Source organism: Hemitrygon akajei, chromosome 17, assembly GCF_048418815.1.
Source record: "Hemitrygon akajei chromosome 17, sHemAka1.3, whole genome shotgun sequence".
NCBI lineage: Eukaryota > Metazoa > Chordata > Chondrichthyes > Myliobatiformes > Dasyatidae > Hemitrygon > Hemitrygon akajei.
In genome coordinates this window covers 60,051,019-60,165,070 of record NC_133140.1, presented here as the reverse complement: position 1 = coordinate 60,165,070, position 114,052 = coordinate 60,051,019, and the positions used below count along the sequence as shown (strand labels likewise).

Here is a 114,052-nt window from a genome sequence, read left to right as displayed (position 1 = left end):
CTGTGCTTGTCCTCTGTCAGGATACCCTGCTCCTCAACAGCATCCAAAATGAGTTAGCGATTACTGAGGGGAGTGGGCACAGGGGTGCTCTCTACTATCTGAGCTCTTCCCTTTCCTGACAGCCACTCGCTTGTCTAACTCCTGCAGCCTTGGGTGACTCCTATCTATTTCCTGCTCACTTTCCCTGTGGTCATCGAGCCACAGCTCCAGATCCCTGACACGGTCTCTCAGGAGCTGCATCTCGGTGCACCTGCCGCAGATGTGGTCATCTGGGAGACTGGAAGATTCCCAGGATTCCCACAGAGCAAAATACTAACCCTACTGACATGCTCTTTATTCCTCCAAAAATGCAAGAAAAAAACGAAATCCACTTACCCACTTACCTCGCCGAAGCCCGAATGAGCCAAAGCCCTACCACTCTGACTCAGACTACTCCTTTGATGCCCGCTCCACTAGGCGGTGTCTTATTTTAAGCCTGAACCTTCCCTACACCTCCTGTGCTCCTTGATGCAGGTTTCTGCTGTGCACCCCGTCTGGCCAATATGCTATACCAATTGCTTTTGGGACTGCCTGGTGAAGGAAGCCACTGAAATAAAACTAGAGAAAAAGAATTTTAACAAAGACGAAGGTCTCGCTCTAAGTAAAAACTGAAGTTCAATTGTAAACAAGGTGGGACAGCAGAAACCTGTACGGATGAGGACTAACCAATCAGGAGGGACGGATGACTGGGGTACACATATAGCACCAGACTAGGCAGGCCTAGGAATCAGCCAAGATGGCATACTTTGTCATCATAACGTCGGTTAAAATAGATACCTGCACCCAACTGGAAGCCGGAGATGAGTTTATTGTCACGTACGCCTGGAAAGCACTTGATCCTTTTTTGATACACTTGCAATTAAAGGAGTGCAACTAAACTTCCTCCAGGTTGATTCTTGTGACGAAGTTTGTCCAGCGAGGAAAGATTAAGCAGACTGGGCCTACATAATTTTGACTTCAGAAGAATGAGAGGTGAAACCAAATATCTGCAGGGCCTCTCAGGGTAGGTGCATGTAGAAGTGTCCCTTGGGTCTTTAGAACAAGGAGTAATATTTCATCGTAAGTGGTTAGCCATTTAGGATGGATATGGAGAAGTTTCTTCACCCAGAGGATAGTAAATATTTGGCATTCTGTACTGAAGTGGATTGTAAAGCCACAGTACCACAGTATGCTCAGAGCTAGTTCTTATAGTTTTGTTTAGATAATAAGGGTCGGGGATATCAAGATAGTGCTCTAAAGCATTGCTGAGTTAAAGGATCAGCTATGATCTTATTAAATGGCAAAGCATACATGAGGGGACAAATGGCCTATCCCTGCTTTCTCTTGTGTTCTAAAGAATCCATAAAAACTCTGCACCGAGAGCAGAAGAGAGTTGGTTCACTGAAGATTCAACATTGTTGCCCTGTTATGACAAAATCTATTGATTAGTGAAGTTGCAGGATGCTGCAATGAAGTTGTGTCTGGCACAAATTCTTTTGCCATGGAAGTTGAGATGGCACAAATTTTGGGGAAGACTTCAGTGTCTACAGGCTTTTGTTGCTGAATAACCCGAGTCAAGGCAGATTCACTTGGATGTTTGAGGATTGCTGAGTGACTTTGTAGTAGTTCTAAGCTTCTTTAAATCCTGTGAATGATGGAGTGATGTTATAGCAGCCATGACACACCTGGTGTCAGCCTGTACATCCCCTGCAGGGAATGAGAACCTGGAAACAGTTATTGCAGAATTGCAAACATTAGGTAGTTCCCTAACCACAGTGGGGGAGGGGGGCTGGGAATTGGGGTGAGGATCTAACAATGACTTCATGAGTCAGAAAGAAAGAAAGGATGCAAGGCAATGAAAGCAGAGGCACAAAGAGTCTTAAAAAATAAGCAAAGTTATTCCCGGTATTTAAGAATGTATCAAATGCAAGAGATAATTGCAGCCTCCGGGAGCAGATGGTAAGTATTATTAACTAATGTTAAATTCAATGTTAATAGTTGATGTTTGGAAGCTGTGCAACCATTTATCGTCATGAAGATTTTTATATTGAAGTAACAATTGTAGTACAGGATATGCAGTCTGGAGAATTGAGCTAGCGGAATTACAAGTGCCAAGAACAGATACTTCAGAGATGTTAAGTATGTGTCGTTTCATACCCTTTAATAGTTAACCAAAGGGACAATTTAATTTTATTGGAAGTGATAAAGTCTATTGAGGATAGTGCACCTTACAGAACTGACTGTACCACGTGGCCCGGCGTTTGAAACTATTAGTTGGAAGTTGTCTGGTTTCAGTCAAAATTTTATCGAAGCTCCAATTCTATTATTTGCCTTAGAAGGAAGTAGCTCTAAAGAGACAGACTGTAGGAGCTGCATTGATTAAAACTGCCCTAGGTTATCATTCCTGAATATATCAAGGAATTGATTTTAGTGGAAAGACAAGAACTGCGAAAGTATTTTGCTGGAAGTCAGGTGGTTGTATATCTCCAGACAATACTTAAATTTTTGTGTTTTTTAAAAAAAGCTGCCCTATTTCCAATGCTGCATCAGTAATTCACTGGATGTAAGGCATCCACATAAATAGATATTCTGTTGCATCAGCATCGATTGAGATCATGGCTTTTCAAAAGGAAGTAATTGAATTTTATATAATTTGAAGATATTCCAGCAAAGTTCAAAATTTGTAATAATAAAATAAATCTGTTACCTTAAATTTTGTTTTTAGATGTCAAATGTATCTGAGACCCTCCTCAGATCGATGGATAAAATGCAATCTTCTCTTGAGAGACTAATAAACGATGAGGATCCTATACTGCTTTTCCACTCTAATTCCTTCAGCATGATTTTGAACACGTAAGGCCAATTAAGAGAAAACAATTTTATACTGTATGCCTGAAGAAGATATTTTGTGAGCATGTGTCAGTGATTACCAGAATTAAAGAGAATTGAAAAAGTTTGAATTTGAGTTGTAAAAAAATGTTATAAATGGAATGGGTTTCTTAATATTTTTCTGAATGTGTAATTCAACTAGTGAATGTATGAACACATTCATCATGAATGATATCTTACTAAAGAGTACAGCCACAAAACAGATAACAGCCTTCCTTGCAGATTGACCATCCTTTAATCAGAACACATGTAGCAATACCGAACGAGCAATGTAACTCTCTTCTTTATTACATCAGGTACAATTCAAGTGAGTTGAAAACGAGCAATGTTAATACATCAGAAGAAAATCCATTCAGTTGCACTTTTCCAGATTCTGCAAAATTCCAGGAAGTTTCAGATAAATATGTTAAAATTAGGGTAAGTATCATGTTATAGCTTATGGTGAATCAAGTGTCCCACTGGGAATTTTCTAATTTAGAATTCCCTCAGAGTAATTGTATTAACATGCCATCTTGTTAGATTGATTAGTGAATTAGTCCCAAAATTACATTAGTGGTGATAGACAATAAGAATATAAGTTTTCCTAATTTTCTCTCTGGATGTTCTCTTCTTAATGAACCGCGGTTGACAGTTATATAAACAGTAGGGATCTTATAATTGAAGTCAAATGCAATCAGAACGTGTGGTAATGTGGGAAACTGGACAGAACCCAAGGAACCCTTTATCTGAAAATAAATTGTGCATACTTTTAAGGAGGCACTTAGAGAGTGATCAGGGCTACCAGAGCTCGGAGCAGAAACCAAAAAAGCAAACTTTGGGGTGGTCAGAGATATTCTTGGTTCCTCTTTCCCTTTTCAGGTACAAATCTGGGATACCTTCACTAATATGCTGCAAATGTGGCTCAAGACCTGACCTTCCCATCCATGAGCTAGCATTCAGACTGTGTTTGTTTGTTCCATATGTGTTAACCAATGCCGTGCACACAGAGTTAGTAATGGCTGCACATTTCTTTCCCTGGATTCCAACCACTTTTATATATTCCAAGCAACAATGATCACAGGGTCTCCTCTCCCATGGATGGAACATTCACAGTAGACCCAGAGAGTCTGTTAATCACCCTGTGAATCCTTACACAAGGGAAGAGCAGAAACAATGAAAGAGCTAGTTCCTCCTGTCTGTGGTTGGAGAGGGGCCCAGTTAGTGTGCATTCAGCAAGAAATCCACTCGTGCAGGGCAATATTTCCTTTAAGGTGCGCACATGCTACTAGTGCACAAAGGAATTTAAACTGCGCACAAAAGGTTGTCACCTTCTACCTCGTTGGTGATTGTGAATTTCACAATTGTACACAATCACATTTCCTTCTCCGGTTTCTGATGCAGACGATGTTGACAACGTGGAGTTTATAATGATTTCTCTGTAGCTTTTAGAACTTGCTTATTTATAATGTTTTTATTAAGGAAATTTTTGATTTGCTATGTCGAAATCCAAAGAAGCAAAGGGAGTGAAGCACAATACAACTGCTAGTTCATTTAAAGTGGAACGGCTTAATGAAACATTAGAAACAGCTGTCGTATAGTTTATGAGAAATAAGACTCATTGATGTGTATTATTTTCTTTCTTTTAAACAATGAACAACAAACTGGATTTGGTAGTTTATTATCCTTAAAATAACTTCAGATTTAATTCCACTATTTAGTGCGCACATGCTGTTGTCACTGGGCAAAAAAGTGCACAACACAAGATTTTTGTGCACACTGGTCATTACAAATTAGAGGGAACATTGATGGAGGGAGTGAGGGAGATTCCACTTGTTTGTGTAAAAACACATAAGCAATCAGTAAGGGGCAGTCCTGAGATCATTATGTTGCGGTCTTTCCTTTCATTGTGAATCTAAATCCTCAACACTCTCTCCATTGGTCTGGTGTAAGGCAATTAATGATTGAGAGAATCATAGCAGTAGTGTGGTAACTGAGAATTCAGTCTACTCCATCCTTTTCATCTGTTCCAATGGGAAAATGTACTTCCTCTTTAGAAGTTTAGCGCCCAATCTGTAAAGACCCGTATCTTGGGACTTAATCTGGATAAGTGTGAGGTGAAATGTTGCATGAGGTCAAATGCAAGTAGAATGTATATAGAAAATGGCAGGACCCTTTAGAGAGGGACTTCTGTATATCAGAACATTGATCTTAAATGCATTGGTCCTTGAAAGTGGCAACGCGTGTGTATTAGGGTGATAAAGAAAGCATTTGACACACTTCATTGGTCAGGAATTGAGCCTAAAAATTTGGAAGTCATGTTCTTGGGTTGTTTTTCTTGGAGGGTCAGAGGCTGAGTGGTGACCTGCTGGAAGTGCATGAGAATAATGGGCATAGAGGTAGGATAGATAGACAGAGTCTTTTTCCTGGAGTGATATTTCCAAATAGTGGAAGCCATGGTTTAAGGTGAGAGATGTCTGAGGTGGTGGAAGAAGCAGATGCAAAAGCAATCTTTCAGAAGCATCTGGACAGGCAGGGAAGGGAGGGATGAGGACTACCTGCAGGAGAATTGGATTGGCATCATGGACAGTGTAGACTTGGTGAACCAAAAGGCTGTGCTGTACTCTTCTATGTTATATTGAAAACAACAGGCCATTCAGAATTCCCTGGTTACACCATAAAATGTTTATCCTCCTAATTATAGAACCCCTGATTATCATTTTCTACAATGTCATGTGATCTTCTTAGCCGGCATCTGTCTACGTCCAATGTATTCATCTGTCTAGACCTACAAGGTACTTTCAGTACTGCTTCCCTCTGCTTGTGTTGGTTTTCACATATTTCTCTTTTACTGCTTCTACTTACGTGATGATCGGTCTCTGAGGCATGTCCTTTCCTCCCTGTTTATACTGCGGAGTATAGCCAAGCTCCTCTTTCCTTCGTTCATGCAATGTTTTTTACACTTCAAACACATGGCATGGCTTGAAATTGAGCTGCTTGTCATTAGCTTGTTTTCTCCTGGTTCTTCCCTGCTATTATAAAATGAAATAAACAGAATCAAATCTGACTGGTTTATTGTTCTAGGTTCAAACTTGCTCTGTTTCTGTTCAGGCAAAACCCCTTACCTTGTACTAACTCTTCAAATGATCTTTGTCAATGCCTCTTTCAGATGGATTAGAACTGGGGGATACAGCCTCAAGATTCAGGGGAGTAGATTTAGGATGGAGATGAGGAGGAACTGCTTTTCCCAGAGAGTGGTGAATCTGTGGAATTCTCTGCCCAATGAAGCAGTGGAGGTTAGCTCAGTAAATATATTTAAGAAAAAGTTGGATAGATTTTTGCATAGTAGGGAAATTAAGGGTTATGGAGAAAAGGGAGGCAGGTGGAGATGAGTCCATGGCCAGATCAGCCATGATCTTATTGAATGGTGGGGCAGACTCGACAGGCAGCTGGCCTACTCCTGCTCCTATTTCTTACGTTCTTACAGATTGCCACAGCCTGATAAGTTCGTGACAGATTTCCCTATAATTTTCAGAGATCTTTATTAGAATTGTTGTCTGCTCAATTTAATAACAGGAGGCATAAAGGTTTGCAGTTTTGGAAAAACTTTAAGGAAATATTAGCAGGAATATCATAAATAATGTAGATATAAAGTTGCAGGACAGTAAAATAAGACATGCTGTGACTTAGAAACCAGAAATTAGTGGAAATTCTCAGGAGGCCAGGTTATTGCAGGAGGCATAAAACCAGTACCTCAGGTTTTTGGCCTGTCACTGGAATTGATATTTTAAGGATGCAGGGTTTTGTAAAGCTCCAAGACAGAGAATGATGGAAAGAGGTACAAACGTACAAAAAGCAGGGTATGAGAAGGAGAAAGGCAAGAGGAATAAGAGATAAGAACACAGATGGTGAGGGCGAGGCAGTGGTATTTTGTGATAATGGGGCAGAATCATAGGAGATGCAACCGATAGCCGTCTGATCATTGCCCGCAGTGTGTCTGACAAAATGAGAGTGGTGATTAGCATTTGAAGTTTCTGAATGCAGCATTGATCTCAAAGTGGTATAAAGTAAATTTATGCTTGAAATACGTATATGTCGTCATATAAACACTGCGTCAGAATCAGAATCAGGTTTACTATCACCGGCATATGACATGAAATCTGTTAACTTAGCAGCAGCAGTTCATTGCAATACATAATCTAGCAGAGAAAGAAAAATAATAAATAAAATTTTTAAAAATAGCAATAAATAAACAAGTAAATCAATTACATATATTGAATAGTTTTTTTAAAATGTACAAAACCAGAAATATTGTATATTTTTAAAAAAAAAGTAAGGTAGTGTCCAAAGATTCAATGTCCATTTAGGAATCGGATGGCAGAGGGGAAGAAGCTGTTCCTGAATCGCTGAGTGTGTGCCTTCAGGCTTCTGTACCTCCTACTTGATGGTAACAGTGAGAAAAGGGCATGCCCTGGGTGCTGGAGGTCTTCAATAATGGACGCTACCTTCCTGAGACACCACTCCCTAAAGATGTCCTGGGTACATTGTAGGCTAGTGCCCAAGATGGAGCTGATTAGATTTACAACCTTCTGCAGCTTCTTTTGGTCCTGTGTCCCTCCATACCAAGCAGTGATGCAGCCTGTCAGAATGCTCTCCACGGTACAACTATAGAAGTTTTTGAGTGTATTTGTTGACATGCCAAATCTCTTCAAACTCCTAATAAAGTATAGCTGCTGTCTTGCCTTCTTTATAATTACATTGATATGCTGGGACCAGGTTAGATCCTCAGAGATCTTGACACCCAGGAACTTGAAGCTGCTCACTCTCTCTACTTCTGATCCCTCTATGAGGATTGGTATGTGTTCCTTCATCTTAGCCTTTCTGAAGTCCACAATCAGCTCTTTCATCTTACTGACGTTGATCGCCAGGTTGTTGCTGTAGCACCACTCCACTAGTTGGCATATCTGACTCCTGTACGCCCTTTCGTCACCACCTGAGATTCTATCAACAATGGTTGCATTGTCAGCAAATTTATAGATGGTGTTTGAGCTATGCCTAGCCACACAGTCATGTGTATATTGAGAGTGGAGCAGTGGGCTAAGCACACACCCCGAGGTGCACCAGTGTTGATCATCAATGAGGAGGATACGTTATCACCAATCCGCACAGATTGTGGTCTTCTGGTTAGGAAGTCGAGGATCCAATCACAGAGGGAGGTACAGAGGCCCAGGTTCTGCAACTTCTCAATCAGGATTGTGGGAATGATGGTATTAAACGCTGAGCTACAGTCAATGAACAGCATCCTGATGTAGGTGTTTGTGTTGTCAGGTTCATTTTCTTGCGGGCAATCACAGTAAATACAAGAAACACAATAGAATCAATGAAAGGTCGCACCCAACAGGGCAGACAACAGACAATGTACAAAAAAAATCATCGAACTGTGCAACTACAAAAAGAAAGAGAAAAACAAAAAGAGGAAATAATAAATAAATAGATAGATAAGCAACAAATAGAGAGAACATGAGATGAAGAGTCTTTGAGAGTGAGTCCGTAGGTTGTGGGATCAGTTCTGTGCTGGGGCGAGTGAGGTTGAGTGAAGTTATCCCCATTGGTCCAAGAGCCTGATGGTTGAGGGTTAAGCGTCAAGTCAACAGAAAAGCTGTTGTCCCTTTTCACCATCTTGAGCTTCCATGGAATAGTAGAGGTAGTCAAGTTCAGAAAGGAAATCAGATGGAGAATCACAATAACAAGCAGATAGAAGTATATATATTAGTGATTGGGGAATCTGAATGGCAATGTTTAGGATTGGTCTCTGCGGTGTAAACAAAATCATATTTTGAATGGCGAATACAACAAAGTGCAAGCAATCTGTACAAAATGCTGGAGGAACTCAGCAGGCCAGGCAGCATCTGTGGAAACAAGTACAGTCGACGTTTTGGGCGGAATCATGGACCGTACTTGTTTCCATAGATGCTGCCTGGCCTGCTGAGTTCCTCCAGCATTTTGTGTGTGTTGCTTGGATTTCCAGCATCTGCAGATTTTCTCTTGTTTGCAAACATTTCATATAGGTTTGCTCACCATTAACCCTTTCACAACCTGTTTTCTTTCATATGGAATTTCATAAACATGTTTTCTGAAGCTGCAAGTGTTTTTCATGTTATTTGTAAGATATAAGATCCAAGATATAGGATCCATTGAACATTTCAGAATTGGAATGACTGACAAAGATGTTATCTTGTATGCAAAATGGAATTTCATGACATATCCTGTGACATTAAACCTGATTCTGATTCTAATATGTGCTAGACCTATTAAGTAATTTACAAGCAATAGTTAGGCTGAACTAAGTGTGGAAACACTTACAATATTGCACTGTTTGACAAAACTTATTTAGTTTATAATATACATGGGCATATAAAGGTAAATAAGCAGGTGAAATCATTTCCACATGAATTACTTGTAAGGAATTTCTTCCTCTGATTTTATTATGTTTTCTGCTGTGTATTTTAGATGGTTAATTACAGGGAAAATCCTTTGATTTGGCTCGAGCAAAGTAATGTTACTGGACCCATGACCAACATATCTTTATCTTCAAATGACAGTGAAGTAAAAATTGAGAATTTTTCAGAAACCTTTGAGGTAAATAGAATTAATAAAATATGGATGTGCACATTGTAATCTGCCTTTTGTTTACATTTGGCAATATTCACTATTTTGAACTTAATTCAAACAATGCCATTTTTCCTTTTCTCTTCAGATAATGCTTCCCAGGTCCAATGCAACGCAGTCTTCCTCAGCCACATCTATCTCATTTACAGACCCAGTCTTTCACACGTTCCAAGTACCAGATACTGAATCAGTTTTAGTAATCTCTATATCAGCCGAACCAGTTACTTCAATGCAACTATACCTCAGCCATGGGCACAAACCCAATGAGACCCTATATGACTTTGAAACAATCTTCTTTCCAGATAACAGTAGTGAAGGTAAAATAATGCTATTTTATTTTGTTACTCTGAAAATTGTGAATTTAAACATAGGCTAGAAACTAGGATTTGTTTAGGACATGGGACTAAGTATAAGAAGATGGGTAGGGGCAGGAGGGGAACAAGGAAAATAAGAGATGGAAATTTGAAGCATCTTGTGTTAGAAATCAGAAACAGGATGGATGGGAAGTGGGAAATTTTAGAGCCTTACAACATGGTAGCAGGCCATTTAACACAGCTGGTTCATCCCGACCAAAATTACCATCTAATCTAATCCCAGATGCTCTATATTTCTCTAAACCTTTTCTATCCATGCACCTGTCCAAGTACATTTTAAATGTTGTTGCTATTAATTTATAACTCCATGGGAAATTATACTCCAGTATAAAGGAAGAACATGTTTGTACTTGTGGGAGGATTGATAATCAAGTAGATGCATTTAAGATTGTTGGGAAAGTAAACAATGAGAAACGTGGTCACAGTGAGAAATGGTAGCCTTGAGTAAATTGCCTCGAAGTGTTGTGGAAACAGGTTACAAGACGACTGTGATAAATACAGTACTACAGAGAAAGGGGACTGGGATTAATTAGAAAACTATGTGGAAGTATTAGCACAGGCACAGTGACTGTTACCAGCAGGTTCTGTAGTGCTCAGTTCCCTCCTTTCAGCACTAAATATTATCGATGTAGATGTAAAAGTAGGAGACATGTTAAAGAAGTTTGCAGAGAATCAAAAAATGGGCTGAGTGGTTTTCAGTGAAGACCTCTTTCTATGCTATAAGATTCTATAATACTTCCTTAAGCTTCATTTAAATTATATTTAACATTTTATGTGAGCCATCTTTTCTCAAGTTACTTCTTATATTGGAACTTTACCAGTTAACAAGAAGTTGTCATTTTTTAAAAATTTCTTCCAGCCAAATTTTACAGTTGGCTTATTGATCCTGAGATGTTAAGGGGCAGGAATGGAACCTATTACCTGGCAGCCAAACCACTCCTGAAGGCAAATGTTTCGGAAGTCAATGCGACAACTTTTACTATAGTCACTTTCAATACTAAGTGCTTGTATTGGGATGAAGTACAGCACTTATGGTCAACGCAGGGGTGTCAGGTGAGATTAATGGAGAACTGTTGATGTTGTACCATTGTTTAAAAGGAGGAATGGTTAAACCAAATAATTGGGGGTCAGGTAGTTAAACTTTGGTGATAGACAAAATATTGGAATTCATTCTGAGGGACAATATAAACCTTCATTATAAAGGTGTGGAATAATCAAGGACAGGTGGGTTAATTTGTGGAGTCATAGAGTTATGCAGCACAAAGACCGGCCCTTCTCTCCAACTGGTCCATACCCACCACGGAGTCCCATTCAAGCTAGTCCCATTTGGGACTAAACACCTTCAATCAATGTACATACTTGTCCAACTGTCTTTAAAAAGTTGTTATACCTGCTTCAACTTCTTCTACTGAAAGATGATTCCACATAGATACACCCTTTTCTGTAAAAAAAAGCTGCCCTTCAGGTTCCTCTTAAGTACTTATCCTCTCACCTTAAATATACGCTCTCTAGTTCTAGATTCCCCAACTGTGGAAAAAGACTGAGTGCATTTCCCTATGCCTGTTCCCCATGATCTCATACACCTCTGTAAGATCACCTCTCAGTCTCCTGCGCTCTAAGTGATAAAGTCCAAGACTGTCCAATCTCTTCCTATTACTCAGTCCTTCGAGTCCTAGCAACATCCTTGAAAATCTTCTTTGCACTCTTTCCAATTTAATAACATCTTTCCTATAGCAGGGCAACCAAAACTGGAAATAATTTTCCAAATGCAACCTCGTGACCTCCCAGATTTTATACTCAGTGCCCTGACTTATGAAAGCCAGCATGCAAAAGGCCTTCTTCACCATCCTGTTTCCCAATGACTCCACTCCATAGACTTGTACTCCATTTTTGACAGCATACTTTAGGCCCTAAATGTTACTATGAAAATCCGACCTGGATTTTACTTTCCAAAAGACAACACCTCACACTTGTCCATATTAAACTCTGTTTGCCATTCCTTTGTCCACTTAGCTGATTAAGATCTACCCTGTAGCTTTTGATAAATCTTCTTCATTGTCCACTGTACCACCCATTTTTCTGACATCTTCAAATTTACTAACCATATAATCTTAACCAAATTGTTAATATAGCTGATGAACAGCCGTGGGCCCAGCACCAACCCCTGAGGCATATCACTAGTCACAGGCCTCCAGTATGGGACACATCCTTCAATGATCACTATCTGCTTCCTAACATCAGCCAACTGTGTATCCAGTTAGCCAGCCCACCCTGGACTCCATGTGATCCAACCTTCCAGAGCAGCCTACCACATGGAACCTCAGCAATGGCCACACTGAAGTCCATATGAATCACATTTATCACCCTTCCCCTCATCAACTTCCTTGGTCAGCTCATCGAAAAAAAATTGATCAGGTCCATAAGACATTATCTCCCATACACAAAGCCATGCTGACTCCCCCTAATTAACCCTTGTCTTTGCACATGTACCTTAATCCTCAGAATTCTTTCCAGTAACCTATTTACCACAGATGTTAGACCTACCACCCTATAATTCCCAGGATTTTCCTTCTACCCTTTTTAAACATTTGCTACTCTCTGATCTACTGGCATCTCACCTGTGGCTGATGATTATGCAAATATCTCAGCCAGGGTTCTTGCAATTTCTTTCCGCTATCCCACTGTGCTCTTGGATATTCTTGGTTGAGCTCTGGAGATTTACAATATCTTCCTTCGTACCTTGTAATACATACAACGGATGCCCAATATCTCCAAGATGTCCCCATTTACTTTTCCCGGCTCTGGAGTGGTGAATGATTTGTTTAGTCAATGTCTTATCTGATTGAATTTCTTGAGGCAGTAACAAGAAGGCTGAATAATGTTTGAACTATGTTTGATGTAGTAAAAGTTTTGATACGATTGCTCCTAATCAAGAAAAATTATAGGCCATAGAATTTAAGGAAAATAGTAAGAAAATCTAAAATTTGTACAGTGGCAGGAGCAAAGGTTTGAACCTATCAAATAGAAGCAAGAGAAAGTAATTCGATATGCTGAACCTGCTTTGTAATTCAGTATGATTATGGATAGCCATCCAAATTCATTTCCCTGTTCCAGCTTCTTTCTCCATACCACTTGATGACTTTAGGCTTTAGAACGATACCTAACTCCTCTTCAAATATGTTAAATGATTTGGTCTCAACTGATTTAAGAAGTTTTTTGTAGAGAAGAAACTTCTCCTCATCTAAGTCCTAAATGATTCTCCCCAAATCCTCAGGTTGTGACCCCTGTTTCTGGACTTTTTCACCATCAGGTACAACTTCCCTGAATCTAGTCTGTCCAGTTCCATCAGATTTAAAGGCTTCATTCAGGTTCCCTTTTACTCTTCAACTTTGCCACCTCTGGAATCTATCTGGTCAACTTTTGCTGCAGTCCCTTCATAATCAGAGCAGGTTGTCCCTATCGTAGAGAACAAAAAATGGAAGGTTTGGTGGGGAAACACTTTGGGAGCAGTAACCATTATTATGTAAGCTTCAGAGTAGTTATAGAAAGCAATAGGGTTGAACTGAATTAAAAGTCTTAAGTTGGAGATTAGCTGATTTCAGTTAGTTCAAGAAATGACCTGGTGACAGTTGATTGGAAGTAGATCCTTTGGGTAAAGTAATGACTCACAAGAGGACATCTTTTAAAAGAGAGTTAGTAAACATTCGGTATGTTCTGGTGAGAGTAAAAGGGAGAGGTTTGTGAACAATCTGAAAAAAATCAGTATTTAGGAGGATGTGTTAGATGTTAGAGGACATACAAATGTTGATGAATCCAAAGATCTGGTGGAAATCTATCCCAGGCTGCTATGGGAAACAAGCAATAGAGATAGCTGAGGCCCTGAAGGAGAATTTCACATCTTTGGTACCAGAACAATGGAGGATAGTTAATGCTGTTCCTTAATTTAAGGAGGACAGCAGTGATAGGCCAGGTAGCTATAGACCAGTGTGTCTTTGTCTATGGTAAAGAAATTACTGGAGAAAGTCCTAAGGGACAGGATATATGTACTTTGGGAAAGGTAGGACCTGATCATGGATAATCTGTATGGCTTTGTAAGGGGAAATCCTGCCTGATTGAGTTTTATTAGCAGGTAACTAAAATGATAGAAGGCAGAATCCCTCGATGTTGTCTATAAGCAGCAAAAAAAAAAACCCAAACCATTATTATTTGCTTGAATTTTCAGCATCTGCCATCTCTTGTATCTCCGTTGTCTATGTGGGCCTTAGCGACGGACTTGACAAGGTCCTGCATGGTAGGTTGGTTCAGTAGGTTATGGCACATGGGATCCAAGGTGATCAGACCAATTGGGTCCAAGATTAGCTTGACGATAGGAGACAGAGTGTAATGTTGGAAGGAAAATTCCCCGATTAGGAATTTGTGAGCAATATTGTACGCTTGTGGATTTTCATCACATACGGAACTAAAAATGTGTCAGACTTCTGTACCAGCAGCCAGTTGTGACAAGTTTTTAAAAAAAAGAAATAGGTCTTAAAATAAACAAATCATCCCATCTCACTGATAACACTTGGGGGAAAAAAGCATGATATTGAGAATATGGCTAACTCACAGCTTTGTTACTACAGCGTGTGATTCCTTGTGCTCCTTTTCCATTATCGCTCACCCGCTCACTCAGTATGCTGCAATGTGGATCTTCACCCACAAAAGTAGCACTTTACTTTTGACTTCAGTAACTTCCCACCTCAAGAGAACTGGAATTGACTTCAAGGTGGCCAATATTGCTTTTGAAATCGGTCAATATCTGACTTGTTTAGAACTCAGCCACCTCCTGCCGTGATATATTTTAAAGGTACCTTGACATTGTTTGCGGCTTCCTTCCCCATCACCTCTTTTGGCTTGTCTTCCAAAATTTCACCAGTTTCCCAAGTCTATCCACCAACCTGCTTTATACAATCACAGAATCATGAAAGTGTATGGTATGGAAGGAAGCCATGAAGTTAAAAATGATCTATAGATTAATCCTTCTTCCCTGCTTCTGTTCTGCAGCCTTACAGATTAATGCTCTTTTACAATATTACTGCTTCTTTTAAATGCGGTGAGAATCTCTGCCTCCATTATCCTCTCAGAAACTGATACCAACCATTTGTTGAGTAAAAGAATCTTTTCTTTCAGTGCCCCTCTAATTCTACCAATTAACAGTAAACCTGCGGTTTATGGTTCCTGACCACTCTGATGAGGGAAAGAGAATTTTACTGTTTATTATGTCCAGGCCTCTTATACTTCCAAACTCCTCAAGCAAACCTGTCCTCAGCTTCCCAAGTTCTAAAGAAGACAACCCAGACCATGTCATTATAATTCTTAACCCTTGCAACTTGCTCAAAAATCTGCACCGTCTGGTATCCTGCCTGTAAGTTTGATGACTAGAACTGTAAATATGGTCTAACTAAATTTTATACAGTTGCTCCAAATCCTCCCTTGTATTCTTAATATCCCATGCCTACTTAACCCCCTTATCTACCCTCGGGGAGTTTTGAGGAGATGCATTCCTAATAATTTGTTCAATACAACTTCTCACGTCTTCAGGTATTCCTTTATTTTATTGTTTCCTTTACTGCTTCACTAGCTTGAATCTCTTTTACAGCTACCCTCCCTAATTCACACATTTACCAGTGTTCTCCCACAATTCCATCACTTAACGAGGCACTATTCTAACTAACCACTTTTGGTCGATCACTTTCACAAGCCCACTTAAAGCAGCTGTCTCCTTTTCCTTGAGTTTAGGATCCCCTGTTTCTTTGTCACACTTGTACCGTGCTTTGATGGGCACCTGTCTATGACATGGGCCTCAGGAATGGAATTTGTAGTAGGCGGACCAGGACCAGGGCTGAGTGTTACATGATTTACCATGGGACCAATGGCAAAAAGAGAACTCAGAGTGATGTATTTCAGCTGGTTGTTCAACCTGACACTTTGGTATTGTTTATAAAGTTTCTACTATCCTTTTTCTTGAATACGGAATGATATATATTCACTTTGTTTTTGTCACTGTAGGTGGGGCCAAAAACAAACCCTGAAAGGGTCCAGTGCCTTTGCAATCACTTCAGTTTATTTGCTACCTCTTTCATTGTTTTGCCCAACACTGTTGATATCACAGAAACAGTAGAATTATTTTCTCAAATCAAAGACAACTCTGTGGTTGTCTCATTGTTGGCCGCTGTAGTTGGAGTGTACATCATATTGGTCATGTGGGCTCGGACAAAGGATAGACAGGACTTAGCAAAGGTAAGAGAATTGTTTGTAAGGTTCTGCAACTTTTGAAGTTCCGTTGATCAATTACTGCTCAAATGAAGCAAAAATACCTCTGATCAGGTATATTCTCCAGCACAAGAGCTAGAGAAGTCTTGCAACCACCCTGCAGACTGCATATGACATCCTGTAGTAGAAGAAACCAGGCTTTTGTCAACAGGACTCACCACTAAGCTCAGGTCTTCCGCAGTTGAGTAGTAGATGAGAAACTTGCAGTGCACATAGTTAGGTGAACATAAGCAGTTTTGTGCTAATCGACTGTGAAAACATGGGAAAATTTAGATGTCTATTATGCTGACCTCTTGAATTCTGAACTAATTTTTCAGCATGATATGTTTTTTTAATATACTTAGTTTAAACTAAATTACTATTGAAAAATTACTGAATTCTTTTTGAGCCCTGGTTCATTTCCATGCTATACATCACAAGTGAACTGAGTTTTCTCCAGCTACCGGGCTTATAAAGGTTTTCCTGAATTGCTCTTTCATGGTGTTTTTCCCACACCCATTTTCTTAGAGAACCAACCATGGTAAAGTTACTGCTTTTTTAATGAACTTGGGTCATTGATAAACTGGCGTCCCATTTTTAATAAGAGCTGATCTTGAACAATAATCAGGTCATTTGTTGCTGCTGAGTCTTAAAATGAACTGCTGCCTAGAAATATTATGTTTTATGTGTGTGTATCTACACCTCAGCATTGATGGTTAGAAACATTCTTTTCCTTTACTATTTTTCTTACATCTAGGCGAAAAGAACTGTTCTTGCAGATAATGATCCATTTGCCAAATACTTTTACTTGGTGAAGGTCTTCACTGGGCATCGACGAGGAGCAGGGACCACATCTAAGGTCAGGAAGCAAGACTTCAGAGGGTGTGAAGATAGAACTTAGTCGAAATGTTAAAAATAATGGAGAGTGGTGGTTGATTCAAAATGAACTATAAATATAGAAAGGATAAAGTCATTGAGAAGGGCAGAAGAATGTATTTTTTATAAATTGCAATTATTAACATGGCCAGTTTTTTGCTTTTTAAAAATTCTTTGCGTGTGGTTATGAGAGGCAAGGTTATCATTACCCAACACAATGCAATTGTGGCCACTGCTGTATTTGGTGAATTCACCAATCCTGACCCGGTGATAATGTTTCTTTATCAGCCATATGTTCTTGTACCATGATAAAGGCTCTTATTCTTCAGGCTTGGCCATATTATTGGGAAGCTTGATGAGTCACCCCAGCACATTCTGTACCAATTGAGTTGTGGAGGATCTATTGAGTTAATAACAGAAACAAAACTAAATGGACCTTTTGCCTTGGTTTGGGTTTAGTTTTACAAGTGTTTTCCTTTATGTGTATTGAATCCACCCATCAATGGCACAGTCTGAGCAGTCTGAGCAGTCTTTCTCACACTTTTCCACTCTACGTCCCCTGTCTTCACACTTGATGCTGAAAGTAATAAAAAGATGCCAATACAAATGTTAAAATGTATTAAGTTATTTTCTGAGTTGGAAAAATAGGAAGTGGATTTTCAAAGCGGAGGTTGCTAACAGTCTTGACAGCTCACAGACATTGGTCCGGGAGGGGGGAAAAGATATGGGATTCAAAGTTGCTGACTTGGACTTTGACAACATTGAGAAAGACTGATTTACTAACTTCCATGACTGAACGTTGCATAAACAAATTCCTTCTCAGGTGATGGAGAGGTATATTGTTCCTGCTTAAGTTGACTCCATGTCCTTAGTAAATGTTGTTAGGGGAACCATTTGGTTCTGAGAAAGGAAAGAGCCTCATGGCTATTGCCAGGCTAATGGCACTGGATGGAAAGAGAAACTGTTGCCGCATGTTCTCTGATTGGTTTGGTAAGAGTGGAGCTAAATGAAGATGATCCCACTTAGCCAAACAACTTTTCTGCCATTTTGGCAGAATCACCATATAGCCAGTTCATCATTTTAGTGGGCCAAGTCTAGGACAACCCCTTCATATTTTAGTGTAGAATGTGTAAAGTTTAAGTTGGTATAAGTGTGGATTTAGACAACATGGTTGTTGTAGAATGATGCAGTTGAGACAGGGACATGAAAATGACTTGAAAAGGACAAGAGGATTCGCTGTGCACATTAGATTGATTTAGAAATAACGTGGCAGAGCCAAAGAAGTTGGTTCTTGCCTGAATTTAGTGGAAAACATGAAAATTAGCTACTTAAATAAAGTCCCAGAATGGATATATGCATTGACACTCAGTCATGTTGATGAAAACCCAAGATTAAACAAAATAATGCTTACACTTTTAGTGGCCTTAATAGTCCAAGTTGTCAAATTGGTCTCCTGGAAGCTTTGCTACATTATTTGTTTGCCTGACCTTGTCACCAAATCCAAGAAATTATTATTTTTCAAATGCTATTAATTTTGTTTTGTTTAGCGATGCAGCATGGAATAGCCCATTCCAGTGCTTTCAGCCATGTCACCCAGCAACCCCTGATTTAACCCTAACCTTATCACAGGATAGCTTACAAAGACCAGTAAACCTACTAACCTAACCTACATTTCAGTGGAACTTTCAGATACACAACCATGTGTAGAATTCAGTCTTCTTGTCATTCTTAAGCCAACAGTTGGGAAATTAGTAGCAATCAACGTCTTTGTCCTTTCACAGGTAGTAATAACAATCTACGGCTCAGCAGGCTGCAGTGACTCCCATCATCTGACTGACCCAAAGAAGCCAGTATTTCAGCAAAGCTCAGAAGATGAATTTCTTCTTGCTACTCCCTTTCCGCTGGGTGATCTCACCAGCATCAGACTGTGGCATAACAATTCAGGACCCAGTCCATCATGGTAAACGTTGTATATTGATTCTTTCACTGTCCTGAATGGAACTCCATTGTGAGGCACATAATCAATGTTTACTGACAACATTAAATCCAATTAAGTTTTACTTGCAAATTCCAGGGTAACTTCAGAATAGATTTACATGCTGGTTTTAACATCTCTTTAATTACAGGTACATTAATCACGTGATTATACAGGACCCGGAAACAGAAGAACAATGGTTCTTCTTCTGCAATTGCTGGTTGTCACTTGACATTGGAGAGCTTGTCCTTGACAAAGTATTCCCTCTTGCTTCTGAGGCAGAAATGAAAGGCTTCCGGTAAACTTATTTATCAATAACTGGACTCATTTTTACCCTGATAGTGGTCAATGGATGTAGTCTGAGACAGTCCCTCACCAATGCATGTCAGTGTGAAATTCCCCGCAAACTTCTGAACTGATCACGTTTGATTTTAACTGGAGGAGCTTTTGACTCTTTTTCATTAATGATGTGTATGACACCTGAGCATGACATTTTAAATGTTTAATACTGAATTGTTAAATTTAAATCAACTAAAATTCTGATGCCTTTTATCTGTCCTGGACTAATTCCCACTTGCCCATCACCTTCCAATTTTAAAGCTTCACCCTTGCTTTTAAATTCTTACAAAACTCATCCCCTTGTCTTCAGAAATTCCTCCCGCCCAACAAATTCCTGAAGTTCAGCAGGCCAGGCAGCATCTATGGAAAAGAGTACAATCAACATTTTGGGCCGAGGACCCTTCATCAGGACTGGGGAAAGAAGATGAGGAGTCGCCTTTTATTTTGACTGCTCATCTTTTCTCCCAAGTCCTGATGAAGGGCCTCGGCCTAAAATATTGACTATACTCAGGCTGCCTGGCCTGTTGAGTTCCTCCAGCATTCTGTGTGCGTTGTCTGGATTTCCAGCATCTGCAGATTTTCTTTTGTTTGAAATTCCCTTGCTGAAATTTTGAGGAGGAATTTGATGTTCAGTGGTATACAAGACAAATGATTTAGTTTTCCACAAGTTCAGAAATTCGACTAGAAGCTAATTGTGACTTCCCATTTCCAATCACTGACAAACTGTTGGATACAGTTACAACAATGCCATTTCTGCGAGAAGATTTATTGTATGTCTATTGTCTCTGCTGGTTATTCACAAGATAACCAGGCTTCCTTAGTATCATCTGTTCAGCACTGCAAATTTAAATGATCTTGTTGTTCAAATTTTAACTTGGTCTTGGAAACCTACTCAGATGGGTTCAATTTGTTAAGTACTTACTGCCTTTATTACCAATACCAACATCTCTTCCCCTGCCTCCAACTATGATAGCAATTCTACCTGCCCTCAATCTCATGACCCTTACCAGGGTGTATCCACTTATAACTTAAGGGACCTACTCACTGATCACGTGGCAACCCTCCTGCATCCCCATAATGCAAGACTAATCTCCTTACCTGCCCCTCCCACCAAACAATTAATCTACAGGTGCTCCAACATTCGGCAATCCCCCAACTCCAAACGCCAATCACAATGTCTCACCTGCTAACAATCACAGTTCCTGAATTCATTTAAAGCCTCCCTCTTCCCCCTGCCACGTACAATCAGCATCTCAAGGCCCATCACCATCGATAACTGGCAGCAGACTCCTATGATACATAATATTCTCTATCCACCCCCCCCCCCCCCCGCCGCCCCGACCATCAAACTCGATGCAGTCCCCAACCTACTTGAAAGAACCTTTCCTGGTATCAGAGAGATTCTGTACTGCTCACAGGTTCTAAATTTCCTCGCAAGAGGCCCAGGGCCAACATGGTTGTTCCCACAATGCATAGCAACCAGTTGATGGCCCCTGCTGGCACTGAGGAACCCATTTCGATCATTCTAGACGGTGCCGAATTTCCATTTCCCTTTGTCCTAATAGGCCACCTTTGACTGCCTGAACTCCAATTTCCATCTTAGCCTTATAAATATCTCAGTTTTTACATCTCCCTTTCAGATCCTTTTTAAAGCTCTTCTTTGACCAAACTTTTAGTCATCTCCCTTAAAATCTTCTCTTTGGCTGTTCATTGATATCTTTTTCTCAGTATACCACTGTGATATGCCCTGGGCAATTTTCTGCATTATCAGGGTTATATAAATCAAGATTACCTTGTCCAGCCTCTTAACTCAACAGATGCATGTGTGTTATCACTGGGCCAATGCTGTTTTAAGTTTAATGGGTCTGGCTATGCCTAAATTTCATCAAAATTCACTTGATGTACAGATTGTTTCATTTACTACATTATCTTCAGGACAATGTGAAAGAGTGTGCAAATTTCAGCTCCAAGTTCCATGTGGTTATAACAAATATATTTGCTATTTCTCAAATGCTGTCAGTGAAGTCTTAAAAGGGCACTTCCGTTCAGAAGCACTGACAAAATCATTTTAATTTACAACAACATGCAATCTCAGACAGAAGAGAAATTCCCCTTAATGTAATGAAACTGATAAAGAAGAGCGTACCGAAATAACTGAATGCTAGTGTTTCAAAAAATTAACTAGCTGGAAGCACGGGAAGGCTTTCAAACTATTTCAAGAGAAAAAATATGGCTATTGCCTTGAATGGCAAAAATTGTGCAGTGGAAACTATAAAGCATAAGGGAGGAAAAACTCTCGTAATCTCTGGATGACTAAAAGTGCTGTATATTTCATTCACCTTTGTTCTACTGTGAGACCATTTAGAATGGTAAATTATCTCTTGATATGCCTGTAAAAATTACCAACATTTCATAATATTATTGCAACGTGTTCTATTTATATAGGGTAGGCTACTCCATCCATGTTAATAATGATAATAGGAATTTAATAAAGGGGGATCTGAAGTGAATTTCATTTGAGATTTAATTATTCAATTCATGGTGTTTCCACTTCTGCATCCACAAGGGAATGTTATTAATGGCTCATAAATCTCTTGCTAAAACTTTAATACGATTCAGATGCCTTCCGCTACATATTAACATGAATAGATTGCTTTTTACATGTGTATTCAGGGCGGAATGCTTTCAAAGAATTGATTAATCACGTTGATTCAATTGGATGTACTACAGGAACTTGTTCTTTATGAAGACGGCTGAAAGTCTCACAGATCAACATATCTGGTTTTCCGTGATCGCTCGTCCCCCAAGGAGTTTCTTCACCAGAGTCCAGCGGCTTTCCTGTTGCCTGTCTCTCCTGCTCTGTACAATGCTGACCAACATCATGTTCTGGAACAGAGCTGCTAATGAAAACGAACAGGAAGGGGAACTCGGTACGTGTTAATGGTGAAAATGAGAGTAAAGCAGCAGAAAATGTTGGAAATGCACAATAGATCTGACCAGAAATGTTAACCTATCCTTGTCTACTCTAATGTTTATTATTACAAATTGACAAAGAGTCCTGTTTAGTTTTAATTTGCTTTCTTCCGGAGGTGATTCATCTTGGTGATGTAGAAGTTCATCTTCCAATGTCTACTAATCATATGCAGGCTGTGGACAGCATCAAATTGAATTGGTCATCTTTATTCCTACTGTCCTCATCAATGTATGGAGCAGGATTCACTTGTGTTCAAATTAGCTGTTTCAACTACTTAATAATCAAGAGGATACTTATTTAAAAGTTAAATCTTAACCCGTACACTGTTGAAATTAGTGTCTAATCCCTGACCAAGAATCAAATCTGGGTGTTTGGCCCTGATGCTGCTAATGAGAAGCAATGGTATTTAAATAACATTTTAGAACTTGGCTGTTGGATTCATTGAGTTTGACGAATATCAGATAGCTCCATACTTACACATTACAGATTTATCATGAACACAAAATCTGTCCTCCCCAGTAACGAGTGGGTTTTGTACAGGTGCTCCGCTTTTCTCCTTTAGTCCATGGACATACCAGTTAGTAGGTTAATTGGTCATTGTAAATTGTCCCATGTGTTAAATCAGTGGGCTACTGGCTCAAAGGGCTGGAAGGGCCCGCTCTAATCAATCAACCAATTAATTAATTATGGGAGTCATTCTATAATTCGATTATATGTCAGTTCTGCCATTCTGGACTAAAGAGGGAAAAAGCCTATCAGTGAGATTTTATTTATCAGGTTGAATCTTTTATTTATTGCAGATGCCAGTACTATCACCTGGCGGGAGTTTATTATTGGGATTGAAAGTGCCTTGATTATTTTTCCTGTGAATCTCGCAATTGTACAAATTTTTCGCAATGTTCGTCCCAAGCCAACTAAGAAGAAGAAAATGTCAAAAAAGTCAGTTGGTGCCAAAAGCACATCAGGGTCTCAACGGATGCCTGAGGATTTAATGATGGTGAGGTCTCCTTTTCATGTTTGTCTAGCATGATGTCTTAGATCGGTGTTAGCAATGTTTTATAACACCCTGCGTGCCTAGAAATAGTATTTAGTTTCTAAGTTGCAGCAAGAAGATATTTTCCTTCATTACAATTTTTAAAATAATAAACTTGAATCTACTTTCCAGAAACTGTACAGAAGCTCTCTACTTTAGCTCTTTTCTGTACCTGAAGCGATGTGCAAACATTTTCTCCTGGGAAATTCTGTGCAATGATTGGAAATATGATTCTTTTTATGAAAGACCATGATAAGTATCCTAGAGAAAATGGTATCGTGGTTGCAACACCAGCAATCAATAGTACAGAAAATTTTCAAAATGTACCTATTTAAATGGTTTGGCACAGACTAGGTGGGCCAAATGGCCTGTTTCTGGGCTGCAGTTTTCTATGACTATTTATTTCTTGAAATACAGTGGCTTTTGAGCCATGCCGCTCACCCGGATTTAACCCTAGTCTAATCAGGGGCAATGTACATTGACCAATTAACTTAGTAACCAGTACAGCTTTGGACTGTGGGAGGAAACCGGAGCTCCACACGGAGGATGTACAGACTCCTTACAGATGATGTCGGAATTGAACACCTAGCTCCGCTGCCCCAAACTGTAATAGTGCCATGCTAACTGCTACACCACTGTGGTACCTCTGATGAAGTTATAAATCCTCGTGACTTTATAGGTTGCCTGGGGGTCAAAAATTGACATTATTAAATAAATTATTGACAGTACGTAAATGTATACTAAACACAAAAGAGAATTTAGCAGCTAGTGGGAGCTCTTCATGAGATTATATTGTAGCTCTGGCATTATACAATCTGCATGAAATGAGTCTGTTGGATCTTGACTCTTGCAGTGCCGGTCTTGCCAGGGACCATGGAAGTAGAAGACATGGCATATAGAGGCAAAAATTGAGAGGATGAAGAAGATGGTGAAAAGAGGAAGATTTAAGGATGAAGAGACCTTGAAATTTGGAAATGGGGTACCTCGAAAGTGTAGCAGTTAGCATAACGCTCTTTCAATGCCATCGACCTGAGTTCGATTCCCACAGCTGCCGATAAGGAGTTTGTATGGTCTCCCTGCGACTGTGTGGGCTTCCCGTGACCATGTGGGCTTCCTCCAGATGCTCTGGTTTCCTCCCTCATTCCACAGACCTTTGGGTTAGTAGGTTAATTGCTCAGAATTGAGTGTAATTGGGTGGTGCAGGCTCATTGGGCTGGAAGGGCCTGTTACCATGCTGTAGCTCAGGGAAAACAAACAAACAAATAAATAATAAATAAGATAAAGGGGACTGGAAGAGTTCTGACTTGCATGGGACAGGTTGAGTGGGTTAAAGAAGGAGGAAGATTGATGTTTTTCATTAATATCTATTTTACCTTTCAAGGAATGAGAAGACCCCATGTTTCTTGTGGCTCATTAGTCCTGTCTCTCAGCACCTTCCTACCACCATTTGCCAGATTGTATTAATCTTATATAATTATTTGTTGTTGATTCAACTCTTATACTCTTCCTCTACACTTTACTAGCAAGAGCCATTCACAGTCCATAAGACATAGGAGCAGAATTAGACTATTCAGCCCATTGAGTTTGCTCCACCATTGGATCATGGCTGATTCATTATCCCTCCCAACCCCATTCTTCAGTCTTCTGCCCATAACCTTTCAATGTCTTGACCAATCATGAACCTATAAACCTCCGCTTTAAGTATGCCGTACATAATGACTTGGCCTCCATAGCCATCTATGACAATGAGTCCTTCAGATTCACCACCCTCTGGCTAACGAAATTCCTCCTCATCTCTGTTCTAAAGGGATGGCCTTTTGTTCTGAGGCTGTGTCCTGTGGTCCTTCATTCTCCCACTATTGGAAACATTCTCTCCATGTCCGCTCCATCTATGCCTTTCATTATTCAGTAGATTACAATGAACTCCAACCCCCCCCCCCCCCACCCCCACCACCATTCTTCTAAACTCCAGTGGGTGCAGGCCCAGAGCCATCAGATGCTTCTGATAACTCTTTCATTCCCAGGATCAATCTCATAAACGTCCCAGGGAACCTCTCTAAAACCAGCACATCCTTTCTTAGATAAGGGGCCTGAAACTGCTGACAATACTCCAAATGTAGTTTGAGCAATGCCTTATAAAGCCTGAGCATTACATCTTGCTTTTATATTCTAGTCCGCTTGAAATTAATGCTAACATTGCATTTGCCCCTTTGATACAGATATGTGCTCTAATTGTCAAGGTCAAAGCCAATTCTCAGACTGCAGTGTTTATAACTGATGCATAATATCGAAAACAGACAGTGCTGATTGAAGGAAAGCCCTTCTAAGATTGAGACTGGGTTAATACTGCATCTAATTTGTGGTGTTCAATAATGGCACAAGATTCTACATGTGAAATATTGTTCCCTTCCAAACAATGGTATTCCCCACAATGAAAAAAACACTCATACTTTGGTATGAGTACATGTGTAAATGTTTTTTTTAAAGCTATAAAATTATTCTGAGAGCTGCATCCCCATGGGTTTTTTATCTTCAGGACATCAAAAGGATTGCCTCCTGCTTGCCAAAAAGATTGAAAGATGCCATGCCATCTCTGGAAGAAGATATTAGGAATACAGATGATATGAATAAATTGTTGGCGTTAGTAGCAGACATTATTCAGCACTATAATGAGATTGAGCATTCCGATTCTCAGGAGACTACAGTTCCAAATGCAGGTCGGTATATGTGTTTTGCAGTCAGAGTCAGGCCATTTAAAACAGCAATAATAAAGCACCTTTTCACACATTAAGGCCATGGCCAAAACATTTAAGGCAAAGTCAACTGAAACTTCAAAACTGTTGCTTATAAAGTGCAAATATTAAAGATGCAGACTCAAGGCAGGTTGTGGAGACAAAATCCAATTAACCGTGATTTAATTGACCATGACAGTCAGTCTGGAGGGACTTAAAAGCTTCTCTTGTTTTGATACTCCAGGTGAAGTTCTGTTTCCCTTTGTGAAGTTGGTAGAAAACAAGGAATTCTTCTTGAGTGTCCCATGAAAATTCTAGCTCTCATGGTCTGCAAGACAGTGCAGCAGTTAGTGCTGCTACCCGTCAGCTCTGGAAACCCAGGTTTGACTCTCACCACCAGTGCTGTCTATGTGGAGCCTACATGTTCTTCCCATGATTGTTTAATTGGCCACTGTAGTTAAGTGACAAAAGAAGCCAGTAAGAGTAAATAGCTTGCAGGGCTGAAAGGGAAATAAAGAGAAGAGGGATGGGACCAATGGGAAAGTTCTCTTGAAATCTGGCATGTATCAGATGGCCCGAATAGCCACCTTGTGCGTCTGACTAAGTAATCTAAGTGCACACGTGCCAGGGGGAAACTCAGCATCTCCCTCCAACTTTGAGGGCCAGCATCTGTTTAAATGCACACCATCTGTTTCAGGCAGGAAGATCATTGCTCGGATGTTAATGAGATTTGGGAGTCAGCCATTGATCCTACTGTTGTAAACTAACCAAAAGCAGGATGTGGAACCCCAGTTAAATGCATACTCCCGATCTTTACATCATTATCTTAACTCCTGGAAACACTGAGCAGATCAGCTTACAACTGTGCTGGGCAATGTAGGGTTAATATATCATGTTCATGACGCCCTATCAGTACTGGCATGATTTGTGAAAATATGATGCTTCTCAATTGGAGCTGATATTTTTATTTTTGGCATGCATCAGACATTTGGCATCGAGTGATATCACCTGTGGCACACTGTTACTTGTGGAAAATTTTCAACTGAGACTGGGTTGGTTCCTTAAGGTTATCATATTTGGGGGTGAGGGGTTAGTGGGGATAAGCTCCCACTACCTATTAACTGTTCCCAAAGGCACGCACCTCAAATAGCCTCTGACAACCACGTTCAGCTCCTTGCCTTCACGCGTGGCTTAGCTACGAAGTCTGAAGAAACCATTTCTACCGACATAAGAAGGGACAAAGGCGGGTCCACTGGCACTTTAAAATCAGTCACTTCAGGCCGATGTGGCTCATCAGCCGTGCTTGCTGCTCATCTAGGAACAGGAAAACCACCAGCTCAAACCTCTGCTGCCTTGCATCTATACCCACTCATGGGAATAAATCCCAAGGCAGAATCCAGAGCTGAAGTTTGGAGTACTGTGTCCAGTTCTGGCCACCTCACTATAGGAAGGATGTGGAAGCATTGGAAAGGGTACAGAGGAGATTTACCAGGATGCTGCCTGGTTTAGAGAGTATGGATTATGATCATAGATTAAGGGACCTAGGGCTTTACTCTTTGGAGAGAAGGAGGATGAGAGGAGACATGATAGAGGTGTACAAGATATTAAGAGGAATAGATAGAGTGGACAGCCAGTGCCTCTTCCCCAGGGCACCACTGCTCAGTACAAGAGGACATGGCTTTAAGGTAAGGGGAGGGAAGTTCAAGGGGGATATTAGAGGAAGGTTTTTCACTCAGAGAGTGGTTGTTGCGTGGAATGCACTGCCTGAGTCAGTGGTGGAGGCAGATACACTAGTGAATTTTAAGAGACTACTAGACAGGTATATGGAGGAATTTAAGGTGGGGGGTTATATGGGAGGCAGGGTTTGAGGGTCAGCACAACATTGTGGGCTGAAGGGCCTGTACTGTGCTGTATGTTCTATGTTCTAAGTCTCTAAGGCAGTCCTATGTTGAATTCAACACTGACTTGTGCGACGCTGCTGCTGCCAAACTGTATTGTTCTCTGCTGGTCCTTTGCATTCATCAGCTGTGTGGAGAGGGGGAAGCTGCTCCATGGGCAATTGCAGGCTCTCCACACCATTCTGCTCTGGCTCCTGTCCGGCAGTTAGGGCACAAAGTCCGTGGTCAGCCCCGACCAGTGGAGGGCCTCAGCTAAAAATGGGTCCCGACCTCTGCTTCTGTGATCTGGTTGTCTTCTCGCAGGCAGCCACGTCTCACTGTTCTCCTCTCACTTCACTGCAACTGTGCTATTTAGACGCAGGTTTAGCCATTTGGACTTACATAATGGCAGCACTGCATTCGGAGCCTCTCATTGGACTGGGAGACTGCTACAAGTTGTCAATTCCTTTTGAATGAAATTCCCTGCTATTTGCCCATTAGTTAACACTTTAACATGGGGGCTGCAGTAGTGGCTCTACAGGCCGAGCTGAAGGCTGTGGAGCTTGCAGTATAGGAATTGGAGGCAGAGTCGATATGCCAGGTCTTTGCAGAGGAGAAGGACAAAGAAGGGCTCATGTCTATCAACTCTATTTCCCAAGAGCATTCAAAACATGATCCTATCTGTAGCTGACCACCTTCTATGTTGAGTCCAGCCCGACCTGGAGGATCAGGAAAAGTTGTGATGATCCTAATGGAAGATGACAAGCAGCTGGACTGAGGAACTACAGCCTGGGGTCAATGGACGTGGGCAGATGTGAGGCTACAGCCAGAAACTAGTGCTGGCCACCCAAGAAAACTTAACGTTTTCTAACTCCACCATGCCATTGTTGACCCTCAGACAGGGCATATAACAGATGTAATTGTGTATTAGCTATAGAGCTGGCATCATATCCTCCTGAGCTGGATTAAATATAAATGGTCAGCTCCCTCACGATAGGTAGGTTAGCTGGCAAGTTCCCAGCTACATTAACAACATTTAAAAGACACTTGGATGGGCGGAAGGAAAAGTTGAGAGAGAGGTGGGCCACACTTGGGCAGGTGGAATTAGCTTAGTATTTTGGTCTGTGTGGAGAGTTTAGGCTGATGGACCCATTTCTGTGCTCTGTGACTGACGGTAGGTGGCATCTCTCTGCACTCAGAAAGCAACAGTTTACTCCTGGGAAATGCAGGCAGAGTTTTGAGACCACACTGAGGCCTAAAGACTTCGGATGTCTCCCACATATGTCACAATGAAAGCAGCAAACTTCTCCATCTTTGAGAAGGGCTCAGAGAGTGAGCAAAGAAAACCCCTGCCAAGAGGATGGGAGAAGCAATATTTTAAAGGCAGAAGTGAATTGATTCTTGATAAGCAAGGGGGTGAAAAATTACCAGGGTAGAAGGAAATATGGATTTAGGATTATAATCTGGGTTCTTATTTAATGACGGTTGGATTTGAGGGGTGAATAGCTTGCTCTTTCTGTTAATTTGAATGCTTTTATACAAGTTTGCTGCTGTAGAGTTAAATAGCGTAGTCAGGCAAACTGAAAGCTGTCGTGCCATCACTGGAAGAAGATATGAGAAATGCAAATGACATGAATAATTTAGTGGTATTAGTAGTAGATATTATTCAGCACCAAAGTGAAACTGAGCATCATGAAACTCAAGGGACTGCTAGGTACTGTACCATAGCAGAATTGGTGTGGGGTGTGTCCATCTTGTTCAACGTGCCGGAGTGTGAGTGCTGTAGCTGGGTCAATTTCAAGACCATATTTATGCGCTATATACCGACAACAGAGGTAAGAATTCCCTTGTTGTTAATATGGTTGTGATGAGCGTCCGTGATGAGAGTGACTTGGATCCAAATGCTGGAGTATCCGAGGCTAGGATCAAGATAGGATCAAACTGGATTGAGAATTTGTGCACAAAACAAATACTAGACAATATCTCTAGTTAGGCTTATGATTGAGCATCGAACCTCAGTTCAAGCACTCCTTAAATGCTCAATCCTTGGTGCCCAAAACATGTTTGCCAATTAGCGGGACTGTCCAGAATCTTTAAAGGAGTCACACCAGTTATCCATACTCAGAGGGGTTAGAGCGTCTGAGCCTCGGAAGCTGGCGAGTTGTAACAGGACCCCCCTCCCATATGACCAAATCCCCCTGTCCTGGCTGCTTGGAGAGACGATGACTGTAGTCGTGGATGAGAGCCGGATCCAAGGTGTCTGTTTCAGGCACCCAGCACCACTCCTCCGATGTGAGTCCTTCCCAGTCCACGAGGTATTGCTGAACACCTCGAATGGTAGGCAAGTCCAAAATTCTTCTCATGGTGGAAACCTGTTCCCTATAAACAAGCCTGGGTGGCAGCAGGGCTGATGGTGTTGGGGCTAACGGGCTGGTGTTTGCAGGCTTTAACTGAAATGCGGGAAGTAGGATTGATCTCGAGGGTCTTGGGGAACTGCGAGGTATATGCCACTGGGTTTACTTTCCTGAGAATTCTGAAGGGTCCAATGAACTTGGGTGCCAATTTCCTGGACTCCACTCAAAGAGACAAATCCTGAGACAACAGTTAGACCTGTTGCCCAGGCTGCAAAACTGGTCCCTGTCTTCTCTTGTGGGTGGCCTTTATTTCAGCCTTCTGGGTAGAAGCTAACAAAATATCTCTTGTTCTAGTCCATCTCTCCTTGCAGATCTCCAGCACCAAGATCCCCAACCTCTGTCTTCTGCTCAGGGAAGAGTGGCAGAGAATACCCAGATTGGCATTCGGAAGGAGACATCCCATGTGCTGAATGCTGTGAAGTGTTGTGGGCGACCTTTGTCCATGCCAAATAGTTCCTCCCCTTGTCCGGTCTTTCAGAGGCCAAGCATCTTAGACTACGTTCCACATCTTGGTTCACTTGCTCCATCTGGCCATTGGACTGTGAGTGAAGCAGAGAGGAAAGACTCGGATTTACCGGCTTGGGTGCTGCAGTTATTCCTGAACCTTCCTCTGAGGATGACTTCTGAGACTCTGTCACTAGCGGGGGAGCTTTGGCAGACCCCAGAGTCTCCCCCATAGGTCTACTTGAACCTTTAGTGAAAACTGAAGCCAAATCACCATCCAAATTTTCATCCGTCCCCTCAGACATTGGCAGTGAGGTGCAACAAATGGTCCTTGTACTCCTGGGACTAGGTTCCAAGGATCTCGGTCCTGGAGCTTTCCCCTTAGACGGGACCTAACAATGGAGCCCTTTTGGCTTAGCTGCCTCGGTATCTCCTTGGTTCCCTTCTGGTCTAGAGATCTCATTCCAGCGCACCCCTGACTGGACTGGGTCGGGACTCGCATGGGCCTATCAGCAGGAGCTGACTTGTCTTCCTTGAAGGAAGGACTGGGTTTCCTGAAGGCTCCAGGATACCTTGAGCAGAAGTCTGTCCCCTCGTTGGCTGTTGGTCTCGGGAGAGTCTGGGGGTCGGAACACCAAGCTGAAAACATACTGTCTTACAATGGCTGGACCAAGCAGTGATTCTCCCCTCCCTCCAGTCTTCGGATGGGTTAAACTGAGACAGCCGAGGATCAGGGGTATGAGTGGAGAGTCAGTAATGTAGAAACAAATGTCCTCCACATGATCTCCACTCTTCATCTACAACACCACAGTCTGTTGCTGGATCTGCCTAGCGGGCGGTTGTCCAAGATAGTTGCGGGCATGGGCTGGCTCAATTCTCATAGCGGTATGCCGAACTGACGGTTGGTTCCTCTATCCAGAAAATTACCTGCTGTCCCAGAGTCCACAAAGCCTTCGCCTGCCTCAGGTTCTAACCCCAGTTAAACTCCGCCTTCAGCACAAAACCAGAGTCCATTGGTTTGGGCGTAGTGGCCGCTACCGACGTTGGACAATCTTAGCAGTTCCTCAGGTGGCTGCAGCTTCAGACATTCGGCCCACAGGTGACCTGCTTCCCCACAGTAAAAGCAGCAGCCTTGACTCTGCCACCAGGACCTCTCATTGGCGGAGAGACTAGTGCAACTGATCAGCATGGGTTGTGTGGTAAACCATGTATACCTGTCTGGACACGCCCCTCTGCTGACTGCTCCTGTGGCTCCTCCCACAGACCCCTGTATAAAGACGATTGGGGCACTGCTCCTCCCTCAGTCTTTGACATGTCGTGCTCCCTTTTCGCTGTTAATAAAAGCCTATCGTTCACTTCCAGTCTCCTAGAGTTATTGATGGTGCATCAGTTTGACTGGATCTTGAACAGGCAATGGGCTAGTTGTGGTCCAAGGTTGGGCAGTGGAGCAACGACGGGTAGAGTCCGGGCTCATGCCAGCCCTTTCAACCTCAGGATGTAGTCCCACTGTCACTCTGCCAGGCAATTATTGAGACGGAGGTGCTGGTTGACGAGAACTTCTAAGTTCTCTGCTGGCTCTGCCAAGGCACAGGCATACCTCAGTTCGTCTTGGAGTCCGTGGCAGTGTAGCATGGCCGAGGCCTCCCTATACCAACCATTCTCCTGAGCCAAGGCCCGAAATTCGATTGTGTGGTCAGCAGCTGATCGTTCGTTGTAGAACCTTCATCAGGTGGTCCGAGGCTCAGGTGATGAAAGACCTTCCTCATGGTGGCCATGAATTGCTCTGAGTTGGAGCAAATCTCTAACCTGTGTTCCCAATGCACGGTGGCCCAGGAGTCCTTGACAAGGATGACTTGGACCCAACTGCTGGTGTATCCAGGGCAAGGATCGAGACACGGTTTCAAACGGGATTGAGAATCTGGGCATAAAACAAACACTAGATGAAATCACAGAGTAGGCTTATGATTGAGCACCGAGCCTTAGTTCAGGCACTCCTTAAAAACTCAATCCTTGGTGCCTTAAACATGGTTGCCAATTAGCAGGACTGTCCTGAATTTTTTAGGGGGTGCACCAGCATCTAACTCTGGGGAGTTAGAGCACCTAAACCTCAGAAGCTGGTGAGGATGGGTGCGTGTTGTAGCAATGGTGAACATGTCCCTTTCCCAGCATAGCTCTCTCGCATCCCTTTTATCAGAGAACAATAATGAATGCATTTCAAGCAGTGATGTGCCTTAATGGAGAGATTCTCTGTATGTTACTTGATGCATCATTAGGTGTGTAGTATTGAGCTATGGAGCAATATCAACCATGCACCACCAGTGGAAAGCAAGTTCTGTGAATGACCATTTTAAAAATAATTTCAATGAAATACTCGTCCAACTCGCACCAGAATGATAGCAAGAGTTAACTTGCGTACCTCAAGTATAGATTTTTATTTAGAGTAATCTAAATTCTATCATTTTTCTCCTGAGGTAATAACTAATCAGCCGTAATACATTCATAACAATCAGTATTTTTGAAAACATGTAAAGTATTTTCATTTTTAGTCAAAGCAAGAGACATTGCAGAGTATGTAAGATGTATATCCCCTAAATAATGGAAACGGTTGTGATTTCAGAAAATGATTCTTCTGCCGACTCTAGTCCTGATCACCAAAATGAAGATAATGATTCAATAGCCAGCAGACCTGAAGAAAGCGAAGACAATTCTGCCAAACAGAACAACCAAATCATGCAACACTTCTTTCACTATGTGAAGCTTTTGCTTCAGTTTGTGGAAACTGAGCTGCAAGAGATGGATATGGAAAAATTTCAGAACCCTTACACTCAGATTCATGCCACAGACCAAGTGCGGAAGATAATACAATTTATTAAAGCTGCTGTTAAGGCCAGTGAAGATGACGATGATGATAAGGCCATTGATGACGACACTAGTACCAAAGGGTAGAGTTACCTTTTCAAGTACTTAAGGCTTAGCACTCCTAGTTCAAATTATTTTCAAAAAGTAACAATGGATGTTCAGTAATTTTGAATAATGTTTAATGAGTAATGGAAATGGTAGGACTCCTGTGTCCATTTTCAGGTAAATATGATGTCCATGACCCTTGAGTCAAAAGTCTACCTTTGTAAACTATAACTGCAGTTTGTACTCATTCTCTTGTTTGTTAATTCCATTTACAATGAGTTTTCTAACTGTTCAACAGGGAATCTCTGCCTGGAAGTGAGAAGAAAAGTTTCAGTTTGGAGAGACTCCCATGGTGGTTCGTGTACATCGGTTGGTTCCTGGTGTTTGTCACAAGTGGTATCTCAGCATTCTTTACTATGCTCTATAGTTTTGACTATGGCAAAGAACAGTCCACTCAGTGGCTTGTGTCCATGATCGTCAGCTTCCTTGAAAGTATCTTCATCATACAGCCTCTAAAGGTAGTGGCAGGAGTGACAAATGAAGAAAATTAACCTGTCAATCTATCGAATGCTGAAATTAACCAGGATCACAGTGCTTTTGGAGCTGATTAAACAGCTAACTATATCACCCAATTCAGTGAGGTTCACTGGTGAATAGAATTAAAATAAGTTCCCTTTGTATATTTTTGCCCTGTACATGATTGGAGACAGCCTTTCTATGAGCTGCCTGTTTCCAATCACCGTTGCTGCCATTAAAGTTGATCAGAACTTTTGGTTGCCAAACTTCTGAATAGCTGTGGGATGATAAGCAGAGTTGTAGTTAGTGATGGTGAAAGCTAAAAGATAATTAACCACCACCCAACAGAAATGTTCCCTCCCCTGCAACCTATTACACTAGAAATGTATAGAGATTTGGAAGCAGTATAGTGCAGTATAATTGCCAGAAAGCACAGTTAGAATTGAACCATAACGGATCGTTTTGTCTGGTCAATCATTTGGCTTTATTCTTTGCATTGAGAATGTGTGGGCCTTTTTGGCACAGCACTAACACCCGCAGTGTGCAAGCATATTTGTGGGATGCTTCAGGCAACAAACAAGTATCTATATTAAGAAAAGAAGTGGGCCATTCAGCCCCTGGAGTCACCTCTGCCTTTTATAAGATCAGTTCTTCTGGCTAATGCTCTGATTCTGTAATTGATTATGCTGTTGTGCTAGGACAGCACGGTAGCATAGTGGCTAATACAATGCTTTACAGCTGTGGCTGTAAGATTGGGGAGCCAATAGGCTGGTCCTGGACTTATTCCCACTTGGCATGATGAACTAATTATTATTTAATTATTTATGGTTTTATATTGCTATATTTCTTCACTATTCTTGGTTGGTGCAGCTGTAACGAAGCCCAATTTCCCTCAGGATCAATAAAGTATGTCTGTCTGTCGATTCCCACCGCAGTCTGTAAGGAGCTGGTATATTCTCCCCATGAGCGTGTAGATTTCCTCTGGGTGTTCTGGTTTCCTCCCACATCCCAAAGAATTGTTAATGAGTTGTGGGCATGCTGATGCTGTATTGGCACCAGAAGCATGGCCACACCTGCGAGCTGCCTGGCACAATCCTCACTGTTTTTTGATTTGATGCAAAACTTGGCATTTCACTGTTAGTTTGATGTACCTGTGACAAATAAAACTAATCTTGTTGAAAGGGTCTACAGTGACTGGTATGGATTGTCATTTTAGGCACAAGTACTGATTAGAGATGGTTTGCCCAGTCAACTTCACTGCAGAAGACCTCTCTGTACTTATTCCACCTATAAGCAGTGCAGACCAACCCCAGGTGACATGGAAAATCAGCAATGCCATTAGCACTGGCTGTATCCTTTGATAATCCTAACAGGCAGACAGTATACAGTCAGAATGCAGGCCGTGTTTCAGTAAACGAGTACAGATTAACTGTGCTTCATAATCTGTGCCAACTTTCAGGGGTGAAGCAAGTTGAGCCCTGGTGTAACTCATCAATTTTACTTGTCTCTTCTTTAAGGTTTTACTTGTTGCTGCATTTGTTGCTCTTATTGTCAAAAAAATTGAAAGAAATGACACCCAGGAAAATTTCAATGAGGATTTTCTTACCTCAGAATGTAAGTATGGTTCTGGTATTTATTTCTATTGAATTATAATCTGATTAATACAGTAAAACTGCAATATTTAGCATATGTAATCAACTTGGCTGCTCATATACACTATAGCCAGTCAAGGAGCTGAAGATTCCACTTTTGTAATGTGCCTTGGACAACTGGGTCATCGGCATGCCTTCATTCTCCTACCCTTAGCTGGATATTTCTTTTCTCTTACCTTGTGGCACAGAATTCTGCTAATTTTTTGCATTTTACTGCTGGAAACACCAAGGGCAGGAAATAGATGCTACTACATGGGATAATGGTGGAACCCTGATCATGCCTTCTATACAACTATTGAATGACTTTGTACCAGTGAAGCCATTCAGTTGAATGTGTCTTTGTTGACTCTTTGAAAGAGCATCCAATCATTCCCATTTCTTTGGTCCTGCATCTGAAAGGTTTGAAGGTTCATTTTATTGTATAAGAATGCATGTACAATACAACACTGATATTTCCCTTCTCCAGGTAGCCATGAAATACACGTGAAAAAGAAAAGGAAACAAAACACGCAGACCCCAGAATCTCCACCCCTTCTCCGCAGAAAGAAACAGCGACGATAACAATCCCCAACCCCCCTCACCTACAGAAAAAACAGCAACAGTAGCAATAAATCTTCACCCCTCCGCACAGAAAAAAACAGCGACAATGATAATCCCCAACCCCTTCACCTGCAGAAGAAAACAGTGACAATACAATCCCCGACCCCCTTATGGTATTTCTGCTAACAACATAGAATTTGTGGTCTTCCTGTGGATCCTTCACCCAGTGGAAATGGTTTCTTCTTATTTCTTCATTATTTTGAACACCTCCATACTCCAGCCTCACTGGCATCTCCATGTAACAAAGGTGTGCAATCTCTGGGACTATTCCAATGTACCCAGCATTAGTCAGCATAATCCAATGGATCCTAGCCAGCTGGGGCAATTTTCTTGTACTCCATGCCCCTACTTATGAAAGAAAGGACTCTATATGACTTTTCAACAACACATCAGTTTGTTACTATGCCCTCCTTAATATTGTACCACAGAGTTGTAGAATATTTCCACTTCTTCACTTACTTAACCACTTCTTTTCAACTTGTGAAGCTGTTGCTCAGATTTGATAACTATAGAGGCATAAAATTTAAAGGAAGCCTGGTAAAAGGCCAACTCATTCATGCTGACAAGCTGCCTTCCTGAGCTGGGTCCATTTGCTTGCATTTAACCCATATCACCTTTCCTTTCCATGTACTTATGCAAATATCTTTTAAATATTGTAATTGTACTTATAAATATTGTAACTCTACTGCTTCGTCTGGTAGTTCGTTTCACCCACCCAGTGCCCTATGTGTGAAAGTGATATGCCCTGTATTTTTAGACTCACCTACTCGGGGGGAAATACAGTGACTACCTACCCTTCAGGATTTTATCTCTTGGCTTCCTTTGTACTTGGAAAACAATACCAGCCTATCCAGTCCTTCCTTATAAGTCAAGCCTTCCAATGCTGACAATATCCTTGTGAATCCTTCCTACCTTAATTACATCCTTCCAATGAGAATGGCAACCAGAACTGCAACATTACTCCATGATGGTCTAACTAACACTTTGCACAACAGTAACATGCCCATGTATCTTGTGTTAATTTGTTTTATGTTGCCTTCCCTCATTCCTATAGCAAAATGTATCTGTTCAAAAGTGCATGCTTCGTCTTGCAAGTGAAACCTTCCTCTTTCTGTACCCTGGACATCCAATTATGTCGTCTCGACTGTTTACATTGCTAAGTGTTTCCTGCATCAGTATTCACAAATAGCAAACCTTGGAGATGAAGAAAACACATTGGGAAAGCTGAGAAATGCTTGCTTCATTGGCAAGTTTTGTATTAAATAGCAACTGAAAATTATGCCCTATGTGCCCAAGTTTAATAATACAGTGGATTCCAGTTATTTGGGCCATCAATTAATCGGGGCAGACTCTTATTTGGGACAACTCTTCAAGAACAAAAACTAATCTAGAAAATAGCCAGGATTCACTTCATTTACTTGGGGCAGGAAAATGCTGTTGAACAGTTTTTAACTAGCATAAGTGATATGTATTTGCATGGACATTAGACACTGCACCATGTTTTGAGTGAACAGTTTTTAAGTAGTGTCGGTTGTGTGTGTTTCTGTTCAAAAGGCAGTGATTTTTGTCACTAATAGCTGGCGAGAACTGTTTGCTCACTGTGGTTTCAAGCACTCAGGCTTGGAGATGCCACAAATGGCCAGGAGTGAAAATGATTTCACTAGTTAGGAGCAATGAAGGATTTGAAGGTATTGATAATCATCTTGAATGGTACAATTAAAATGAAGATCTGGAGGATACAATCACCGGCAGCACTGTATGAAGGCGGTCCATTATCTGCACTAGGTGTCTGCACTCGTTTATTCATTTGCAATCAAAAGAATGCAATGTGGGTGAATTCTTCCATTATTAAGAACTAATACAGTTTTATAGTATTGTAGTATCATTGGTAGTGTTGTAATTTGTGCTGTATCTCATTTAGATACATATTTTGTTACTCAGTTTGTCTTTTTTATACTTTTTTAAACTATTTCCATGAAACTTCAGCTAATTGGACCAAAATGTACTGGTCCTGATATGTCCCAATAAATTGGGATCCACTGGATATTGGAAAAAGTTGCTGTCCCAGAATGGACCCTGGGAGAGAGAACACCAAAGTGTGCTTCCTTTCTGTGCAAAAGATTCGCAACTGATCTCTGTATTCTAGCACATCAGTTAATCAGATATCAACGGTACGCACACAGCCCCTTCCTTTTAATCCTTTCAGCTTCAATTTTTTCCACCAGCTATTTTGTGGAACATAATTGAGGTCCTAAATAGTCATATGCTCATGTGAACTCTAATATCCCTTCAACAAAATTTCAATAGTCAAATGCATTTATCTTTAAAAAAAATTTTTAAATGTCTTTAAAATATAAAGTTATCTTCAAAAATTAGAAGCAGATTCTTATTTTTTACCCCATCCTTTGCCAGGTAATTTTGTTCGGTTTGAATGCCACGACCCTCATTAACATTACATTCACTGGCTAATGATCTGTAGAGCTTTTTGTTCAGCCATTGAATGGACCCCTCCGTTGCGTAGGTGTGGTGAACTACGTATACCTGTCTGGACACACCCCCTGCTGACTGCTCCTGTGGCTCCTCACACAGACCCCGGTATAAAGGCGATTGGAGCCACAGACCCTTCCTCAGTTTCCAGGATGTTGTGTGGTGGTCACTTGCTGCTTGTGCTTTCTCCCAGCCAATAAAAGCCTACCTTAACCCACGTCTCAGAGTTATTGATGGTGCATCAGTAGGTGGAGGTTGTGCCCCACAGCAGCAGCAGCTGAAAGTTTCCCTTTAGTGGGCTGCTTCCACTGTAAGCATCTCCACTGGAGAACTCTGTGAAGAGCAAGAACCCAAGTCCAAGAACTGAATCACAAAGGGTGGAGGCTGAATCCAGCTGACCTTTGTTTGGAGGGAGATCAGTGATTACTGTTGTGCATATTACCATCGAGCAATCAGTCCCTGGGCTGAGGACAACAATGTAAACAAGTGCAATGGGGGAGAAGGAAGCTTTCAACACATCCTAAAGGAGATGGTTTGAGTTAACACACAAAATTCAAATTTAGTTATATATACGTCAAACATATCATGAAACGCATCATTTGCATTAACAGCCAATAGTGAATAGCAGAACACAAAAAGCAATGAAATTACATCAGCAAATCAAGCCCCATTCCTCCCTCCCACCTACACACACAGTCCTCTAATCCCAAGATAGGCCATTTTCTTTGGCCTCCAGCCTCCTTGGGTTTTGACTAGGACAAGCAGACGTTCAGCCTTTGACTATCCCAGTGGACTTCCTGGGACTCACAGACTCATCTCTGGTCAACAGGCCACAAATTTGGACTTCTGATTTGACCCTTGGGCTTTGACCCTTGGCATTGAAAACCCAGGATCCGCCAATCCCGAACACTAGGCCTAGACCTCCAGACTTGCTGGTGATGGAACACATAACACAGCAGACAAGGTTATCCAGCCTTATTTCTCCTGCTCGCATGGAACTCCAACTTCAGAACCCACCGACCGCATGCTGAGCCGTGGATGGGATGGAGGCACCAGCTATCGTCCACACTGATCTGCCAGTCTGACGTTCAGCTGGACATCCCAACCTGAACCGTGGATATCCCACCTCCATACTGCTGGCCTTCAAACGTGGACTAGAACCTATCCTCTAATTCTCCCACATCCCCACTGCTAAGCTCTGACCTGGCCCCTAACTCCCTCTCCCATCCCCACGAACACAAAATAAACCACTAAAAAAAAACAATAACTGAGCTACAACTCAACAGAGCAAGTGCTACCGGACCCAGCAATGACTCACACTCACTACACTGCTGGGTTGTAGACTGAGCCCCACATTCAGAGGCTGAATGACCACACCTCTCACCCCAGCCAACTCAACGCCAGCCGCCACATACCGAGCTGTTGAGTAATTCAGTGCTGGGGAACACTAGTGAAGGCCAAGGCTTTATGTCAGATTCCGGGTACAGCCTGACTGGATATCTTTCATAAAGTACCGAAAGTACTGATGGCACCTGTGACCATCTGGACTGGACGATCAAGAGCCCTGTAACAAGGAGTTAAAGAGGGAGCAGTAACTGGTGCATTACTCAGTCACATGGTATTGCAGAGTTCTTTGCCAAGTGTTTCATGCATCAATATCAAAGCATGCATGTGAAGAAAATACATTGGTAATGACCGAGAACTGAAAGCTATTGTGCATTTCCAGCACACTATCCTAAATGTTGATAAAATTGAACCCTTTGATGCCTTGAGTTCTTTCAAAAGCTAACAAACAGAAAGATTCTTTTGCCTAGATCATTATAATTTAATAATTTTTAAGCTGCTCTACTGAATTGCTCCGCATATTTTCTTGTATCATTTTCATAGTTGCAATCATTGAAATGATTTTATTCTGTTTAAAATTGAACATGAATATAAATAATACAATTTATTGTCTGTATTGAGCAATATACATGCAGGTGTAAGAGCAGAAATCAGTGCCATAGAGCTGACTTACATCAGGAAGCTGAATGGTTTTTCATTTTCCACACCGATTGCACTGGCATCTTTTATTTATGTATAGATTTACTAATTGTAATCTGTTCATGCCACTTCCTGCTAACAATGAATGAGGCATTTATGGTATTGGTGATCAGTATGCAGAGGCTGCCTAACAGTAGTTATGAAGCAGGGGCGAAGAAGTTGGATCATTTCTCGAAAGACAAGACCGGCCCAGTGAAGCTTCAGGAATCTAATTCTGTATGATGCAGCTTTGCCTCAGTGAGGAGGATCTGATCACAATCATGAATTACTTTGGCAGCTTGATTTTAATGCTACAAAGGAAGGCAGTTTATGTTTTTACACACAAAATGGAAAATATGGTTCTAACATACCTTTCAAGTTGGAAAATTTTGGTTTCATTTATGATCTCCTTTTGGAAATCATTTTAAAATACCAATTCACAAAAACTACAACATTATAGACATTAAAGTATGAGTTGGAAACTATATATAGGAGGTACACATTCCAAACACACTAAAGATGTGAAAATACACTGATATGAATATCATATTTATGTCATATTTTGAATTGTGTCATTAACTTTTAAGCCTACTTACAAATGAAATGTTTCTCTAGGTGATGCACGTGATGTGTTGACTTCCAATGGTACCAATCGAACTGATCGTACTATTTACCAGCCACCGTCTCTGAAAAATGTGGAGCAACTGAAAGCACTTCGAATCAAAGAAAAGAAAATGTATGCCTTAATCAAAGATATAATTGGTATGTAAATTTATTTTTATACATGGCTGTATATAACCAAGCATAGAAACATAGAAACCTACAGCACAATACAGGCCCTTCAGCCCACAAAGCTGTGCCGAAAGTGTCCTTACCTTAGAACTACCTAGACTTACCCAAAGCCCTCTATTTTCTCAGCTCAAAGTATCCATCCAGGAGACTCTTAAAAGACCCTGTCGTTTCCGCTTCCACCACTGCCTCCAGCAGCCCATTCCAAGCACTCACCACTGTCTGTGTGTAAAAAAAAAACTTACCCCTGACATCTCCTCCATACCTACTTCCCAGCACCTTAAAACTATGCCCTCTCATGCTTGCCATTTCAGCCCTGGGAAAAAGCCCCTGACTATCCACACAGTCAATGCCTCTTACTATCTTTTACACCTCTTTCAGGTCACCTCTCATCCTCTGTCACTCCAAGGAGAAAAGACAGAGTTCACTCAATCTATTCTCATAAGGCATGCTCCCCAATCCAGGCAACATCCTTGTAAATCTCCTCTGCACCCTTTCTATAGTTCCCACATCTTTCCTGTAGTGAGGTGACCAGAACTGAGCACAGTACTCCAAGTGGGGTCTGACCAGGGTCCTATATCGCTGCAACATTACCTCTCGGCTCCTAAACTCAATCCCACAATAGCTGAAGGACAATGTGCCGTATGCCTTCTTAACCACAGAGTCAACCTACGTAGCAGCTTTGAGTGTCCTATGGACTCAGACCCCAAGATTCCTCTGAGCCTCCACACTGCCAAGAGTCTTACCAATAATACTATATTTTACCAACATATTTGACCTACCAAAATGAACCACCTCACACTTATCTGGGTTGAAGTCCATCTGCCACTTCTCAGCCTAGTTTTACATCCTATCAATGTCCAGCTGCAACCTCTGACAGCCCTCCACACTATCCAAAACACCCCCAATCTTTGTGTCATCAGCAAATTTACTAACCCATCCCTCCACTACCTCATCCAGGTCATTTATAAAAATCACAAAGAGAAGGGGTCCTAGAACAGATCCCTGAGGCACACCACTGGTCACCGGCCTCCATGCAGAATACGACCCGTCCACAACCACTCTCTGCCTTCTGTGGGCGAGCCAGTTCTGGATCCACAAAGCAAGGTCCCCTTAGATCCCATGCCTCCTTACTTTCTCAATAAGCCTTGCACGGGGTACCTTATCAAATGCCTTGCTAAAATCATACACTACATCTACGGCTCTACCTTCATCAATGTGCTTAGTCACATCCTCAAAAAATTCAATCAGGCTTGAACGACACGACCTGCCTTTGACAAAGCCATGCTGACTATTCCTAATCATATTATGCCTCTCTAAATGTTCATAAATCCTGCCTCTCAGGATCTTCTCCATCAACTTACCAACCACTGAAGTAAGACTCCCTGGTCTATAATTTCCTGGGCTATCCTTACTCCCTTTCTTGAATAAGGGAACAACATCCGCAACCCTCCAATCCTCTGGAACCTCTCCCGTCCCCATTGATGATGCAAAGATCATTGCCAGAGGCTCAGCAATCTCCTCCCTCACTTCCTACAGTAGCCTAGCTGACTTATCCAACTTGATGCTTTCCAAAATCTCCAGCACATCCTCTTTCTTAATATCTACATATTCAAGCTTTTCAGTCCACTGTAAGTCATCCCTACAATCACTAAGATCCTTTTCCACAGTGAATACTGAAGCAAAGTATTCATTAAGTACCTCTGCCATCTCCTCCGGTTCCATACGCACTTTTCCACTGTCACACTTGATTGGTCCTATTCTCTTACGTCTTATCCTCTTGCTCTTCACATTCTTACAGAATGCCTTGGGGTTTTCCTTAATCCTGTCCGCCAAGGCCTTCTCATGGCCCCTTCTGGCTCTCCTAATTTCATACTTAAGGTCCTTCCTGCTAGCCTTATAATCTTCTAGAGCTCTATCAATACCTAGTTTTTTGAACTTTTCGTAAGCTCTTCTTCTTGATTAGATTTACAACAGCCTTTGTACACCACTGTTCCTGTATCCTACCATCCTTTCCCTGTCTTATTGGAATGTATCTATACAGAATGCCATGCAAATATCCCTTGAACATTTGTCACAGTTCTTCTGCACATTTCCTTGAGAACATCTGTTTGTAATTTATCCTTCCAAGTTCCTGACTGATAGCCTCATATTTCCTCCTACTCCAATTAAACGCTTCCATAACTTGTCTGTTCCTATCCCTCTCCAATGCTATGGTAAAGGAGATAGAATTGTAATCATTATCTCCAAAATGCTCTCCCACTGAGAGACCTGACACCTGACCAGGTTCATTTCCCAACACCAGATCAAGTACAACCTCTCCACTTGTAGGCTTATCTACATATTGTGTCAAGAAACCTTCCTGAACACACCTAACAAACTCCACCCCATTTAAACCCCTCACTCTAGGGAGATGCCAATCAATATTTGGGAAATTAGAATCTCCCACCACAACAACCCTATTATTTCTTTCCAGAATCTGTCTCCCTATCTGGTCCTCAATGTCTATAAAAAACACCCAGTAGAGTTATTGACCCATTCCTATTCCTAACTTCCACCCACAGAGACTCTGTAGACAACCCGTCCACGACTTCCTCCTTTTCTGCAGACTGGTATTATGTGTACATACTGCTCTAGTCTTTGACAGGGATGAAAGTAGTACAGGCTAGTACTGGTAAGGAAGTTAAATTAGTTTTACACCTGACCATTGGCCTATTTAAAACTGTCCTACACTGCAACGTATGTTATTGTCAACATGCCTATATTTCAGAAGGCAGCAAGGTAGTTAACAAAGCATGGAGAAATGTTCTGTTTTTACTGTCCTAGACATGGAATGTAAAAGTACAGTGCTTATTTTAAGACAGAAGTTAGACCACAGTTCACATGGAGTGTATACTTCAGGGCAGCACATTACTGAAAGGATGTGATTACACAATAAAGTGCAGAAGGTACTTACAAGAATGTTGCTTGGATTGGAGAATTTTTGTTTTTAGGAGAGATTGGCTCGGCTGGTACTGTTTTCTCTGCAAGAAGGGAGACAGAATGCAGACTTAATTGAAGTGTATAAAACTATGAGAAGCTTAGACTGTTTTTCCTTACCAGCGAGGATTATTACCAGGGGGCATAAATTAGATAATTGGTAGAAACATCAAAGGGGAGTTCTTTGGAAAGTTACATTATATCAAGATATTTAAAGCAGAAACATAAGCTGGACTTATTTACAAGTGGTGTCTTGTTAATGTTAATGAGCGACACCTCATTTCACAGAATGTGCAATATGAAAATGTAGAAGATTTCATAATGTAATAAGATTTCATTTCATGTTGCACATTCAGTGACACGGTGTTGAGAAACGTTATGTATAACTATCCCTTACTGGTGCTGTCTCCTGATCAAGCTAAAGAGTATGGGAGAAGTAAGGAATTATGTGTGAGTGGATGAATATTGGAAGCTAGGTAATGTAGATTCAGAGGGACACGGTAGAAGACAGAAAGGACTAGAATATAGGAATAAGGCATCTACAACAAGGTGAAAAACAGCTCAAGAGGGAAAAGAATACAGGCGAATGAGAGAGAGAGGGAGAGGGAGATTCAGTCTTGCCACCATGGTCATAGGAGCTTTCAATACACTCCTTCTGCAACTCAGCAGCTGCTGGATTACAAATTGTGTAAAAACTAATTTTTCCCACTGCAACCAATTAGAGAAAAAGAAACAAGAAGTGAGTAAAATTATTATGTATTTTTTCTTTCTTTAAAATTTTACAGAGGATCATTCTTATGAATTGGAGCTGTATACATCCTGTTAATACAATTCCTATTCTTAAAGCACCTGAACAGTCAATTACGAATAATCGGTACAGAAATGCTTTGCACATCTCTTCTCAAACGTGGCATTGGGTGGTTGAATGTTGAACTTGGTTATGTTGCCGCCAAATTTTTACTAGTTCCATCACCTTTGTGCAATTGTTTCACTTTTTGCTCTGAAGATCTGACGGATCAAACGTTTTTTGTAAGTTAATGTACTGAATGTGGCTGATAACTGAATAAAGCGATAGAGGAGATAAGCCCCTGTGTCGTACGGTTGGAAATGTTTCCTGGAAAGTGGGTGGTATTGCAATCCTATATATCTCAGACCCTGTCATCTGCACATGCATTAAGAAGTGTGTTTTGAAAAATATTAACTTTGTGTTAATTTATATACTATTTTTTCACAAGTTCAGTCACAGTATATTTTATCCTGCATCTCAGATTTTTGGATGATGTTTTATGAATTCTACAAGGGTGATTTTCTGTAATCAAGCCGAATGTAATGGCGGGGTCAATTATACTTTGGTAAGCCAGCCGCCGCTGATACAGAAGAGACGACCTGACTTTTATATATTTGTGGTTAACATGACAAATAAAGGAACAAAAGTAAAACTACATTTCTTCCTTATTTTAGCGCATGTGCTGTTTCTGGTGTCTTTGTCGATTATTGCCTATGGAGAACGAAGTCCTCATTCCTTTTATTTAAACAAAGCCATCAACGATAGTTTTACCAGAAAGTTCAATGGCTCTGTAACTGTCGATGACTTTTACAATTGGTCTGAGGAAATCTTATTACCCAACCTCTATGGAACTTATGAAGGTAATGACAAAACTATTGAAACAATATTAAATAAGTGATTTAAAAAAAAAGAATATTTTGTCTTGATCAATTGATTCTGGAGGTTTGGAGGATAGCTAATGTTGTTCTAATGTTTAAGAAGGGCTCTAGGAATAAGCCAGAAAAGTACAGGCTGGTGAGTCTGACATCACAAGTGGGAAAGTTGTTGGAAGGTACTATAAGGGACTGGATAAATGGGTATTTGGATAGACATGGACTGATTAGAGATAGTCAGCATGGCCTTGTACATGGTAAGTCATGTCTAACCAATCTAACAGAGTTTTTTAAGAACTCAAGTTCTCAAAAGTGGATGAAGGCAAGGCAGTGGATGTTGTTTACATGGACTTTAGCAGGGTCCCACATGGGCGGCTGGTCAAGAAGGTTCAATCTTGGCTTTCAAGATAAGGTAGTGTGGTAAACTATGTATACCTGTCTGGACATGCCCCTCTGCTGACTGCTCCTGTGGCTCCTCCCACAGACCCCTGTATAAAGGCGATTGGGGCACTGCTCCTCCCTCAGTCTCCGAGATGTCGTGCTCCCTTTTTGCTATTAATAAAAGCCTATCATTCACTTCCTGTCTCTGAGAGTTATTGATGGTGCACCAGGTAGTAAATTGGATTAGACATTGGCATCATGGAAGAAGCCAGAGAATGGTGATAGATGGTTGCCTCTCTGACTGGAGGCCGATGACTCGTGGTGTACCGCAGGGATCAGTGCTGGGTCTGTTGTTGTTTGGCATCTATATCAACGATCTGGATGATAATGTGGTGGTAAACTGGATCAGCAAATTAGTGGATGACACCAAGACTGGGGGTGTAGTGGACAGCGTGGACGACTATCAGAGCTTGCAGCAGGATCTGGGCCAGCTGGAAAATGGGCTTAACAATGGCAGATGGAATTTAATGCAGACACGTGTGAGGTGTTACACCTTTGGAGGACCAAGCAGAGTGGGTCTTACACAGTGAATGGTAGGGCACCGAGGAGTGCTGTAGAACAGAGGGATCTGGGAATACAGATCCATAATTCCTTCAAAGTGGTTTCACAGACAGATAGTCTCATTAAAAAAAGCTTTTGGCACATTAGCCTTCATAAATCAATGTATTGAGTACAGGAGTTGGGATGCTATTTTGAAATTGTATTAGAGGACAGTGAGGCCTAATTTGGATTATTTTGTCCAGTTTCGCTCACTTACCTACAGGAATGATGTAAATAAGATTGAAAGAGTGTAGAGAAAATTCATAAGGATATTGCCAGGTCTGGAGGACCTGAGTTATAAAGAAAAATTGAATAGATTAGGACTTTATTCCCTGGAATGTAGAAGATTGAGGGGAAATTTGATGGAGGTGTACAAAATTCTGAGGGGTACAGATAGCATAAATGCAAGCAGGCTTTTTCCACTGAGTTTGGGTGAGATTAAAACTAGAGGCCAGGGGTTAAGGGTGAAAGGTGAAATATTTAAAGGGAACATGAGGGGGAACTTCTTCACTCAGAGGGTGGTGAGAGTGTGGAATGAGCTGTTAGCATAAGTGGTGGATATGGGGTCGATTTCAACATTTAACAGAAATTTGGAAAGGTGTGTAGACAGGAGGGTTATGGAGGGCTATGGTGTGGGTACACATTGGTGGGACTAGGCAGATTAATGGTTTGACACAGACTAAATGGGCCAAAGGGCCTCTTTCTGTTCTGTAGTGGTCTTTGACTCTGTGTGTACTGTTTCTGGAACCTTACAATAAGCCCTCTGGTATTACTAGATTATAGTCTACCTGTTACCTTATGTACCATGCATATCCCAAATTGACAGCTTAAACATCTGAAAAATGTAATGGTTTGTGCCATGAAACATTTTTAAAAGATTAGCTGTATTTATCACAGAGAGGTTTCAATAGGTACATTTAATGTCAGAGAAACGTAGGCAATATACATCCTGAAATTCTTTTTCTTCACAACCATCCACAAAAACAGAGGAGAACCCCAAAGCTCTCCCACACACAAGCAGCAGCAAAGCAATGACCCCCCCAATGATTTAATATTTCAATATACAGGTTTCCAAGCTATCCGAAGGTAGATCGTTCCTATGAAACCGTTTGTAAACCAAAATGTCGTAAAGCAAAGAAACAATTACCATTAATTTATATGGGAAAAATTTTTGAGCGTTCCCAGACTCAAAAGATAATCTATCAAATCATACCAAATAACATATAAAACCTAAAATAACATGAACATATAGTAAAAGTAAGAATGATATTATAAATATATAGCCTATATAAAATAGTGATATTGTATGTACAGTGTAGTTTCACTTATCAAAATTGGGAAGACAGCGAGTCAAAATCGATGTGGAGAAAAAAATCCACACGTACACGCAAGCGCACGTACACGCCTACACACGTACACACTAATGTACATACACGGTCATGGTAGTCTTTCTCAGGGTAAACACACGTATAAAGCAGGCATCTTTTTTTCATAAAAGTGAAAATCCTCTTTGGTTAGCGAAAACAAGTACTAATGTAGGTCTTTTGTAACAGCATGCTGTCGTAAAGCGAGCGTTTGAAAAATGGGGGCCACCTGTACATCGAAACATGCCATGAAATGCATTGTTTTGCATCAAAGCAAATTGGTCAGGGTTGTGCTGGGGTAGCCCACAACAGTTACCACACTGCCAGTGCCAAAATAGTACGCCACAGCTCACTAACGGTAACTGTATGTCTTTGGAATATGGGGGGAAACCAGAGAGCCAAAAGGAAACACACACGGTCACAGGGAGATCATAGTCCTTACAGAGAGCAGTGGAAATTGAACTGCAATCTTATAGCTGGCATAGTGCTAACCATTACCCTACCACACTGCCCTAATTTTATATTTTATACTCACTTGTGCAGTCACTGAACACCAAGTGACGAGTGGAAATAAATGTAATGACTAATCGGATAATCATTGCACACTTCTTGTCCAGGATTTATAACAGACGGGAATTCAAAGCTGATTGGCAGCCCCCGTGTTCGACAGGTGCGAGTGAAGCCAGCTCCTTGCCCTGTGCCAACTAGGTTGCTGGATAGTATTAAGGAATGCCGTGCTCCCTACTCCTACAGCGATGAATATATGTTGGACTTTGGAAACAGCAGTACTCATACTGACTCTTCGAGCATTGCTTCCTCTTGGAAATATCAGAGTGAGTCACAGCTGAACGGATATCCCATTTGGGGAAAGCTTGCAGCTTATCGAGGAGGTGGTTTTGTGGCTGAATTGGGCACAGAGTTCAAAACTGCATCCAGGTAACCAAAATTTGCAAAGATAATCAATTATTTTCCTACAGGAACTTAATGTCATCAGAGATTGTTGTGCTTGTTTCAAGTAGTCCGAAATTATTTCATGTTGACCAATGCGGAGTATGATCATGCAATATGAAACTACATTTATTATAAGAAAACAAAAAAAATTGCAGATGCTGCATATCTGAAATAAATCTGAATTTGGGGAAGGCCCAGTAACATAACGTTTCTGTAGAGTGTTACAGCAGCAACAACCCGGGTTCAGTTCCACAGCTGTCCGTCAGAAGCTTGTACATTCTCCCAGTTACTGCATGGGTTTCCTCTGAGTTTCCTCACACAGTCCAAAGACATAATTGTTTAATTGGTCACACAGGTGTAATTGGGCTGGAAGGGCCTGTTACTGTGCTATATTTCTGAATAAGAAGATGAAAATTCTGGGAACAATTTAGCAGCTAGGCAGCATCTGCAAAAAGACAAACTGAACCACTGTCTTGAGTCAAAGACTATTTGTCGAAATATCACTGGTTTTCAACCGACGATGTTCACTCTCTTTCTCCTTCAGATTGCTATCTGGCCAACTACATTTATCATATATTTTCCTTACACATTTTAACATCAGTCTGAATAAAACTAAATAAAACTGTCTCTCTTTATTCACAATATAATCCTTTAATTCTTTGATTATTATTTATCTCTGTTATCGAGGGTTACACTTAATAGGTCAATTTTTAACCAGCTGGGAAATAGCATTGCTTCCTCTGCATGGTATGGATAAGATAATTGCAACCAGATATTACAATATAACTATGCTATAATTAGATGCATATACCACTAACACTTTGGCTATGTTAACAAATCACAAAAGTTTTTTTTTTAAAGTTACAGCTTCCTAACAGAGAAACTAACTGAATTTTGCAGCTTTTCTGAAGTGTGATTACAAATTGACAAATTCAGTTTCATGCTGGATTTATGCACTGGGGAGATAGAGTGTGAGATTCGTGATGAAATAATTTGTGGAAAAAGAATCATTTGAGGTAATTTAGACAAGTAGGACATCTACTCAGTGGGCAATTTATTAGGTAGCTCCTATACCTAAATAAAGTGGCCATTGAGTATATGTTCATGGTCTTCTGTTGCTGGAGCCCATCCACTTCAAGGTTCAATGTGTTGTGCATTCACAGAATCTTTTCTGTGCACTGTTAGTGTGACACATGGTTACTGTCACCTTCCTGTCAGCTTGAACCAGTCTGGCCATTCTCCTTTGGTCTCTCTGATGAATACAGTATTTTCCACAGAGCTTCCGCTCACTGGCTGTATTCTGTTTTTTGCACCTTTCTCCATAAACTTTAGAAAATGTTGTGCATGAAAATCCCAGGAGATCAGTTTCTGAGATACTCAAATCACCCCATCTGGCACCAACAAACATTCCATGGTCAAAGTCACGGATCATATTTCTTCCCCATTCTGATGCCTTTATGCATTGAGTTGTTGCCACATTATTGGTTGATTAGATATTTCCATTATCGAGCAGATGTACATATCTGATGTACATGTACATCAGATGTACAATAAAGTGGCCACTGGAAGTGGACTGTCTTTGAAACAGTCTGACAAACCTCATATCATGAGTTAAATCTCTCTGAAGTCTGTTGGGAGTTACAATCCATTCTCCTAAAGGGTAAACTGTTAGTTCACATTTATTGTGAAATGCATTATATACATATCATCTTTCTTTCTTCAATTTTAGAAAACACATTTCCTGAAAAATCACTAACACCTTTTCAGAGATGTTCCCTGCTCACCTTGCAAACAGTTCATAGTAGGGGCAATACTGCCCCGATTACTATGTTTCAAAAGCTTTTAAAGGAATGTCGAAACCTGCAGGAATGTGATGGCAGGAGGTTCGATCATTAGCAAGAGTCTTTACACCAGGCAGCCAGAGCAGCAAAGTGCCGGAGAGTGGGTCAGGTTTGGTTAAGAATGGAGGAGAGGGACAGAAGGCGGAGGAGTCAGAGACAGAGAGAGAGAGATATGACACGCTTGCTGTCACAAATATATGGCCATCCTCCCTCAGTTTCCACTTCAACCCTTCCTGTTTGACAATGGGCAGGGTAGAAAACAACTTTCTCCTTTCATCCGTTTTACTCTACCCTTACTCCTTCCATCAGGCACCATCCCACACTTGCTCCCCCAACCCACTCGTTCTCTTCCTCATTCACTATATTTCTCCCTCTCTTTCCCTTTCCAACCGCACACCCACCCAATTTCTTCTGTAGCTTTCAGTCCACCCTTTCAGATCAGTGGTGAGGGGTTGTGACTGATAGCTGAGGGAAGGTGTGACCCCAGCTGATGTTGTGTTCCACCATTTGGGAAAACTTACCAAGGTACATACCAATGTTTGAGTCGCATTCTCTATTGGCCCCCTCATAAAATTCTTGGAAGATCTTCGTATACGCAACCCTTTTTTACACTGTTGATTCTGGTGGAATTGGTACTGGTTTATTATTACCACATGTACATTAAACCGTGCCTTGCATACAGTTAATACACACAAAATGCTGGAGGAACTCAGCAGGCTGGGCAGCATCTATGGAAAAGAGTAAATAGTCGACGTTTCAGGCTGAGACCCCTCACCAGGACTGGAGAGAGAAAAGATGAGGAGCCAGAGTAATAAGGTGGGGGGAGGAGAGGAAGAAACACAAGGTGAAACTGGGAGAGGGAGAGGGGTGAAGTAAAGAGCTGGGAAGTTGATCGGTGAAAGAGATACAGGGCTGGAGAAGGGGGAGTCTGATGGGAGAGGAGAGAAGGCCATGGGAGAAAGAAAAGGGCAGGAGCACCAGAGAGTGCAGGCAAGGAGAGGGGGAAAAGGGGATGGGGGGGCGGGGTGGCCATTACCAAAAGTTAGAGAAATTGATTTTCATCAGGTTGGAGGCTACCCTGACTGAATATAAGGTGTTGTTCCTCCAACCTGAGTTTGGCCTCATCATGACTGCACAGGAGGTCGTGGACTGACATGTCAGAATGGGAATGGGAAGTGGAATTAAAATGGGTAGGCACTGGGAGATCCCACTTTTTTGGTGAATGGAGCGTAGGTGCTTGGCAAAGTCGTCTCCCAATCTATGTCGGATCTCAATGATATACGACAGCCACACCAGGAGCACCGAACACAGTATATGACCCCAGCAGACTCACGGATGAAGTGCCACCTCACCTGGAAGGACTGTTTGTGGCCCTGAATGGTAGTGAGGGAGGAGGTGTAGGTGTAGCACTTGTTCTGCTTGCAAGGATAAGTGTCAGGAGGGAGATCAGTGGGGAGGGACAAATAAACAAGGGGGTACTTATGATCCCTGCGGAAAGTGGGGGGATCACATTGGAGATGGTAGAAGTTACGGAGAATTATGTGCTGGACCCAGAGGCTGGTGGGATGGTAGGTGGTAAATTCGATTTCTTGAACATCTGGTAATGGCCACCCTGCCTCCCCTCCTTCACCATTCTCTATCCGGTTTTTCCTCTCTCACCTTATCTCTTTGCGTGCACTCTCTGGTGCTCGTTCCCTTTTCTTTCTTCCATGGCCTTTTTTCCCTCCAATTAGATTCCCCCTTCTCCAGCCCTGTACCTCTTTCATCAATCAACTTCCTAGCTCTTTACTTCACCCCTCTCCCCGCTCGGTTTCACCTATCACCTTGCGTTTCTTCCTCCCCTCCCTCCCATCTTCTAACTCTGACTCCTCATTTATTTTTCTCCAGATCTGAGGAAGGCCTCAGCCTGAAACGTCGACTGTTTATTCTTTTCCATAGATGCTGCCTGGCCTGCTGAGATCCTCCAGCATTTTCTGCGTGTTGCTCGGATTTCCAGCGTCTGCAGATTTTCTCCTCTTTGCCTTGCATACAGTTCTTGCAGATTAAATCATTACACAGTGCATCGAGGTATTGTAGAATAAAATAAAAGAATAACAACGCAGAATTAAACTTGTAAAAGCTGCTGAAAAAAGAGCAGTGCAGGTAAATAAAGTGCTAAATCATAATGAGGTAGATTGTGAGGAAAAGAGTCCATCTTACTGTTCAAGAGGTCCACTCAAGAGTCTGATGACTGTGGGACAGAAGCTGTGCTAGAGCTTGTGGTATCCGCTTTCAGGCTTTTGTATCTCCTGCCTGGTGGGAGAGTGGAGGAGAAAGAGATCTTTGATGATGCTAGCTGCGTTACTGAGGCAGCAAGCAGGATAGAACGTCTATAACTTCTGTAGCACCACTACCTCGGTTTAAAGACATTATTTAAATGATTTTCTTTTTTTGATTGGTAATCTGTATCTACTGCATGACCTCCTCATGGAACAGCCCCTTATATTCTGCCTGGGTCACCTACAAACCAATAAACATTGAATTCTTCAGAATCAGAATTACGTTTAATATCCCTGGCATATGTTGTGAAATTTGTTGTTTCAGTAGAACATTACAATGCATAATAATAAAAAACTATAAATTACAGTAAGAAATCTACTATATATAGCATAGGGAGTGGGGAATTTGAGGTCTGTGAGTTTTGTTTCTTTTTCTTTTTGTGTGTATTTAATGGCTATCTGCAGAAGACAAATCTCAGAGTTGCGTACTTTGACAATAAAACGAACCTTTGAACCTTCCTTGCTTATCAGATTCCAGTTTTTGCAGGCTCTCGTTTCCATGAATCACCTTCCAGCCTCTGACTCTACCTCCACAGTCCCTTTCACCACAACAAATGCTGTATTTCAGTATCTTTATTGCTTGCTTCTTCATGAAGAAGATTAGACAGTGGGTGTCATTACCCTGATTCTGAATGCATCCAACGTTAGCATGCGTCATCTAGCAAAGTATTTCCACAGCTACCACAGCTTTTGTTCATTGATGGCTGACACACAGCTGCAACCTTCTTTAAAGGAGCTTACTGTTCGCTTACTATTTTTTGATGCATAAACTGCAGATTTTTCTTTTAGAGTGTATGTTTAATCATCTCAAAATCTATATAAAATTTTGTTTTCCTTGCAGAATTATTAAGTACCTGAAAGACAACAGCTGGGTTGATATGCACACCAGAGCCATCTTTGTAGAGTTTACAGTCTACAATGCAAACGTAAATTTATTTTGCGTGGTCACACTGATGCTGGAGATGAAAGCTATCGGTAAGAGACAAATATATTCTGCTTTTATTGCAGTTATTAAGAGGATGACACTTCAAGGAAGCGTCCAAGTGGAGCAGGAATATAAAATCAATGTGTGTTTATAAGCATTAACAAAGTTCGAAGTTAATTTATTATCAAAGTGTCTACGTGCCAGCATATACAACCCTGAGGTTCATTTTCTTTGGGCGTCCTCAGTAAATCTATAGAATAATAACCACAACAGAATCAATGAAAGTCTGCCCAGCTTAGGTGTTCAACCGGCGTGCAGAAGACAACAATCTGTGCAAATATAAAAAGAAAGATATAATAAAAAATAAGCAAATAATTAACGAGAACATGAGATGAAGAGTCCTTGTAAATGAGTCCATTGGTTGTGGAAGCGTCTCAATCATGGGGCAAGTGAAATTGAGTGAAGTTTTCCCCTTTGTTCAAGGGGTTGATGGTTGAGGGGTAGTAATTGTTCCTGAACCTGAAGCTCCTGCACCTTCTTCCTAGTGGCAGCAGCGAGAAGAGAGAATATCAGCATTTCCGTATTGAGCACCATATGTAAACCATGTAGAAACAATCACAGTAAGATTCATTTCTGTTTCTGAGTCTGTATTTGTTTAGACCATAAGATATAGGAGCAGAATTAGGCCATTTGGCCCATCGAGGCTGCTCCACCATTTCATCATGACTGATCCATTTTTCCTCTCAGCCCCAAGTGAGGCCTGATCAGCGCCTTGTAAAGCCTCAACATTACAAACCTTGCTTTTATAAGACCATAAGATATAGGAGCAGAATTAGGAGTCTGCTTTGCCATTTCATCATGGCTGATTCATTTTTCCCCTTAGCCCCAGTCTCCTGCCTTCTCCGCATATCCCTTCACGCCATGATCAATCAAGAATCTATCAACCTCTGCCTTAAATATACATAAAGACTTGGCCTCCACAGCTGCCTGTGGCAAAGAATTCCACAGATTCATCACTCTCTGTCTAAAGAAATTCCTCCTCATCTCTGTTCTAAAAGGATGTCTCTCTATTCTGATGACATAGGAAACATCCTCTCCACATCCACTCTATCAAGGCCTTTCATTGTTCGATAGGTTTCAATTAGATCACCCTTCATTCTTCTGGATTCCAATGAATACAGGCCCAGAGCCATCAAACACTCTTCAGATGACAAGCCGTTAAATCCTAGAATCGTTTTTGTGAACCTCCTTTTAACCATCTCCAGTTTCAGCACATAATTTCTAAGATAAGGGGCCCAAATCTTTTCACAATAGGTTTAGGTTCAGAGGTAGCTACTAATACATCTGACTAACATTACTGCTTCGTGCCTCTGCCTTAAGATGCATGTTGAAGCCTTGCCTTACACAGTAATTCAGATTGCAATGCTGAGGGTATACATCACTACCAGAACAGAGGCTATTGCAGTGAGACATTAAACCAAAATCCTGCCTTCTCAACTGGATATAAAAGGTCCCATTTTTACCATTTGGAAAATAAATGTAATGGTGCTCACTGTTCATAGATCCTCACTCACAAGTTGCTCTTAAGAGGGAATTGGTATCAGGTTTATTATCACTGACTTACATCATGAAGCTTGCTGCTTTGTGGCAACAGCACATGTAAGTTACAAGAAAAAAAGTGGTATAAAAGGGGAATAATGAGGTCGTGTAAGAACATAGAAAATCTACAGCACATTACAGGCCCTTCAGCCCACAATGTTGTGTCGACCATATAACCTACTTTAGAAGCTGCCTAGAGTTTCCCAACCGCACAGCCCTCTATTTTTCTAAGTCACATTCACAGACTGTTCATAAATCTGATGGTGGAGAGGGAAGAGCTGTGCCTAAAACATTGAGCGTGCGTCTCCAGGCTCCTGTACCTCCTCCCTGATGTTAGCATTGAGAAGAGTGCATGTCTTTGGTGGTGGGGGGTCCTTAACGATGGGGATTCATCATCTTTACACAAATCTTTGAACTGACATTTCAATGCTAAAGAAGTAAAAGCTTTTTGGGAGGCAAAATTAATTCTTCAGAATTCTTTCCATGAAGCCCAATGTGATATTGTTAGAATAAAAGAATGGTTTTTAATAACAATGGAGGGTTATGGGCTGAATTCAGTCAACTAGAACTACAGGGGAGAGTGCTGTAGTCAGCAAGGACCAGTTGGTCTGAAGGGTCTATTCTTGGGTTTTATTACTCCATGACTTTATTATGAGATAAATCATTGCATAAACATTGTTCACATGCCAATATTGCTATTGATTGTATTCATAGAGATTCATGCCAGAATTACAAAAACTATATTTGTTTAAAAATATATTTTGTTTCTGTGGTTATTTTGATTCCTGGGAAATCATGTTGCAGTGTTGTTCCCAAGTCATAAGGCTACTGAAGGTAGTGCTGGCTCTTTACTGGTGGGTTTGGTCCAACAGTGCACCAGGTTAGAGTAAAGAAGGCAGTAATGAGGATGATGTGTTAGGATGAAGACAGCCCACAATAAATTCAGCCTACAATGGAATAAGAGCCGATTCAGAGATAAATCACAAACTTTCCTTTTGATACTTAATACTGTGATCTCCCAACATGAATTATATCCATGAAAATTGTAACCATTAGGACATTTTTGTGTACTATGCTCTAAAATGGCAGTCAAGACCTGTAAATATTTGTGGGCCAGTGTTGTGGGAAAGGTAGTCCTGCAGTAAATTTCTGTCTAAAGTATGTGGAGTAGGCATAATGGTATCAGTCATGGCTGATATGAAGCCAGCACAGCCACTTCTCATCTTAACCCTTTGGCTTCCCTGGCTGATCACTTGTTTGCCTAGTTTCTGTCCCATCCCCCATAACTTTCAATAGTTTCTAACTTTGTGTAAGGCCATAAGACACTCCAGAAAGTACAGGCCCAAAGCCATAAAACACTCCTCATGTGTTAATCTTTTATTCCTGGGATCATTCTCATGAACCTTCTCTAGACCCTCTCCAGTGCTAGTGCATCTTTTCTTAGATAAGGGGCCCAAAACTGCTCATAATAGTCCAATGCCTTATAAAGCCTCAGCACTACATCCTTGCTTTTGTATTCTAGACCTCTTGAAATAAATGCTAACGTTGCATTTGCCTTCCTCCCCACCAACTCAACCTGCAAGTTAACCTTTAGGGAATTCGCACAAGGGCTCCCGAGTCCCTTTGCACTTCTGATTTCTGAATTCTTTCCACATTTAGAAAATACTCTATGCCTTTACTCCTTCTAGCAAAGTGCATGACCATACACTTCCCAACACTGTATTCCATCTGCCACTTCTTTGCCCATTCTCCCAGTCTGTCTAAGTCCTTCTGCAGAGACCCTGCTTCCTCAGCCCTACCTGCCTCTCCACCTATCATCTGAAAACTTGGCCACAAAGCCATCAATTCCTTGACATATAACATGAAAAGAAATGGTCCCAACACAGACCTCCGCAGCACACCACTGGTCACCAGCTGCTAACCAGCAAAGGCCCCTTTATTCCATTCTTTGCTTCCTGTCAGTCAGCCAATCTTCTAACCATGCTAGTACCGTTCCTATAATACCATGGACTCTTATCTTGTTAAGCAGCCTCATGTGTGGCACCTTGTCAAAAGCCTTCTAAAACGCCAAGTAAGCAAAACCCATTGACTGTTCTTGTCAATCCTGCCTGTTATTTCCTCAAAGAATTCCAACAGATTTGTCAGACAACATTTACAATGAGGCAATCACGAAATGATGTAAGGCATCTTGTTGTGTCTTTATATCAGGTGCTGACAAAACTTCAATTGTTGTAAATCCTCATCAGTTGTAAACCTTCTCTCCCCCCACCCCAGGTGTCTTTCTTGGCAATGTGGAAACAGAAATCATCCGATTGTACCACTATACCGACAAAAATTATCCTTCCATTATTGGGGCACAAATTGTCTTCATGCTTGTGGTCATTTACTATATGATCATGCAGGTAGGTGGGATGTCTGGCAAAGCATTGTTCATTGAAATATTCTGGAAATTATGCTGCATGGTATTATTGTGTAAATATGCTAAACATTAAAATGGGAAAATAATTTATACATATCTGTGATATGTCTATGCATTATCACAAAGGAAGATATCCAACTTTTAATAATCATATTTTCCTTTATAACTGAACATGTCTTCATCAGTTGGCCCCAAGGGCTTGATGCAGCATGAGAACGTGTGATACTCTGCTTGGACAGGTGAGTGAGGAGGCTGACAGACCTGCAGTTCATTCCAAAGTTCTCAAAGTCCTGGTCATTGTCTTTATTTTTAAAAATCATAGCACTCATACAATTGCTAAGCTCTCTTTGATGAATTTTATGTCCTGTTTAATGGAATTTACGAGAGTCTTTGAACTTTGGCATGAGTTCCAGGCAAACCATTTTCCAGGTGCCTCAGAGCATAGATAGTCCAGTCCATAGGCTCTGCTTTTGCAACTAATGCAGTCCTGGATCGAATTAAGTAAGTTCTAATTACTGTGAGCAATGTCCCTGCCATACCTGATCTGCCAATGTCATTCTAGAGTTGGCATCCTGAAGATTTAAGACACATGTGGTCAACTGCTATCAGTTGTATCAATACCATAGATGGAACCATGGCATCCTCGATGTTGAAACTGTTGCTTTTTTAAAAATTTTAAATGTGATAAGTATTTTGTTGGCCACGAGTCCATGGTGGTGACTGAAGATGTCCTTACTTGAAGACTGTACATCACTGCAGGTAAATCCCTGAGCTTCCTCTTACGAAGCTGTGAGGGTGGTTAAAGAGGCAAATGTATTCAGATCATGATTACTTCAAGCTATATGTAAAATGAATTATGCATTTAATTCAATGCATATATTTGTCGCATAGAGATAAGGCAATAAATGAGTTGCAATCTAATGACACTGGATTTACCAGATGTTAGGGTAATTGGTTGATCTTTTATCTTTGAATCCTATAAAAGCTCATCTTGAATCAAAAATCATGCAGGAAAGGAGGAATTGGGAAGAGGTTTGAAAGCCTGGGATACTTTGTGTGTATTTAGGATTGGTAGCATTCCATCTGAAGCATCGAACCATTGCGTCTAGAGAAAGACTGGCAACAGTTACTCTGTAAACAATTGGAAACAAGTTTGTAATAGATGTTTGTTTATTTGATGTACATTTGTCCTCTGCTTGATGGGTTTAGTTATAATGTGTAGTACGAGTGCATGTTCTAAAGCCAGTGAATGATATATCCAGACTTATGTGCAGTTAGAGCAGAGGTTCCTAACCTTTTTAATATGCCACAGAGCCTTGCCATTAACTGAGGGGCTTTGGACCCCAGGTTGGGAACCCACAAGTTAGAGTATAGTTCCATTTGAAGCTTCGTGGTGCTGTGGAGGAGCTCTACCAATGGGTCGCAATACCAAGCAACACCAGAAACAGATTAATAACTTGTAAATAAGGACCATGTGCCGGCCAGCGGTGAAGTGGCATCTGCATCGGACTTCGAGGCGAGAGGTCCCGGGTTCGAATCTGGCCAGCTCCTTCGCTTTCCATCCTAGCTGGGTTGAGCGTCGAGCTAGCAACTCGGCCTCACAAAAAACAAGACAGCAAGCTTGGGTAGCAGGATATTTAGAAGGTTAGTGGGGGAAGCTCATGGCATGATACTCCCTAACAGAAACAATATGAGGAAACCCATTCTGCCCTGTTCCCGCCTGCTGCAGGTTTGCTGGATCACCTTCTGCTCATGGGGACAAGGCTCTTTAAATATACAAACCCATCAGGGATGGTTGGAATTGGACCACATACTGTGAAAGTTTGCCCATTTAATGGAAGTTCAAAGTCAGGAACAGTAAATGCACTCTTTAGGGCTTTCCAAGAATAATACATGCCCCTGTCATTGTGGCTACCCCACACTGGATAATTGCCTCTTTCCAGACCTACACGGTCATCTGGGCCGGGTGCTTAGCACCCTACCTTGGACCCTACCCTACCTTGGATCCTACCCCACACTGGATAATTGCCACTTTCCAGACCTACATGGTCATCTGGGCCGGGTGCTTAGCACCCTACCTTGGACCCTACCCTACCCCACACTGGATAATTGCCACTTTCCAGACCTACATGGTCATCTGGGCCGGGTGCTTAGCACCCTACCTTGGACCCTACCCTACCCCACACTGGATAATTGCCTCTTTCCAGACCTACACGGTCATCTGGGCCGGGTGCTTAGCACCCTACCTTGTTGGTGATTTGAGCACTGTACAGTAATTAACAAAATGGAGCTCTTGCAGACACAAGGCAGCTGACTGGTTTCCCTACAATAGGCAGACAATAATGAAAATCAACCTCACACATTACTTTGATCAGTGTTTCCAGCAGAAGCCAGAAAGGAGAAGTAAGTAAATAATTGTACAAATGTTAAGCTGTATTTACAGAGCTGACTCTGAAGGGAGTTTAATGGGACAAAGTCACATGAGAACCCTGAAAACAGTGTTATCTGTAATCTCTGATCATAAGGTGCTACCAATGACCAGTGGAAATAGGAATCATAGGTGGTCATGCTGTTGCCAGTGTTACGAATGTGCCACAACTCTGAGGGGCCGAAGGGTACAAAGTAGCCCCCTCCTTTTCGAGAATCGCAAGATCGCTATTAATTCAGGTCTGGGACCCAGGAAATGAGAGAGAGACGTCCAGCATACACAGGTTTTTGGTATGTGTCCTGGCCTCTGAAAGGCGGAACCATTGATAACGACTATTGTCTCTTGGAGATGGAATTGTGTATTGAGTACTGTACTATTCATTGAAGCCCTCAGGGGGTGACCAGAGTGGGCTGGTTGAGGGATTGCATAATCCCATCCTGATTGACATCTGAGACCCCGTGAGTAAGGATAAAAGAGGGTCTGGGGAACAACCCCTTCAGACGCACCAGGAGAAATGCTAGAAATCCCGTGACAGCGTTTAAGAGCGACAGCCGGTGGGGGGCTCGCGTGCGTCCTTTCCCTTTTCCCGGGATTGGGGCCTTACCACGGAAGAAAGGCTTAGCTAAAGGAGAGGTCACCCCAACGGAAATTTCGAAGGATCGACATCATAAAAAGGACAAGCTGGCAAGTTTCTAAAATCTGCCTCTCTCTCTCCAACCAAAGGCTGCAGCCTGAATGAACTGAGTGACTTTTATATTTCTATCGGACAATACATTATCCCCTAGACAACGATAGAGCTTATTTCTTATTGATTATTATTATACCCGCACTTTTAGATTTAGTATTGACGACGTATATTATCTGTATGTTTGCATTGATATTATTTTTGTGTATTTTTATTAATAAATACTGCTAAACATAGTACCATCAGACTTCAACGGACCTCTCTATCTTTGCTGGTAAGTGACCCAGTTACGGGGTTCGTAACACCAGCTAGGATGGAAAGCGAAGGAGCTGGCCAGATTCGAACCCGGGACCTCTCGCCTCGAAGTCCGATGCAGATGCCACTTCACCGCTGGCCAGCACATGGTCCTTATTTACAAGTTATTAATCTGTTTCTGGTGTTGCTTGGTATTGAGACCCATTGGTAGAGCTCCTCCACAGCACCACGAAGCTTCAAATGGAACTATACTCTAACTTGTGGGTTCCCAACCTGGGGCCCACAGCCCCTCGGTTAATGGCAAGGCTCTGTGGCATATTAAAAGGCTGGGAACCCCCGCTCTAACTGCATGTAAGTCTGGACATATCATCAACTGGCTTCAGAAGATGCGCTCATACCACACATTATAACTAAACTCATCAAAGGGAGCACAAATTTACATCAAAGAAACAGACATCTATTACAAAATTGTTTCCAATTGTTTACAGAGTTTTGCAGCCCAAAACCACGCCAGGTGACTGCAGTGGAACCCAAACGATGTCCAGCAACAATTCAATCATATGAGCCAGCCCAACAATTAAGTCTGAGCATTAGATTATGACTTCAATCTTTGCCAATGAAATGGGATGCAACATTCACAATTTCATTACCCGTCAGTCCTAGAACAGACTCAAGCTGCAGAAAACTGTGTTAACTCTGGGAATAAGCTGGGAGAAGGGGGGTAGCTATTGTATGAACTCTTCTTATTTCTTCCTGCAACTTGCTTTTTTTTTAAACCTGAAGTGTTAATCCATTTACTTTAATTAAAATAGCAAAGAAAACTGTTTTGAAAGGGTGTGTTGTGCTGCATTATGTTTATGCTACAGTTCCATGCCGTATCTCAGATCTTGGCTTGAAATGTCGAACATTTCTGCCCCTTCCTGTTGATGTTGCTCAACCTGCTGAGTTCTGCCAGTAAATTGTTTGTCGCTCCAGATTCCAGCGTCTGCATTCTCTCTTATCTCCCCGCTCTGATACTCTGTCTCTAATCCTTTCATCCTGACCATGAGTAAGGTGTTCAGGGTCTGGACCACATGACCCTCTTTATAAATTCTCACTAAATTACTCTTGTATGCATCATAAATCCCTTATCAAAATTTCCAATGTTAATCCAGAATGATGGCAAATGATATTTTGTGTTTTTAACCTATTCTCTCCTGAGGCTATTTATTTATGTGCTGGGATTGTATTCATCCTCAATTAATTCATTACAACTACCAGCTTTTATGTTAAGTCTTGCTAGTTTAATGCCAGCAGCTGGTTTAATGATCCAGCTATTCTTCAAGCAGTCCTTGCTAGCTTTCTATGGAGATCACTGAAGTTCCCCTTCCCCGACTAAGGGAAATGAAGCAAATTGGTATCTCAAACACTTCAGCACAGACATGGAACCTCCTGTTCTTTTACTTTATTAATTAGCTGAGCAACAGGTTTATCACATCACAAAGCAAAGCCACTATATTGAGATTAATCGTCTAGTTTAAACTCAGGTCAACTATAATGAATGAAAATAACCAAATTGTAGTTTGAAATGAAACATGCTAAAACAAAAGTTGCTATTTAACCCTAGGGTGTGATTATGAAAGGAAGTATTTATTGCTAAATTCGCCTATGCTATCTGTTCTATCTCCTTTCTCAGGGAAAAGTATTAAAGCAGAAGAAACTAAAGTATTTCTGGAACAAATGGAACATCATTGACATGGCCATTATAATGTGCAGCTGGAGTGCATTTGGACTATATATAAAGCGAGCAGTGCTTGGAACGAGAGTTATAGAGAACTACCTCCAGAATCGGGACAGGTAGCTGGGTTACTTACTGTTAGGATTAGTCTGGAGTTATGGAATTATGTAAAAATAGTAGATATCAATTCAAATGAGAACCAGTCTTCAGTTCTAAGTGTAAATTGCAAGCAGTAATCAGCTTGAAGTTAAAAGAACAACTTAGTAAACAGACTACTGCCTACAGAGCACAGGTTGCTGGCCCGCGGCGGGTGGCTGGATGCTAAAAGATACGGTTTGCAAAGTGAAGTAACCATGAGACATTCTCATATGCATCTGCCAGATGCAAGTCAATGGGGTTATGTTAATTGGCATGCACCAAACTGGGCAACATGGCCTGTTATTTTGCATCCTTGTGACTAAGTTCAAGGAAGCTTAAAAATCAGACTGATATTGACACTTAGCATATCAAATAATGTCACTGGCACGTTTGATCAATCAGCACTTGGGATATTTGTATACTCAAGAAAGTCAGCCCTCAGTGTGCAAATTTTGGGTTTCTGGGTTCTCTATCCCCAGAAGGTTTTAGACCATTATGTGAATTACTTTGTAAAGTAAAGGTGTTTAAGCATTCAGAGGTGCCTGAGCGTAGATATGTAATTCAAAGGAAGTATTATCTAACTCAAAATATTGAAGTAAGCAATGTCATTGTAACTATTGAAATCGTATTGAATCACCAGCTGTAACCTTTAATCTTAAGTTTATAACAATGTAATGTACTTTGAGTTTGAGAAATTCACTGAGAGGCTCAGCAAGAGAGCTACCATTAATTTCAGAATCTCTCCAGTGACTCAGATCAGACACAACATTTACCAAATTTCGATAACCACACTGTAGAAAATGAAAGCATTGCGCTTGCTGGCCTTATAAAGTCCACTTTATGAAAATGGCAAGAAGTACGGCAGTCTGAACCTAAACAATAATTGTGCCAGTGTTTACCTACAAGTTGCAGATGCTTCACTGTGACAATATCTGTTAATAAAGTGAACCTTTAAATTTCAAGGGGGATACATTCCAGAAACGGGCAGCAAGTCTGAAAAACCACAAATGCCATTTATTCCATACAGCTCAGGAGATTATTTTGTGGCAGGGTTTTCGGAGCTGAATGAGGCTTTTCTTTGTTGCCCTCCGTGTGTTGAGGCAGCAGCCCTGCCCCATTAGTCGGGCATTTAAAATGTTATTAGTAGCGGAATACCTGGGCGTGGAGGGATTGTGCTTTTTAATCTCTCAAAAATTTCACCTTTTTAAAATAAAAAAGGCAAAACAGGAATCTTCCAGCGGATCAAAATGATTGTGTTGAATTGCTTGCCCCTTGGAGGTAAACTGACTTACTAATGAAAACTGCTGGTTTAAAATTTGTAATAGGAGCTGCAAAAAAACATTGATGTAGGTGGTGCTGAGAAAACCCTTAGGAGCAGGCTTGGGCTCTGAGTTCACAAAACTACAAAAGTTAAAGTCTTACTGTAAATTTAATAGCAAAACATTTTTCAAAACTGTGATATATGTAAACTGATGTTATTTGTGGTTACTTCCAGGTTTATCAATTTCTATGAGACTGCAATTACAGATTCTGCCCTGGGTTATGTGATTGCTTTCCTGGTCTTACTGGCTACTGTTAAATTTTGGAGTCTGCTGCACTTGAATCCTAAAATGCACTTGATTACTTCTTCCTTGGAGAGAGCCTGGGGTAATCTTCTGGGACTTCTGCTCATCATGCTGGTGTTGCTCGTGAGCTACTCTTCTATAGTAAGCAGACTGTAATTACGTTGGACTGCATGCGCTCTTCTCTGGCCATAACCCCCTGCTATCTGCATTTGCCCTGAGTGAGCTTCATATTTTAATTTCTTTGTCACCTGTGCCAGAATACTGAGCGGTGGAACATCATCCCCATGTTTCTTTGTAAGGTGCTCTTAAAACTATTTTTTAATTAAAATTTCTGATTAAGTGTGAAACTTAGTTTGAAACATATAGACAGTATGAAATATTCCCATAGATTATCATGGCATTTTTATTCCAGGCTAAGGTATAAATACAAATTGCTAATAATGTTGAAAGATATTTTATTATAATTACCCATACCAATAAGTCTCAAGAATGTACAAATTAATAAATGGACAGTTTAATCCGTCCATCTGTATCTTCTCTGTTATGTCACCAACATTATAATCAACAGAATAAAGTTTATTTCTTTTTCTTCCCCAGTGTAACCTGGTGCTGGGTTTAAACCTATCCTCCTACAGAACTTTCAGCAATGCAGCTGTAACAATTATCCGTCTGCAGCTTGGAGTCTTCAACTATGATGAGGTGAGACCATTTCAAAATCACTCAAAGCCTGCAGATCACTCTAACCCTTTGTATAGACCATAAGCTGTATTTACAGAGCTGACTCTAAAGGGAGTTTAATGGGGCAAGTCACATGAGAACCCTGAAAACAGTGTTATCTGTAATCTCTGATCATAAGGTGCTGCCAATGACATAACAGCAGAATTGGGTCACTTGGCCTTTTGAACCTGCTCCACCATTCCATCATTGCTGATTTATTGTCCCCTGCAATCGTATTCCCGTGCCTTCTCCCCATAACCTTTGATGCTTTGACTAACCAAGAAACTATCAATCTCCAATTTAAATGTACTTAATGAGTTGGCCTCAATCACAGCCACTGTTGAAGTGAATTCCTCAGATTCACCACCCTCTGGTTAAAGAAATTTCACCTCATCTCTGTTCTAAATGGGCATTCCTGTATTCTAAAGCCGTGCCCTCTGGTCCTAGACTTCCCAACTATAGGAAAATGCCCTCTCCATATCCATCCACTCTATCTAGGCCTTCCAAGATTCAATAGGTTTCAATGATTTCCTCGCTCATTGTTCTACACTCCAGAGCCATCAAAATCTCCTCATACATTAGACCTTTCATTCCCTGAATCATTCTCGTAAACCTCCGCTGGACCCTCTGCAACGTCAGTATATCTTCTCTTAGATGAGGGGCCCAAAACTGCTCACAATACTCCAAGTATTGTATGAATGATGCTTTATAAACCCTCGACATTACATCCTTTCTTTTATATTCTAGTCCTCTTAAAATGAATGCTGATGTTGCATTTTCCTTCCTTACCACCGACTCAACATACGAGTTAACATTCAGGGAATCCTGCATGAGGACTCTCAAATCTCTTTGCACCTCTGATTTTTGAACTTTCTCCCCTTTTAGAAAATAGCCTATGATTTTATTCCTTCTACCAAAGTACATGACCATACACTTCCCTACACTATTCTCCATCTGCAGGCAAAATGTACCCCTAAGGAAACCGTGCTGACTCTGCCCTATTTTATCACGTGCTCCAAGAACTCCGAAACCTCATCCTTAATAATGGACTCCAACATCTTTCCCCAATCACTGACATCAGGCTAATTGGCCTGTAGTTTTCTTTCTTCTGCCTCCCTCCCATCTTAAAGAGTGGCACAATGTTTTCCAGTCCTCAGGAACCATTCCAGAATCTAGTGATTCATGAAAGGTCATTAACAATGCCTCCACAATCTCAGAACCCTAGGGTATAGTTCATCTGGCCCAGGTGACTTGTCTACTGTACCTTCAGACTTTTCAGCTTTCCAAGCACTTTCTCCTTAGTAATAGCAACTACACATACTTCTACCGCTTGACATTCTTGAAATTCTGGCATGCTGCCAGAGTATTCCGCAGTGAAGGCTGATACAAAATACTTATTCAGTTTATCCACTATTTCTTTGCCCCACATTACTACCTCTCCAGCATCATTTTCCAAGTGTCTGGTATCCATTCTCACCTCTATTTTACTCATTATAACACTCCAAAAAAAAATTTGGTATCCTCTTTTATATTATTGGCAAGTTTACCTTCATTTTTAATCTTTTGGCTCCTTAAGGCCTTTCTAGTCGCTTTCTGTTGGCTTTTAAAAGCTTCCTAATCCTCTAACTTCCCACTAATTTTTGCTATATTATATGCCCTCCCTTTCTCTTTTATCTTTGACTTCCCTCAACAGCCACAGTTGTGTCATCATCATTTTAGAATATTACTTCATCTTTGGGATGTATCGATGCTGCACCTTCTGAATTGCTTTCAGGAACTTCAGCCATTGTTGTTCTGCCATCATCCCTGCCTGTGTCCCCTTCCAATAAACTTCGACCAGCTCCTCTCTCATGACTCTGTAATTCCCTTTACTCCATTGTAATACTGATATGTCTGACTTTAGCCTCACCTTATCAAATTGCCGGGTGAATTCTATCACATTATGATCACTGCTCCTTAGGGTTCTTTTACCTTGCGCTCCCCAATCAAATCTGGTTCATTACACAACATCCAATCCTGAACTGGCTTTTCCCCTAGTGCGCTCAACCACAAGCTGCTCTAAAAAGCATTCTACAAATTCCTTCTCTTGGGATCCAGCACCAACCTAATTTTCCCAATGACTATTATAACATTGCCCTTTTTACATGTATTTTCTATTTCTTTTTGTAATTTGTATCTCACATCCTGGCTACAGTTTGGAGGTCTGTATATAACTCCCATCAGGATCTTGTAACTTCTGCAGTTTCTTATCTCTACCCCCAAGGATTTTACATCATCCAATACAATGTCAACTCTTCTTAAGGAATTGATTTAATTTTTTTACCAACAGAGCCACCCCACTCTCTCTGCCTACCTGCCTGTCCTTTTAATACAACCCTTGGATGTTACCTTATTCTGTATACAGTGTACATTCAAGTATAACACCTTCAGTCCTGTATTCATCACCATTTTTGATTATGCCCCCATGATACACTTCAATTCATCCCACTGACTGCAACTTCGCCTTACCATTTGCCTGTCCTTCCTCACAGTCTCTCTACACAGTGCATCTACTTGCATGCCAAATGTCTCAACCTCAGCCCTCTCACTCAGGTTCCCATCCTCCTGCCAAATTAGTTTAAACCCTGACCAACAGCTCTAGCAAACCTGCCTGCAATGAATTGAATTGAATTGTCTTTATTACTTGCATCCTTCATATACATGAGTAAAAATCTTTACGTTACATCTCTGTTCAAATGTGCAATGTGCAATCATAGTAATTTATAATAAATATTATGTACAACAGGATAGTCAATATAACATAGAAATACAATTATATCAGCGTGAATTAATCAGTCTGATGGCCTGGTGGAAGAAGCTGCCCTGGAGCCTGTTGGTCCTGGCTTTTATGCTGCGGTACCGCTTCCTGGATGGTAGCAGCTAGAACAGTTTGTGGTTGGGGTGATTCAGGTCCCCAATGATCCTTCGGGCCCTTTTTACACACCTGTCTTTGTAAATGTCCTGAATAGTGGGAAGTTCACATCTACAGATGCGCTGGGCTGTCCGCGCCACTCTCTGCAGAGTCTTGCGATTGAGGGAAGTACAGTTCTGTGGTGAATTACATATACCTGTCTGGACATGCCCCCCCTGCTGGTTCGGACCGGGTGGAAAAATAGGATGGTCGTGGACTAATCAATAGGTTCACGTAGCTTGACGCGTACCCCCTACCCCCCATCGCGGATATGGTCAAACAGATAGCTCAGTACAAGGTGTATTCGACAATAGATCTGAAATCTGCTTATCACCAGCTCCCCATCTGCTCAGAGGACCGCCCCTACACCGCCTTCGAGGCAGACGGCAGGCTCTATCACTTCCTGCACGTCCCCTTCGGTGTCACAAATGGTGTCTCTGTCTTCCAGAGGGAAATGGACCGGATGGTGGACCAGTGCCATCTGAAGGCCACATTTCCCTATCTGGATAATATCACCATCTGTGGTCACGACTGGTGGGATCACAACGCCAACCTCCAACGATTTTTCCAAGTGGCCAAAGCCGATATCTCACCTCACGTCTCAGAGAGTTATTGATGGTGCATCAAGTTCCCATACCAGGCAGTGATGCAGCCAGTCAGGATGTTCTCAATTGTGCCCCTTTAGAAAGTTCTTAGAATTTGGGGGCTCATACCAAATTTCTTCAACCGTATGAGGTGAAGGAGGCACTGTTGAGCCTTTTTCACCACACAGTTGGTATGTACAGACCACGTGAGGTCCTTGATGATGTTTATGCTGAGAAACTTAAAGCTGTTCACCCTCTCAACCACAGATCCATTGATGTCGATAGGGGTTTGCCTAACTCCATTCCTCCTGTAGTCCACAACCAGCTCCTTTATTTTTGCGACATTGAAAGAAGGGTTGTTTTCTTGACAGCACTGTGTCAGGGTGATGACTTCTTCTCTGTAGGCTGCCTCATTATTATTTGAGATTAGGCCAGTGTAGTATCATTAGCAGATTGGAGCTGTGGGTGGTGACACAGCCATGGGTATACAGAGTAAAGGAGGGGGCTTAGGACACAGCCCTGAGGGCACCTGTGTTGAGGGTCAGTGTGGCAGATGTGAGGGAGCCCACTCTTACCACCTGCCCGCGATCTGACAGGAAGTCCAGGATCCAGTTACACAAGGCAGGGTGAAGGCCGAGGTCTCTGAGCTTCATGTCAAGCCTGGATGGAATTATGGTGTTGAATGCTGAACCGTAGTCCAAGAACAGCATTCTCACATAAGCATCCTTCTCCAGATATGTAAGGATGGTGTGTAGAGCTGTGGCTATTGTGTTGTCTGTCGATTGGCTGTGTCGGTAAGCAAATTGTCGGGGGTTCAGTGTGGATGGCAACAAGCTGCAGATGTAGTCCTTGACCAGCCTCTCAAAGCATTTACTTATTATTGAGGTCAGTGCAACAGGATGCCAGTTGTTCAGGCATGTTACCTTGGTCTTTTTAGGTACAGGAACAATGGTGGATGTCTTGAAGCAGGAGGGCACTCTACAGTGGGAGAGGGAGAGATTAAAATGTCTGTAAACACACCTGCCAGTTGTGCCATGCACACACTGAGTACCCGCCCTGTGATGCCATCTGATCCCGCAGCCTTGTGAATGTCCACCCGTCGGAAACACCTGCGTACTTTGGCCCCAGCGATGACCAACCTGCTGGTCTCCTCAGGAGCTCAGTATTGGCGCCATTGAATCGAGCGTAAGAAAGATTTAGTTCATCTGGGAGAGAGGCATTAATGTTGGAAACTCCACTGCGTTTAGCTTTGAAGTCTGCGATGGTGTGCAGACCTTGCCATTAGCTGCGTGTGTTGTTGGTGGAACATTGAGTCTGAATCTTGTCTCTGCATTGTTACAGTAGTAAATTAAAATTACTAGCTAAGATCAATGTTGGCACGAGGAGATTTCTGCAGTCAGCTGAATTAAGTTATGGATTTAAACAGGTATTCCTAGTGATGGCATGGAAAAGCAAATCGGAACTCGTCTTGGGGTCAAATAATATGCTAACCTGGTAAACACTCTGATTCAAACTGCTGGAGTTGACACAAAATTGATGGGGATCAGGTGCCAGGGAATGGAATTTATGCTGATGACCATTTGGAGGAAATTTCTGCACATCTCAGACTCGTTGTGTTTCCTTTGCAAGAGTGAAGGACTCAGGGGGAACTTGCAAGGAGATAGGCTGCTGTTTTCTGTTCTCATATGGAAACTTCTGAGTAAAAAGTTCTCTGCAGTCCACTTATTTTTCCCCACCCTCCTGTGGAACTCTGTGAGAGAAGTGGTACATACAGTCATGTCTACAACACTCCTTTGGTGTTAACAATTGGATCTCTTCCTTACTACATGTCCGAATTATAGCACTGCAAAGTTGCAAGTGGGGGAGGAGGAAAAGGATCCAAGGAAAGATTCTTAGATGATACCAGAAGTTATAGTGTGAGAGTATGAACAATTTAACAAAGTGATTATTTGGATTCAATTGGATAGGTAAGAATTGAACAGGCAAAATCAGTTTGACCTATCTTGATGACAGTCGAGAAGTTAAAAGGTGGTGATGTGGCCATTATGCCTAAGGGTACAGACAAATGAGAAGAACAAGGAACAGGAGTTTACGTTGGCTGGAAGCCATTTTGGTACTGCGTCAGAAGTTTAAAACTTGGCTCTAGTCTCAAAAACCAGTTCAGCTAGAATGTCTCACGGGATGTATCTCTGTCTACTTGAAACCCCACCATGACAATCCAACCAATTCAGTCCATTCTTTTCGATTTAATGAAACAGCTGAGTACTTAGTGTAAATGTTTGTAAATCCAGAAATTAGTCAAAAGAAAACCAAGGGAGAACAGGAATAATATGTGTCTAGTGACAAAGTGGTGTAATAACACATGCCATTCACATACTTTTACATATAATCTGTAATAAATTATTTAAATGAACAAGAATGCTTAATCAAACAATATATTTACAATATTTCTCAAATATTACCTAAATATTAAATACAAAACACTGAGGATGTAGCAATTGCATTGAGAGCAGGTACCATCTCTTCAGTCTTACCAATCTGTGTTTGTATTTAATCAGGCATTGTGTGATAAATGGAACATTCATACTACAGGGTCCTCTCTCAACCAGAACCAATGCCATTTGCTTTATTGATTCTTTGTTTATTTGGATTACTGCTGATTATTTCCAGCATTTCCTGTTTTTATATTAATTCTCCGTATCTGACTTCAGAACCACAGCTTCCAATTGACTGTACCTCTTAGTAAATCCAATCACAATATTTATTTCCTGTCACAAAACAACAAATTACATGACCTATGGGAATGACAATAAACCTGATTTTGATTATAACCCATCTTGCAAAGGATACAGGGGGATATACAGTAGATTATTTGCAGATATAGGCAGAGAAATGGCAAGCAGAATTCAACCTGGCCAATTGTGAAATGTTAAACCTTGAGAGATCAAATTTGAGGAGTACTACATGCAACACCTTCTTTACCTTGCATCGTCCTTTGTGGAGTTAATGCAATTGTTCAAGGCTGGTAAACCGGCGTTACAAGGATTGTCCTCAATAAAAATGATCAGTTGGGTTCAGAGACAATCTGTATTTACTGAAACTGTCTCAGTTCATGTGGTAAACCATGTATATCTGTCTGGACATGCCCCTCTGCTGACTGCTCCTGTGGCTCCTCCCACAGACCCCTGGATAAAGGTGATTGTGTCACTGCTCCTCCCACAGTCCAGGGCAGTCATCCGGCATGGACGTGGTCCATTTTACTGTTAATAAAAGCCTTTCAGTATTTACTCTACTTCCAGTCTTTTGGAGTTATTAATAGTGCATCAGTTCACAGGCACATGGATTTACACAAATGAATACCTGTGAGCACATCTACTAGGTTTCCCTGACCCTCCATGAACAGTCAGAGAAAAGATGGTACACGGAAAAAAGCGCCTACCGTGGCCAGGCGTTCCTCGTGGTCCCGATGTGATCTCTGAGGGTCCTCCACATCTACAATCGTTGGTCTCCAGAGAGTTCTCACTGCCTGAGTCCCAAAATCCTCTATTTTTATTCTTTTCTTCATCAGGTCAACCTATGATGTTCCAGTTTTATTGACTCAAAGTGATCTGACTGATCTGTGTCAGACTGCCATTAGATGTAAGCAGTATTGTTTTATGGCCTCACCTTCAATTTCAAGCATTAGGTGCCTTCTTTTGTTTTAGTTAACCAGGTCACAGAACAATAGACAATAGACAGTAGGTGCAGGAGTAGGCCATTCAGCCCTTCTAGCCAGCACCGCCATTCACTGTGATCATGGCTGATCATACACAATCAGTACCCCGTTCCTGCCCTCTTCCCATATCCCTTGACCCTGCTATCTATAAGAGCTCTATCTAACTCTCTCTTGAATGCATCCAGAGACTTGGCCTCCACTGCCTTCTGGGGCAGAGCATTCTACATATCCACCACTCTCTGGGTGAAAAAGTTTTTCCGCATCTCTGTTCTAAATGGCCTACCCCTTATTCTTAAACTGTGGCCTCTAGTTCTGGACTCACCCATCAGCGGGAACATGCTTCCTGCCTCCAGTGTGTCCAATCCCTTAATAATCTTATATGTTTCAATCAGATCCCCTCTCATCCTTCTAAATTCCAGTGTATACAAGCCCAGTCGCTCCAATCTTTCAACATATGACAGTCCTGCCATTCCAAGAATTAACCTTGTGAACCTACGCTGCACTCCCTCAATAGCAAGAATGTCCTTCCTCAAATTTGGAGACCAAAACTGCACACAATACTCCAGGTGGGGTCTCACCAGGGCCCTGTACAGCTGCAGAAGGACCTCTTTACTCCTATACTCAATTCCTCTTGTTATAAAAGCCAGCATGCCATTAGCTTTCTTCACTGCCTGCTGTACCTGCATGCTTGCTTTCACTGACTGATGTACAAGAGCACCTAGATCTCGTACTTCCCCTTTTCCTAACTTGACTCCATTTAGATAGTAATCTGCCTTCCTGTTCTTGCCACCAAAGTGGATAACCTCACATTTATCCACATTAATCTGCATCTGCCATACATTTGCCCACTCACCCAATCTGTCCAAGTCACCCTGCATTCTCATAACATCCTCCTGACATTTCACACTGCCACCCAGCTTTGTGTCATCAGCAAATTTGCTAATGTTACTTTTAATCCCTTCATCTAAATCATTAATGTATATTGTAAACAGCTGCGGTCCCAGCACCGAACCTTGCAGTACCCCATTGGTCACAGCCTGCCATTCTGAAAGGGACCCGTTAATCACTACTCTTTGTTTCCTGTCAGTCGGCCAATTTTCAATCCATGTCAGTACTCTGCCCCCAATACCGTGTGCCCTAATTTTGCCCACTAATCTCCTATGTGGGACTTTATCAAAAGCTTTCTGGAAGTCCAGGTACACTACATCCACTGGCTCTCCCTTGTCCACTTTCATAGTTACATCCTCAAAAAACTCCAGAAGATTAGTCAAGCATGATTTTCCCTTCATAAATCCATGCTGACTTGGACTGATCCTTCTACTGCTATCCAAATGTTTCGTAATTTCCTCTTTTATAATTGACTCCAGCATCTTTCCCACCACTGACGTCAGGCTAACTGGTCTATAATTCCCTGTTTTCTCTCTCCCTCCTTTCTTGAAAAGTGGGATAACATTAGCCACCCTCCAATCAGCAGGAACTGTTCCTGAATCTATAGAACATTGGAAAATGATTACCAATGCGTCCACGATTTCTAGAGCCACCTCTTTAAGTACCCTGGGATGCAGACCATCAGGTCCCGGGGACTTATCAGCCTTCAGACTCAACAGTCTATCCAACACCGTTTCTTGCCTAATATAAATTTCCTTCAGTTCATCCTTTACCCTAGTTCCTTTGGCCACTATTACATCTGGGAGATTGTTTGTGTCTTCCCTAGTGAAGACAGATCCAAAGTACCTGTTCATCTCATCTGCCATTTCCTTGTTCCCCATAATAAATTCACCCGTTTCTGTCTTCAATGGCCCAATTTTGGTCTTAACTATTTTTTTGCTATTCACATACCTAAAGAAGCTTTTACTATCCTCCTTTATATTCTTGGCTAGTTTACCTTCGTACCACATTTTTTCTTGGCGTATTGCCTTTTTTGTTATCTTCTGTTGCTCTTTAAAAGCCTCCCAGTCCTCCAGTTTCCCGCTCATCTTTGCTATGTTATACTTCTTCTCTTTTATTTTTATACTGCCCTTTACTTCCTTCGTTAGCCACAGCCGCCCCTTACTCCCCTTAGGATCTTTCTTCCTCTTTGGAATGAACCGATCCTGCACCTTCTGCATTATTCCCAGAAATACCTGCCATTTTTGTTCCACTGTCTTCCCTGCTAGGGTATTGTTCCATTGAACTTTGGCCAGCTCCTCTCTCATAGCTCCATAGTTCCCTTTGTTCAACTGTAATACTGACACATCCGATTTTCCCTTCTCCTTCTCAAATTGTAGGTTAAAACATATCATATTATGGTCACTACCACCTAATGGTTCCTTTACCTCGAGGTCCCTGATCAAATCCGGTTCATTGCACAACACTAAATCTAGAATTGCCTTCTCCCTGGTAGGCTCCAGTACAAGCTGTTCTAAGAATCCATCTCGGAGGCACTCCACAAACTCCCTTTCTTGGGGTCCAGTACCATTCTGATTCTCCCAGTCTACCTGCATGTTGAAATCCCCCATGACAACTGTATCATTACCTTTGTGACATGCCAATTTTAACTCTTCATTCAACTTACACCCTACATCCAGACTGCTGTTTGGGGGCCTGTAGATAACTCCCATTAGGGTCTTTCTACCCTTAGAATTTCTCAGTTCTATCCATACTGACTCTACATCCCCAGATTCTATGTCCCCCCTCGCAAGGGACTGAATATCATTCCTCACCAACAGAGCCACCCCACCCCCTCTGCCAGTCAGTCTGTCCTTTCGATAAGATGTATATCCTTGAATATTCATTTCCCAGGCCCTGTCCGCTTGAAGCCATGTCTCAGTTATTTCCACAACATCGTACTTGCCAATTTCCAACTGAGCCTCAAGCTCATCTACTTTATTCCTTATACTTCATGCATTCATATATAATACTTTTAATTCGGTACTCCCCTCTCCTTTCATATCAATTCCTATTTCACTTGGCCATACTGTATGATCTCTTCTTGAGCTTTCTACTCCATTGATTCTGTTGTCCTTTTTAACTTTTCTTATTTTCACTTTCCCTTTAACTCCATCCTTATATTTCCAGTTCATCCCCTCCCCCCCACTACTTAGTTTAAACACATCCGTGTTGCAGTGGCAAACCTGTCTGCCAGAATGCTGGTCCCCCGCCTATTAAGGTGCAACCCGTCCCTTTTGTACAATTCATCCCTACCCCAAAACAGATCCCAGTGGTCCAAGAATGTAAATCCTTGCTTCCTGCACCAGTTCCCCAGCCACACATTCAGATCCATTATCTCCCTGTTCCTGCCCTCTCCAGCATGAGGAACTGGAAGCAAACCAGAGATAACCACCCTGGAAGTCCTGCTTTTCAGCCTTCTTCCGAGTTCTCTGAAGTCCCGCTGCAGAATGTCCTTCCTCTTCTTCCCGATGTCATTTGTGCCGACATGCACTACCACTTCCGGCTGTTCACCTTCACCCTTGAGGATTCCCTGCAATCGGTCCGTGATGTCCTAGATCCTAGCACCAGGGAGGCAACACACCATCCTTAAATCTCACCTGTTGCCGCAAAAACCCCTTTCCGTACCTCTTACTGTGAAGTCCCCTACTACCACGGCTCTTCCTGATGTCTGACTCCTCGGCTCTGCTTCTGCACCAATTTTCGGCTCACAGACCTGTCCGCCTCTCAGACTGGCAGTATCTTCTGTCCTGACAGCTTCCAAGAAGGTGAACCTGTTTACAAGAGGTACATCCCCTGGAGTCTCCTGTACTTCAAGCATCCTTTCCTTCCTCATCGTCGCCCCCTTTTTCTCTTCCGGTATCCTCGGTGTAACGACCTCACTGTAGGTCCTGTCCAGAAAACCCTCGTTTTCGCGGATAAACCTGAGGTCATCCAGTTCTTTCTTCAGTGCTACAACATGCTCCTTCAGAAGCTGAATCTGGACACACTTTCCAACACTGAGCCCAGATGACGAGATTACTTCTGCAAAGCTGCCATATGTTACACAATAAACACTTCTTATCTGAAAATGGTTTCAGGTTTAGCAGAAACGTCTTGTGTCTATGTTCAGTTGCTCTGATCAAGTTATCCCAGAGCAAGAATCAGTTCATCAAAAAGTTCACAAAATGACAGCTGCAAGCACAGTTTCACCAAAAGGCCTCCTCTATTCCTGTTCAATGATTGTAGTTCTTTTTAAAACCATAAGATATAGGAGCAGAGGTAGGCCATCCGGCCCATCGAATCTGTTCTGCCATTCAATCATGGGCTGATCCAGTTCTTCCAGTCATCCCCATTCCCCTGCCTTCACCCCATACTGTTTGATGCCCTGGCTAATCAAGAACTTATCTGTCTCTGCCTTAAATACACCCAATGACTTGGCCTCCACAGCTGCTCGTGGCAACAAATTCCACAGATTTACCACCCTCTGACTAAAGTAATTTCTCTGCATCTCAGTTCTAAATGGACGTCCTTCAATCCTGAAGTTGCGCCCTCTTGTCCTAGACTCCCCTACTGTGCAAAATAACTTTGCCATATCTAATCTGTTCAGGCCTTTTAACATTTAGAATGCTTCTGTGAAATTCCCCTTCATTCTCCTGAACTCCAGGGAATACAGCCCAAGAGCTGCCAGACATTCCTCATACGGTAACCTGGAATAATTCTTGTGAATCTTCTCTGAACCTTCTCCAATGTCAGAATATCCTTTCTAAAATAAGGAGCCCAAAACTGCACACAATACTCTAAATGTGGTCTCACAAGTGCCTTATAGAGCCTCAACATCACATCAACATCTCTCTCCTCTTGATCCAAAGATAATTATCTCAGGATTATTATCCTCTTCTCATTCTATTGGCTGCCCATAAGACTGCCATGGACCTCCAAATGGTGTGCAACACTCAAATGTAAAAGTAACATTTACCTACTGAATTCACATACTTTTTATACCGACAGTCACTTCTTCAGTTTCACCTTCCACCTTCTAAGATGATATACATTAAGCATTACAATTATCAACACACATAAAATTAGTATTTCAGCAGTATGTGATACTCTTCTCACCAACGGATGTATTTGAACATCTGATTCCCAATTCCAAAAGTCTGAGTCACTTAATACTTCATTTGCCTTATCAGCATGCGGTTTAATTACTCCAGAAGGTTTAGTCCATTGATGAATTATCTACTTTGCCTCCACTACTACTCATGTCCAGTCTGCAATCAAGTGAGGAATTGGAAACTCAGTAGCAACGAAGTCCCACAATTATCTGATATGCCTCATCCTACCAAATCTGTCACAGCATGCCACTGGGAACTTAAATCCAATGAACCGTACCCCTTTCAGCCATCCAGCAGGCTTAAGTGCGTAAGCTGTTGAAGGAATAGGCATAACAAAATTCCAGGCAGGATTTGGAGTACTGATGCTGCATTAAAACCAGAAACCAACTCTTCTCACGGTAATGCAAGTGATGGCTACAAACAGAAATGATGTTGCAGCTTCACAGATATGCAAAGATCAGAGCTCGTGTAAGGTATAATTCTGGCTGATTATGATACACTGATGAATATTGTGCCAGGTTTATCTCTCTGATGATTCCAAATTCAGCAGAAGTCTAGTAGTATACATCTAACCTTTGGCCCCGTTATTGAACGCGTGCTGAGAGGGACGGATAACTACGATGCGATGATACGTTGTTATGCCAAGAGGACTGGTGTACACAGCAGCAGGTCCATTCACTTGAAAGGAATTAGCAACCCTGTGGGAATGAACAGAAATGCAGGGAAGTGCTTATCTCACTTTATTTTAATGTTTTTAAGTGATACTATCAGAGACGTAAAAATTCTCCAGTCTTTGGCAGAGGGGCTGCTTGTTCAGCCCTCTACACCTAGAGCAGGTAGACACCAAGAGTGGTGGGCTGGATCCCAGCCAGCATCCTCATGGGGTTTTCCCATTGTACCATCATCACTTGGCAGTGGGCTTTGTCCAAAACCAGATTTGAGGAGCTTTGCCCCAAATTATTGCTATTTTTACAACACTTAATCATCAATAAATGTCATTTAAAAGTACATGGACTTTAGTGTGCTTGAATATTGTCAGATATGCTGCTTAAGTTATGCCTGACATTTTGCATTGTCTTGTTCAGGTTCTGAGGACTAATCCAGTCTTGGGTGCATTCATCATCAGTACCTGTGTGATCTTCATGACATTCATCCTCATTAATGTTTTTGTTTCTGCCCTGCTTGTGTCCTTCAGTGAGGAGCGGAAAACCCCTATGGTGAGTACCTGAGAAAGGATGAAGAGCCTTTGTTCCTTTTATCTTTTATGTTGATGTTGTAGCTTTACTGCCTGAAATGATCAGATAGGTTACACACACACACACACACACACACACACACACACACAGATTTTCACACTCACACACTCACTCGCTCTCATGCTCTCACACTCCCACACCTCACGCTGTATATTAACCCCTCACTCGCTGCATTGTTTTTCCCCCAGAAGGTTTTATTCCTGGTGCTCTTATAAAAATGATATAAAATAATCTTTTACCTGGAAAAGGTATGTTAACCTTTTAACATACTTCAAGATCAATCCTACACTTCTTTTACACAGAGCCATTTATTTTTCTTCCATCTATGTGCTTGTCTAAGAGTGTCTTAAATATTCCTAACATATCTGCCTCTACCACCACCCCTGGCTGGACATTCTACACATTTACCACTCTGTGTAAAATTGAAAAAAACCTACCTGTGACATCCTCCCCCCCCCCCCCCCCATACTTTAATCACTTGAGAATTATGTCCTCTTGTGTTACCCATTTCTGCACAGAGTATAAGGCATTGGCTGTCCATTCTATCAATGTCTTTGATACACCTCTATCAAGTCACCTCTCATCCTCTTTTGAATTGAATTGACTTTATTTCTTACATCCTTCATATACATGAGGAGTATACATCTTTACATTACATCTCCATCTAAACCTGCAATGTGCAATTTATAGTAATTTATAATAAACAGTATGTACTCCAAAGAGAAAAGCCCTAGCCCTAGCTCACTCAATCTTTCCTTATAAAATATGCTCTCTAATCCAGGCAGCTTCCTGGTAAATCCCTGAATCCACATTCTTCCTATAATGAGCAACACAATACTCCAAGTGTGGTCTAACCAGAGGTTTGTAGAGCTGCAACAATACATCATGATTCTTAAACTCAATCCCTTGACCAGTGAAGTCTAACACACCGATCAACTTGTGCTGCAACTTTGAGGGATCTAATGAACGTGGATGCCACAACCTCTGTCCCTCCACACTGCCAAGAATCCTGCCATTAACCCTGTACTCCACCTTCAGGTTCAACCTTCCAAAGTGTATCACTTCATACTTTTCCGGATTGAACTCCAGCTGCCATTCTCAACCCATCTCTGCATCCTATCAATGTCCTGTTGTAACCTGTGAAAACCTTCTACACTATCCACAACACCACCAACCTTCATGTCATCTGCAAACTTACTAGCCCACCTTTCCCTGCCTCTTCTGACTCCAGGCACGTTTCCTCTTCTATCCCTGATAGGTCCTACCTTCACTCTAGTTATCCTCCTGTTCTTCACTGATGTGTAGAACACTTTGGGGTTTTCCTTAATCTTACTCATCAAGGCCTTCTCATGCACTCTTCTAGCTCTCCTATTTCTGACTTCCACCCACACTGACTCAGTAGACAACCCCTCCATGACATCCTCCCTTTCTGCATCTGTGATACTGTCCCTGATTAGCAATGCTACTCCCCAACCTCTTCTACCCCACAAACCTCCTTGTCCCTTTTGATCTAACCCCCAGCATATCCAGCAGCTATTCCTGCCATTGTTGCAGCCAAGTCTCTGTAATGGCCACAACATCGAAGTTCCATGTATTGATCCATGCTCTATGTTCCTGGTACTTCACGTATTAAAGCTGACTAATTTCAACCCATCCAACTGACTGCATTTTTGCCCTGTCCACTGCCTACCCTTCCTCACAGTCTCTCTATACATTACATCTATCTTTACACCAACAGCTTCTTCCTCTGAACTAACACTCTAGTTCCTATTCCCCTGCCAACCTATCTTAAACCTCCCAACATCTCTAGCAAACCTGCCTGCAAGGATATTGGTCTTCATCAAGTTCAGGTGCAACCCGTCCTTTTTGTACAGGTCAGACCTTCCCCAGAAGAGGTTCCTCTGCTACCCCCCACACCTCCCCCACCACTGCACCAATTTTTCACCCACACATTCATTTGCCTCATTATTCTGTTCTTGCCCTCCTTGGTGCAGGGCACAGGCAGCAATCCAGAGATTATCACACTTGAGGTCCTGCTTTTTATCCCTATATTCTCTCTTCAGGATCTCATCCAGTTTTTTGTGTTGTTGGCAACCATGTATATCATAAGTTTTGGCTGCTCACCTTCTCCCTTAAGAGTGCTGTGGACCCATTCTGAGACAGCCCTGACCCTGGCACCTGGGAGGCAACGTACCATCTGGGAGTCTGTTTCACATTCACAGAATCTCCTATCACTACCACTTTCCTCTTCTTCCCCCTTCCCATCTGAGCTATAGAGCCAGACTCAATGTTGGAGGCCTGGTCACTGTGGCCTTCCCCTGATAGAAAATCCCTCTCCATCAGAATCCAAAGTGGTATACTTGTCAATGAAGGGAACAGCCACACGGGTACTCTGCACTGTCTGCCTATTCTTTTCCTCTCTCCTGCCAGTCATCAGATACCTGCCTCCTGTAACGTAGGTGTGACCACCTCCCTATAACTACTTATCAACTCCTTATCCTCTCGAATGAGCCAACTTCAATTCCCTAATAAGGTCTGTAAATAGCTACACCCAGATGCACTTCTTGCAGATGTAGCAGTTAGGGACACTGCAGGTCTCCCCGATCTCCCATTCCTTGCAAGAGGAGCAAACTATTACCCTGATAAAAAAAAAACAGAAACCTGACAGAAACCTCAACATAGCCTCAGCCTCTTTTGCTATTACTCCAAAATAAATACAGAATGTCATAGATTGTGCTGTCAATATTCCACGTTCTGATTCTTGCATTTGGCTTTGCACATTTGTTAACAGCACAGTATGCATGTGCAATGTTTAGGAGTTTGTTTCTGAAAGTACTTCCCCTGATTATACTTAGTTGCTTCATTTAAATTTCCCATACGAGATGGTGAGGAAGAGAATTCTTTTGAGGGCTCCAATTACACCGCCTGATTTAATGCAGTAAACATATAAAATGGCAACAGTGAGGTGGGTGTTCTGTCCACAGTACCTGTAACCATGGCCCCTAGCTATAAATTTACTGGAGGTATGTGGACATGTCTGTAAGTTACAAAGCACAGCTGGTTACATCAAGTGTAGAAGACAGAAACTGTTAGGACAGTTGTGAGGAGATGGGTGGGTGAGATGTTGGGAGACAGTTTCCCATCTCCTACAAAACCTTTGAGATCCAGTGAAAATCAGAGCACATTCAACATAGATGTAAGCACATCTACCTCAATCATCAATAACATAGAATGTCCAGTTTGACTTTGTAATGTGGCCCTCAAGACACATTAGTTACTTAAAAAGTTGATTGGTTTGATGTCTGTCTGTCTGAAAGGACAATGTGTGAGATGATCATCACAAGCCTGGGTGGAAGGTATGGAGATTCTGAGATGCCGAGTCGATAAGATCCCCCTCCCCTCTCGGCCTCACCAGTGTAGTCCAAAGGAAAGCTTATGAAGCAATACTTTTGGCACCATCTTGACTGCAGGAGCTGCTGGATGTTCAATGACTTCCAGGTACCTTAGGGGCCCCACTCCGGATTCACTGTCTGAGTTTACTTCTGTAGCCTTCGTCTCTCCCGAGGCCGCCCACAAGGCAGTGGGGCTATTTACCCATAGCTGGGGGTCTGGTTCACGAGCACCAGGGTGTGTCCACACACCGGTGGGTCTGCGTGCTACGTGTGCAGGGGCCAGATCACCTCACCGCCCTCTGTTGTTCTGCCTGAGTCCGAAAGGAGTTCAGTTTCCGTGTGTCGCCAGCGAGGAGACTTGCTGTTGGAGAGGCTGTCTACTGGCATGGAGAGACCTGCACATTCAGCTCTCCTTTTCACAAGATTGAAGCTGAAAGTGAGAGCAGCAAGCACTACCCACTACACTACCAGACCAGACACATTGCAACAACCATTTTGATACTTGAAAAGTACAGGTGGATGATTGATATGAAAATAGTGCAAAATCCTGCAGTCTTTGGTATTTCTGCACCATTCCGACCAATTGCACAGCTATCCTGAAACAACGTCAGCTGCTGCTTTAATAACAAGCTGCAATCTAACTGAATCTTCCCATTTTGCCACCTTTTCACATCCTGCTGCATGTTTCCCCACCATCCCCCAAATACCTGTGCTGCAGACCAGTCATCCTGGCCATCTTTCTCATCTGCATTCTCAGCAGAGAGGAACAAGGCATGTAAGATGTGGCATCGTCTGCTACCCGAGCTGCTGTCACTAACACTGCTGTGTCTTGGATCAACTCATCCTGAATTTTCACAGCCAGTTTTAAGCCAGATCTCTAATGCGCAAGCAGAGCCAATTCCTTTCTTCTTTGTTCATACGGTTTGTAATTAAATTTGAGCAGAGGAGGGAGCTGTAAAAATTATAGAGTGTGTAGCCTATAGCAACTATCTTTCAAAACAAATTGTAGTTTCCAGCTTCCTGATGCTGATTGATTAATGGAATGATAGATTTTTTTTTCTTGGTGAAATTATTGAATAGAATAACCCTGTACTCCTGCGGTTTGGAATAATAAAAGATGTTTTCATCAAAATATTTTTTGGAGGGCTTGAACAATTAATGTTTCCTCTGCCTGGAACCTTGCAGCCAGGCTGAGGTGAGGAAGAGTTCTCCACCTGAGACCATGATTGCTCGGGCTGAGATTGTTGGAAAATAATGGAATTGAGGAAGATGGGGATCAGGTGAGAGTGTAGGAAGTGTGCAGGATGTTACTAAACATTACAGCAGACTGAGAGAGAAAAACAGTGTCTTTCATGTTCTGATTTTTTTTAAAGCATCATCTGACCTTGAGCATTATAGTGGGATCATTTCCTTGGATACTGATTGTTGCAGGCTAGGACTAGTGATCCAAGATTTTCTGCACCATTTAACTGTTACCTTATTTAATCTGTTTAAGATTTACTGTGGGGGGAAAAGAAAATTTCAAATTCTCTTTCAGTAAATCATCCTGTGGGGGAAGTTTGTTGCATGTCAATGAAATATAATATTTACAATACTTCCAACCAACAGCATTATTCAAAAACGTCTATATAAGGAATTAGAATTAGCAACAGATCAGAGAGAGATGAAAAGTTTAATGTACAACAACTATCTTTACTAATTCCATGACTTACACTTGAAATTTAAAGGTAGATGAGTGGAATAAATTATTGAAGGTTTCTGTTACTTGGTATACTTTTTAGCCTCTGGAAGATGAAGAAATAGTTGATTTACTACTGACAAAGTTATGTGCCATCATTGGAATTCAAAGGAAGAAGGAAAAAGCTCAGACCAAGCCTGAGGTAATGGATTCTTTGCTCCAAGGAGAAAAGGGAAATCATCAATAGGAACATACAATGGATAACTTGATGATTGATTGTTGGATCCTTCAAAGGGCTGATACAGTGAGATCTAAGAGTTAAGGAAAAGTGAAGAAATATTTCATAAGAGTACATTTTCAATATTATCTTTATTATTCATTTTGCTATTTTTAATAATTAGATATCTCAGAATTTATGTAAAGTTGATAAATTGATATTAAACTATGTTTTAGCATTTGGAGACATAGAAACAGGAAGAAAGTAATTTGGCCTTTTTAAACCAAAAAAAAAACTAGAATGCTGGAAGAATTCTGCAGGCCAAGCTGCATCTGAATTTATGAACGGTGTACACCAATATCTCAAGTCAAGAAGGCCTGACTCACTAAGTTCTCCCAACACTTCATTCCATTTTTCAGCATCTGCAACTTCTTATGCTCTCTTTTAACCTTTTGAGTCTATTCTGCCACTGGTTAACTTTTACTTCAATTCCATTTGCAAGCTTCAGCCTGTAGTACTTGAAGTCTGAGAAGCAATCTACTAATTGTCATTTCATTTTTCATTTTTCAATCTTTTTATTGATTTTCAAATAAAGAATATACAAATCAGAGGAGGAGTTTAGCAAACAGATAATATAAAGGACATATAAACAGCAATAATAAAAACAGGAAGTATATAATGTCAAAATTAAATAGGTAAAATATTATGCTGTTTTACATACAATGGTCAAAAAAAACTACAACTCCTCATTGCAATCATAACAAAAGATTGGAAATTTTATTGATAAAGGGGAAAAAAACCACTAACTAAACTGGAACGAAAAAGAAGAGAAAGAAAAAAAGAAAGAAAAAGAAAGGTTGGGCAGTCCAATTGAGGATAAAAAAAAATTAAAAAAGAGAGAGAAAAAGAACATCCTTCCAGTCATCTCCGAACCTTCACGGATAAAGATTTTCCCCAAAGAGAATAAAGAAACATAAATAAATAAAAAATAAATTAAATCATGTGAAAATATTGAATAAAGGGTCACCAGACTTGTTCAAAATTAAAGGATGTATCAAATGTCTGGCTTCTAATTTTCTCCAAGCTTAGACATGACATAATGGAGGAGAGCCAATAAAAAACAGTAGGTGGATTAGATTCTTTCCAATGTAACAAAATAGCTCTCCTAGCCAGTAAAGTTGAAAAAGCTATCACACGTTGGGCGGAAGCAGACACTTTGCTTGCTTCCTCTGGAATAATCCCAAAAATTGCTGTAAGTGGATTAGGTTGAACATCCACATCTATAACTTTAGATAATATTCCAAACACATCCCTCCAAAAATTATTTAAACTTACACATGACCAAAACATATGAGTTAGAGTAGCCACTTCTGCGTTACATCTGTCACAAATAGGGCTTATATTAGGAAAAATATGCGCCAATTTATCTTTGGACATATGAACCCTGTGTACTATCTTAAACTGAATTAAGATATGGTGTGCGCAGATAGATGAATTATTGACTAAATAATAAATTTTACTCCATTGATTATCTGAAAGTTAATGTTGAAGTTCTACTTCCCAGGTGCGTTGAACCCTATCATCAGGCGACAATTTACTAATTGTCAGGCATGAGCATTTCAGTTATTTCAGAGGGCCAACTTTCTGCTCCTGAAGCCAAAAAGTGCTTCATTTCATTTCTAAATAGTTTTAATTTGAAGATTATACCTCTTTGCTCAGGATTTGTTTAACAGTGGAAATATTGTCTCTGTATATATTTCATTGTGTCTTTTAAAACTTCCAAAGACCTTGATTAGATCAATCCTCCAGACATTCTGAGACCCATTCATTCTGATCAGACTGCAATACCGCCCTGCCGTTGTCTTGCTCTGGATTAAAAACAGTGGGAAGGTGATTTCTCCCATTTGAGCTTTGACAACTGAAGACCCAACACTCATACCTTCTTGTATTCTAATATCCTGGGGTAAAAACAAACTTTGCATTAACCCTTGTGATTAGTTTTTGTGCCGCTGAAGTGCTTTTAATTCAGCTGCATGTCACAAGCATTTTCTCCTCAGTGGTTTGCAATTTCTCAGCATTAAAAAAAAACAAATTTGATATTTTTAGCCCTACCTGAAAGGTTGATTTTGCATTTAGTTTTTATTTACTCCAGATCTGACTCCTGATCAATTGTGTTGTCACTATTCTGCCAGGGAAAGCTCAATGCAATACAAATATGACTCTGAAAGGCCATTCAATTTGTGTAGCATGGTGGTTAGCGCAATACTTTACCGTGCTAGTGACCCAAATTCAACTTCTGCTGCTGTCTGTAAAGGGTTTGTACATTCTCCCGGTGAGTGTGGATTTCCTCAAGGTGTTCTGCTTCCTTCTCACATCCTACAGACATATGTGTTAACAGGTTAATTACTCACATGGCTGTAATTGGGTAGAATAGCTCATGGGGTCAGAGGGACCTTTCACCACAAATCATTTATTTATCATAAATGATAAATAACTTCTATTTCTATGTGGCTGTTTTATGATGTTTACCAGCTTCGTCATGTATTCCTTTACACCTTTTGTTAACAGAATGTCAGTGATCACATGCAGAAAGTAATTCCAATTCTGTACAGGGATTTTCAAGTAGAACTATTCCTAAACTTTAATCTTGAATGACCTGATTCCAGTACCCACCCCGCCCTTTTGGTTTAAGGTATCTCAACCAGCAAAAATTTAACAGTCCTATCAATTTCTTTAGATTTTTCAACTTTTGTGGTCTTGCCTTCTTTCTGTTAAAGCTACACTGCTGCATTCCTTCACGGGTCAATAAATCTTTTCCAACATATATAGTTCAGAACCTGCACCTATTTTCACAGAAATTAACAATGCCAAAAAGTTAATACTTAAGAGTTAAAACTTATTAAATGTGAGTTGTATTATTCAATTAATTGACAACATGATATAGTTATTTTCATGTAATTTATCCCCTTTTAAACTATCCAAGGTCTTAAGGAACCTCACTCAGTTCCAGTACAAGTATCAATCAGAAAATATTTCACTTTCTCACAATTAATTAGTCACAAATCTCATTAGAAGAATAGAAAATAATACAATATTAAATCAATTGATAATATCAGTTCCATCTGTAACAAAAATAGCAACTTTTGTGTTTAGCATTGATGTTCCACTTTGCTTTTGTCAATAGCACTGTGCTTAATGTAATCTAAAGCTTAAATAAATTAATGATTACCAAACTTTATGCTATTGCATCTCTTTGTGAATATGAAGACAATCCTTGTAATCTGCCTTGCATTGTAAATATGAATTTCAATGGTTAGATACTGCAATCCTGTTACACTGACAACATGATTGAAAAATGTTATTCAAACAACTTATCTCTAGTTTTCAGCAATGACTTCATCTCAGCCAGTATAATTGCTAACAACCAGAGGAAATTGAAATAGGATTTTCATCAGGATTTGATTTAAAACTTAAAAAGCTAAACACTGTGACTGCTGGAGATCTGAAATAAGGAAGAAAATTTGCAGATCAAACAGTCTCTTTAGAGAGAGATTCTAATTTGATATGTAAAATTCCTCAGATTCAACGTGTTAAATACAAGCTGGAGATAATGTTCACTTTGATGACAATTCTACTGAGGAAAAAGAATGAAGTTTGTTTGTTTGATGTGGATAATAACGTGGTAAACTGGATCAGTAAATTTTCACATGACACCAAGACTGTGGGTGTAGTGGACAGCAAAGAAGGCTATCAACAGGTTCTGGACTAGCTGGAAAATTGGGCTGAAAAATGGCAGGTGGAATTTAATGCAAACAAGTATGAGATGTCGAACTTTGTGAAGTCAAACCAGTATAGTACTTACACAGTGAACAATAGGGCACTAGGGAATGCAGTAGAACAGAAGGATCCATAATTCCTCGAAAGTGGCATCACAGGTAGTTCGGGTGTCGCATATTCATAAATTGAAGTACTGAGTACAGGAGTTGGTATGTTATGTTAAAGCTACATAAGACATTCGTCATCGTCCTCTGAACCCTTAGTGCCCAGGTGGCACATGGAGCCTCATATAAGACATTGGTGATACTTAATTTGGAGTAATGTGTGCAATTCTAGTCACCTACTCCAGCAAAGTTATTAACAAGGTTGAAAGAATACGGAAAAAAAAACATTTACAAGGATTTTGCCAGGACTTGAGGAACTGAGTTACAGAGAAAGGTTGACCGGGTTAGGACTTCATTTCCTGGAGTGTAGTAGAATGAGGGGAGATTTGACAGAGGTATACAAAATGATGAGGGGAACTTGAGGGCAAACCTCTTCACTCAGAGGGATGGTGCAGGTGCAGAATGAGCTACCAGTGAATGTAATGGATGCATGTTCATGAGGCTTGGATAAGTACATGGATGTGCGGACTATGGAGGGCTAAGGTCCAGGTGTGGGTCAGTGGAACTAGGCAGAATAACAAGTTGGCACAGACTAGATGGTCCAAAGAGCCTATTTCTACACTGTAGTGCTCTTTGACTCTAAGTTGGTAGAGATCTAAATGAAGGTAGCCCTACTTGTCTTTAGCTCATGACGTATTAGTTATATGAAAAATACAGTCAGACTGTTGCAATTTCTAAGCACTGTGCAGAAGAATGAAACATTTATGGAAGTTCAGTATCCACATAACACATGACAGATGAAGCTATGAGTAAGGCTCCGTTCAACGCAACCTTGTTATCGTGTTGTTCAATAGTCTACTGCAATATCTGCTTCTCCTGAAGATCCATTACATTTCTTCCATCAGAAACTGCAGAGTAGTAGGTTGCAAAGTCATGAATAAATAAAGTAGGTAATTCCATAGCGGAAAATCTTTTGAAGAAAAATTGGGTCAACTCAGAGAAGGATAAAGTCACAGAGAGGATGTGGGACAATGGATTAGCCTAGGAATTAGCCTACCAAAGCAGCAGCACAGATATAGAGTCCTATACTGCTTGGAAAATAGGCCATTTGGCCCAACTTGTCAATGCTGGCCAAGGTTTCTACCTAAACTAGTGCCATTTGCCCACATATGGCCCCAAATCTCTCTTAAGGTTTTCCTATTCATTTAGCTCCTAAACATTCCAATTGTACTCACCTCTACTACTTCCTCTGGCAGCTCATTACATACACCCACCACCCTTCTGTGTGGGAAATCCATCCTTCTCCCCTTAAATCCCTGTCCTTTGGCTTTAAATTTCCCTAACCTGGGGGATAAAGACCAGCTATTTTCCCCAGATGATTTTATAAACCTCTATAATATTCATCCCTCAGCCTCCTTCACTCCAGGGAAAACTGTCCCAGCCTATTCAGCCTCTCCTTATACCCCAAAGCCTCTAGTCCCAGCAACATACTTGAGATAATTTTCTGCACCTACTCTAGCTTAATCGTATCCTTCCCGTAGAATGGCAACTGCACACAATACTCTTCAAGTACATCCTCACATGACAAACAAGGGAGCCGGACTGATCCCTGTAGAATACCGCTGGTCGCGGGCCTCCAATATGAAGAGCAACCATCCACCACCACCAAGCCAATTCTGATACCCAATTGGCTAACTCACTCTGGACTCCAATCCTTCCAGACCAGTTTGACGGGTCAACATTTCTTCCTGAACATGAATATTATTAGAATGGTGACTGATTCTGTGAACAGCTCAATTCCCTGTTCAGAACATAAACTCTCTCTTCATGGCTGATTTCTACAGGACATTGTTCAACTGATAACCTCAGCTGTTTATTCCTCTCTGTAATGCTGCCTGACCTGCTTTTGTCTGTTGTTAATAGATACTTAATCCTCTCACCATTGTTTGCTGCAATTATTAACTTGCATATCATATTTGGCAAAATTAATGCTGCTTAATGGAGATTAATTATATTACAGGAAAATTTTACAAGCTGTATTTACACTGCAGTTTAAATATCTTTGTATAAATCAGTGGTAATGAATAACTTGTAATAATCACAAAGAGGATTATGACCATGTGCATAAAAGATTGGAAATTGTAAGCATTTAGTTACATCTAGACAACAATGTGTTATAAATTAAAATAAAATGCTTATAGATTAGTTTTCATTTCTTACCTGGATTGAGGTGTTCATTCTTCACACCTGTAGTCCTCGAGTTGGGTGAAAATAAAATAGTGTCTTGATTGTCATTGGTTTAATGAAACCCAGTAAACTTCATTCAGTTACATTCAAAGATTGGAGGCCTGCATTTACTCAACCCAATGCAAAAAGAGTGAGCTGTAACCACAGCCTGTATGTATTGTTTGAAATTAATTTACTAGCAGTAATGTTTAAGATGCTTCAGTACATTAAAATTGAACAACTGGATGTATAGGCTAAGTATATCCTTCAAATGTCTCATTAAGAGGTATTATGTCAAAAATCACACCTGACAGAGTGAAATATGAATTTTAAGAAGATGGAATTTTTAGTCACAATAGAGCACTGGCTCTTAGTAACAACCTTCATTGCAATGCTAAATGCACGACATTAACATGCTCCTTCAAGTTAACACTTGCAAAGCTGATTCATGTTGAGACCAAATCACAGAGGTACTAAAGAATCACTAGCTAAATGCAAAAGCTCCAGTGACAAAGAAGTCATTATTATGGAACTGTTCAGGCAAAGTGCACCATCTCATCTGCACATACCAAATACAAAAAATTGATTTCAAAAGAAGTTACATTTTATTAGGTGGCCTTATAGTTGACATATGAAATCTCTCAGAACCCCATACTTCTCTTACACTAGTGGTAATAGTCCAAAGGTTTCCCACTTACTAAACTCACAAATATCAGGAGAAAACGTGCATTGCCATAATTCCCCAGCCTGGAAGTATAATCGAAAATAAAGACCAGTGAAAAGCAGATTCCTGTCCCTGTCACTACATGAAGTGGGCTCAGTCTGGTGGCTGAAATGAAGGGTAGCAGAGAACCTTTAAGGGATATAAGAAGATACCTCGAGGAGCCTTGGGAATGACAAAGTATTAGCTTTGAATTAGGGGCATACCTTTAACAATGAGAATCTTGTGTATTCCACAAACTTTCACTGAACATCTGCTTTCCTGGAATCCAAGATAAACAATCACCAATGGAAAGGCATCTGAAATACAAAGTGATGAAGGGTCTTGGCCCGAAACGTCGACTGTTTACTCTTTTCCATAAATGCTGCCTGGCCTGCTGAGTTCCTCCAGCATTTAGTGTGTGTTGCTTGGATTTCCAGCATCTGCACATTTTCTCCTTTTTGTAAAATGCAAACTTTTCGATTTGGCCATGCAGCAGTTCCAGTATAATGTAAAGATTTTTCTGTAATAAGCAGAAAGAATAACATTTTTCTTTTCCTTTACTAGTTTGATTTCTATTGCCTGGAGCAGGCTTGCAGGTCAATCCCATTCAAACATTACAACCTTTACCATGATGACAGTATAGATTCTCGATAGTGTACACTGGTTCCCTCCTGTTGCTGAAAACATCAGGGGCATGGTTTAACACTGAGGAATGAGGATGGATGAATATTTTATGATTTTTGTTTGATATCTTTGTGGAGCAGAGAGCAATTATCTAGAAGCCAAGAGATTAAAAGATTGAATATTGTTGAACCATGATAGATTAGGTTGGGCATGCAGTAAGCCGCAGAACAAATGGAAGTGGTAGCCCCAGTGTTCTTTTCTGGGTCTGGAACTTTGCAATCTGCTTTTCCCAATGAGAAGATTCCCCACTGCTGTGAGTTCTGAAGAGGCCATGGAGTTTTTCCAACCATAGATCTTCATATGGCTAGACGGCAAAATAAAAAAAATTTAAATAAGGTCAATTCAATCTCAAAATGTATGACTGTGTGGAATACCATATATTATTATATAATCCATTAGATTATAAATTGTAAATAATTATTTACAACCTTTAAATGGTAAAGGTTGAACAACAACTCTGTTTTCGTGGATGGTTGTGAAGAGAAAGCACTTCAGGATGTATATTGTATATATTTCTCTGACATTAAATATACTTCTGAAACCTTTAAATGGTAAATATCATAGACTCTTCCTATAAAATTAATAGAGGCAAGAACAGATCAGTTGTTCGCTTCAATAATTTGCATGACTTGCATTTTTTTCTAGTGCACTTTCTAGTGCACTTTTTCTAGTGCATTTTTATTGTTTTTCTTTAATTGGGTTCTTTCGGGTTTCTTGCTTTGTGGCTACCTGTGAACAAGCAAATGTCAAGGTTGTAATGTATACATTCTTTGATAATAAATGTACTTGAATCTTAATCTTGAGTTTTTTGTCTGCATAAGATGTGCACATTGCTGGCTAGCATATGGTCATTACACATCCCTCACTGCCCTTGATATAGTGAATTGCACTCCTGAACTTCTCCCTGAACCAGGGTTGACAGTAACAATAGAGACAAGATGTTGGCTCATGATTTTGTAATGGTTTGCTGCTGGTGATGATGGTCTACAGCACTTCACAGCTTCCCACCTTTGAGCTGTTAGATCTGTTCCACATCTTTCAGCCCAGTCATTAACTGGGCAGCCTCCTTAGGTAATGAGACTAAAGATAACGAGCTTTTGCTACTCACAGCTCTTCTGCCAAATGATGTTCAAAGTGGTGACTCAAATATTCATCTGCCAGTGAGGGTAGCACATGCTGACCTGCAAGACAGTTCCATGCTTAGTTTGGACTTAATGCCTTGTGGTTTCATGGGGAGAAGGATCTGTGTTAAGCACTGGTAGAAGCATCCTCTCTGACTGAATAGGACAGCACTGCCACTAGCAATTCAGTGCTGGTGGAAATGAGCATACCAGGGAGTAATAGAGGAGTCTGAGAGTGAAGAAATCTAGGTCAGGCAACTATATGCCTAGTTTGTGGGACGGCTCTGGCAGTTTTTAAATACCGTATAGGCCAACAACTTTATTTTTATCATTGCAGTGATTTGATAGAATTGAATGTGTTTTTCTTTGCAGATTGGGTAAGGCTGATTTATCTCCTTAAAAGACATTAGCAAACCAGATGGTTTTTGATATGACCATCACTGACTGCAGTGTTTTATTCTAGATTTATTGCATTGACTGAATTTCAATCAGCCCTCTGTCTTCAGCTCATACCTCAGGATGATATTCAGGTCTCAGGATTTGCAGGAGCATAACCACAATGCTGCCACACCCAGCATCGAACAATAACCTAGTTCGTCATTACCTTACAGATCTCTCACTAATATAATCACAATGAATTGTGCAAGTGGGAGCCTGACATCTATACCTGGCTTGTGCTCACTTAGAGAAATATGTTTTTTCAGAATTTAATGTCCCTTTTTAAAGAGTTCTCATCGGCATCCATGATAGGTCCCAACCTTTCACCAAATTTTGTATGTTCCGCACTAATGAGCATCCAAAATCTGTCCGAACTGATGGACATTCTCTTGATCGATTGTAATCATGTGACAACCAGCCAGAGCTTAGGAGCAGGTGGATTCCAATAGTTTCAACAGAAGCAATGGTCAGAGAGTTTTCAAAGGCTTTGAAGAAATCTGTAATTTCAACCAGTCCTGGCCCCACCTCAGTCTCCTCAAGAAATTAATTAATTCAGATGAACCATGGACTCTGGCCAGCACCTCAAAGACTCTCATAGAAATATTAACATTCTTGTTACAAAGGGCCATTGTTTGTGCCTCAGCTTTCTACTGAAATAAACCTGAAACAGGCTCACATTCTTCTCTTCATTAACAATTTATATCCTACTAAACTACCGACATATTTATACCTGGTTGCATCAGGTGTGCTTTTTCTAAAAAAAAATCTACCAACCGTTGGTGAATGCTGCTCCACTGTAGAGATTACTAGAAGCAAAGCAAGAATGAGGTTTAAACCCAAGAAGGTCATACAAATGTGGAGGTAGGTAGTCACAATAATTACATATGATTGGATAAAGTTCACATCACTTGAATATGAAAAAGCATGAAAGACATGTAGAAAAACAGGAATTGCATTTTGTCTGTCATTGTGACCTAGAAGTTAGATTGGATGTGGAGAAGATCTTTGCTATAGCAGGGCAGTCTAGGACCAGAGGGCAAAACCTCAGAATAGAGAGATGTCCTCTTAGAACAAAGATAAGGAGTGACTTCTTTAGCTAGATGGTGGTGAATCTGTGGAGTTTTTTGTCACAGGTGGCTGTAGAGAACAGGTCATTGAGTCTACTTAAGGTGGAGGTTGATAGGGAGAAGGCAGGAGAATGAGGTTGAGAGGGAAATGGATCAGCCATGATTAAATGGCAGAGCAAACTCAATGGGCCAATGGCCTAATTCTGCTCCTATGCCTTATGGTCTAAGTTTACAACCAGGGTAACCTACAAGTAACATTCCAATTTCACTTAACTAGTGAAAAATAATTCCTTGCTTGATAACTACAATTTGAAAATGGAAGAAAATAGCTGAAATTTTAATTTGTTGATGGTTGCTAATTAGTCAGAGAAAAGGTCACTCCTTCTCTGCAGTTTCTGATATTAGACAAGATGGGGAATAGTTGAAAACAGACAGATATGGCAGAGGTAGTGCAATTATAATGAAGAAATACCAACCATGACTAAGTAATCATAAGCAGAGTCCCCACTACCTATATTGCCCATATTCTACCATAAAATTAAAACTACTTGTATCACAAAAAGAGATGTCTCTAAAGGATCTGCTGTAATGTATTGGAAATAACAGTTTTTGGGGGAAGAGGATGTTTTGCTCAATGAATGTTCACAGGTTGCCAATAGACCCTTCAATGTTCTTGAATTGATTAGCTCTATAACAAAAGCAATAATATTTATTGAGCTGTCACCCTGGGATGGAGAGCTGAGGAAAACTTAATAGGCCACAATTTTCTGGCAGCTGCCAATGTCTTCCTCAATCATCAACTATTTTTGCAATTGCCTTCTGTGGAATTCACAGCAGCCACCACCATATCAAGGTCACACAGCATTATTGATAAAGCCCTAGGCAGTACAGGAGCTTCCAGGTGTAAATCCCAACATGTCAAGGGATGACATGGACTCTACTCCAATATATATTCTATGTACATCCATATGTTACCGTTAGCACCATGTAAAAATCTATGATGAGCACGTATGCAATCTTCACTGCAGAAAACAGAATAGTAATCTCTCTGTTGTGGACCAGTTGCCAGACAGGTGGAAGTTATAAAGGCTCCTGTAAAGAAATTAAAGCAAATAGATTTAAAAAATCCACCAATGGATAAATAAATAATTGGTGATGTCGGCACTGCTGGAAACCAGGGTATTTTAATACCTTTTACAAGATAAGAGATGAATTAATGTAAGACTAAAGTTTCAGCTGAGTCATTGTACTTTTACTAAAGTTGAAGATTAATCATAATTTTGTACTTAACAAACGCATATATTTTTCACAGTATGTGGTGGATCATCCCCACTTACTGGCAGAAAACGGTATAGCCATTAAACTAATGGTTTATCATCTTCTCATTTTTCATTGGTTAGGTGTTAGTATATTACATATAATAATAGTGCAACCAGTGATTGGTTTAGTTTATCTAAGGAATTTCCCTTATCTCGATTATAAAAGTGATGGATTTTTCGGAGGTGCCATCTTTTTCTCTTCAATCTTTCTTTTATCTTCGCCTCCTTTGTTGTTGATTCATCTTTACTTAGTTTTTCAGCTCTTTATTTAGTTTGCTTAGAATTTGTATACTTGTTTGTACTTGCTATTCTTGACTCCCAGAATAACCCGAAGGATCAAAAAATAAACAGAGATCCAACAGCACCTATAACAAAAAGGTTCAATTCTGGGTGTTTGATTGAATTGTTAACTTGACTAACAATTGCTCTAGTGGTGTATGATCAGCTGTAGGTGAAAAGATTACCCCTATATATAATGGGAAAGAATCTCAGTAACTTAAAGAGAACCTAATGTGCAGGAGGGGAGCACAACCAAAGGCTGATACTTGCACACCCCTTTGATACTAGTGACCAAAGATAAATGTTAGTGTTCGCAGTGTGTGCCCTCTTTCTGAGGGCATGCCCGCGTGTGCAGAGTTTGCTTTCCTGAGAAGGAAGTGGAGTACTGCCGTCTGTTGTTGCACTCTTTTGGGTAAGAAGTTATGAGATGGCAGTGAAGAAACTGGAAAGTGGAATTGAATGTTAATTTTAGCAGTGGGCATATCAGTCCCAGTATCCTGGTGGATGTCAGTCATGGGTCTTAAAAGAACTGCATCATGAGATCAAAAAGACAAAATGCTGGAAATCTTGAGCAACATGCACAAAATCAGGAGGATCTATGTAAGTCAGGCAGCATCTACGAAAGGGAATAAACAGGTGACTTTTGGGCTGAGACCCTTCACCAACACTGGAAAGGGAAGAGGGTAGATAGATAGATAGATACTTTATTCATCCCCATGGGGAAATTCAACATTTGCCAATGTCCCATACACTTGTTGTAGCAAAACTAATTACATACAATACTTAACTCAGTAAAGAATATGATATGCATCTAAATCACTATCTCAAAAAGCATTAATAATAGCTTTTAAAAAGTTCTTAAGTCCTGGCGGTAGAATTGTAAAGCCTAATGGCATTGGGGAGTATTGACCTCTTCATCCTGTCTGAGGAGCATTGGATCGATAGTAACCTGTCGCTGAAACTGCTTCTCTGTCTCTGGATGGTGCTATGTAGAGGATGTTCAGAGTTATCCATAATTGACCATAGTCTACTCAGCGCCCTTCGCTCAGCTACCGATGTTAAACTCTCCAGTACTTTGCCCACGACAGAGCCCGCCTTCCTTACCAGCTTATTAAGACGTGAGGCGTCCCTCTTCTTAATGCTGCCTCCCCAACACGCCACCACAAAGAAGAGGGCGCTCTCCACAACTGACCTATAGAACATCTTCAGCATCTCACTACAGACATTGAATGACGCCAACCTTCTTAGGAAGTACAGTCGACTCTGTGCCTTCCTGCACAAGGCATCTGTGTTTGCAGTCCAGTCTAGCTTCTCGTCTAACTGTACTCCCAGATACTTGTAGGTCTGAATAAGAATAAGAAGGTGTCAGAATAAGAAGGTGAGGGAGGGGAGGTGATAGGTGAAACCAGGTGAGGGGAAAGGTGGATGTTTGGGGAAGAGGATGAAGTAAGAATCTGGGGCTGAGATGGTTGGAAGAGGTGAAGGGCTGAAGAAGGCAGCATCTAAAGTTCCTTCTTCTTCAGCTCTTCACCTCTTCCTCAATGGATTCCTGTTTACTTCACACTCCTCCTCCAGTTTTAACTATAACCTGCTGGCTTGTATTCATTTCAAGATTAAAGATTAGCATTATTTATCATTATGTACCTTGAACCCTACAGTGAAATGCATCAATGAACAACACTGTCCAGGAATTGTGTTGGGGTCAGCCTGCAAATGTCCAGTGTCAAAATAGCTTGCCCACAATTCCCTAACCCAAACCACGCGTCTTGGAATGTGGGAATAAACTGGAGCAGCTGGAGGAAATCCACATGGTCTCAGGGAGAATGTACAACTTCCTTACAGACAGTGGTGGGAATTGAACTCTGATTGTAAATTGATGGCACTATAACACATTGCACTAACTGCTAGGCTACCATGCTGCTACCCCTCCTCCCACCTTCTTATCCTGGCATTCCATCTTCTTTTCCAGTTCTGATGAGGGTTCTTGGTCCGAAACATCAGCTGTTTAGTCCCCTCCATAGATGCTGCCTGATTACATGAGTTCCTCCAGCACTTTGTGTATGGTGCATGGTGAGGCAATGGAATTGACTGGAAAAGAACACTGGCAGGGATGATGGCAGAGCAGCAAAGGCTAGTAATTTCAGGAAACAAGTGGGAAGGCACAGGAGATATACATCCCAGAGATGAAGAAGTATTCTAAAAGTAAAATGACACAACCTTGGCTAACAAGAGAAGTCAAAGCCAACATGAAAACCAAAGAGAGGGCAGATAATAGAGCAAAAATTAGTCGGAAGTTAAAGGATTGGTAAGGTTTTAAAACTCAACAGAAGGTAACTAAAAAAGTAATTAAGAAGGTAAAGATGGAATACAAAAGTATGCTAGCCAATAATATTAAAGAAGGTACCAGAAGTTTCTTCAGATACATAAAGTGTAAAAGAGAGGCGAGAGTGGATATCAGACCACTGGAAAACTATGCTGGAGAAGTGGTAATGGGAGACAAGGAAATGGCAGATGAACTGAATAAGTATTTTGCATCAGTCTTCACTGTGGAAGATACTAGCAGTATGGGGGAAGTTTCAGATGTCAGGGGTCATGAAGTGCATGAAGTTACCATAACTCGAGAGTAGGTTCTTGGGAAACTGAAAAATCTGAAGGTAGACAAGTCGCCTGGACCAGATGGTGTACACCCCAGGGTTCTGAAAGAGGTGGCTGAAGAGATCATGGAGGTATTAGTAATGATCTTTCAAGAATCACTAGATTCTGGAATGGTTCCAGAAGATAGAAAATTGCAAATGTCACTTCACTCTTCAAGAAGGGAGAGAAGCAGAAGAAAGGAAACTATAGGCCAGTTAGTCTGACCTCAGTGGTTGGGAAGATGTTGGAGTCGATTATTAAGGATCCGGTCTCACGGTACTTGGAGGCACATGATAAAGTAGACCATAGTCAGCATGGTTTACTCAAGGAAAAATCTTGCCTGACAGATCTGTTGTAATTCTTTGAATAAATAACAAGCAGGATAAACAAAGGAGAATTGATTAGTGTTGTGTACTTGGATTTTCAGAAGGCCTTTGACAAGGTGCCACACATAAGGCTGTTTAACAAGCTAATAGTCCTTGGTAATACAGAAAACATTCTAGCATAGATAAAATAGTGGCTGATTAGCAGGCAGAAAAAAGTGAAAATAATGGGAGCCATTTCTGGTTGGGAGCTGGTACTAGTAGTGTTCCACAAGGGTTTGTGTTGGGTCCAATTCTTTTTATGTTATATTTCAATGATTTGAATGATGGAATTGATGGCTTTGTTGCAAAGTTTGCAGATGATATGAAGATAGGTGGAGGGGCATGATAAAATAGGCTGTAGTCAGCATGGTTTCCTCAAGGGAAAATCTTGCCTGACAAATCTGTTGGAATTCTTTGAAGGAATAACAAGCAGGATAGACAAAGGGGAATCAGTTGATGCTACTTGCTTGGATTTTTAGAAGGCCTCTGACAAGGTGCCACACTTGAAGCTGCTTAACAAGATACAAGCTCATGGTATTACAGGAAAAATTCTAGAATGGATGCAAGAGTTGCTTATTGACTGGAGGCAAAGAGTGGGAATAAAGGGAGCCTTTTCTGGCTGGCTACAGGTGACTAGTGGTGTTTCACAGGGTCTGTATGGGGACCGATTCTCTTTATGTTATATGTCAATGATTTAGATAATGGAATCAATGGCTTTTTGCAAAGTTTGCAGGTGATATGAAGATAAGTGGAGGGGCAGGTAGTTTTGAGGTAGTAGAAAGAAAGATTAGGAGAATGGGCAAAGAAATGGCAGATGGAATACAGTATCATGGTGTATGGACATGCTCTTTGGTAGAAGAAATGAAAAGGTTGAATATTTTCTTAACACAAATAAAAATTGAGGCACAAAGGGACTTGGGAGGCACCCTGCAGATTGAGTCTGTGGTGAGGAAGGCAAATGCAATGTTAGCATTTATTTCAATAGGATTAGAATATAAAAGCAAGGATGTAATGTTGAGACTTTATAAAGCACTGGTGAGGCTTCACTTGGAGCATTGTGAGCAGTTTTAGGCCCCTTATCTTCGAAAGGTTGTGCTGAAACTGGAGTAAGTTCAAAGGGTGTTCACAAAAATAATTCCAGGATAAAAAGGCTTATCATATGAAGAACGGTTGATGGTTCTGATCCTGTATTCACTGGAATTCAGAAGAATGAGTTGTGACCTCATTGAAACCTACCAAATGGTGAAAGGCCTTGATAGAGTAGATGTGGAGAGGATGTTTCCGATGGTGGGAGAGTCTAAGACCAGAGTTACAGCCTCAAAATAGAAGGATATCATTTTAGAATGGAGATTAGCAGGAATTCCTTAGGTAGAGAGTGGGAAATCAATGGAATTCTTTGCCACAGGCAGCTGTGGAGGCCAAGTCTTAATGCACATTTAAGGAAAAGGTTGATAGATTCTTGATTGGTCAGGGCATGAAGGGATACAGGGAAAAGGCAGGAGATTGGGGCTAAGAGGAAAATTGGATCAGCCATGATGAAATGGTGGATCAGACTTGATGGGCTGAATGGCCTAATTCTGCTCCTATATCATGCGGTCTTATATTCATTAAAATTCCATTTTATAGCCTTGGGCTCAGCAAACAGAGGCCTTGCTAATCTCAAAAGCATTCTACTCTCCTGAGCCACACCTTTATGCTTAATATAGCTACCAAACCTCTTGGGACTTCCCTTAACCATCTCATATACTCTCTTGGCCCTCGTAATTTCCCTCTTAGGTATATGCCTAATATTTATATAGTTATTCATTTGCCCCTGACCTCCTAAACCCAATAAATGTGTTCTTCTTTTTCTTGATCACAGCCTCAAAATTTACCAGGTTTACTCCTCACCTTAACAGGAGCGTGCTGCCTTGAACTCTCGATAACACACCCTTAAAAGTGTTCTCTTGCCATTCAATCCATTTGCCTCAAACAAGCTTACCCAACCAAACTCTGCTAGATCCTGCCTAATTCCCACAAAATTAGCTCTCCTCCAATTTCAGGCCCTGACCCATGGGCCTCTATTTATTTTATTTCGAGATGCAGTGTGGAAAAGGCCCTTCCAGCCCAACAAGCCACATTGTCCAGCAACCCACCAATTTAATCCTAGTCTAACCACAGGACAATTTACAATGACCAATTAACCTACAAAATGGTGTACCTTTGGACTATGGAGAAAACCGGAGCACCCAGAGGAAATCCATGCATTTCACGGGAAGAACACACAAACTCCTTACAGATGATGCCAGAATTCAATCTGAACCCCGGAACACCCTTAGCTGGTAATAACGCCATGCTAACCGCTACACTACCGTGGCAGCACCTGTCTTATCCTTTCCCATAACTATCTAGAAATCTGGCCACCAGAGCCATAGTCCCTGACTGCCACTTCAGTGCATGCCTGTCTCATTCCCTAAGAGGAGGCCCACTACTGTACCCTCCAAGGACCTTGGCTCTTGGATGATCCTCCAGAACCTCATCTCTAAACACTGCTGTTATGTCTCTCTAATCAAAAGGGCACCGCCCCCTCCTCGCTTACCGATATCTGTACACATCTGTAGCATCTGTATCCTGGTGCATTGAGCTGCTAGTTCTGCCCTTCTCTCAATAATGTCTGTTATAGCTTAAACATCCCAGTGCCACATCCAATCTATCCTTTGCTCAAAGCCATCTGATTTAAATATTCTGGCACTTGTTCCAACAATATGCACAGATGATGCAGTTGTAGTTTGGGCCTCAGATTCTTCAAACTAGCTGTGGGATTTCCTGAAGGGAAATCTATACTCTTCAATTAATTATTTGACCTTGCACAGTTAATGATGTCAGAAACCAAGTATTGTTCATGTGGATGTTATTGGACTGGCCATCGGTGGCTTATTTCATGAATAAAAAACTATCAATGAGGCAAAGCACTGGTGTCATATTCCAGAAAGTATCTTCCACCAGATCCTCCTCCAACCCTTCGTGAAAATGCCAGGATTACAACCTGTTTTTCCTGCATAACATGCTGAAGCAAAAGAATTGCTTATCCAAGTGACAGGTCACTTCATAGCATTGGTATAGTTACCCTCTGGTGGATTGCTGATTAGTAACAGAAGAAAACTGTGGCTATGTAACACCTTAAGTTGAAACAGCCGGTCATATAAATCCGTATGAGATTGATCAGTAGTTTAAGTTTCAATCAGAATCATCTCAAAGGACACATTTTGAGACAAACATCAACAGCAGCTTAAATATTATTCATTTATTGAAAGAAGCATTTTGCTTTGCCTGAAACTTGCTGGTCTTCTAGTGCAATGGGCTGTCTGCAACCAAATACTTCAGACTGGTACAGAGGAGATGATGAGTGATGCACAGAAGCTTAGTGCAGCATCTGTAAAGGCTCAATTGTGAAAGGCCACATCTGTAGGGTCTCCCTGCTATTGGAAACCGAGGGGCTGAAATTCTCAACCTCTTGGACTTACCTCTGAAACAATTAGGAATGATAAGGCAATGCTGTGTTGATAAATCATAAATATTTCAAGCATAAAGATACCCTTGGTCCAGTAGGTAAGGACTAGGGAATGTCTTGCATTGTATAACTATACTTTTATATGTTCATGTTTTATTAAAACATGAGTAGCTCATTCCAAAAAGCCGAAAACCACAAAAGAATTTTAAAAGAGAGGAGCAACAGGCACAAAATGCTGGAGGAACTCAGCAGACCAGGCAGCATCCATGGAAAAAAGTACAGTCGACATTTCAGGCTGAGACCCTTTGGCAGAACTGGAGAAAAGAAGCTGAGGAGTAGATTTAAAAGGTGGGGGGAGAGGAGAGAGAAACACAAGGTGAGAGGTGAAACCTGAAGGGGGAGGGATGAAGTAAAGAGCTGGGAAGTAGATTGGTAAAAGAGATACAGGGCTGGAGAAGGGGGAGTCCGCTAGGAGAGAACAAAAGGCCATGGAAGAAAGAAAAGTGAGGAGGAGCCCCAGAGGGAGGAGACGGGAAGGCCAGGAGATAAGGTGAGAGATGGAAAGGGGATGGGGAACGGTGAAGGAGAGCCTGTGCATCTACAGGCTGTCAAATCCCATTGCACTTAACTGGGCAACTCCATGCGAGAGCATATCATGAACATGAAGTCCTGCTGGCCATCCCATAGGAACCAGCACATTATGCAAATATGATTTATTTGGGAGTAAAGTTCATTTAGCACGCTACATTATGCCACATGATAGAATTTCTAGGCCTTTGATTCAACAAAAGAAGATTGATGATTATCTTAATCCGTTTCAAAGTTGTGAAAAATGCATTTGGAAGATCAAAGTGAAAGCCTGCTTCAAAGTGCTGCCTTATTTAATTCTAATATGTTAGTCTAATTCAGAGAAAATTAGCTCTGTGATTAGAATAACTTCTGCACCTCTTGTCTCTTCTTATGGATATCAAATCTTTAGATGAGTTTGTCTTAATTAATGTCTTATGTTGCATATAAGATGGTATGTGTATTTGAATAATGAGAAAGCACTGAAATTGTAGTGCTTCCCTTTATCCTCTGTAGTACTCTCACTCTCGCTCATTTTCAGCTTCTCCACATTGATTTCACCTGCGTTACTGACGTGCGTCCTTCAGGGTCCTGGAGATAAGAGTGATGATCTGTTTAATATCCTAGAAGGATAAGGGATACAGGATGAAGAAGCTCAAGCAGCGTATGAACAAAGGTTCCTCTAATTTACAAAAAAAGACAATTGTCTGGATAAAGCACAGTGGAAAATGCGACAGTTTTAGGTGTATCATGTTTACTGTCTGCCATATATCCTCTTTAAACAATCCATAAGATACAACCATAAGAAATAGGAGCAGAATTAGGCCATTAGGCCCATTGAGTCTGCTCTGACATTTCATTATAGCTGATCATTTTTCCTCTCAGCCCCAATCCCCCAATTTCTCCCTATAGATGCTGCCTGGCCTGCTGTGTTCCACCAGCATTTTGTGTGTGTTGTTTGAATTTCCAGCATCTGCAGTTTTCCTCGTGTTTAGACTTCCTTTATTCCCACTCTTTGCCTCCTGCAAATCAGTGACCGCTTTATCTATGCTCGAATCTTTCCTGAAATACTATGCGCTCATAGCTTGCTGAGCAGCCTCATGTTTGGCACCTTGTCAAAGGCCTTCTGAAAATCCAAGTGTACAACATCAGCTGATTCTCCTGAGATTTTTCAGGCAAGATTCTCCCTTGAGGAAACTATGCTATGACCTATTTTATCATGTATCTCCAAGTACCCTGAGACCTCAGCCTTAATCATTGACTCTAACATCTTCCCAACCACTGAGGTCAGACAAACTGGCCTATAGTTTCCTTTCTTCTGCCTCTCTCCCTTCTTGAAGAGTGAAGTGACATCTGCAATTTTCCAGTCCTCTGGAACTATTCCAGAATCTAGTAATTCTTGAAAGATCATTACTATTGCCTCTATGATCTCTTCAGCCACCTCTTTCAGAACCCTGTGATGTACACTATCTGGTCCAGGTGACTTATCTACCTTCAGACCTTTCAGTTTCCCAAGAACCTTCTCTCTAATTATGGTAACTTCACACACCTCACGACCCCTGACACTTGGAACTTCCACCATTCTGCTGGTGTCTTTTACAGTGAAAACTGATGCAAAATACTTATTCAGTTCACCACCATTTCCTTGACCCCCATTATTACCTCTCTAGTATCATTTTCCAAAGATCTGATATCTACTCTCCCGTCTCTTTTACACTTTATGTATCTGAGAAACTTTTCATATCCTTTTTAATATCATTGGCTAGATTACTTTCAAATTAACCGGCTGGTGGCATAGTGGCATCAGCACTGGACTTTGGGGCGAGAGGTCCCGGGTTCAAATCCGGCCGGCTCCCTTGCACGTTCTCCATCCATGCCTGGGTTGAGTGTCTAGCAACTCAACCTCGTTAAAAAAAAAACCTGGAGAGGGATTTTCCCACCCTCTGATTTCCCACCTGATTTTCCCAATCTACCTACATATTGAAATCCCCCATGACTATTGTAACATTGCTCTTTTGGCATGTGTTTTCTATCTCCTGTTGTAACTTGTAGACCACTTCCTTACTACTGTTTGGAGGGTCTGTATATAATATTTATTGTGATCATTCTTTAAGAGGTTGGTGATGGCTGGAATTAATTCCTGCCACAGTGAGGACCTGGCCCTGCTGTAGTTTGCCTGCCATCTGAATAGGTTTTCAGTGGATGCAATCTCAGCGGCTCTCCTCTCGGCCTTGGACTACCTGGACAACAACAATACCAACATCACCTGCTGTTTATTGATTACAGCTCAGTGTTACACCCACAGTACTAACCAATAAGCTTCAAAACCTGGGCCTTTGCTAATGGATCTTTGACTTCCTCATTGGGAGACCACGGTCAGTGAAGATCAGAAATAACATCTCCTCCTCGCTGACAATCAATACCAATGCACTTCAAGGATGCATACTTAGCCCAGAGCTCAGCTAGCTTTACACTCATGACTGTGTGGCTATGCACAGCTCAAAACCACCTACAAATTTGCCAGTGACACAATTATCGTTGGCAGAATCTCAGATGGTGACAAGAAAGCGTACAGGAGTAAGTTACTGCAAATTGGCTCATTGAGTGGTGTTGAAACAAGAACCTCACACATCACTATACTGAGGAATTTATTATGGATTTCAGGAAGGGGACACACACTAATCCACATTGAGGGACAAGCAGTGGGGAAGGTGAATAGTTTCAAGTTCCCAGGTGTCAAAATCTCTGAAGGTCTGTCCTGGGCCCGTCATAATGATGCCAGCAAATACATTTTATTAGGGGTTTGAGTAGATTTAGTACGTCACCAGACTCCAGCAAACTTCACAGATGTACTGTGGAAAGCATTCTAACTGTCAATGTCAGGAAGTGTATGGTCACGCAATTTGGTAGAAGAAATTAAAGCATGGACTATTTTCTAAATAGAGAGAAAATTCAAAAAGCTGAGTTGCAAAGGGCCTTGGGAGTCCTTGTGCAGGATTCGCTAAAGGCTAACTTGCAGGTTGAGTCTGCAGTGAAGAAGGCAAATGCAACGTTAGCATTCATTTCAAGAGGACTGGAATATAAAAGCAAGGATGTAATGTTAAGGCTTTATAAGGTACTGGGGAAGCCTCACTCGGAATGTTGTAAGCCATTTTGGGCACCTTATCTAAGAAAGGATGTGCTGACATTGGAGAGGTTCAAAAGAGGTTCACGAAAATTATTCTGGGATTGAAAAGCTTATTATATGTTTGATGGCTCTGGCCCTATACTCACTGGAAATCAGAAGAACGAGAGGGTATCCCATTCAAACCTATCGAATGTTACAAGGCCTCAATGGAGTGGATGTGGAGAGGATATTTCCTACGGCGGGGGAGTCTAGGGCCGGAGGACACAGCCTTAGAATAGAGGCTGCGCCCTCTACATCTAACATGCCTGTGCGTATGCACACACACACACACACTCTGGTTAGTTGATCAATTGGTTAAAGAGCAAAAAATAATTGAGAAAATAGACAGGATTCCCTTTGTTTCTTTGGGACTCTGTGCCACTTAAATGTAGATAGTCAGAGGCTTTTCCCAGGGCTTAAATGGCTAACATGAGGGGGCACAGTTTTAAGGTGCTTGGAAATAGGTACCAAAGGGATGTCAGGGGTAAGTTTTTCGCACAGAGAGTGGTGTGTGTGTGGAATGCACTGCTGGCAGCAATGGTGGAAGTGGATACAATAGGGTTTTTTAAGAGCCTCTTAGATTGGCACATGGAGCTTAGAAAAATAGAGCGTTATGTGCTAGGGAAATTCTAGGCAGTTTCTAGAGTAGGTTATATGGTCGGCAGAATATTGTGGGCCGAAGGGCCTGTAATGTGCTGTAAATTTCTATATTCTATGTTCTATGTTAAATGGGGCAGGAGACTTGCCAAACAGTTTCTAACTAGTGTCAGTCATGTGCACTTAATGAGGCCATTAATCACTACATTGTGCTTAGAACAAACAGTTTTTAAATATTTCAGTTGTGTGTGTTTGTGCTGCGTTATTCATTTGGGCCAACAGATGCCGAATTAGAAATGAGTGATTTCTGACACGACTTCATACAGGAAGGCAATGAAGGCAGTCCATTCTCTGCACTGATTTTGTTCATTTCCAGTCAATCAAAAAAACACTGTATGAATTCCTCCACCGCTAACTATTAGGAACTAATAGAGTTTTACAGTACAGCAGTAGTATTGGTAGTATTCTAATTTAATTTAATTTAAATACATAAGTTGTAAATTAGTTCAAGTCAAGTTTTTTGCCATTTCACTATATACTGTATACAGCCATATAATGTATATAGAAACAAGACATTTCTTCCAACCAAGGTGTAAAGACCATAAGACCTAAGACATAGGAGCAGAATTAGGCCATCTGGCCCATTGAGTCTGCTCCGCCATTCAATCATGGCTGACCCTTTTGTTTTCTCCTCCTTAACCCCAATTCCTGGCCTTCTCCCCGTATCCTTTGAAGCCATGTCCGATCAAGAACCCCCTCCTTCTTCAGTCCTGACGAAGGGTCTCGGCCCAAAACGTTGACTGCTCATTTCAACGGATGCTGCCCGACCTGCTGAGTTCATCCAGCTTGTTTGTTCCAATGCTTGACTGCTCCCATACCGGATGGAGATGCAACTTGTCAGGACTCCCTCAGTGTTGTTCTTGTAAGACACAGTTCTTGCTTGCCTCAATCCTCTTAGGAAGTGGAGGTGATGCTGTGCCTTCTTGTTCAGAGAAGTGATATTAAGGGACCAGGTGAGGTAATCCGTGATGTGAACTCCCGGGTACTTGGTGCACTTAACTCCACAGAGGAGCCACGTATTCACAGAGGAGGATGGTCCATGTCCATGTCCATGTCCTGAAATCCACAAAGATTTACTTTATCTTCTCCGTGTTCAGGCTTGGGTTGTTCTTCTCACACCAATCCACCAGTCACTCCACTTCCTCTATACGCCGTCTCGTCATTGTTCTTGATGAGGCCAACCACTGTTGTGTCATCAGCAAGCTTGATGAGCCGGTTTGAGCTGGATCCTGTGACAAAGTCACGCGTCAGCAGCGTGAGCAGCAGTGGGTTGAGCACACGGCCTTGGGGAGAGCCTGTGCTCTGCGTAATGGGAAGAGGGACGTTGCTGCCCACACGGACTGACTGTGGCCTTACTGTTAAGAAGTCCAGTATCCAATTGCAGAGGCAGGTGTTGAGACCCAGTGAGGACAGTTTCCCCACCATTTTCTGGGGTATGTTGGTGTTGAATGTTGAACTGAAGTCTAAAAACAGCAGTATGGCCTATGAGACCCCTTTTTCCAGGTGGGACAGGGCAGAGTGGAGGGCAGTGGCTATTGCATCATCAGTGGATCGATTTGAGCAATAAGCGAACTGGAAAGGGTCCATTGTAGCTGAGAGAAAGGCTTTTGTGTGCTCCATGACCAGCCACTCAAAGCATTTCATAATGGTTGATATTAATGCCACCGGGCAATAGTCATTTATGGCAGGTTACTGCTGCCTTCTTTGGCACAGGAATTGATTATTACCGCCCTGAAAATTGAGAGGGCAGTGGATGGTTCCAGAGAAATGTTGAATATATCCATCAGCAGGGCTCCACAGTCTTTCAGAACCTGATCTGGTATATTATCGGGCCTGTGGTGAACTACATATACCTGTCTGGACTGCTCCTGTGGCTCCTCCCACAGACCCCTGTATAAAGGCGATTGAGGCCTGAGCCCGGCCTCATTCTCCAGGATGTAGTGTTGTTCATTCTTCCAGTCAATAAAAGCCGATACCTCGCTTCTTACATCTCAGAGTGAGTTATTGATGGTGCATCAGGGCCCCACAGTTTTGCGTGGGATAACTCTGGCCAGGGTCTTTCTTAGCTCAGCTCCAGCCAGACAGAATGTCTGCTCCCCTGGGGGAGGGGACAGGTGCCTTCCTCACCAGCACTTTGTTCTGCACATCAAACCGAGTGACGAAGACATTCAGCCTCTCAGGGAATGAGGCATCCTGGTCACTGATGCACAGGGTAGACTTGTAGCCTGGAATCCTCAGAGTTCCCGCCACATGTTCCTCCTGTCCCTGGTATCGTAAAAGTGGCTGGAAATTCTCTGAGAAAGCTCCCACTACACGTTCCAGGAAAGCACAGTTCTTGCTTCCCTGAGATCTGTCGCATCCCCTGATCTATAAAGGCAGCATCACAATCCCTCAGCCTGGCACGGATCTCTGCAGTCAGCCGTGGCTTCTGATTTCCCCTAACTCTGATGTGTTTCGTGATGGTAACGTCCTCAGTACACTTCTCTGTGTAGCTGGTCACAGAATCTGTATTAATTCAATGTTAACATGGTTGCCATAGGTAGTGATGCACCATCAATAACTCACTCTGAGACGTAAGAAACGAGGTATCCGCTTTTATTGACTGGAAGAATGAACAACACTACATCCTGGAGAATGAGGCCAGGCATCAGGCCTCAATCGCCTTTATACAGGGGTCTGTGGAAGGAGCACAGGAGCAGTCCAGACAGGTATATGTAGTTCACCACAGGTAGCATCCTCCCTGAACATTCTCCAGTTGGTATTAACAAAGCAGTCCTGCAGTGCCGAGATTGCACCCTCAGGCCAGGTTTTCACCACTTTTAGAACTGGTTTGACCTGTTTGATCACTGGTTTGTATGGCTGGAATTAATATTACAGATAGTGATCTGAGAGTTCAATGTGGGATCGAGGGACTGCTTTATAGGCACCGGTATGTTAGTGTAAACCAGGTTGTCGAAGGATTTATCCTGTTTTACTGTATTTTATTGTAAAAGAATTTCCTCCACAATTTACTGTAAGAGACTTACAATACCAGAGGAGACACACTGGACCATTGTTACACCACCAGCAAGGATGCCTACCATGTTATTTCACGCCCTCACTTTGGCAAAAGCCGTGGATGAACCAGGAGGTACGTCGTCTGCTGAAGGCTAGATCTGTGGCATTCAAGTCTGGCAACCCAGGCTTATACCAGAAAACCAGGTATGATTTGCGGAGGGCTATTTCAAGGGCGAAGTGATAATTTCAAATGAGGTTGGAGGTGATATCAGATGCATGGCAACTTTGGCAGGGTTTGCAAGACATTACTTCCTGCAAAGCAAAACCCAATAGTATGAATGGCAGCGATAATTCACTACCAGATGAACTCGACACCTTCTATGCATGCTTTGAAAAGGAGAATACAACTACAGATGTGAAGATCCCTGCTGCACCTGATGATCCTGTGATCTCCGTCTCAGAAGACGATGTTAGACTGTCTTTAAAGAGAGTGAACCCTTGCATGGTGGAAGGTCCCGATGGAGTATCTGGTGAGGCTCTGAAAACCTGTGCCAACCAGCTAGTGGGAGGATTCAAGGACATTTTCAACCTCTCACTGCTACGGGCAGAAGTTCCCACTTGCTTCAAAAAGGGAACAATTATACCAGTGCCTAAGAAGAGTAATGTGGGCTGTTGTAATGACTATCGCCTGGTAGCACTCACATCGACAGTGATGAAATGCTTTGAGAGGTTGGTCATGACTAGACTGAACTCCTGCCTCAGCAAGGACCTGTACCTATTGCAATTTGCCTATCGCCATGATAGGTCAATGGCAGATGCAATCTTAATTGCTCTCAACACGGCTTTAGACCACCTGGACAACACAAACACCTATGCCAGGATGCTGTTCATTGACTGTAGCTCAGCATTTAATACCATCATTCCCACAATCCTGATTGAGAAGTTGCAGAACCTGGGCATCTGTAACTCCCTCTGCAATTGGATCTTCAACTTCCTAACCAGAAGACCACAGTCGGTGCGGATTGGTGATAACATATCCTCCTCATTGATGATCCACACTGGCACACCTCAGGGATAATGTGCTTAGCCCACTGCTCTATTCTCTATATACACATGACAGTGTGGCTAGGCATAGCTCAAATACCATCTATAAATTTGCTGATGATACAACTATTGTTGGTAGAATCTCAGGTGGTGACAAGGGCATACAGGAGTGAGATATGCCAACCAGTGGAATGGTGCTGCAGCAACAACCTGGCACTCAACGTCAGTAAGACAAAAGAGCTGATTGTGGACTTCAGGAAGGGTAAAACAAAGGAACACATACCAATCCTCATAGAGATATCAGAAGTAGAGAGAGTGAGCAGCTTCAAGTTCCTGGGTGTCAAGATCCCTGAGGATCTAACCTGGTCCCAACATATCGATGTAGTTATAAAAAAGGCAAAACAGTGGTTATACTTTATTAGGAGTTTGAAGAGATTTGGCATGTCAACAAATACACTCAAAAACTTCTATAGTTGTACCATGGAGAGCATTCTGACAGGCTGCATCACTGCCTGGTATGGAGGGGCTACTACACAGGACCGAAAGAAGCTGCAGAAGGTTGTAAATCTAGTCAGCTCCATCTTGGACACAAGCCTACAAAGTACTCAGGACATCTTCGGGGAGCAGTGTCTCAGAAAGGCAGCGTCCATTATTAAGGACCTCCAGCAGCCAAGGCATGCCCTTTTCTCACTGTTCCCATCAGGTAAGAGGTACAGAAGCCTGAAGGCACACACTCAGCGATTCAAGAACAACTTCTTCCCCTCTGCCAACCGATTCCTAAATGGACACTGAAGCTTTGGACATTACCTAATTTTTTTTTGATATACATTATTTCTGTTTTTGCACTTTTAAAAAATCTGTTCAACATACACAATTGATTTACTTGTTTACTTATTATTGTTATGTTTTATTTTATTCATTTTTTCTCTCTCTGCTAGACTATGTATTACATTGAACTGCTGCTGCTAAGTTAACAAATTTCATGTCACATGCCGGTGATAATAAACCTGACTCTGATCCTGATTCTGTTATCAAATAGAAATAAAGACACAGACCTCAGTATAAGGTTAACCCTTTGATATATGACCATGGGGAGCAGCTGCCTTACGACTCCACCAATATCAGGCTACATCTCAAATTTATACAATATATTTTGTGCAATAGCCATACTAAACATACTGAGTCAATGATTTCAAGAAGCATTTGTTAGGTATCAGGCAGTTTACAAACGTCCCTGTGCGATACACTAAGTTAGAACGGCTCGTCTACAGCCAGTTCCATTATTAGCTAGACAGCCTTGCGCAAAGGTTAACAATACCTCATTATTGGCATGATTTACTTCTAGCTATTGTTAGCTAGCACAAGCAAGTCTTATCCTGTCAGTCCCGTGACCCAAATCTTGAGCAACACTTAGCCAGTCAAGCTTGATAACAAAATTTAATTTAAAATTTATTTTTCTTCTACAGGTCTAGTGTATTTTCACCTCTGGTAGCAAAATCAGCGTGCTGGTAGAATTTAGGCAGGACTTTCTTTAGGTTCATATGGTTAAAGTCGCCTGCAATAATGAAGATACCATTGGAGTGTTTGGTTTGAAAGTCAATGATGGTGCAGTAGAGTTCATGCAGTGCTTCACCGGCATTAACAGAGGAGGGGGATACCAACAGAAGGTCTTTTCAAAATTCTGTGACTTATGTGATTATTGGTGTGTACTATAGTTTAGTCTTCTTCAGTTTTTTTGTGTTTTCTTTCTTGTTGCCGTTTACTGGGTGGGCAGTATGTTTTTGTGCAAGGAAGGGGTTGGAGATTTGGGTGTGATGTTCTTGTTGGTGCTTTTCTGTGTGGGCAATCTGTTAGGGAGCGTGCGTGTGTGTGAGATAATAAAGATATAGGGGTTTGATGTTATTGCCACTTTTTTTTGCATGGGAGGGGTTGGGATTAGGGGTTTAATGTTCCAGCTCCCATTTTCTGGATGGGGCGATCTCTTAGCTTTTGTGTGAGGGAGAGGTTGAGGGGTTTAAGGCTTGCAGGTTTTGTCTCTTTTTCTTTTTCATGCAACGTGGGGGGGGAGGGAGGGTTGATGTCTTTTCTTTCAACAACCTCCATGTTTTTTTCTGTATTTCATGGCTATCTGGAGAAGACAAATCTCGGAGTTGTATCCTGTGTACATACTTTGATAATAAAATGAACCTTCGAACCCCTGTTGGACCGC

At 41.5% G+C, this 114,052-nt stretch overlaps 1 protein-coding gene across 1 annotated transcript; it reads left to right on the top strand.

The window, feature by feature from the left end:
- Window positions 1–10,913: 10,913 nt before the first annotated feature.
- Window positions 10,914–86,364, top strand: LOC140740488 (polycystin-1-like protein 2; the record flags this gene model as incomplete). Its single annotated transcript, XM_073069666.1, has 21 exons — window positions 10,914–10,979; window positions 15,975–16,205; window positions 16,975–17,076; window positions 18,875–19,053; window positions 19,220–19,366; window positions 22,138–22,337; window positions 23,182–23,378; window positions 25,951–26,131; window positions 33,499–33,823; window positions 34,084–34,303; window positions 35,819–35,915; window positions 41,678–41,824; window positions 46,292–46,477; window positions 49,452–49,770; window positions 54,786–54,919; window positions 58,743–58,870; window positions 63,931–64,091; window positions 65,606–65,816; window positions 66,273–66,374; window positions 79,748–79,879; window positions 85,092–86,364. Coding segments are annotated over 21 exons (3,609 nt in total), but the record flags the coding sequence as incomplete, so codon positions are not given.
- Between the last annotated feature and the right edge of the window lie 27,688 nt (window positions 86,365–114,052).